The sequence below is a fragment of the Rhinichthys klamathensis genome, unplaced genomic scaffold (genome assembly GCF_029890125.1).
Source record: "Rhinichthys klamathensis goyatoka isolate OS25496 unplaced genomic scaffold, OSU_Roscu_1.1 h1tg000571l_1, whole genome shotgun sequence".
Classification (NCBI taxonomy): Eukaryota; Metazoa; Chordata; class Actinopteri; order Cypriniformes; family Leuciscidae; genus Rhinichthys; species Rhinichthys klamathensis.
Window position 1 is genome coordinate 1,072,599 of NW_026607037.1, and position 144,179 is coordinate 1,216,777.

At 39.0% G+C, this 144,179-nt stretch overlaps 1 protein-coding gene across 1 annotated transcript; it reads left to right on the top strand.

Moving 5' to 3' along the window:
• The first annotated feature begins 2,395 nt into the window (after positions 1–2,395).
• On the top strand, positions 2,396–99,476 carry spop (speckle type BTB/POZ protein). The gene is made up of 11 exons (XM_056239777.1): positions 2,396–2,507; positions 40,215–40,353; positions 64,268–64,580; positions 67,255–67,376; positions 67,502–67,653; positions 81,265–81,392; positions 91,225–91,402; positions 93,074–93,129; positions 95,656–95,778; positions 96,064–96,206; positions 98,137–99,476. The coding sequence occupies exons 3-11, from the start codon at positions 64,503–64,505 to the stop codon at positions 98,279–98,281; spliced, it is 1,125 nt and encodes a 374-aa protein (XP_056095752.1). The 5' UTR covers positions 2,396–2,507; positions 40,215–40,353; positions 64,268–64,502; the 3' UTR covers positions 98,282–99,476.
• The last annotated feature ends 44,703 nt before the right edge of the window (positions 99,477–144,179 follow it).

A 144,179-nucleotide genomic window follows, 5' to 3' on the forward strand; every position in this document is an offset into this window, starting at 1 on the left:
GCTTGAAAGCAGAAGTTGCGTAGACTGTCAATGGAGGGACAGAAAGCTCTCAGATTTCATTAAAAGATCTTCAATTTGTCTTCCGAAAATGTTCATTTTTTGGTGAACTAAACCTTGAAATGGGTTTATATTTTTACGGTCCTTGCTGCCCTTGATGTCACAGCTCAAGAAAGTCACCATATTGATGATTTTGGGACCATGCTCATTCTTGTGATGGCATCAACCAATCAGAGTAGCATGACAGGAAGTAATTTAAATGTAAAAAAGTGAAGTAAAAATGTGATTAGCATGTGACATTTATAAGTGATTGGCAAAAAAAAAGAAGTTGCCAGAATTGAGTGCCTATGAGCAAATATGGCAGACAGCCAAGGAACTGCCATTGAGATGAATGGGAATGCCAACGGATAGCTTTCTCTAAGTATTATAGACCTCCTTGGTGATGTCAGCCGAAAAGTAAAGTCATTTGAAAAACAAAGCAAGTTATTATATTTTGATGAAATGTTAAGAAGACAGATATTGTTTTCTTTGGAATAATATGCACCGATGATTTGCTCACAATAAGACCAGGGGGCAGGAATTTATATTAAGAAAGGAAATGGAGACCAGTTTGATTCACGTTGATTCAAAGAGATGCTTGATGATGAAATATAAATATCAAAACATTATCACATTCGTCTTGATAGCATGAACATTTCAGCTGTGTACTTTATGTTTGATCTCTGCATTCACATGTGATTTTCACTCTCTTCAAACCCTAATGCTGCGTGAGTGTCAAGTATACTGTCAACACTGTGTCATTTGTGGATGGGATACACTGGCCCTGCACGCTTTAATTGGTGTCACATATTAACAACAGAGAACTCTAAACGGGTTTCAGATATCAAGAACTCTAGTTCAACACAATTACCATGGTTAATGGGATCATAAGGGTAGGCCGACTTGTTCAGGTAAGACAGACAAACAGTTGAGTAGCCGTTCAGAAAAATGTAATTGCGAATATCAGCATGGCTGTGATTACCTACCTCGAGGCCAGGGCCGAAACCCAGCCATATTTACCCAGGTAAATAGCTTTATTTTTTTTGTTGCTCTTGTGATATTTCTTTTACAATCATAGAATTTAATACAATTTCACACACAGAATGTCTAGATTTTTTCACCATCAAAAATGGATAGTTTGAGTATTGCAAATTATTGCAATATTTCCACAGGCACGGCATGTTTATTTATATAGCACATTTTATACACAGTTTTTAGGAATACAGAAATAATAGTAAAAAGGAAAAACGTTTATTTATTTTATGTTAGAAGCAGGCACATTTACACTTCTACAAAAAATAGTGACTTTTAGCTGGCCGTTTAGGTTTAACAAACAGTGATGTTCATGGTTTGTGAAGCTGTGCATATTTTTTTATTCAATCTCCCTTGTGTTTTTAAATACTATTCCGTTTTTTCTTCCTTCCAACTCTTTTTGTCATATTTTTGATTTTTTTTTTATAGAGTAATTTTTCATGAACATCTGCTGGTGCTGATTCATGTCTCCCTTCAGAGCCTAGATTGGAAGAAGAACACATGCATCAAAAACACCCAAACACAACAATAAACTTCACAGGATTAGGGGAAAAACATAACCTGTAGTCAAACACACCAATGACCTTCAAATAATGACACAATATGTGTGAGAAAGAATGATAAACTGTGGTGAGAGAGAGAGAGAGAGAGAGAGAGAGAGAGAGAGAGAGAGAGAGAGAGAGATATCGCTTGTTTATTCATTTGCGATAATTATCGCATGCAATCAGGCAGAAATAAATCTTTCCCCTCATAAACGCTGCCAACTGTATACTGTAACTAGAGAAAATCTGTTAATTGAAAGAAATTCAGATGTTCATCCAAACACCGCACCAACAGATTAACAGATTATTAATATAAACAATATAGGGAAAAGAGTGTGTTTTTTAAATAAATCACGTACAGCAGTTATTGCCATGATAGAGGGGACCACATTTCAATTACGCTAAATTCAACTTTAAAATATATAATATTATTGTCATAGCCTAGCTAATTGTTTTACATGCAATAACACAGGCTACACAAGTACACAAACAAAACAGTGACAGATAAATAATAGGAATACAATAGAAATATAGTGATATTAGGCTTGTATAACAAATAAAAGCGAAATAAAATAAATAGCCTAGACTTATTTGAGTCTATGAAAATATATTAAATGACATTTCATAGACATAGCCTAGCTCTCATACATTTAACCGAAATCGACAGATGACAGGGACAATAACATGAAATCAGATTCGAATTATATGATTCTGTGCTTTAAAATAAGAATCATACTCGCAAGCACATGTAAACTGAAATGTACACTGATTCCATCGCACAGTGCGCGCACCCGAGTACGTGCGCACTCCCGTCCTCCGTCATTCATTTAACCCGGACGTGAAGCCGCTCCATAGAAAAATATCCGATACGGCAAAACAGCTTACCTTCATAAAAAGGTAAGTTTATAAACCCAAACACAACACACCAGGGGATGTCATATATTTCTGTTTTACCTCTTGATTGGCTTTGTAAGAGTGAGAACAGCGCGTTTAGAGGATATGTGTCGGTAGTATTTGAGCTTGTTTCTGGCTGCTGTTGCAGTGCTAACTAGCTTAGCCCCTTGTTGCGCTTGCCAGCCTTATTACTTTATGACTCTTATATAATACAAAAACAGCTATTTATCCTGGTTTTAGCAGCACATGTTTGTGTCTTAATAGTTAAATATTTTAACCTACGAACGACTGAGGGTTTGTAGTCAAATTAGTGATTCTTTTGACAACTGTCAAGTTGATGAGCAGACTGGCTCTAACACCTGCTTCAGGTTGTTGTGTTTATGTTTAATAAATATATTTTGCACGGCCATTTGTGATGTCATACGCACAGTATGGCTTTGAAAGATGTGTTTTGGGTTATGGTGCCCTGTTAGATTCAATGCAGTACTTGAGTATTGTTGTTAATGCTTGCAAGTTGTTTTTGGGCAAAGGCCTGGGTATCAGTGACACATGCATTGCTAAATACTGATCCCGCATTGAGTGTGAATGGAAGGATCTTGCCGCGCATGCGCCTTCGTCACCTCCCGCATCCTGCCAGATAGTGGGAAGTTGTTGTGCGCACGCGCAGTGTGGCGATGCAGGGGCGCTCTTTGCCAGAAACTGAGCCGCTATCATGATCGCGTTCACGCAGACGTGTTGAATGGGTTGCTGCATTGCAGGAATTAGGCACAGCTGACATGTTGGTCTGTCTGTGGCGGCTGTGAAGCGGAACGGTGGCTGTGTGGTGTTTTCAGATCAGCTCTGGGCCCCAGCTGGGCATTTATTGGGGAAAAATGTTGAGTTTGTAGGAACAGACTTCACTTTGACACATCAGAGCTGGAGAATCCCCAGTGTTTTACACACACCCGTGTCACATCTCATGTGACTGACCATATGTGTCCACTGGCATGGAAGAAATCTGCTCAATACCATCCAAAACGCCTGCTCTGCCACTTAGCAAATGCAGCACAGGTGGTTGTTGAATCTAATTGCTTTTAGTGTATACAGAAATTGTGTTAATTTGATATTTAATAATTTAAATTTATATTTAATGGAAACATACACTGCGGGTCAAAGGTTTTCGGTCGGTATAAGATTTTTTTCATGTTTTTAGAAGCCGTCTCTTATGCTGCATTTATTTTATATATAGAAAAAAACTGTAATATTGTAAAATATTATTAATGTAAAGTTTTCTATTTGAATATATTTTATAATGTAATTTATTCCTGTGATGCAAAGCTGAATTTTCAGCATCATTACTCCAGTCTTCAGTGTCACATGAATCATGATCCTTCAGAAATCATTCTAAAATGAGGATTTGATGCTCAAGAAACATTTATGATTATTATCAATGTTGAAAATGGTTGTGTAAAACTTTTTTTTTCATGATTCTTTGATGAATAGAAAGTTAAAAAGAATAGCATTTTTCTGAAATAGAAAGCTTTTGCAACCTTGTACTACCATTCAAAAGTTTTGGGTCAATAAGAATTGGGTCAATAAATTTTTTTTGGGAAAGAACTTAAAGAAATTAATACATTTATTCAGCAAGAATGCATTAAATTGATAAAAAGTGACAGTTAAGACATTTATAATGTTACAAAAGATTCTATTTCAATTTATGCTGCGCATCAGTTACAGGCTTTGTATTGTGACTATGTTTGACTGTATGGTCCCTGTTAAATAAAAAAAAAATTAAAAAAAATGAACAATTTCAATGAGATCAAACGTGTTTGCCACGAGTGGTTGCTGGGGTGTTGTGTAGTGATGCATATGACCGCGTTGGGTGAAGCCATAGATATATCTATGGGCTGAAGTGGTCATAGCCGTGTTTTATCGTGAATAAAACACTTGACCAATCAGAATCAAGGATTGGAACTAACCGTTTTATAATGAGCAGCAAATCATCATATTAGAATGATTTCTGAAGGATCATGTGACACTGGAGTAATGATGCTGAAGATTTGCATCACAGGAATAAATTATTTTACATATATTACAGTAGAAAACAGTTATATTATTTTAAATTGTAATAGCATATTAGCATATAATATTAGCTTATTTTTTCTTTCAAAAAGATTTGAAGATCTTACTGAACCCAACCTTTCGAACGTTATTTATTTTGAATAGTAATATGTAACAATGTGATTTTAAGCACTGATCTACTAGAAATTCCAGCATTGGTAATAGATGTCATGGATGTCATGACATTTACTTTTCATTTGCATAAAGTTCAGCACTCGTTTTGATTCTTGCTCTGTTGTCAATCCCACAATCCAGTGCAAACCTGCCATTCATCTCCTGTAGAGAAGGGATGCCCTCTCACTTTGTATTAATGGCCTCATATACAGTTACAGAGAGCAATTCTTGAGTGTGTTGTTGGAGAGAGATGGAGACACAAATTGGGCGTGAAATGCTCAGCTAATGCAGTTCTGGATATACATGTTTTTCTAATCTGTATGATGCCCAGTTCTTAACCCAGCGATAAAATAATGATGAAAGTGAAATAGTGAAACTCATGAGTATACTGCTCTTTTTCAACATGTCAAACTTCTCCCATCTGTTGTAGCACACACTTTCTGTATTTCCATATTTATTCTGCCATTTTAGCATGCATCCTGAAATCAGTCTGACCCACTTCCCACTGTTTAAGAATTTTAAAGAGCTGTAGTCTGTCTATTCTAGTCTATGATATTAATGTGAGTTCTGCATTGTATTTCTTATACAGCAGCAGCACAATGGACTTCTGTTTGCATCTTTAAATCTATTTTAAACAATTCTGCAGATTTTGTCCCTAAAAAATGGATATTCATTTTAGTGTTCCCATGGCATTTAAACAGCATTTGCTATTCGATTTTGTTTCTTGATAATCATCTCAAGTCACTCTGAATCGTTACATGCAAATTTTGTTTGCACTAATAACAGTCTTAAATCAGTGCTGTTATGGATTATGATGAATCTGACAGGGGTCTCTCAGCAGGTGTGTCAGAAATGACAGATTCTTTGCCCTAACCATCTGCTGTGTAAATGGTGGGTCTCTGAATAAACTCTTGTATTAGGCGCTGATTAAAGTCCAGTGTAAATGCTTTCTTTCATTGCGGAGAGATTTACTACCGCAACTCCGGCTTGGCAGTTTCCGCTATTCCAAAATAAAGTAATCCATCAATTAGTCAGCAGCTCCATCAAAGCCAAGATATTACGCACCAAATTGCCTCGAATGATGAACAGTTGTAATTTATGAACAAACCCGAGACCAGGCGGCAGACTGCGAAAGAGAGAGATTGCTGTGCTGAAATATTCAGATTGTTATTATAATTTTTTTTTAAATAATCAGTAATGTTAACAGAAGTAAATGGCTTGCTTGTGTGTAATAAACATGGATCATTATTTCTTTAATAAGTCCCTGATAAAGTGTTTGTTTAATATTTATCCAGTGAACAACCACATATTTACAATGTCTGAATCATATGCTATAAAGACAGCTGGTGCCTTTAAAAGAGGAACTAAAACAAGTAACAAACTGACAATCTTAACTTGGCAGAACAGTATGTGTACTGCAGGTGGAGCTGCTTTTAATGGTAAGGCATCAGTTTTTGACTTTCTGTATTTCTTGATAAATATTTCATTATATTATTGTAGTTGGTTGTAGGGCTAGGTATTGACAAATTTCACGATTCGATTTATTCACAAGCTAGTGGTTCAGTGCCTATAGCTATTCAGTTCAATTCGATATTGATTAATTGAGATGAATAAAAAAAAATCTCTCAACTAATGCTGTAAAATATACAGGGGTATTTATTATATGATATTTGTATTTTTGTAATTGAATATTTGCCATGAAAATAGCCTTAGATGCTGACATGGCATTAAATAAAACTATCTATCTAAAATATACAGGGAACCGCATATGATACATTAATATTAAAGATTAAAATGAACTCATAAGTATAGGGTGCTTCCATTTAAATTAGGCCTACAAATAAGGAAGTTTTTATATTAATAACGTAATAATACAAATTTCCAACATAATGTTGCAAAACAATTTTATCAGAATAATTTGTGTTAAGGATGCTAAGCAATTTCTCATAGGTTTTTTTTTTTCTTTGTGTTTTAAATAATGACCACTAGGAGGTGCTCAAGGCATGTTTTCCTTGATTGGTTTTCCTTGAAGAGTTGTACGTTGTTGCAAGCCGAAAATAAAAGTGATGCACGTTCGGTTTGTTTTACTGCAAAATGACTGTTCCGTGTCTTTATTGAAATAAACTCATTAATGATTTCTCTCTCATCCACCCGTGACCCACCCGCAATGAATTGGAATGTTATTTTTTAAACACAGGGAGAGTGCTAAGCACAAGAAATGCTGGGACAAGTATGTGGCAAAGAATTCAGAGCCCTGCTAATTGTTTGAATGTGAATATTAACAAATATATATATTTTTTCTCAGGTATTATAGACCTCATTGAGTAACATTGTTCTCATTTAATAGTGGCAGGGGGTTATGGGCATGCCTTGACATTAACGTTTTTGCTCACCACCAGCCACTATGGCTAGTGGTTTTCCAAAGTTACTAGCCATTCAGCATTTTCACTGGCCACAATTCTGACATCGATACCATGGGGGAAAAAACAGCCTTATAGATATCTTTAATATTATCTCATAAATTGGCAGCAGGTATATTGGGTTGCTGTCACTTTAAAGGGATACTCCACTTTTTTTGGAAATAGGCTCATTTTACAACTCCCCCAGAGTTAAACTGTTCAGTTCTACCGTTTTTGAATCCATTCAGCCGATCTCCGGTTCTGGCGGTACCACTTTTAGCATAGCTTAGCATACATCATTGGAGTGGACAAGACCATTAGCATTTCTAAAAAAAAAATGACCAAAGAGTTTTGATATTTTTCCTATTTAAAACTTGACTCTTCTGTAGTTACATCGTGCACTAAGACCGACGGAAAATGTAATGTTGCGATTTTCTAGGCTGATATGGCTAGGAACTATACTCTCATTCCTGCGTAATAATCAAGAAACTTTACTGCCGTACCATGAGTGCAGCAGGCGTAATGATATGACGCAGCGCCTGAAAATAGGCCACCTTCCGTCAACACAATGGAACTATTTTCAGGCGCTGCGTCATATCATAAAACTCAACAGTTTAACTCTGGGGGAGTTGTAAAATGAGCCTATTTCCAAAAAAAGTGGAGTATCCCTTTAAGACCTGACGCACAGACCTATTATACTGTTACACATGTGTTTTCTTTCTAAACTGTTTACGTTCACTTAAAACAAACTGACTGTGTTTACATGAATACTCGCCATACTCTTTACATTTTGTGTGTATTTGACTGTAAGTGCAATAAGCAGCAAAAAAGAACTCCATTTAGTATTGAGACAAGGCTTTATGTGCACGCACTTTGTGAGCACAAAATCTGCGGGAATAAGTAAAGTTATGCGCAATACGCACAATTCCAAGCCAAAATTCATTCATCCAGGGCAAATAAAATACTTGTGAGTGAGGGGAGGCGGGTTTGTGTGTCAACTCGCTTTCGGAGAGATGAGAGTGCTAGAAAGCGCAGCTGGTATTGTGTGTCTGTTCTGTGGAAAATTTGTATTGAAAGCGTTTCAGATATTTCAGTATCGAGTCGAGATGCATCAAGTCGATATTTTTGACATTACATTTGCACTTAGTTTATTATTTATTATTTACCGTCATTACTGTAGCTAACAGTTTACTGATCATTCTCTCTCTCTCTCTCTCTCTCTCTCTCTCTCTCTCTCTCTCTCTCTCTCTCTCTCTCTCTCTCTCTCTCTCTCTCTCTCTCTCTCTCTCTCTCTCTCTCTCTCTCTCTCTCTCTCTCTCTCTCTCTCTCTCTCTCTCTCTCTCTCTCTCTCTCTCTCTCTCTCTCTCTCTCGTATTTCAGCTGAAGTGGATCTGAAGTTTAATTAAGCTTGGTTTTATTCTGTGTGTGTTATTTTCGAGGTTGACATAAGATGGCACATTGTGAGATTTGACAATGAATGAATGGTTTATGAAGAGAAGGACTGGTTTGAGGGTGCGCACAATGAAGATGGGAGTGAACAAGGTGTCCGGCTCCATAGGATCAATAATTGATCGACTGTAAGTGAGAATAGACTTATTTTTCACATAGACAGTTGCACTGAGAACACGTAGTGGTGATTGAGTTCATTTACATGAGAGGATGGAAATTGAAATATGGATTGAGGTTGCAAATGCTTGTGTGAGCTTCCATATTAGGGCTCAAATATTTTCCTGCTCCTCATCTATGCGCGTGAGCTGTGTCTGTGCACACATCAGTGTATGCTGTGTGTGCATGTGTGTCCGGTTATATTTAGATGTAAGGAGTCACCAAAAGGTAGGCCCTATGACTGGATCTGATTATGTGTCTGTGTAATTGGACTTATTGTGCCAGTATTTGAATTTAAATCTCAGTAATGAATATTTCCATCTTTCTTATAGAGACAAGCTAGAATAGTTTCTCCCTCTCTCCCACGCTTTCCTTGTCTTCTGAATTCTTGTTTCCCTCATTAGTATTCATGTAGACCTAATACACTGAACACATAAACAGATTGGACTGTAGTTTACATCTATCTTTTTTAATCTCTGAAGTTCAATTACAACCGTAGTCAAGCTTACTTGCACTGAAAGTGTGATGTATTTTTTTGTTGCTTTTTTCACCCTATCTGTGACCCTTAGAATTAAAGTTAAAAATAAGGTTTTTGCTACTGTATCTTAAGGTCATTTATATGCAAATGACCTCTCTTATGGTTGTTTAAGCCCATTCTGTGTAGTTCAGACTTTTGTTCAGGACAGGATGCGTAATACTGAATGGACTAGGGATTTATTTATTCATTTAGTAATATGAGGCCTCCACATTATTTCTAGTTGACACCTGTTGTTAAAAAAAGTCAAACAAAATGTTTATTTGGCTTGTAAGTCCCCCTCCATGGCCCACAGACATTGTTTCCTCATTCTTTGTTATATCTGGGATAAGTTCCATCCCATATCAAACACACCCAGGGCCGGAGTATAGGGCTCATTGTCAGCCTGGGGTTTTATTGCCCAACACCCCCTTCTCTTTTGATTTTACTCCTGTTTTAACAGGAATATACTGTTAAATAACAAATTACATACTAAACTTTTTAAGCAAACATTCTGCAATCAAACCAATAAATAGGCACAGCTGAAAAATATTGCACATACAAACTAAAAAGCCAAATAAATTAAAATGAATTAATATTATACAGGAGTATATGGATTATTTGGAAGGGAGGATTTACTGCCTCACAAATTTGTTCACTCATTTACTGACATTTACTAAAAACATTGACAATTTTACAACTATTATCTGTTCTGGTAGATAGGCCTATGCGGATTCACTCTTTGGCCCTGTTTACACCTCGTATTAAGATGCGTTTTGGTCGATGGGATCACAAGTAGATGAGGGAGACACATTCCTGTTACACCTGGTGTTTTAATAAAACAAATTTGGTCTCGGTTTAGGTGGTCTCTTGACCGCAACACTATACGGCTAATTTCGGTTTATTTGTGACACGCTCCAGTTCTTCTTGCATTTGAAGACGGTGCAACTTTCTGCTCTTAAGTTTATTCTGTGCACTGTCAAATACTTCATCAGATTTGTTGCGTTGCCGGTCTTGGCAGTAATTATCTTGTCGCAAATATTGCATCGCGGGCTGTTGGCATCGACCCTGGTGAAATGTAGCCACACTTAGTTTTGATCTTTTCCACATCTTTTACATCTATGGGGGTTGGGACGCTTACACACTACAGCCTCACGTGAGCCACGTCTCTGGGTGTAACCGGCGTAAACTAGTGTTTTTCCTTGATGCCTCGCCACAGCCAATCATGCTGCATGCTTATTAGCTCACTGACTTGGACGAGATTAACCCCTTAGGTATCGAAAATTGGTACAGAACGACAAAAGATTTTTTGATACTCGTGGTATCGAGGCAATTTGGTTGTGCCTAAAAAGTATCTAACTCGATACGGAGCCCTACACCATATAATATTTATAATTTTCGAAGAGCTGTGCATTGGCAAATGTGGGGAGCACCACTTGCACACCGTCTTTGTCGCTTGAACCGCCTGCAATTTGCCGCTTTCAGTGTGTCTCTCATTGAAAATGAACTACAGATTTATGCTTTCCACCTCCCATGTGAAACTACTTTTTATGTCGAAGTGGTACAACCGCCACAATTTATGAGCGGCGCACCGGGAATTCTCAGGTTCTGCCGATGGCCACTTCTGGCCTGAACACGTAACTCTTCAGGATTGCTGGAAAATTAAAAGCAGGTGTGTTTGATTAGCGGTGGAACTAAACTCTGCAGGACTGTGGCCCTCCAGGACCGAAGTTTCCCATGTATGATGAGTAGATGAACTTTCAAAAAGTGGCTCAGTTGATCTGATTTATTTCCACAGATGAAGGAAATATTCTTCATCTGTGAAATATAATATGTTTCTCATGTCCTTTTAAACATTTATTTAGTATTTCAAAAGCTTGTACCTTCTGTTTTCTGTGTGTGAGAAGAGATGATGGTATAAATTAGAATTGGATGTTTATTTTTTTATTAACAGTTTAGAACAGTCACATGATATCGATACAGGTTAGTGTAACTGAAAGGTGAAGGCAGGGTGCAGCTCAGAGAAATTGATAGTTCAGACTTTTGGCCTTTTAGTTTTGGCAAGGCCATTGTGAGGGACAGAAAAGGAGCGTGCCAGAGGGGAAGCAGGTGGGAGTATGAATTGGCTGTTGGACTGTTTGATAGTCAAGCAACTATTGATTGAGATTCTAGCTCACTAATAGCCACTAATGGTCTCGCATACATGCAAATAAAGATGAAAAACCGCACGCTCTAGTTATATCTCATATATTTATTAATACCATGTCCACACAGACGCGTTTCAGCCTAAGTCATTATCAGTGTGTACATGCAGACACTCATTTATCAGAGAGTTGTACAAGACATTTAAAGCTATGTCCAAAAAGAGAGTTGCCTCACTGTCCAGACAGTCATTCACTACGTTTACATGGACAGCAGTTATATAATTATTGACCTTATTCTGAATAAAATAATATTCTGATTAAGGTGTTTAAGTTGCTTTAAGAATATGCCTTTCATGTTCCCGTTTTGCATGTTATAGAACATAGATCGATTTATGGCACACGCCATTACGTCATCACCATACCACTCCGTCCGACGTTCCCTCCTTATCAACATACAGTTCGTCTTCGTCATGGTACCATGCAGTTCAAGTGCAGTTAATTGTTTGTCATGCTAAACGTGCAAATAGACAAGGGCGGATACAAATTCTGAAGCCATGCTCTCCTTTGTTTGCCGTCAAACGGTTGACCACTGCCATGTGTGTGTGTCCTGTCGCAAATTTTGCGAAAACTCACACACGACTGTCACTTTACGTTCGAAAATCGATTGCACAATCGATCGGACCGGCCAACACAAGTTTCGAAAACGAAAATTGGGAATCGATTTTAACAGCCTTTTTTTATACCAAAAATGTGTTTTAGGTGGACAGATCAATACAGTACACAGAACATGTAGGATGTTGGAAAATAACAATATCTTTTCTGTTAACCAAATACTTTTTAATATTCGCTATTACTTCAATGCAAGTGATCAAGCGCGCTGTTATTTGTTGCTTAGTGACGTGTGTGTGTGTGTGTTCAATTAAGCCAGAAATGATTTGGCTTACACGAACTTCCCCAGCAAAGTGAGTAAACATAGAAACATGCCAAATTGGCTAGTGACTTGACAGCGTTACCCGCCAAAGTTCATTTTTACCCGCATTTGGCGGGTTGGAGGGTGTTAATTTCAATCCCTGAATGTTCCACTACTGTTTGTCATTGTGCACGAAACTTCACGCCAAGAAATCATCAGAAATATTGTTGACTTGTGCGCGTCTCAAGCACCCTCTTTACGTTCGTCCTAATACCTGTATGTTGGCCGTGGATTTGCCTATATTTGGTGTTGAAAATGGAAACGTCTTTAGACATGGAAAATCGATTTTTACAATCAATTCAATGAACACTTATGTCTCAAATCGAACAGGATTTGTTCACAAAAGTGACAGTAGTCTCATGTCTTAATTCGATTTGTTTACTTCGAGTATGACTTTAGCTGGATTAAGGTAATCACAAATCTGCTTACATGGTGGTTTCTTAATCAGAGTATTGTCTGATTCAGCTTAATATCGGATTACTGTTGTCCATGTAAACGAAACGTACTGACTGACTACCTGGGCAGCATTTATGAATGAAGGCACCAGACTGCTTTCCAAGGCACCATAGTGTCACAAAAAAAGAAAATTGATGCTCATAAATTAATTTACTACTTTAAACCGTGCCATCAGACACCATTTTTAATTTTTTTTTTCTTTTTCTTTTTTTCTTCAGTGAACAGCTGACCCACACACACAGGATATCATACGTGTGTGCTGTATTAACAAATCATCCAAATGGAGGCATTTTAGTAGACAGTATGGATTCAGACATGCCTTATATCATGCTCAATATATTCTGCAGGTTTCAAACACAGAGTACTATAGTATATTTCAGTCAGCAGAGCAAGGTGAGGTAAGAAAAGAAAGCATTGTTTGCAGTAGTAGAATGTTTTGGGGCAGAAAAAGGTGTCTCTCTCTCTGTCTCTCTCTGTCTGTCTATAGCCCCTTTCACACAGCGCTTTGAACCCGGCAAATTGCCGGCAAATTGCCAGAGTGCCTTCTGTGTGAACACAAACACGACCCGGGACTGATGCCGGGATCGATGCCGGGTTGGGGACCTAGTAATATTGCCGTGTTCAGACCCGGAACGCGCGCTGTGTGAACAAAAGCCGTAACCAATGCCGTGTCGTAATGATGACGCTGAAGTGAAGTGAAAGCAGGCTAGTGAAACGGTACGTAATGCGCTAGTTTATGATCGAATCAGAGAAAAAAATGCACAAGCGTGGTTTCTCCAGAGAGAAATCGCAGCTCATAAGCAAACTATACACGTTGCTGAGACATTACATGTCACATCGATGTCACGTGTCTTTCCGGAACATACACGGGTTGTGTGTGAACGCGCTCTCTGATTCCGGCAAATCACTGGCAGTGTGAATGAAGCAAAATCAAACGAACCCGGGTCAAATCCCGGGTCGCTTTATCCGTGTATTTTCCGGAATCTCTGTGTGAAAGGGGCTTCAGTCTGTCTCTCCCCCCCCCCTCCACCCTCTCTCTCCAATCTGGTTTGTTTCCTCACTTTGTGTGGTAATGAGTTTAATGAATATTCATGAGGCTGATCAGGATTCCTGTGAAACTCTGACACCTGTGAAGGTGCTGACAGCAGCAGAATAATGTTATTTTATATAAAAGCTCAAATGCATCAATGACCTGCAATTTGACAAGCATTTGTGTCCTGCGTAGATCAATATATAGCTGCGTTTCCACCGAAATTACCCGGAAGAATTTGTGAAGATTAGGCAAATAGTCCGGTGATGTAGGAATGTGCGCGACTTTAAGGACTGTTCACACCGACGTTTAACGCCTCGTGACTAAACAAAGGGCGCCAATGTGAGTGTGCACACCGACGCGAAAAACGCCACGTGTAAAAGCGTCATTTTTTTAAAAACGCCTCGGGATCGTTCCTTTGGTTTGACGCGCCGCGTCAAAAACTATCCGACCAATGAGATTGGCGCTTTTGCTCACGTGTCTGGAGCTTCTGAAGTTACAGTAAAACACAACTTGGGGGCGCTCAAACACAAAACAGTCTTGCCGAGCACACATACGTAACGGCGAAGAAGATATACGCCAAGTAGCGTCTACACCAAGGGGGTAATCCATCGACCAGAAGTTGAAGCCGGCCGGGTGCCGCCATCTTATAGCAGAACTTCACTTGCGTTAGCATTTCCATTGACTCCCATTCATTTTGGCGTCACTTTGACAGCGAATTACTTTACATCTGAGGCGTTTAAAGACTCCATTTGTCCATTATTTATTTCTAAAGAAACACGACAATGTATAAAGGGCTCCATTACCTTCTATGTTACATTATGGCCCCGTAGAAACAGTTTTTGTAAAAATAGGCTAACGATTGCGTCATAACCACTCGACTCTGTCGCGCTGTACAGAAATTACCGTACAGACAGGAGGAGAAGCTCGCAGGCAATCGGGGGGACGTCCCTTCAAGGGAGAAGCCCATAGATAATGAGTCCATAAAAGTAACGGAATACTTACTCCTTCTCACTCACGCCAAAGAACTCTTTGCTCAAGTTCCCCGTCTCTCCAAGATTAACGTTGGCAATTTTCACGCACAGCTACTAGAAGATTAACGTCTGTCAGACAGGTTGCTCACGTCATCAAGCTTAGTTTGAGTCGGTTTGAGTCTGCGCGTCAGGAACGGAAGTGCTCAAAAATCGCTAAAAATGGGCTTCAACTGTCTCAACTGAGTTCCAATGAGATGGCTCTGTCCACTTCTTATACTGTCTATGGTCTACACCATAGATATCCATAATAAAGGCTAGATGTCTCGTCCGCGCTGCTGGCCAAATATGGCCTTTATTATGGATATCTATGGTCTACACTGCCGGGAAGAAATAAGATGAGGAAGATGCAAGGCAAGGATGAATGTAGAGCTGCTGGTCTCGTTGGTGTCGGAACATAAAGAACTATATGACAAACGCGACAGCGACTACAAAATAGGACTATTTCTGTTTTACATTAAGCGGCATCTAAGGTCAGGCAATGAATTTGCATGTTCACTCGGCTCATCGTCAGCGAAAATCGCTTTGGTGTGAACACAAAAAACGCGTTGAAAAACGCTGATGAATAACGCGCGCCGATATTCGTCCCGGTGTGTACGGGGCTTTACAGTTTCTTTCGGAGGGGGAAATATTTACCCGGAACTTCATTTAGACCCTGGTTCCTGCGGTGTAAGCGAGAGAGGGAGAGAACCAACCCAAAGTCCATAATTCCTGGGGAAAGTTCCTGTGGTGGAAATGCGGCTTGTGTGTATATAACCAATATAGTCAACTTTACTGTAGTAAACGCTACACAACGGCAAGTGGAAATACTGGTTTTTCTGGTAATTCAGCCATATATGTTTGAACCAGAAAGTGATTCAGAAGAGGAAGAGCGAATTATACAGGGTCATCTACCAGTCAATGTGTCAGAATGGTAATGCATTTCATGTATCGCTCTCTACATTATTGATATGATTAGCCTTTTGCTGGACTACGTTATCAAACAGCTAATAATGTGTTCCTAATGTTACACAAACCATGTTCCCATTCACCATCTCCGAGTCAGACAGCTGCCTTCTGAAAATCAGTGCTTTGAACATCGACAAAGCCCTGCCCCGCCCGCACATTTATGGCTGGGATTGGTTACATGTTTGTGATAGTAGGAAATGGCAGTTTCAAACTGCAGTTAAGGAGAATATACTCCGCAGCAATGGCGTTGACTGAATTTGCACATGGTTTGTCTTAAAGCAAAGCATATATTAAACTACACATAAGCCCTATTCGGACGGTAATTGTTTCTCATGTTGACGTCTGAATTTGTATGGCACCTCGGTGATAAAATTTGGATGGCTATTTGGAGGAGCGAGTTTTGTGATCCACAAACCCAGGAACGTGCTGCTAACGTGGTCAGTCACATGATTTTCTGCTGTAAATAAAATGTCATATGCTTGGAATTAGGGATGGGCATTTTTAAAAAATATTGCATTCGAATATTCAGGCTCATAAAAATGGAATATTCGAATATTCGTTTATTTAAATGATGTTTAACGAAAAAGACGTTATTTTTTTTAAGATTATTTTTTTTTGCGTTTTTGTCACCATTTCTGAACAAGTTTACGATTAGGCTATATACACAACAAGCTTACAATATATGTTAAAGTTTTCTTTTAGTTGAAAACATTAACCCTCTGGGGACGGCAAACGCGCCAGCGTGTTTTGGTAGATTTTTTTCACATAGCAGTAAAATAGACTTAAACTACGCCATCATTTCTGGTCATACAGACTTAAGACATGAGAAAATAAACTGTTAAATGTCTATTTTTTATGTGTCCACTTACAATCGAAACGAAACTTTGTGCTTTTGTAAAATAAAGAAAATAAACAGGGTGTGCGTTCTGCCTCTACGTCTCGTTGAACTTTTTTCTTGAGGACGTCTCTAAACTTAAACAAAAACTCAGCTAATACTATTCACCCAGGCCTGAAATGTATATCTTTATAATCATTTAAGTTTGTACTTTTAAATGATCTGATTCAAAACGAAAACAAATTTTCTCTAAGTAATTTGTATAAAACTAACAAGATTTCCAGTTTCTCAAACGCTTGCTCATTATTTTTAATTTGACCACGCCCACGCCCCCAAAAGAGACTGATATCCAAATCTCCACGAAGTAACGCGAACGCGCTCATTACCTCAAAACAAAGCACCAAACTTCATCAGTCCTCTGCTTTTCGTCGAGTTCGGAAGACACGCAGTGAGCTTACATTGGATTTAGTTACATCAGAAGAAGAACGCGATTTGAAGACAAGAAAGATGTAAGGTAAGAAATGTATTATGAATTATATTAGTTAGTGTTATTGTTGCATACACTTGACATTCCAGTTGAACTGTTGCTAGACTAAAATTTATGAAATCGACAGAAACATGTTGAAATATGAACTATAGCCTAGACAGGCAGGAAATGTATATGTCATGTACGACACGAGGATGTTTTTATGTTTAATAAAACATAGCTTTATGTTAGGCTAGTATCAGTGTTTACTCTAATATGGTGAATATTATAATGTTTAGAAACATGTTTACTGTTAAATACTGTGTTTGTAACGAATGGAAATATTTGAAGTAAACGTATCCATATATTTTTTTCTAGTGTACTGAAGTGTTCCTTTTAAACGATTTATAGGCCGCATGCTAGGCTATTGTTATTAGTATTAACTAACTGAAATAAAACCATGTCTATATGGTGAAGGGTGTGTCTGTGTGATGATGTGGGGCTATTTTAATTCTAAAGGCCAAGATAACTTTATCAGGATGCATAGTATCCCGGATCCATGAAATAACTGGCCTTTAAAAATAAAAATCTGCCTGCCTCTATGGGAATTTAACATAGAAGTGTCCAGACGTATGCACCTATTGCACCCTGTATTTTAAAGAAGAACATTTAATTATTTGCGATACATTATTCATTCACAAAGAATTCAGGGACATTATTCATGTCCCTAAAGGTTGGAGTTTTCCTCATTTTTTTAATTAAGGCATTAAGATTTTTTATTCCTCTTTTTAGTCAACTTTAGCATGGGTGTGTTCACTTATTCTAAGCAGTGTGTGTGTGTGTATATATAAATATATAAATATATATAATTAAATTGCAATTTTAACCAGAAAAATCTACAATGCATGCCCAAAGTCGTGCAGCCATATAGTTTCTCTTTATATCAGCATGTTCACAGGTGTTTATTTATTTTTTTACAGGGATGAGATGCCACTGATGAGTCCTGCTGACTTCAACATTCACAGGAGACTGTACATGAACATGGTAAAATGAAAAATCAAACACCTTGGAATAGGGCTGGGCGATAAAATGATAACGATAATTATCGCGATATAATTTTTCTCGATAAAACCATATCAAGAGGTCGATAAATGTTCGATAATGTTTATGCGCCAAAAGCGGAACGAAACTCATTTGAACCGCGCGCGCTCACGGACTGTTTATCCGCTCGGCTCAAAGTCCAAACGGCAGCGCGAGCTCACTAGAGCAAGCGCGTTTACTCTGATTGTCTCGCTCACGAGATCCAGTGAGAAGCGCTTGAGTTCAGCGAAGAACACAAATGTTTAAAGGCAGATGAAACACCGCTGACAAACAGGAGAAACACTGCGCGCAACGATAGTCAATCCGAATTGATACTGAATCCATTTAGCCTACCATGGATTTACTGTAAGGTTAGCCTAGTAATATTAACTGCACCATGAAATGTGGGATATACATATTGAATTGTATAATATTATTAATGTAGACAATGTATTAAATGACTAATGGAATATAATTACAGTATTTAATAATGTATTTAACTGTTAGGCTACTGTTTTACATACAAATACCATAGAAACCATAAAGTTACATTTTGCCATGATTGTGAGGTGCTAAGTTATAGGCTATGCCTGGTTTTATCTGTGGTTATCATGATCTAAATGCATGATACTGGATGACCAATGGTTTTTAATAAAACTCAAACAGTCAGAATATTACATTTTACCAAATAAAAATGTGGTCGTTACATTTTTTTTTTTAAAACAGATGTTACTGTTTTTGTTAATGAACATACATTACATTTAACATAGTAGTATTAGCTTGAGTTAGGATGCAGATTTACTGTCAACTCACTGTCAAATATGCATTTCGAGACAAAACATGTAATTTGAATATTGTAGCATGCACTGCAAACTGTGCTGAAGAAATATTTTTCTATTCAGATATTAATTTTGTTAAAGTCCCCGTAAAGTCAAAATTAAGTATGTGTTCTGAGTTTGTCACACCACAGAAAAATGTGTTATTAGCCACCCAGCCAAATTTGAATGATAAAAAAAGCCGGCAAGTACATAAAATAAGCTATCAAAATCTTGAAAAAATGAGCAGTTTTCTCTGCTCTCAAACGCTGGGGGCGTGTCCGCTGGCTGCGCTGAAACCACGCCCACTCGCGGGAAAGCTGCACTCGACGGGACCCGCTACAGCCGAAATGGATGCTCCTTTTCCCCATCCCCACAAAGGGATCTGTCTGACATCCAACTTCTCGAGTGACTTTATGCATTAAATTCTCTCTTGTGGTTGGAAGGGACTGCTTTGTGAACAGATACTAGTTTAAATTACTTGGCTAAGGAATTTTGATCATATAACGTTAAATAAAAATCACGTTAGAGGGTTGCAGAATTTAGTAGTTACAGTGGACTACCTACTATAATTATAACAAGCACACAAGGCAACTTACACTCATTGGTGGGCACGCATTGCCGATGATGGCGCCAGTTGTCGGCGGGACGGGAGGATGAAGGCCGAGGCGAGAGATAGTCGGTGCGGCACCTTTCACCAGTAACAACGGATTATCTGTGAATCCCAGTTGTCTCCGACGAAAGTTTATAAAACTATCACGAGTAAAATGATCACTACAGAGGCGGGTTTGGCTGGTGATCCTCAGCTCTCCATCAAGGTGGCTCTTCACAAAATTAATCCACCTCTTCTTGATGTCGTCGTTTTTAGGAAATTTAAACAAGGACACCGATCTGTTTTGCAAATGATTGCATCCAAGTAGTACGCATTTCCGTGACGAAGGCATGGCTAGATAGCAAACTGTAGGCTGTAGTAACTGATAATAGTACTGACAGTAACTCGCAAATGAGCGCCAAACTGATGCGAATGTGCTCTATTTATATTGTTAGAGGGATCAGTATCAGTGCGTCATCGAGTAGGGGCGTGTCCAAGAGCTCCAGTGCGTCATCGAGCCCTGTTTTAGACCCGCCCAAAAAATCCGTGAAATTGCCAGGGTGAAAAACTGTTTAACGGTCTAACTCCACAATTCAGTACTTCACAGTTCACAGTCTTTGTAATATGTTTTAGCAATACATTTCTAACCTTTAGAATGTGTTTAGAATGTTTTGTTAAAATTGCCTTTACAGGGACTTTAAGGAAAAATGACAAATGTTTGAATGTTCTACCTCAGATTTGTGAAATGTTCACCTGTTTGGCAAGTGTTTGTCATGATATGTTATGACAATAAAGAGTAGTTTAAAACCACAATTAACGCTCTGGTTTATACAACTTTCACTTAGGAGCAAAAATCTGCCTTTAAACATTTATCGTGATAATTATCGATATCGACTGATATAAAAAAAAATATTGTGATATTTTTTGGGCCATATCGCCCAGCCCTACCTTGGAAATGACAGGTATGTACTATGTTTCAGGAATGGGACAATGTTGTGTGACTGTTCAAGCCTCTGTCTTTAGATCAGTGTGTTTACTAATGTGCTTTTTTGTCCTTTGTTGTGTATCTTTGGATTATGTTGTGTTGTAAATAAATCCAAACAATCTAAAAGCCATTATTTTTTAAATCTCCTCATTCTTTGTGCAAGGCTCCTCGTAATGATATGGCCTGATAGCACACCTAATAGGGCCATTATGGGGGGGTCTTTGTCTTTCTCAGGTGTGAAATGCCATACATATTAATGAGAGATTACGCCTCCTCGCATAAAGCTTTCTCACACTAAACACGTCATACGCATTCTAAAAGACTTTATTGACTTATCTGAATGAGTAGTCAGGATGATTCTCACATAGTTTTGTAGCAAATATTCTAGACTATGTGATACAATTTTCAAAGGTCTTGTGAAGAAATAATCAATATGTGTTTTGTGGCCTTATTTCAGAAACTTTAATTTTTAGTTTTTTCAATAACCATGCATAAATAATATTCTCTCAAAAATACAAACATGTACATACATTTTGCTCACATATTACGGTAGCCCTGTTTGTGCTAAATAGTGTAATTACACCTGTGCCATTAATATGTTTATAAGCAACTGAAAAAAGCACAAATGTCAGGGCATGTCAAAACATCTCAAGGACCCTATAAACACCTTGGTCCCCAGAGGGTTAAACAGTAGGCCTATGTGTAAACAAAAAATATAAAAAACAAAAGCATTAATAAAAGCATGCTCAAGCAGCCCGAACAGGAAAAAACGCCTAATAAAGCGATTGTGCCAGATATCGTACAGAACGTACACACACACTCGAGTCTATGGAAGCTTGTTTCTGCCACTGAATAAAAAAAAATAAAAAAAATTGCGACTTTTTATCTCACAATTGCGAGATAATGAAGTCAGAATTCTGAGAAATAAAGTCGCAATTGCGAGAAATAAAGTCGCAATTGCGAGATATAAAGTCGCAATTCTGATAAATAAACTCGCAATTGCGAGAAAAAAAGACAGAATTCTGACTTTTTTTCTCACAATTGCGAGTTTACATCTCACAATTCTGACTTTATAACACAATTGCGAGTTTATATTTAGAAATTCTGACATCTTTTCTCAGAATTGTGAGATATAAACTTGCAATTGTGAGTTATCAGGCCAATTCTAAGGGGGAAAAAAGACTAACTTTTTCCCCCTCAGAATAGTTTATATCTCACAATTCTGACTGAACATCACGCAATTTCGACTTTATATCACGCAATTCTGACTTTATAACACGCAATTGCGACTTTATATCACGCAATTCTGACTTTATAACCTGCAATTGGGACTTTATATCAATAAATTCTGACTTTATATCTCGCAATTCTGACTTTATAACACGCAATTGCGATTTTATATCACGCAATTCTGACTTTATATCTCGCAATTCTGAGAAATAAAGTCAGAATTGCGAGATGTAAACTCGCAATTGTGAGAAAAAAAAGTCAGAATTGTGAGAAAGTCGCAATTACCTTTTTTATTTTTCATTCTGTGGCGGAAACAAGCTTTCATACGAGTCAGCATATGATTATCGTGTTTATATTGTTTCATGTTTATATTGAGAAAAACAATAATATCCACATGCAGGGGCGCCACCAGCAATTTATGCTCGAGTGAGAAAAGGCGCTTTGCTGACAGACGTTTCAGAGACACAAAGAAAACGGTGTTCTAAGTTTCTAACAGCACTTTGCATTTCTGTTCTTAAACCGGTCTCCCTCAAAGAAACTTAAAGGAAGTATATGTCTCAAAATCATTTTGCTATTACTAGATAAGTTATCATCTCGGATCACGCGGTGTCCAGCTGCCCTTTACCTGCAGTCGTGATGCAGTGATGGACAGCTGTCTTTCCTCATTCGACTCTTGGGATTTCATGTGATTTCTCATTGTGGTGATGATATTATAACTCAGATTAATTAATTAATTTGATCAAAAGTAATTCCATTTTGTAAGATCATTTAGTAAGATAGTAAGTAATTCCAAACTTCGCGAGGCAAACGACAACATTATGTGATCAAATACACACAACTTATTAAAACACTCCACAGCGCCACCCAGTGCATTTAATTATAACTGCGAGCTAGTGCTTGGGATTTATCATGGATTCACTGCATTTACGGCCTATATGGAACGTAGTAGAATTCTAATAGTATTTTATTTTTCGAATAATAATTACAGACCGAAAATTCGAATATTCGTGCACACCCCTACTTGGAAAAATACTGATAAATTCATATTTAATTTGATAAAATAAAAATAATGTCCTATTTATTATGTGATTATTTAAATCTTTCAAAATTGGAAGCTAGACACGCTTGAAATGGTTTTCAAACCATTTTTATCTCAAAATGATGGATGACATTTTATTCATATGGAAATTAGCTGAAATAAGTTAATGCATCCTCTTATTTACATGAGGTCAAAAAAGCTGCTTGGTTTATATTTTTAATTCATATAGCCTTATTGTAGGCCTAGGCCTTATAGACTGCATTTAAAATTGTATTGCTGTAATGGCCCATTTCAAATGTTTATGTGCTTTTTTCTTTTTTTCCTCCTGTCGCTGAGGTGGAGCGGCGATGAAATATTGTTCTTGTAATTACTTCCCAACATTTCAGTAATGAAAGTGTACATCTTTAAAATGGATGAAAATTACGTGAAGCGCAACAGTTACGGTGCTATGCAGTCAGTGGTCAAAAAGGATTCAAACAGTGAATTTTAAATTGATTCCTATTGTAAACTCAGATGTGGATTTGGACGGCAATTAAATTACCTCACGGCCATGGTGTTTGTGAAAAAAACAGTAGGTAATTCGGCCGGGGATATTTACGTGGTCGTGGGAGAAAAACACTGACATTCTGGATTCAGAATAAAATCACTGACTAGCCCTGTAAATGTTTAAAATACCTTACGTCCCTATGAGAAACAATTACCGTCCGAATAGGGCTTAATAAACAACATTTAAAAACTTTTTCACCACAGGGAGTTTGGCTTTCATCCCCATTTATGTTTGTCTTTGTATAAAAAAATATTAACAAAAGTTTTTGGGAAATTGGGAATGGGCACGGAATGACCCAATTGTTTATCAAATATTGTTCAAGCCGTTCTTTTCTGTGTGTGTTTTAGCGTATTCTTTTTCGAGCGTATTTATCAGTCCTATCAGTGTCGGTGTCAGCCCTACATTTCAGGTCAACATAAACCCTAACAGCATAGATGTAGGGCTGCAACTAACGATTATTTTAATAATCGATTAATCTGTCGATTATTTTTTTCGATTAATCGATGAATCGGATAAAAAAAAAACTGAAAACAAAAAAGCATTAATTTCCAACCCTTTATTCAAAAACAGAACTGACAGTGCAAATTCACAGTGCAAAAAATCAGAAAGTGCACATCCCTGAGCTGTTAAAGTAATCATAAAAAAAAAAAGGACTAACACAAAAAACAAACATACACATGTATGCTTTACATATGCTTTTTTTTTTAAATAAAGTGCTCAAAAATATGTATATTTTTGTTTAAAGGGACCTGAGCTGTCAGAACAATAAATAATTTATAAAAAATAAAGAAAATACAAATCAGAAAACCTAACAGGATTTGTTTGAATGTCAGAACTTGTTCTCTACACTACACTCAGACGCACATGCTTACAGATGCAGACACTCACAAAACTGATTTTTTTTTGTCAAATATGTTATCATCTTAAACAAAATGTTTGACATTTGACAAGCACATGCAAACAAAAGACAAGTCTCGTGCAGTCGGATAATAGGTAATAATAGCAATAATAATAATTATAACAGAAGATAATATCTCTAGTCTATCCTAATATTAATAATTATAACAGAAGATAATGTCTCTAGTCTATCCTAATATTAATTATAAATGCAATGTATATAAAATATAGATACTATAAAATAATATAAAAAACAAATACAATGGATTGACCACCTCATATGGGGTGTAAGGTAGGCCCATTTTGCAGCTCATCCTTTCCGAGGATATAGTGAAGTTTCTCTGAGTCATTTAGAGTTAAGAATGAAAAATTAATTGCTGCAAATTTTGGGGAAAAAAATTCCCTGGTACTTGGGACAGACAAGAAAGTGTTTTCATCTTCTGTCTATCTGATTCAAATCACAGTCTGCTAATTCCGTGGTAATAATTTAATTGTTGTTTTTATTTATATTGTTGTCCATTTATCGAACTTCCATGCCTCTTATATAATAATTATAGCCTGACGTTGTCATACTCAGATTCTAGTCAGAATGTGAGTCTGATAATGCTCCTTGGGCTGTGATTATGGGGCGTGTTTCAACCGAACTAGGAAAGAAAATGCCTGTGCACTCAATTGGATAGACCTACAACCAATCAGAGCAACGGAGTAAGTGACGTATGTTCTTCATTCATCTTTCCGACCGACAAATGCCTTGATCGCGAGTCTCTGTACCTCTTTTAAAATTAATGCGCTGTAGATATCTTCCATAACCGACGCGATGGCGGAATCTTCACATGATGTTTCATAAAGTTCGGGAGGAGCACGTTCAAATAATCAATCCAATCAACTTGTCATCAAACAATACCATAACGTTACCCTATCAGCATGAGAGGAAGCATATTCACTCTGTCAACTCACCTAACATTCCTTGACAGTTTTCAGCATCCCTCCGCCACCCCGAATCCTCACGCTTCGCTTGTTCTTTCACAGCCAGGAATACTGGGGGAGTAGCCTACTCTGGGTTCGGGGCGAATACCGAGCCCGGAGCCCTCTCCTCGGACAGCACGTCATATAGCCTAGGCTACGCGTTTATTCTATCTGACTTATTTGTACGTGTAAACTCGTGGAATCTCAATTCTCCATCTTTGTTGTAAACGAATTCAACCCAAGCGCTTTTTGGTGACGTGGATGATTACGTAACTGTTGATCATCTGTCCATCATCGTTTAAAGCCCGCCCTGGCAATTTGATTGGGGTTCGGTCTGGCATCCAGGCTATAATAATTATATTATATATATATATATATATGTATATATATGTACCAATTTACTAATGCTCGGACACACTCGTTCTCTCTCGCGCACTGTCTCTCGCGCACACTCGGTCTCTTTCGTGCACTGTCGCTCGCGCGCTGACACACTCGGCCTCTAAAATTAGCTTCTCGTTCAACTTGCCTCGGTCAGACTCAGCACTGAAAAGTGACGCGCTCCACTGACTTCACTCCTATTGGTTGTCGCTCCCGAAAGTCGCTCTCATTTGCATAAAGTTAAACAGATCCCAACTTTGTCGTGTCGCCAGACACGCCCCGCCGTTCGCTGTCGCGCGTGTCGCCCGAGTCGCCCGAAATTGCCCACTCCCCATTGAAATGAATGGTATTGTGTCGCTTGTAGTGTGAATGGAGCTTGACACACGGTCTCTCTCGCCCGCAAAAAACACTCGGTATCTTTCGCACACTGTCGCTCGCGCGCTGACACACTCGGTCTCTCTCGCGCGACGCAACGAATCGATTATGAAATTCGTTGCCAACTTATATATTTTTCCCAGTTTATTCGTATGCTCTTTTTTTTTTCTGTTGTATGGCTGGCATTATATGAAATGAAAAATCTGTTAGGTTGGGGCTGTTTTACACTGAAAGTTGTATTCAGTAGAAAGCGATACACTGTTATTGTGCAAGTTATAACTCTCATTTTCTATTTTTTTTTTACCAACTGTCTACTCATGTCTCTTTCTCTTTCTCTTTCTCTTTCTCTTTCTCTTTCTCTCTCTTTCTCTTTCTCTTTCTCTTTCTCTTTCTCTTTCTCTTTCTCTTTCTCTTTCTCTTTCTCTTTCTCTTTCTCTTTCTCTTTCTCTTTCTCTCTCTCTCTCTCTCTCTCTCTTTCTCTTTCTCTCTCTCTCTCTGCATGTCAACTTCTCTCACTCTTTCTCTCTGTGACTTTACTTGTCTAAATAACTGTCTCTCCTCCACACTTTTTTCTCTTTCTCTCTGTCTCCTGCTGTTATGTGTCTAACTGCTCTTTAAGCCATCTGTAAAACCTTTGATCTCAAAGCTTTGCCACTGAGCAGCCAAACTGAGGAATGTGTGTGTGTCTGTCTGACTTAGGTTTGTTTCACATGTGTGAGAGAGATGAACAAACTCCGAACGTGTGTATTTAGTGCAGCATCTCATAGAGTTATGGAAGGCAAGTGCAGTGAAATCCATATTTTGAAGCACTTAGTTTGTTTGGGCTTCATTATAATAATTTGTGGACCTTGCAGTCTAAATTGTTTGAATTGAATTAAGGCGTTTATTCCAAGCTCATAAAAAAGTAGGGATGTCCTGAGCCGATCTCAAGGATTGATATTGGGGCGGATTAAAGGGACACTTCACCCATTTGCATTAAGCATTGTATCGTTAGAAACCCAGTCATATTTTTGAATGGTCATGCATTATTCCCTCATTTTTCCCTGAGACGGGAGAAATAAGGATTTCAGTGTTGCAGTTCCTGCTTATAATAACGCAAAATGACAATTTTTACATCATTATAAGCAGGAAGTCCCATATCTTGGTAGAGGGGTTGAGACTACAAAAACACTCGTTCCTTATTTTCCCAGGGGGGTGGGACCCACTCATGCTACAGACCTATTACAGATCAGTGGGTGGGACTTCACAAACTAAAAACAATATCCTCCATCTTGTTTGGAAGCTAAGCTAACAGGCGTTGTGAAGCCAGATGTAAAGTTACGACAATGGCGAAATGTACTCAATATGATATGGAAGAAGAGGATTTCGAAAGTCTGATGCTCGAATCAGATGTTCGTGGCTACTTTTACGAGCCGCATATAGCGAAGAGCATCTGAGGCTGATGGAGGAACAGGAGGCGGCTGCCTGTCGCGGACGAGGAGCCCGGACTGGCTCGAGCTGGGGCGGTCTGCTGGTGCCTGTGCTCTCACTGCGCCTACGGACATAGAGATAGAGTCCGTCTGCTGCAAACTATTTCAACGATGCCAATTTCTCCTGGACGAAATCTCTGAATCAGACAAGGACACGGACGTTTGTGTTGTGAACCATCCTAGTTTCGCACCGCATTTGTTCTGACTGAACATCCCGGTATCATGCAATAATTCAACATTTCGAAAGAAATACAAATGAGGAGTAATTCACTAATAAGTTTGCCAACTAACTAGAAATTTTGTGTGAAATGAATTTCAAGCAAGGGGGTAATCCATCGACCGGAAGTTGAAGCCAGCCGGGTGCCGCCATGTTGTAGCAGAACTTCACTTGCGTTAGCATTTCCATTGACTCCCATTCATTTTGGCGTCACTTTGACAGCGAATAACTTTACATTTGAGGCGTTTAAAGACTCCATTTGTCCATTATTTATTTCTAAAGAAACACGACAATGTATAAAGGGCTCCATTACCTTCTATGTTACATTATGGCCCCGTAGAAACAGATTTAGTAAAAATAGGCTAACGATTGCGTCATAACCAATCGACTCTGTCGCGCTGTACAGAAATTACCGTACAGACAGGAGGAGAAGCTCGCAGGCAATCGGGGGGACGTCCCGTCAAGGGAGAAGCCCGTAGATAATGAGTCCATAAAAGTAACGGAATACTTACTCCTTCTCACTCACGCCAAAGAACTCTATGCTCAAGTTCCCCATCTCTGCAAGATTAACGTTGGCAATTTTCACGCACAGCTACTAGAAGATTTACGTCTGTCAGACAGGTTGCTCACGTCATCAAGCTTAGTTTGAGTCGGTTTGAGTCTGCGCGTCAGGAACGGAAGTGCTCAAAAATCGCTAAAAATGGGCTTCAACTGTCTCAACTGAGTTCCAAGGAGATGGCTCTGTCCACTTCTTATACTGTCTATGATTTCAAGCTCTGGTGGTAGCTAGCCTTGTAGACGGAAGAGTGATTTCTCTGATAGGCGGATGATCATAGGCGCTCATCTGGATTATTGTGAGTGGCTTGCGGAGCTGTGCAATGTGGTGCATTGCGGGAGTTGTTGTCTTTCATACAAATGCACCCTAAAGTTACTTTGTCTTTTCTCGGTCAAGAAGGCACCAAATTCGAAATTTATTTTACATTTCGACTACATATAATGGCCACTTTCAATAAAGATTAATGTTCCCACGGTTGAAATGCTCCTTTAAGCATTAAATTATGATCGATATCGGTTATCCTAAGCCCGCTCCTTTATTTCACTCCGCTGTCATGCGGAAGGTGGCAGTATGCACCTTCCATTGGGTTTGCCAACTGCCATTAAAAGGAAAAGAAGCACAATTATGCGTTTGTGACATGTGAGAACCAATGAGGTCTGTTCTAGCACGTCCTACTAAAAAAACATTCATGTACATTTTTAAATTGAACTTTTTCCAATTTTGGGGCTCCACTGAAAAGATGCAAACCGGTGTTCAGTCCACCGCGGCATCGCTCCCCCACCCTTCGTTTTGATTTTTTTTTATAGTAATAAAAATCATTTAGTTCAGTTAGAGAACAGACACTACAATTAAAATCTGAACGTGTCTGCAGCGTGAGCTGAATGGGAGTCGGAGCGCAGATCAGCTGCAGGAGTCAGATTTCATTTATCAAGGAGCTGATCAAGACGTTGGTGGAAAATTTGGTTTCAAAGCAAAATGTAAAAGCGCATATTTGGCAATATTTTGGATTTAAACCGAATTAGGGCTGCATCAAAATTAAACCGTACCGATTTGGCAAAGGCTGCGTTTTATTTATGCACTTACGTCTGACTGAATCAAAGCAAAGTTTAGGATGTTTAATAGCAGCCTAAGTGAAGTAGAAAATTACCAGTGGAAGTGATGATTGGAAATGCACCACTTGCTTCAAATTTCTGGTGGGTTTGAATATCACCCATGCTTGAGATGAGTGTATGTTTGTGTGCGTGCCAGTGGCTGAAAGGACATTCTTTCAGTCTTATCTGTTCATCAATTCGAGGGACCACTCAGAGCGGACATGTTTGCTCTCCTTCATCTCACTTTGTCTCTGTGCTGTCCATCCAAACGGGTGGCCTAGGTCTAGTCTCAGCAACGTGTCTGCTGGTTTAGAGAGCTGCACTTTTGATCAAAGCAATGCGTGTCTCTGAGGGCTCTGATGCCATTCTCATCAGGTATGATGTCGAGATGCTTTATAGATCTGCTCAGAATACCTCCTGACAGCCACACAGACATGCACACTGATGCCACCGATAGCGCTTTGTATCACCATCTTCTTAGGAGCAGAATCAATTATCAGTAATTACCTTAGTGTCAAAGTCTTTATCACTCATTCAACCGAACAGTTTTATCTTCATTCATCTGCTTCTGACCCTCTTCAGATGTCCAAGAAAGGCCTCTCTTCTTCTTCTGGTGACATCTTTGTTCTTTCTTTCAGTTCAGTGCTTCTCTCTCTTTTCATCTCTCGTCATCTGCAGAAAATGTGTTATTTTATTCAGTGTCTTAAAGGGTTAGTTCACCCAAAAATAAAAATTCTGTCAGTAATTACTCACCCTCATGTTGTTCCAACCCCGTAAGACCTTCGTTCATCTTCGGAACACGAGTTAAGATATTTTTGATGAAATATGAGAGCTGGATCACTCCTCCATAGGCTTCTTCAGGGATTGAACTTGCCGGCCTCGAAAAGTTATTAAAGACATTGTTAAAATAGTCCAAGTGACTACAGTGGCTCAATCTTAAGTTTATCAAGCGACGAGAATACTTTTTGTGCGCAAAAACAAACAAAAATAACTAATTTATTTCAACTATTCATGTCCATCTCCTGTGGGCCTCGAGTCAGTTCACTAGTGTAATAGCGTAAGCTTCTGTTATTGTACGTCACACGCATCACGCACATGACCAGCGTCGGCCAATAGTGAGCCTACGTGTGACGTAGCTCTACGGAATCTACGTTAACTGACTAGAGGCCCAAAGAGAAGGACATGAATAGTTGAAATAAAGTCGTTATTTTTGTTTGTTTTTGCGCACAAAAAGTATTCTCGTCGCTTGATAAACTTAAGATTGAGCCACTGTAGTCACTTGGACTATTTTAACGATGTCTTTAATAACTTTTCGAGGACGGCAAGTTCAATCCCTGAAGAAGCCTATGGACTAGTGAGTGATCCAGCTCTCAGATTTCATAAAAAATATCTTAACTCGTGTTCCGAAGATGAACGAAGGTCTTACGGGGTTGGAACAACATGAGGGTGAGTAAATACTGACAGAATTTTCATTTTTGGGTGAACTAACCCTTTAACAAATTAAATTAAGAATAATTTTTTCATTGTAATGGGTAGAGTGGTGTAATTTTGACTTAATTTAAATTGACTAATTTTGTTTATTAAAGAAACTTTTTTTTAAAAAGAAACCATTAAGTACTTTGGTGTAGGATGTTTTATGGGTAGTACCTGGATGTTTTATTACTTATTAGAATTTTATTTTTTTCAAAATCACAGTTTATTGCTTATTAACATTTGAAAAAAGTTATGTGGTCTAACCATCATGGAATATATACATATAAAAATATATTATAAGGATAGAGAGAGATGATTCTCAATTTCTCACAGACTGTGTCAAGATATCATTGACCCATATATGCCCAAGAGTGTGTTAAGCAGAAAATTTTGCTGCATAGCATAAGGATATCTATATCACACTATTTGATGCCATTGGTACAGTATAAGACGATCAATATTCTTGCTTCGGCATCCCGTGTTGAACTCCATCATATCTCCGGGATGATAATCCTCCGATCTGAAGTGAACGCTACACACCACCGCGTTTCTCGAAGCCGATGCGGAAGAGAAATCCCGTCTCTTCACCTGCACAAACCGCACCCAGGCAAGAAAGATATATAGCACCGTCCTTTTTCTTGTTATGGAAACCTGTGGACTCGATGTCCTGACAAGCCGAAGTTGTTGCAACCTCCTCAAACACAAAAATTTACCATGAAGATGATAAATTAAAATACAAAAACTACCGAAAACACACTGACTCACGACCGCTCTCACTGAATACCAGCCTACTCTGCACTGAGCCGAGGCTGAGGCTCCCTGTCGTGAAGTAAAATGACGCGATGTTGAAAAAAAGGCAGTTTTTTACGAGCAGTCCGAGAAACGCTCACTTTATCTACTAAATTAGTGTCCTTATGTCGTTTTAAAACATTTTATATCCTGCATTAACTTTTCATATGGTATTTTCATACAAGGTTATATATTAATTTAGCTTTTTTTTTTTTTTTACCTGCAATATGCTCTTTAATGCTCCATGGAAGTTTTCTCATCTCTAGAACTCCATGTGGCGACACACACAAGTGATCTATTACTGTCATTAGGCCATCGAAACAAGTATGAATATTTTTATGAGAGGTAGTGCTGCACATAAAGTGTAAGAGCATCCAGCAAGTGGTCTGCCAATTGTTTTATTCTCAAAATCATTAGTGAGAAAATTTAAATGTTAAAAATAAAATATTAAGTTGACTGCAGTCAAAGCTAAAGTTCAGCTGAATGATTCATAGTCCCTCCCACATTAAAATGCATTACATATAAATTAAAATATTGCCTTTGTTGGATAGAAATGTGAATGTGTAAATTCAGAATGTATTTCTTCACACCAGTCCACTATATCGACAGTTATGAAAGGCACTTTCAAAGGTGCAGATAAAAGCATCCGAAAGGAGGAATGTGGTTGGCTAGTGAGAGGACTGGAAGAAACGGGAAGAAAAGTGAAGCACTTTTTGCTGAGAGCGTCTGATCATGACTTGCTGCCCTTGAAAGTCTTCGGTTAAATTGTGAAGGGGAAGCATTTATCTTCTGTATACCTGTGTGAGCGTGTCTATCAGTCCTCCAGCTGACAGCAGCTCTCTTCATGTTGACACGTATTCTCTCTTATATGATGTTTTTACACACTACAGCTTCACTCTGAAGAACACACCTGTACCTCTCGCTGCCTAATGCTATGCTACATATGGCTGGGACGGTTACCGCATTACCTCAATACCGCGGTCACGTGACTCCAACCGCGGGTCTGAGCTCGTCACCGTCATCACCGCAAAAAACCCAACAAAAACAACAACATTGGCCTGCACGTGTGCACGTTTAGTCTAATGTAATGATATGGATTCATTGATTCTAATGACATGGATTATTTCTAATGGTAGTGTGTCTTACATGGATTAAAGGTTTTCTAAACAAAACTTATCAAAAGATGGAGCAAATCCCTTTCGCGAGTTGGGGAGCGCAATGTTCCATGACACATAATAACATTACATTCGTATTAGAGATGCGCGGATGGGCTATTATTATTTCATCTGCAACGGAACCGCAGCACAAAACTCATCATCTGTCCGGCATCCATCAACGTTTTTTGATCAATTTTCGTTTTTTGAATTTTTTGATCAGTTTTAAGGTCAATGAGCGATGCAAGGCGCTACTGCCGCGAGGCTAGAAAGCTCTTGGCTGTCCTAGAAAGGAGACTGCGCATGCAGCAAAGATATTTAAAGGCTAAAGTCCCTAGTATAGCCTATTGGCTATGTTGTATCCTCATAATATCAGCAGTGAACTCCGTCTCCGATGGGCGCACGAGTTTCGGTTTATTTATGAGACGAGCTCCAGTTCACGCGCAAGAGATCGCACCAGCGCTTCCACGTCGTCCTGATTATATGTCTGCTATATTTGCTTCTTATTTATTAATTAGTTTAGTTAGTTTAAAGAGGTTTACCGCTATACTGCGGGAATATCTTGCTTTTCAACCGCGGTTAGAAAAAATCCATACCGCCCCAGCCCTAATGCTACCTTCAAATTGTTCTGTGTAGTCGAAGAAGAGTGTGGATAGAGTGATACAAAGCAGCATATCCTTCTCCATCCTTTTTATTTTGGTTCTTGTTCTAAACTTTGCATGCAATGAATTGGGGATCTGCTACGTCTCTTCAATCCTTCCGAGTGAATGTACTGTAAATTACATGACTCAGTGCTGCCCTCTGACTTGTAGAGTTTAAAAAAGCAATTGTACTGCGATTGCAATTGTACAATGTGTCGAACTCGTCCATCCACGTTTATCCGTTTTTGAGTATACTTTGAAAGCTGTGCGAACACGACTCTGCGTGAGACGGAGCGGGACATGGAAAATAAAGAATACCCGGGCCTTTAGATGTTCCCTTTCTCAAGTCATAATTATGATGTGATGGGTATTCTTCAAGTAATCATATATATATATATATATATATATATATATATATATATATATATATATATATATATATATATATATATATATATATAAATATATATATATAGATATATATAGATATATATAGATATATATAAATATATATATATATATATATATATATATATATCTAAAAACAGAAATAAATACTATACATTGTATTATATATATATATATATATATATATATATATATATTAGAGGTGGGCATAGATTAATTTTTTTAATCTAGATTAATATTGAAATTAATCTAGATTAAAATGGCTCATTTGAATTCTCCCGAAGGCATTCAGAATATGTGTGCTACCCAAATAATGACTAAAACTAAGTCTAGTTTGCCTCGCGTAGGGATGTGCATTTCTGCCAAAAATGCCATTCGACAATCGAGGAGCAAAAGTCGAATATCGTAAAAAAAAAAAAAAAAAAAAAAACGCAATGACAGAAAGGGAGGCCAATTTCATCTTTAGCGATTTGTCATCAAACAAACTGTTTATTAATTGAATAAGTAACATGTTTTCGTCCTTTTTTTTAACATAGTAGGCTAATTGGAAGAAGAAAAAAAACAATACACACGACAGTCCGTTTTTGCATCGCCAATGCTCGTTAGATCAAAAAATAATGTCATATGTCATAAGAATTTTATGTGAACCTGCCTTGTTACTGCAATAGCCTCATTTTTAAACAAATTAGTTTCAATCAATAAATAACAGATGCGCATGTAACGATTAGGGCTGGGTAAATCGCAATAATCTTTGTGCTTTTAATGTCTTTACCATCACTTTGATTTACTTTTAATCAATTTAATGCATCTTTACTAAAAAGTATTAATTTCTTTAAAAAATTAAATCTTAATCACCCTATACTTTAGTGTATATTTTCTAAAATGGATGTCAAATGCAATATTTAAAATTAATATAGATTTACAATATCGCCATTTGTCAGTTATCGGCTATAACCTAAAAATAATTGCCAGACTGAATACAAATTAGTACTTCAGGGTTCCATTTAAATTAGCATTTGAATGAGGTCACCCTTCTCATATAAATTTGATATCTTTTAATGGTTCTTTAAGGAATAATTCACTCCAAAATTGTGAACTATGCTTATAATGGCCCACCCCCGATGATAACCGTTTTATAATTTATGGCCGTTATCAAAGGAAATCTAATGTCGATGCAGCATGTTTAAAACCGTTCTTACATGTATTCCGTCACTTTCTTTTTTTTATGCTTCCATTTTTATTCAGCTCACTCTTTCACTTTGTTTCTCATCTTCTGTCTTTTCTACTTCTCTCTTTATCGCTGGTGCTCTGTCTTTCCATCTCTCCTAGCTGTAGATTGCCATCCGGTGCTGAGTTGATCATCTGTCTCTATCTTGTCTCTTTCACTCTCTCACTTCATCTCTCTCACTCCCATCTCTTGTGTTCACATTCATTCTTTAACTACTGAAGCACCTTTTGGCGATTGTTATTTGATTCAATTGTTGGGTCTAATATTGATTAAGCTGCATGCATGTGATGTGTAAACCTGAATTGGCTTTTTACATTGATCTACTTTCAGTTTTTATATGCCTCCAATCCATGTTGTGAACATACAGTGGGGAGAACAAGTGTTTGATGAATTACTTAAAAATGAATTGAATTACTTAAAAATCATACTATGTGATTTTCTGGATTTTTTAGATTTTATTTATTTTTGCTTTCTCGACAAGGAAGCGGGTGCTTTGAGAAGATCTGTTTATGTGCAGTTTGTGAGAAGGACATCAGGAAACTATTCTTTACCTCCATCTATCCATCATCAGATGAAGGGACTTGTTTCTTTTTTCATCTCTTTGCAGTAAAGGTGTGAAAATCAATAGTATTGTGATTCCTTTGCAGTGCTGAATAGATGCTCTCAGGCTGAGTATCAATTTTAATTATTATTGTGCTTGTCAAGGAATTGACTTTCTAAAGCTCATTAGATGGCATAATAACTTTCTTCTTCAATTAGAGTGCAGAGGTGAGAATCCTTTGCAGCTGCCTTCTCTGCTTCTTCCCATCGAATGTGTTCACTTTGTTATGGGAAGGACAACTGACAGTTTTATGGGATCATATTTGAAAGTCATAGTTGCCTGAAAAAACTGGAAATGTCACCATTTACTTACACTCATGTTATTCCAAACCCATATTACTTTATATATTTCATGAATAATACAATGAGAAAGACTTGGAATATAACACACAAGTAATTTAAAGGGCATGTGGCTTATTTAAAAGCATTTAAAATGTCCAGATATGGTTTTACAGGTCTATTTTCAACTCTAGAAATTGGCCCTAGAATGAAATGGTCTGTTATTTGGAAGGGTCATGAATAGTAATGAGGAGTTCTGCTCTGATTGGCTGTTTCACTGCAGGCTCATTGTGTTCAAAGACAGCTGTGTTCCCTTACACAAGACGATAGGATCATCTGTTTGGCAGCCTACATAATTAGTACGCAAGAGCTGTGGTGCACTCTGTTATACAAGCGTGCAAAATAATCATATGTCAGTTTTCAAAAATTAAAACATTTTAACAAATGGACTAACAAATGGACTAACGTTAGATGCCTTGTCAAATAAATATAGCTTCAACTTATGTGGAGGAGAATGTGACGTTAGCTAGAAGGATCGAGTGAGCTAACATTATCTGTGAGCAACTAAATTAACGTAGTTAGCCCCTGACGTGTTGTTGATGAAATAGACGAAAGTAAAATTATTTGACAAAAGGGAATTTGCATATGTATCTACAGTATTATTTTGTAGATTTATATGACAACACAGGCAAGAAATATTAACCTCAGCGTAAATACTTTGTCATACTATTTAGTTATGTATGCTCGTTACTTGGAGTTTGATCTAGATAACACTGTGCAAATTATCGTTAATAAGTAGGTTTGGAATGACAAGTGTTTGCAATTTTCATATATAGGTGAACTATCAATGAAAGATAAATGAAATTACAAGGAATAATTTCATTTGAAACAGATTAAATGAATATTTATTGTGATGGAACGGCTGTCTCCCCTTATTGTCACCACCTTGCCCCTTTAAAGGTGCAATGTGGAAATTTTTTGAGTATCTATTAACAGAAATGCAATATTACATCCATAACTATGTTTTCAGTGGTGTATAAAGAACTTACTTAATAAACCGTACCTTAGAATGAGACATTTATATTTACATAACCGCGGGCACCCCCTTCTATGAAGGTCGACATATTGTGACGTCATGTTTCTACCGTAGCCGACAGCGAACAAACAGCGCTACAGAACGCGTTTCGTCACTACCTTGAAAGAGAAGCAGCAGAAACCTAGAAGCTAGCCATGAACACCGCGAGTAGTGACTTTTCCCTTGTCAGTGGTGTAAAATGTAGTTGGACTGTTTCATGTAACTTAGTTCTTCTCCCTCGCTGTGTTATGGCTTTGCTATGTGGGGATAAATGTGCTGGTTACATGCGTGAGACAGCTGATTAGTACTCTTGTCATTGACCGTAAAACAGTAACATTACAGGAATCACCAACCCGTCGATCGCGGTCGACAAGTCGATCTTGGAAGCATTTTAAGTCGATCGCGAAGAGTTTTCAAAATCAGAGAAAAAAAGCCTATTGTGTGTAAGTTAGTAAATGGTGTCTAGGGGATGCGGAGGCGCGCGCGCCGTTACAATCATGTCATTTTTGCCGCGCACCTTTGGGCTTATGCGGACGCGTCGAGTTTAAACAAGGCTTTACGCTTTAACCAGTTCAGCCACAGTAACAGCTCATATTTAGCCAGCTAAACTTTTAATACCCTGTTAGAAAAAATATATAGTTGCATAGTTTCATGTGGTTCTTCTCCCTCGCTGTTTATGGGTTTGCTATGTGGGGAGAAATGTGCTGGTTACGTTTGTGAGACAATCAGCTGATTACTATTATTATATTATATATTAAGACCCTTGATCCTCACCTGACTATGGCTTTGTAAACTTTATCCATGATGTGGTTTTGGACTGTGGTACAGAAACAGTGACAATGTTACACACTCTTGGCTTACTCTGGCTATTCTCTGCTGTCTCAGACGACGATATGTTTGTCCCGTTTTAGCCACTGTAGCTTCTTCTAAAGGGAGGGGTGAGCATGGGCTGAGCCCTTAGTGCAAACTCGCAACCGAACCGCTAGATGTCGCTAAAAAATACACACTGCACCTTTAATCGTCGCCCTTCTCCAGGTTCCCAACTGGAGTGGGTGAGAGAGAGAGAGGTAGGGCGCAGTAACAACCAGGACTTGGCGGCGTGTGATGAGGCACACCTGTATCGAATGGAGCCCAGTCACCGCCGCTGTTAAAGGCCGAGCGCGCATTTCCTCGAGAGACCAGTATCTTCCCAGGTGCATGCACACTGGTGTCCTTGTGGTTCCAGGAAGGGGAGTATGAGGGATTCCCACACTTCCATATGGGCTGAGTCGCCGGACTCGTGGTCTGGATGCGACGCACGTTTGCGCGCATGGGCTAGGATACCGGGCCGCCATTCCCTTTCATGCGCCGCGACCTCAGTGAAGATGAGCTGTTGAGAAGCCATCGTGCCTAGTAGCTAGGGCTAGGCGATATGGCCAAAAAATTATATCTGTTTTTTTTTTTTTGGTTGAATGGCTATGTATGGTATACATCTCAGTGTTTTCTATGTTTTTCTATTTGGATAAAAAAAAAATCTGTATTTAATTTAAAACATGTTATTTAACATCCTGACAAATAATGTCCTTCCTACAAACAATGTTCATTTTAACATTGTAACATTACAATCTAAAAACAAAAATGATTTTATTTTTAAATTCACTAAACTAAAAATTAAAACAAAAAACAAAAACACATACTAATGTTAGCCTAAGATTACCCCATTATAATAGTCACTTTCATAAAAATGCACTTGTAGGTTTAAAATTCTACATGGCAAATTTATTGTCCAACGACAAATATTTTAGCAATATACATTTTAGTAAGGATTATTGCACTCCATCTGTTTGGCGTGCATCCGTGCGACAGTGTTTGTTTATGTAAGTTATGCACTGACTGAGGAAAGCACCACATCTCAAACGCATTAAACAGCGCAAGTGTCTGTCAGCACACATGTATCTCAGAGCATCTGACGGGGCAAGCCACTTAAAACTATAGGGCTTACATCTTAACTATATCTCGCCAGTTATCTTGAAGCCCTTAATATAAAGCATGGCTCATGTTTTATGCACTTTCCCCGCAGCCGCTCGCATGCGTCCTCTGCTATTCTTCAGATGCGCTTGCAAAGTAATATATATCAATATAAATGGAATTGCCTCATTCCACATAATTTATAAAAAAATGTGATATATCGTACAAACTCAATATATACCAATCAGCCCCTACTCCTCGCCCCCCCCGGACCAGACAGAGGGGAGCTCGTGCAGCTGCCGGACCACACTCCCTTACCTGGACCCATCCTACTGCAGTTGATGCTTTGCTCCAATGCGTTGGAGTTCAATGACATGAGTCATCTGAAAGGGGCTTAATCCAGTCATCAGTGAGTGCGTCATGTGACCAATAATCTCTCACTTTACACCTACACCTGCTGTACTAGACCGGACACACACACATTCTTCTAGTTGACGGGATAGTGAATCCAGCCCTCAGTACCGCCGTGAGCAGGTTTTTTAGATGATAATGGTGTTAAGCTGAGGAGATTTGGGCTTCCCTGGGAGTGTAGAGCAGTTAGAGCCCAGATTGTGTTTGAAGTCATGTCTAGGGGATGATGGGATTGATTTCTGAACTGGTCTGAGTCCTTCAGGGCTTCAGACTGATCAACTCTCCTTGAGCGGTTCCTCCTCCTTAAATACCTGACTGTCCAGTGCTTTGTGAAGACACTTTTTTTTTTTAGCATTGCTGTGGGCTGATTTCATGATGGAGAAAAACATGTAAACATTTTGTACTCAGTAATAACCTTCTTGGGTTATTATTATAGATTGTAGTTTGATTCTGTTATATAATAATATTTTTACAGTTAAGTGAACTGCAGCTGTTTTTGCAGAATTAATTTATGAATAATCTTGTCTTTTGGTTTGCGTCCAAGTTACACATAACATTTTTAATTTGAATGATACAGTGCTTGCTTAGTTATATATATATATATATATATATATATATATATGTAACCATGCTATGAAATTATACTTTTTATATAATTGATATTTATCAATATTTTATATATATATATTTTATTAAATTATTTGTAACAGCATATAATAGCATTATATTTTTTGTGTTTGATTTAAGAAATGTTAAAATTGTGTGGTTTCAGTTTTGTTATAGTTAAATTTAGCTGTACTCTCGTTCTGTGTCATTTTTCTGACTTCACACCATTCTCTTCTGCCTCTTTTCTCAGATCTCTTTCTGGACACATAATTTTACAGTAAATTAAAGCATAGAGGCATGCCGCAGAATCCGCGAGGCTGAGAACTTCTGACGAAGAGAGTGAGAAACGGCTGCCACGTGATGCCACATCTCTGCCTCGTCACCAATAGGTAAGAAACATCTGCGTGGTGGGTAAAAGGCATGGCACACTTATTGAACTTGATGAATTTGAAAAACAAGATCAAAACTTTTACTTTTATTTAGCTGCTTTGTACTTTTTGCATAATGCACATGTATTTTGTTTTGTGTGATGCTTTGATTCAGCTCAGGGTCACTTTCACTATAAGCTATATGACGGGAGTGATTCAAATAGGGGAAATAGAGTGGTTTAGGGAAGAACAAGAAGAGACAAATAAAATGTGCCTTTTTTAATGGGAAGAGATGTCCCATTAAAATCTTAAGAGATTTTGCTGAGATGTGAAGTGGAGGCAAAAAGAAAAAGGAGATGAACCGAAGTGAAAAGGTGAAGGCTTGGTGCTGAAGGATGCAGACTTGAGCATCTTGATGAAAATGGGGCAATGAAAGTGACATTTTTACAGCTAATAATGCACCACGGAGTGCTAAGAAAAGGCTATGTGGAAATGGAGGGAAAAATCTTGAATAACACGTGAGAAGTTCTGTGAAGGATTATAATGTGTTAAATCTGTTTTCTCTCAGACCATGTACCCATATCCAAGAGGTGAAGGACTCTCATTGAGCTCACAGACAGACTCATCTGCTAACTTAAAACACACCAACACATCTCTCTCTCTCTCTTTCTATCAGGTGCGTGTAGTACGGATGACCCTGTGGTGATCACAGGCTTGAGTGCATTACTACTGACAGGATAATTAGCTGTTCATGACCTCGTGTCTGTTTTTATCCCCATCTCTGTTCTCTACATCTTTTTCAGCATTACCCTATGGCTCTTTTATCTCTTAAGAGAGGCACACTGTCTCTGTCTTTCTCTCCCTCTCTGTAGTTGATGACTGTTCAGGTTTTTTCGTACATGTGTGACTGTAAATTGGTCGTATTGAGCTAATCCAGATTATATGAACCTTTCTTAAATCTGTTTCTTTGTTTAATCTGAATCTTAGCAAACAAACTGTATATTCCTATCTCCTTACACTACCACTACCCCTAAATATACCCATCACAGAAAACTTTCTGCATTTTTACATTTTCAAAAAAAAAAAAAACTCATTCTGTATGATTTATAAGCTTGTTTCCTCATGGGGAACTCAATTTAGGTCCCCACAGTGGCACGAGTCCCCATAAGTCATTGTGCATTCAGGTTGATTTCCCCACCGGGATAGAAAAACGTGTTAGTCTGACCCACAGTGATTTAAGTGTTGATTTATTCAAATCAAAGATATGAACAATAACAGATAGTAGATAGTTTATAAATGTAGGTTTTTTTTTTTTAGATTATTGTGTTTTAGAAATAAAACCAATTGAGAAAGTTTTTTATATTATTATTCTTTTTAGAATAGATGATATTATGCTTCTATATTGTGTGCTTTATCATTTTTGTAAACTTATGTGTGATTCTTCTGAGTCTGATGTAATGAAACTGTAGTAAGGTAGTGAAAGCATGTTGATTACTGGCATTGAGGCCAAAACATGTAGAACATGAAAGTGGATGTTAGAGCGATTTTATTTTATATTCCTTATGCTGAGTGTTTTTTGCACCAAAGCAGTTGTAATTTAGCATTACATTACCGTTTTCCACCCTCTCTCTGATGTTTAGCAGTTTGTTATTGTACCTTTTGAAAACGTCAGTACACTAATAAAAAAGTTTGGGGTCGATACATTTTTTTTAATATTTTTGAAAGTCTCTTATGCTCACCAAGGCTGCGTTTATTTGATCAGAAATACAGTAGAAGTAGTAATACTGTGAAATTTTATTACAATATACAAAAACTTTCAGCTTCCAGTCTTCAGTGGCACATGATCCTTCAGAAATCATTCTATTAATATTTTTGGCCAAGAAGCATTTCTTATCATCAGTTTAAAAATATAAATATATATTTATATAAATAAATATTTTTATGGAAACCATGATGCAGTATTCTTAATTAAAGGCCTGTTCACACCAGGAACTATAAAGATAACTCCACACCAGTGGATGATATCTTTGTTTATTCCAAGTGCGTGCTTGTCTGTTACTTTAAATGCTCAAGCTCGTTACAGCAGGATGGATTCTGATTGGCTGTCAATGTTTTTATCGTTCATCAGCTGGATACAATCGCTCTGAAAGTGATTGCAACTATATCATTTCTCTGTGCCGTTATCATTATAGTTTTGGTGTGAACTCTCCTATTCTTTAATATTGAGAGTTATTTTTAGAACTATATATTTTTAGTAATCTTTATAGCTATCGTCCTTGGTGTGATTTTAAGTTTAAATATAGAATAATATTTATTAAAAAAAACATTATCATAAAAAATGTCTTTACTGTCACTTTTGATCAATTGAATGCATCCTTGCTAAAAAGAATTAATAAAAAAAAACAAAAAACTATTGACGCCAAACGTTTGAGCGGTAGTGTAAATTATCTTTTGTATGATTGGCTGATCTGTGCATATGTTTAGTTGAACAATTTAACATTTTTACAGTGGACTGTGCTAACCAGTGTGACACTGCTAAGGTGAAACCCATACAGCTGTCAAAATTTTCTGTCATTTTGTCACGGACACGGCAGTATGGGATTTGTTTTTGGGGTTCATGATTCAGACGTCCTCCCGGGTGTACAGTGGAATCCCTGAGTGTGAAAAGTCAGTTTGTTTGCAGTGACAGAAAGCCTCTGTTGAAGATCCATTTGCACGTTACAGCACTCAACCAAATTTAAACAGTGACTTCCTCCCTGTTATTTAAGGTGTAAACACATGCAGTGTAAAATCCTCCCGGTTTCAGATGTTGCCTGATACAAAGGCTGTTGAGAGGAGAAAGTCTCACGCTTCATCTCTTACAGTGCCTCACTTTTTTTTTTTTTTTTTTTTTTTTTTTTTTTTTTTTATTACCATTCGCCAGCTTATTTAATTCTTTGAATTTTATTCTCTTTCACGTTCTGGTGTGCGTACATGGGCACTAGATGTAGAATATTCAGTGGGATGTGTTTGCATCAGGTAATTGGATGGCGTAGTGTCACTGGGGCTCAGTTTAAAGCCACATGCAGATTCCGCAACGCCACAATCCTACACACTCTGTCACACAAACTCATACATTTACTCAGTAGGGGTGAAACGATTCACATACGAAAGAAGCAGCATATGGTTTGCCACCCACAGTTCGGCACGTGTTTGAACCACGGTTCATCTTGTTTAATGATGTTTCAGAAAATATAAATACATTTATATGAGGTTTTCGCCAATTTTGAAAGGTAGTTATGGCATTCAGCATACACCTATCAAGAAAAAGAAACTACAACAAAACATGTCAAACTGACTTGACATACAAAGATGTGAATACATATTAGTGTACTTACTAGTGTATTATGTCTGTGCCCGTATGTGCGCCCTGTCTCACTCAGACTCGCATAGTAGCATTGGTCTGGGAAAAAACCTTGTTCACAGTAACAATTCGTCCTGTAATTACCAAATTTATTTATTATTGCAGATTATTATTGATTTGCATTACTTAACCTGAACAAAACCTTAAAGATGGTAAACAAGTCTTATAGATGTAAATGATTTTCAAGCAGAAAAGTTTCTGTGCTTGTATTGGATAGATCTCTTGTTTTGAAACATCTCTTTGATGCTTAGAGTAGTAGTTTTATCAGCTAATAAAGCATTACAGTAATCTAGTCTCGAGGTCATGAATGCATGAACTAACTTTTCTGAAGCAGATAGCATGTTACGTAGCTTAGCATTGTTTCTAAGGTGGAAAAAGGCTGTTCTTGTAACATATGAAATATGATTTTCGAAAGACAAGTTGCGGTCTAGTATAACACCCAGGTCTTTTACTGTAGTGGATAAAGTAACAGGACATCCTTCTAAATTAAAGTTGTACTGTAAGAGGTTTTTTGGGTAGTTTTTTGGACCAATAAGTTTAATCTGAATTTAATAACAGGAAATTACACGTCATCCGGCATTTTATATCTTAAAGACACTGCCAATTTAGATAAGTTAGTGTTTTCATCTGGTCGTGATGGAATATATAATTGAGTGTCATCAGCATAACAGTGGAAATTAATTCCATGTTTTCTAACTCCGATTGACTCATTCATGTATGTTTTTATATAAAAAATTGTTTACTCGAATGTATAGTAGAAAAGATCTGTCACTACTTTAAGGACAGAAATGGCTAGAAATATAAATATTCTGGTTACTATTCCTCCCTAATGTTTCCATTTTCTTAATGGTTTCATTCAAGTATTATTTTAATACTTTTGAGGAATAAATGCATATATACCTGTCTGAACTCTTAACTGTCTACACCCCAAGGCGTAATTTCCGCTCTTCTGATTCTGGCTTTTTAACTATCCCTGCAACTCGTTTACGCTCTATGGGTGACCAGGCTTTTTCTTCTTTGGCTCCAAAATTGTGGAATTCTCTCCCCACTGAGATTAGACATGCTGAATCTTTAAGTGATTTTGAATCTTCTCTTAAACGTACTTTTTCCGGCTAGCATATGTGTTTTTTTATTTTATTTATTTTTTAATAATAAACTTTATGTATCTTAATGTATCTTTTCTGTACGTCTTTGTAAAGCGCTTTGAGATGCAACTTTTAAAGGCCCTATATAAAATAAAGTTTATTATTATTATAAATATTTGGGGAAAAAAACATACTCTAAAATATAATAACCACTAAAATAAAACTGCTCAAAAGGTTAATTTGTTTAGGGCATCAGATTTCAGTTGTTCTGAATTGTTTTGGGGGTTTTTTGGTCACAGATTCAGTTTGTTTTTATTTAAATTTTGAATAGTTTTATAAGTATAATTCGTATGCTGCAGAATATGGGTTAATGCTTGTTAACATAGTAAATTCAGATTGGTATCCTAGTGATAGAAATAGATTGCACCCCCTTATAATGCCTTGGCAATATTTACTGAACACGGAACCATGGTAGAAACATAACCGCGAGGAAGTTAAATCATTACACTCCTAATACTCTGTTAAACTCTTTTATTCATGCCCTTTCTTGTGCTGGAACCTGGTCACCATTCACAGGGCCGTTGACTAAAGCAGTCAGTATTAGCACTGACATATGTCCTGTGGAGGAAGAGTGCAGTTAACCCTCTCATTTCACCATGGTAGCCAATTCTCTTTAACAGCTGCATTTCTGCTGTTGCTTAGACAGCATGACAAGTTAACAGAAGACTTGATCTTAATTGGCTCTGCCGAAGGCTGTTTGTGTGCGAGCGAGCGAGCATGCACACCCGTTTAGGGGCCAGTTCATTGATGTTAACTTTTAAAGGGTGGGCGTTATGTGCTACTGGGAGTTTTCATTAGCTTTGTTATGGTGGATGCTGGTCTTTTTGGGATCAGCTTATTTCTGTGACTTTGATCTCTGCTGGACTACAGGATGGACACTGTCACCCAGTATGGTTTGTGTTAACTTTGCGATGAGGTCACAGGGGAGAGGGGTGCTGGGAGATTCAGCTCAGCATAATAATCAAACACCTCTTTGTGCTTTCACTATCTCTGTTGTTTAGCCGTCTTCATGATTAGTTGTCTGGATATCTGCACTCCCCACTTCCCATGTTTTGTTTTGTTTTTAAGTGAAATATGACTAGTGGTGCTGTGGTAGTTGCTGGCAATACATTTTCTTACAAATAATAGTAATTAATGACTTATTTGTTCATGTCTCATTTATTCAGCTTATAAATGAAATCTATGATTTCCTTAATGGCTTCGTAACTACATACTACACAGGGCTGAATGTTATGAATGACAATGACAAAATATTATTATATTATAGTTAGGGGTGCTCCGATCAGGATTTTTGGGGCCGATCACCGATCGCCGATTACTGGAAGCTGTATCACCCGATACCGATACCGATCACCGATTACATGGTCTATTTGAAGACTTCTTTTTATCATGTAGCATTACTTATTAAACTATATTTAACAAGAATGTACATTAAGTATTACATTTAAGAGAAGACAATGCATAATGAATTGACACCTGTGTATTTATTTGCAAGCAACATGTATTAACATAGCAGCTTGGTTATTGGGAGCAGCTTAGGGCTTGACATACAACTTTCCTGTAGAATATAAAATAAAATTAATAAAAGACAGAACATCTGAGTCTTTAAATTTAGCTTTAGACTACTTTAAACTAAAAACAGCAACAAAAAAGGCTATAGCCAAAATAATGTTTTGAGTCAGTCAGCCATCAGTTTTTCTAATACACTTAAAGGACCACAGGTAGTAAAGTGCACAGCAACAAACAACAAAACAAAACAAAAACTAACAACTTCCATATCTGTATCTATAACTTTGCTTTTTTCTCGGATGCTTAGTCAGATTTTGTAGGCATTTAGAGAGGAAGAGAGAGGTAGAGAAACCTTTTGTGTGTGTGTTTGTGTGTGTGAAGAACCCTTGCTAAATTATTTTAAACAGATTAAGAAAGCCACCACTGGTCACATCTATGGTTAGATTGATTTTTTTTTTAGATCCAGTGAAGTCTGTCCCACCATGTACCTAATATAAATAAATAAAACATCTTCAGTTAACTAGCAGATCATTCATTTAGTTCGCTATTAAATAAGAAATCTAGCGCTAAAATGTGTTTTTGAACTCAAGCTGCGCGCTCGTTGCCGCGGCGATCAGTTGCATGGATACAGTGCTCTGTGCCTCGCGCAGGCTTCACTCGGACGCGCGCTTCAATCTATCGCCGTTGCGGACTCTATTCATTCCGGTGTAATCACAAAATAAAACACAAAAGTATCCTTGCTTGATATAACTATAACCGCTGATGAACATATTCAGTTTTGATGAGAGAAAAAAATATGTACGATTGATTTGACGGACGCACGGGGAGGGGGGGGGTTGGATACATTTTTGTCATTGGTTGTTGCGTTAAATCTTACCCAGATACAATAGTGCTATTTTCTGATTGGCTATTGTGTAGCTCGACTAACAACACCAGAAGAAACGCGCTTGATTCATGCCGGTTCCACAGTGAGAGTGGCGCGGCCAGAGTTTTGGCCGCTGCGGCATATTAAATATATTACAAATAGTTTTTCAGCGTGAGAAATACAATGTGTGGCGGGAGAGCGTGACAAAAGACCGAAATGAGTGACTGTCACACTCAATGCTTGACACTTGAGAGCCCTGTTGTAGAATTGCCAGACCGGTGAAGCCATTTTTACCTGGCGTAAAAAAAATTGTCTCGCGAGTTTGCGTCATCTGATCGGCTTTTCTGGATCGGCCTTTATAGAGACCGCCGATCACACATCCCAAAGCAATTATCGGCCGATTATGATCGGCGACCGATCAATCGGAGCACCCTTAATTATAGTAAAATTCAATTAAGTTGAGTGAAAAAGTTAAACCAGAGTTCTTTGCATTCACTGTTATTTTTATATTGGCTTATTTTGATTGCAGTATGCTATCTAAAATCAAGCAAACGCACATGTATTTATTTTTGCTGCTTTTACATGGACTCTAGCTTTTACTAGATTGTAACCGGACTACTAGCACAGTCAGAATAAAAAAAGTCATATGTAACCACAGCAATCAGAATGAATTGGCCTAATCTGATTACAATTTTAATCGGATTGTAAGTTGCGGTTTAAACCTTTTGTAATCGAATCTAGAGGACATGTAAACACTTGATCAGATTGAAAACCGAAACTGGAAAGTACTGCTCACGTGCAATGACATATAAATGGTGTAATGACGTATGATGCAAGGAATGAGCTGTTGTTGAATGAAGTGTCATAAAAGACTGTCATGTCATTCTAAAATTCTCCTTCCACTCATTGTCTGTGAAGTGGAGTGGCCTGCTCTTTCTTATCCACAGACGTTTTGTTTTGGGTGTGGGAATGGCCGTTTTTACTGCTTGATTAATATAAGCAGCACGGCACAATAGTTCATGTGCTCGTTGTCTCCTAATTAGGACCCGAAATCAAAGAAAAGAAGCAATTTAGGAGAGTAGTATGCACAAACAATGGGATCCGATTTAAAGCTTGTGACACAACGCACACATCAACCCGTCACTTTATTTAGCTTTCATGTTCGAATTCATCTCTCAAAATAAATTCATTACGATTGAAACAAATGGTGTCCATAATCATAGCAAATGATGTGGTCCAGTTCACAAATGAGGGGTCTAGTTTTTTATAAATCCAATTTAAATTGACTAATTCAATTGTAACAAATTAACTATATGAAATATTATTAATCAATAATAACTGATTATGAATATTTGGATCAGTTAATATAATTAACTTAATGTAGTTAAATTAATATTACAATCAACCCACCTGTTTGTCGCGTGAACACTCAGCGTTAATTGTTTATTAATTCTAAGAAATATCCATTTCCGGCGAAGGGAAATGTCTTTCTTACTGTACCTTACTCTTTCTTACTAAGAGCCTGTAGTCAAAATCTAAATCGTGAAGTAAACGTAGTTGCAAGCAGAGAATCAGAACCAAATACGTATTGTGCACAAGTTTTATTAACTAAAATCACAAACATATCTAATCTGAACTATATACATACACATGTAGTGACAGAATGGAACCGGAAGCAGGAAATGGAACTAGGGAAAAGATCCATCTAACTATGAAAAGAACCATCAGCCTATCATTTTCAGAGCACCTCATTAAATTGATACTTGCATGGCCTGTGCAGAGGAAACATTTCTTGAAGTTGTTGAAAATTTAAGTTGTTGATTCCGTGAATGTCAAATGTTGAAGTTGCCATCGTTTTCTTCTCAGTTGGATGAAGAAGATATCATGAACTTGCATGTGTAGTTCGACTCTTCTCATGGCCGGAGGGCAGATTGTGGCCTGCCGACTCTGGGCCAGAGAGGACACAAGAGCAAATTGTAGGAGTTGCGATGGACTTCTTCTGTTTTGAATGAAGACGTCATGCCAGACTCCTGAGGTTGTCCTTGATTCTGTTGTGGTTGAGAGAGTCCTCTCTCTCCTGAATGAGCACATGGCTGGTTGTGAGTCGAGGCCTGCTGCCCTGGGGCCTGGTGTGGCCCCGCAGGACAACCTGCACGTAGGAGAGGAGGACAAGAGAAGGAAGGGCTTGTGGACAGGCCTTTTAAAGCTTGACAAAGGTCACACCTTGTAGGGTTGACTCAACCAATAAGAAAGGGGGGATTTCTAAGCAGGAGATACCTCTGTGTCTGATTTATGACGCTATCTCGAGTGTGGTTAGACATCTGCCTTCCCGTTTGTGTCCATTAAAGGTGCCCTAGAATTTGAAATTGAATTTATCTTGGCAAAGTTAAATAACAAGAGTTTAGTACATGGACATGACATACAGTGAGTTTCAAACACCATTGTTTTCTCCTTATTTAAAAATCTCGTTTTTGAAAAACACCCCTGAAAAATAGGCGAATCTCCACATAACACCGACTGTGACGCAGCAGTCGGGATCATTAGTATGTACGCCTCCAAAAATGTGCATATGCCAGCCCTTGTTCAATGCCAGGCGAAACTGCGCAGCCGAATCATCGGAAGTTCTGCAGGTGAAGAAACAAGCAAGGATCATAGGGAAAATGGCAGATCATGGAAACAAATGTTATGTTCCAGGATGTGCAGGGGATGTGAGGACTTTTCATACCCTTCCCACAGAAAAGAAATGTCAACAGGCGTGGTTGATGTTCATCTATAATCGGATAACGTTACCGCAACAGTTTAATTTGAAGTTGTTAGATTGCTCTGCCCATTTCACCACAGACTTATTTTCTAACCTGGGACAATATCAAGCAGACTTCTCTCAGCGTCTCATACTGAAGAAGGGGGCAATTCCAACTATATTCCCGCAAATGGTAAATAGTGATTTTATTAACGATAATTTACACGGTGTTATCTAGATCCAGCGCAAGATCCTAGTACAGTAACAAATAGCAAACTCCAAGTAACGAGCATACATAACTAAATAGTATGACAAAGTATTTACGCTGAGGTTAATATTTCTTGCCTGTGTTGTCATATAAATCTACAAAATAATACTGTAGATACATATGTAAATTCCCTTTTGTCAAATAATTTTACTTTCGTCTATTTCATCAACAACACGTCAGGGGCTAACTACGTTAGTTTAGTTGCTCACAGATAATGTTAGCTCACTCGATCCTTCTAGCTAACGTCACATTCTCCACCACATAAGTTGAAGCTATATTTATTTGACAAGGCATCTAACGTTAGTCCATTTGTTTCTCTGAGCCTGCAGTGAAACAGCCAATCAGAGCAGAACAACTCATTACTATTCATGACCCTTCCAAATAAGGTAAAAACAGACCATTTCATTCTAGGGCCAATTTCTAGAGTTGAAAATGGACCTGTAAAACCATATCTGGACATTTTAAAATGCCCTTAAATAAGCCACATACCCTCTATGTAGATATCAGAGACGAAATTAAAATATTATTTCAACACATTCTAGGGCACATTTAATGCTCAGCTAGATATAACAAACAAACACTGCATTCTAAGAGAAGGTGATGTACATTTAAAGTGTGAGTCATTAAAGGAGAACTCTGGTCAATTTTAACATTGAGCTCATTTTTTTGTACATTTGGAGTGCTGTCAGTACAGACAAAAACGACAAAAATCGGTGTTGCCTACACCGTGTTATCCTCTTTTTAAAATTCGCACCCTGTTGACTTCAATGGGGCAAGTTCTAAACCTGCTTTTAGCCTCTTAACATCCTTAATGTGTCATTACAAGTGCACAGCCATGTGAGTGGTGTTATTAAGAGTGACCACGGTCAATCTGACTGCAGTAGATCTGAAAGATATTAATAAAAATGATGTTAATTCAGCCAGCTCACATACCTGTATTTACTTCCTGGTTTCGTTCGAAGTCCACAGTAGTCGATTGTCGAGTTCGCGCGCGCGATCGTTAGTTATATTACTTACCAATGATCGCGCGCGCGAACTCGACAATCGACTACTGTAGACTTCGAACGAAACCAGGAAGTAAATACAGGTATGTGAGCTGGCTGAATAAACATCATTTTTATTAATATCTTTCACATCTATTGCAGTCAGATTGACCGTGGTCACTCTTAATAACACCACTCACATGGCTGTGCACTTGTAATGACAAATCAAGGATGTTAAGAGGCTAAAAGCAGGTTTAGAACTTGCCCCATTGAAGTCAACAGGGTGCGAATTTTAAAAAGAGGATAACACGGTGTAGGCAACACTGATTTTTGTCGTTTTTGTCTGTACTGACAGCACTCCAAATGTACAAAAAAATGAGCTCAATGTTAAAATCGACCGGAGTTCTCCTTTAAATGATTAATTTGATAGGAGACATGATACAGCTGGGGTTACATTGACCGTTGGTTGTATAATAAAATACATACCGGAGTATCAAATGCATAATATACATAAAATACAAGACAGTGAATCATTCACAAAAATGTTCTGATATGGATGCTTATTTATAGATCCGTTCATCGATAAATGAATGCAGTGAAGTCGGTTTTAACCCTCTGGGGTCGGCGGTCTTGCCGGCGATACCAGCTCACTTTTTTCCTTATCAGTGCAAAAGAGACTCAAATTACTCTGTTGATTTTGATCTTACATATAAGTGTTGTACATCATTCGATCCTGTTAAGTTTGTATTTTTTTGTGGAACCTCACAATACAAACAAAGTGTTGTGCTTTTCGCCAAATAAAGAAAAATAAACATGATGCGCGTTCTGCGTTCTCTCTGTCAGTGAAGTCCATTCTGAAACGCGTCCGAAAAATTAACTGTAACTCTGCAAATACTCAGTCAAACAGTTATACAGGCACACAGGCATGAAGCCTGAATTATCTTCTTTTAAATGAAGTAATTTATATAAAAAACAAATTTTCTCATTCTATGTAATCTGTACGAAAAGAGAGAGATGATAGTCGTTCTCGTCTCAGCTCATTAAAGTTAATTTGACCACGCCCACGGAGCGCGTTCAAACACAAATGCTCTGAGGCGATCCACGCCCACATCAGCAGGATAACCCACCGAAAGAGACTCATATTTACGACGCTGTGAGGAATAATACTATCTTAATAATAATCCTGGAAAAAATTACCTCAGAAGTGCAGGTAGTTTCATTTGGAGGAGCAACGGATCCAGCTGAGGAATAGGTACATTCTTTATTTTCAAGTGCTTTGTTCTAATCGCGATATGAAATAGTGTCTGTAAACAAAAAGACTGTTTGAATATGAATCGCATTTTTGTGTGTGAATGAATGAACAGCTTTTACCTAACTATATTCCAATACTGAGATGAGTAAAAATCGACTGAAATATGTTGAAATAAAATATTTTTGTATAAGCAACGTATTAAACTGCAAATTAACATTTTTATGTCCTAATCATAAAAACGATATGTTACATATGAAAGACAAGATGTCGTTTATAGTGTTTGTTCGATTATAGGCTATATTCAAACTAATTAATCCGCAACTGTGAAATATGTATGATAAAATGTATACTTTAGTATATACAAAGAAAGATTACATTTGAAATATAGTTAAATTTTTTAATTGTTGTTGTATTTGTAACCTTTTTATTAAAATAGCAAACATATATGTAGGCTACATATAAATAAATCTTAGGTAAATCTTAAAAGCTCAATATAAGCCTCCTCTTTAAATTATTTGTATTGTGTTTTATTAGTGACACATTTGGGATATATTCCCAAACTTTCTGTAACAACAGTATGAGAATTAACTGCACAATTACTAGAAATGTTTACATTTGATATTATACAATTTGTAAGCACAATTTGAAAAATAAATAAATAATTGGAACTGTGAACCAATTTTGTATTATATAGGCCTATATATATATATATATATATATATATATATATATATATATATATTGTCATTGCATTCTTGTGGCTCAGTGACACACCTGAATGAAAGGGTCATTAGTATGCAGCCCCATTATGCGCTCATTATGCGGGCCCATTGTCTTCTCAGGTGTGAATCACAGCAGGTCACACCCCTGTGCATATTGCCTTTCCAAACAAAAAGTGTCATTTTTAAATTTAAACCAATCTATTGTTTTATGTGAATGATAAGGCAGGATGATTTTCAGATCATTTTGAAGAAAAAACTCTAGGCGACAACATCCATTAGTCAAAAGTCTTGTGGACACATATTAAGTATGTGTTTTGTGGCCTTATTTCAGAAACTTTAAGTTTTAGTTTTTTCAATAACCACGCATAAACAATATTCTCTCAAAAATACAAACATGTACATACATGTTGATAACATATTATGGTAGCCCTGTTTGTGCTAAATAGAGTGTAATTACACCTTTGCCAGTAATTTGTTTATAAGCAACTGAAAAAAAGCACAAATGTCAGAGTATGTCAAAACATCTCAAGGACCCCAAAAACACCTTAGACCCCAGAGGGTTAATGTCTGTAGGTTCTAATGGCAGGGGCCCTGACCACATTCTTAACAGCAATAAAACAACTTATCTGATCGTAGTCATGGTTACTAAGACCTTCTTGCCCTCACTGGGGAATGGGTCCATATATCCCAGAGTGAGTTTTAAAGATTGTTTAGTACATATATCAAATAATTGTCTTGATTTGTCTGTCGTTACACAATCTTAATATGAACCGCCTCAGTGCTACACAAATACATTTAAATTAGCAGGTTTAAGGATATTTAGGGCTCTGTGCCAGGCTTGTTTAGCTTTTTATCATGTGTGGAAATGTGTCCCCCTTCTCACTTAATTTTTTGCCAACTTCTAGTTATGTTTCAGAGTACGCTTATGAGGGGAAAAAGTTATTTTTTTCCTTTTTAGCTCTTAAATCTCACCAGAAGAAGAGTAAGACAGAGAGACAAAGGGCTTTCACACATGGCTCAAGCTCGGCTGGTGAGGAGTGTTAGGATGTGTGGAAGGAAAGAAGGAATTATCAACAGTGATGAGACACAACTGTAAGGACAGCCAAAGAAATTAGCAGCCACTGAGCGGCTTTGTGTTTGGCACGTTACGTGAGCGAAGGCTTCTTCTAATTATAATGCTTTTATGCTTCAAAAGAACACCTTTGAAATCTATTGAAGGGGGATAATTGAGCCTGGAAATGTGTTACCTGGCAAAGTCAGGTTGAAGGTCATTACTGAAAATATAAAAAGGCCTGATGATCCATTTGAGAGTGCATTCTTTGTTCCTAATGTAAAAATGTTGTTTTAACTCTGCTGAAGTGCTTCAAACACCAAATTCGGCATGAACAACAAATTAGAAAAGGACCTGAGGGTGAGCCCTGGGGAACTTCTGACAATTTGAAGGGATTTTAGTAGGCATTCCTTCCACAAAGCTGATTGGAAAATCCATCAAAAGTTTTTTTTTCCTTTCGAAATTGCATTTAAAGCTCATCTATTGAATCTGCCTTGTAGTTTCTTGTTTCATGTTATTTTTTTCTTGTGCTTTCAAGCAGTAGTCCACAGTATTTTATTTTAAGAGAATATTTTGTGGACTTGTTTTGGGTGCTTTTTGGAACTGTGCAGAACCATAAGAGGCACTTCTGTCCTGCCATTGTTTTCAGTTATGGTTAGAATTGTCTAGATAAACTGAGAATAATTTTTTTTGTTTGTTTATAATAATCACAATTTTCTTACTACTTTGAATAGACAACTAAACAAAATTACATTAACAAACATAATAGTACTTTTTGATACTGTTATAACATAACAGAAATTTACTAGATGTTCTGACAAAATGTTAATTGCTGCAGTGCAGTCTATTTAAAAATATGTAATTAAAGGTGGGGTATATGATTTTCTTTTTTTGACCATTTTTTCAAAATCACTTGAAATCCTATTCCTAACCCACTTACAGCCACTGAGTTAGAAGCACTGAAATGAAAATTAAGCAATTTAATCATCCGTGGAACGGGCAGGACTCAAAACTCCAATCATTTCCAAGACCACCTAGAATCATTGGACAGAAAATGCATCAATCAAACGGTCGTACCATACCCCCTCCCCCCATCCCCCTCGCGTGCGTGTCCCCTTCGTGCGCATACTCAAAGCTCGTGACCCAGTCACAGTAAGCGCAAGTCGCCCCGGTACAGAGAGAGAGAGAGAGAGAGAGAAAGTGCAATCTCGCGCATCTGAGTTTTGCAGATGCATGATTGCGCGTCCATGTTCTTCGAATGGGTGGAGTCAGGGTCAGCGTTGGAGGAAAGAAGGTAGGACCTTTTGAGTTGTGTATTTTCAAAATCTGCCGGCTGTTTTGCAAATCCCATACCCTACCTTTAATTTGAATTAGTTTAAATAGGTTGAATTAATTTAAAATAGTTTCAATTATTTTAAATAGGTTTGAATGAATGATTTAATGACTCACTCATAAAGACTTCACTTGTTTTGAACAATTTTTGAACAATGTCTTGAATGAATGATTCTATGACTAATACATTTTAAGTCACTTGTCGCTACCTGTTGGTGTAATAATGCAATTTACATAATCTTTATTTAAAATTTCAAGTTCCTTTCAAATGGTGACTTTTGTATTGCTCTCATAGACGTCAGTGTTTATATCCGTGATACTTCTGTGATGATTTGAATTATTGTTAGACAGAAATAATACTATCTGGTTGAAAAGACTTGTGAAGCTGTGTCATACCCATTCATGACAACTGCTCTCTCTGGGTCAGTGCCAACACAGATTTGAATATTCTGCTGTGATTGTACTTAATTGCTGTGATTGTACAAAGGTTTAATAGACACAGCCGAATCGTTGTCCTTAAGGAATATGATCGTGTGGGTGTTTTAATCGAGATCACAATCTTTTAGCAATTAATCGCACAGCTGTAATTTGGGGCATAGGCAAGATCATATTATTGTTATTCTTAATTTGTTTTATTTAACCTTAAAGCTGCAGTCCGCAGTTGTTCCTCTTTGTCGTCATCTCTGTTCGAAATCTGCAATTGCAGTCATTCGCAGAATTATCGACTTTACGTGAGTTGTGCCTCGGCACGGCACAGCGCGGATGAATCCAATGTTTTGAGGAGAGTGTGCAGCTGTCAGTCACTGTGCCGGTGTGGATACTGTCATTCAGAATCACAGATTCTACTTTTTGGAAGTATGACCAACATAAGAATTTTCACCCTAAAATGTCATCTGAACAAGTAAGTAACATCCACTTTTGTTCTTTTGACCAACTAAGGAAAAAAAAAAACAATGCAGTAAATCGCTCTGATTAAATCTAACGATCGCTTATCATATCACATGAAACTGTGCAAATGATACTTTGTTGTCAAATTGTTAATGTTAACAATATCAGCATTGTGTGACTACATTTAAAGCCCTTCTGATATTTATCCTTGTTTTCGCATGGGCCCGGTTGCAGTCTCTTTTTCCAAACTCTCAGTCCAAAGTCTTTTGCATTTTAAAATGGTTGAATCTCCAGTTGTCACTGGTGATTGTCTTTTGAACCTTTCTGGATCTGCCATCAAATTGAAAAGTTTAATTATATCAAGTGCTGTGAGAAAAGGCAATAAATCTCCACCTCCAACAACCTCACACTCATAGCCTACTAGCCGAGACTCCATGTGCACAGATGTGACGTAATGACGCAAAGACATGCTCAAATTTCCCGTGGAAATCCACCAGTACCACTGGAATTAAAAACATTACCGTTTTGAATCGAGCTAAGGCAAGCAGATAGTTTTGAACACTGGCTGGTTATGTATTTGCTCAAATTTATTTTGGTTAATTTTTAACACAAAGTTACGGACTGCAGCTTTAAAGACAGCGAGATACAGACTGAATAAGGGGTGGTATTAGAACAAGAATATTTTATTTTAAATATACCCTGTGTATTAACAAGCAGTCAGTGAGTTAACTGTTCCTACCCACAAAGCTCCCCACATCTCTCGCCTTAGAGTTTGAATCTGAACCGATTACGGCTGTGGATTTTGGCAGGTTGTGGCCGGGTGTTTTTGCTAACTGTGTTGTTCTGATGGATGTCAGGCGGTGGGTTGCAGGCAGGGGGCCCCCCTGTGGGGCCAATGCCCTTTCAAGAGAGACACACACACACACACTGCTGGAGGAGAATAAGATTATAACTATTCTTTCATTGGTTTCTCTGCTAAAGTGGAAGGATGACAACCGAAAGTCATGTTTAGATTGATGTAGTACACTTAAATTTTTAATGTGGAAAAAATATGCAGTGTGTGATAGTTTCACACTTCCATTTTTAATTTATCAATGTTTCTTACATGCTTTTTTTTTTTTTTTTACTGTAATGCAAGTGTGTGTGTTACTGTATATACCATTTCAAAAGTTTCGTTTTTTTTTCATATTTTTGAAAGAAATCTCTCTCAAATATTTTATTATGTTGCTTTTTTTTTAGTCAGATACAGCCTTCCTTTCAGTTTATTCAACATTTTGTATAATTAAGTAACCATGCTGAGGGAGAGAAGGCTATATGTGTGTGTGTGTTTACAAGGATTTTTATTTTTTACTGTGGTGTAAACTTGAGAGAGCCAGCTGTCTAATTGATCACACTGCAGCAGTGTGCAATGATAAACTGTTAGCATGCGCACACACACACACAACTACTTCCTCGTACTGTCTTAAAGAGAGAGTGTCTCTCTCTCTCTCTCTCTCTCTCTCTCTCTCTCTCTCTCTCTCTCTCTCTCTCTCTCTCTCTCTCTCTCTCTCTCTCTCTCTCTCTCTCTCTCTCTCTCTCTCTCTCTCTCTCTCTCTCTCTCAGTAGAAGAAAAAAGAAGGGAGATTCAAGCGGGTTTCTTTCACTACAGCCATTTTCTTGGACTACCTTGTTACCTGGAAAATTAAGCTGCTATCATACGCACTATTTTTAGGTGAGCTAAATGTGCATCAAATTTCAAGTTCCAGGGTCGAGCTGGATGACAAGGTTTACTTGAGAAAGGTCTACAATCTCGCACTCAAAGTTTTGTGCTTCAGTGTCTCTATTTTCTGGCGTCACCATCTATTTTAATCAAGCTGATAATTAACTAACTTCATTTATCCTCAGAAGATGGCAGGAAATGAATGTTTGGATGCATGAAATGATGGTGTCAAGCTGATAAATTCGAACTGTTCCTTCTCAAGTTTATGCTGACAAGTTATATTGTGCCATTTTATTGACCTGCAATACTCAGAAGCTTGTTTAATTTGACCATCAAGGCTGAAGTACAGTTTATCAATTACTCACCCTCATGTCTGTCTCTCCATTGAGAATCCCTTAAACAAAAATGGATGATTCAAAAAGTTCTTAAAGAGATGAAAAAAAAAGTAATGGAATGAATATCTGAGCAGTTTAAATCAAGTCTTCTGGTGAGTGATGATCTCTTTATATGATGGACAGATTTAATTTAGGCATTTATCAACTTATTTAAGGTAACGTCTAATATTCATACCATAGTACTTTTTCCCCCTCATCCGACTGAAAAATTTACACGATGTGTTGTCAGCTGAACCATGAATTTGCAATCCGTTTTCATTAGCGTCAAATAACATATTAAATCTACTTGTTTTAAATTGAGAAAAATACATTTTTCATCAAATCAAATTACTTTCTCGGTATGTAAACTTTGTTTTGAATGTCCCTGTCGAATATCCTGTTTGATTTGGAAATGTCTTATGGAAGTGAAGTGGGTTGCGATTAACGTTTCATGTTGATTTTAAATGTGGTTAGATGTCAGCCTAACATTGACCCTGAATGTATTTTAGCATTGCATGGGGGGTTTGAATAAGGTCAAGGAAAAGTCTGTTACTCTCTTCCAACATATCTCTTTCATTCTGTGTCTATGGAGAGAGAAAAAAGAGACTGGATAAAATTAAACCAGAAAGAAAAGTCTTCGATAAATTTGACCCATCTTCCCGAAGTTTTATCCTCTCTGTAAAACTCTCCATGCTAAACTCCTCCCTTTTTCTATATTAAGCCACTCCTCTTCTAAAAGTGTGTAGTTGATGCATGCTCTGTGGTAGTAGTTTAAATAAGGGAAAGGTCATGTCATAGTTCCCGTTTCCTCACAAGAAGCACAGGCCTGTGGGGAGAGTCTGCTGGGTGGGGCTGTGCTTCATGTTTCTCTTTCAAGTCGCAACTAAAAGAGAATTTTAGCGCTGAAACGCTGTCTGTTTTCTCTCCCTCGCTCTCTCTTCCCTCCCCTCATTAATTCATTAATTATTTTGGCTGGGTAACGGATGCAGTAATGAATTCCTCGAGGGCTGAATCTCCTTGCCTGGCACCCGTCTCGTCCCACCCGCCTCGTATGTGCCAGCCGATCAGATCTCAGATGCTGTCTGACACTGCTGTAAACTAATCGTGATTTAACCAAGTTTGTTGTGTCTTAGGCTCTTGTCACACTTGGTTGGTTCCATTGCTTGGTCAGACTCGAGTCTGATCAGATGTTGAACCCCAGATTCACGGTGTTAATATTGACGTTTTGGTTCCTTTAGATTTATCATATGAGAAACATGCAAGTTGCACTCAAGTTCAATGGACTTTGTTTATCACGGTTGTGTTTGTGAATTTGTTTATCATGAAATGTTATACGGCAGTCAGGGCTCGGCAGCGCAAGCATTTCATTCGCATTAGTGACTAAAAATAGATGTTTGCTAAAAGGAATATGTTTTAGGAGTACGTGTTCAAATAAAAAGTAGTTCCCTGTGGGTACTTAAGTCTTAAAGTCCCCATGAAGTCAAAATTTAAGTTTTTTGATTTTTAGAATGAATATGTTAGCCTTACTGTTATCTATAAGGTAGTGTGCTCCAAAACAATGACAAAATTTGCATTTAGAAGATATAAGCGTTCAAAACTTAGTCTCACCTCCGGCAATATGAATCAATGATTTTGATGACATCACTCTGCACTTCATCTTCTCATTAGATTTTCTGTCCAATCAAATGCTCTCTAAAATCTGAAGCATCCCGCCCTCTGCATTATAAATAGACTCTGAAGCTGCAGCTAAAATCAGTCATTTGTTCACGCATTTACTATTTTCTACATGGTGAATGGCACATAGTGAACTATTTATGGGGATAGGGAACTATTCAGACAGTGTAAATATGCTTTCCATTGTGGCGAATGAAGTGGTGGTGGTCAGTAGCGAAACTCTACTGGCTACTTTAAAAAAAAGGGGAGGAGCTATATTTGTTCTTTATGCAACTCCTAAATTTTTGTAGGTGAAAAAAGTGTCAAGCCCTGACAGCGTTGACTAAAAATGGATTCTTTGCTATGAAATTAAGACCTTAACATCAGCTGTCTCTTAAATCCCTAGATAATGTATGCGTGGTTCCAGTTATGAAGTCCTATATTAAATTGTTTGCTAACTAATGAACAGGATCACGTTTGAAATATGCTGTTTCTTTGATCTGGTGTGTGCCTGCAAGCTCAGATTCCCTCTCTCATACCTCTCTGACATCTGTAGTGTGTGTGTGTATCCTCTTTGTGTCCTGTGGATAATCGCCTGTTACTTGGCCCAGACGGAATCTGAGGATTTTCTGTGTTGATTTAGGGGGGAAATCTGTGGAATGGATTTACATGTTAAATGCAGCCGAAAGTGCTGTGCTTCTATTGGTAACTAAAAACCAATAGTGTGTGGGCCTGCCTGTTACTTGTTACGAAATGGTGTGTATAACCTGTTGTTTGTGTGTCTGTTTGTGTTTTCGGTGCAGAAAGGTAGTTAGCTGATTCGTGAGTAATATGTTGCCATAAGGTGAGTTTGTGTTGACAGAGCCGATAGATGTTGATACAAAGACCAGTGGAAATTAAGTTTATAAAGCAGATAACTGGAGACACTTGATGGGAGACACGCGCGTGGAAATTAATTGCCAGGAAGTTGGTGGTAATTTGAATTGCAAATGGACACCAACTTGTTCCCCGACTTGAATGATTAATATTTTATTGTTTTACTGAGTGAAAATGCCACAAGTGTTTTTCATCAGAAACAAATAGCACAAAGGAAGGAGGAAAAAAAGAGAGAGATTGGCTTAACTGATAATGAGTTGCAAGGTGTTGAAAATTGTCTCTGAACATTAATTCCAGTGTGTGAAGTAGGGCTGGGGAATATATTGCAGATGAGACTCTAAGACTAAACTTTTTATAATATCTTTTTTAGTTTGACTTGCAGATTTGGTGAATTTGTAAGTTTGACATCTATAAATAAAACTGTCAATTTCAATGAATCGATTACAGGGATACATTGGAATTTCTGCAACTGAAAATATTTGGCCAAAACGGCAAAAAGTTTTGGCTGAATTAGTTTAGGCTGAAACAGTGACGTTTAATTAGTGCTTTTCCGATGACATGTTCCGTCATTGTGTATTGCGTGCACACAACTTTGATAAGATGCGTCATAGATTATTAATGTATAAAGAAGGTGTAGCTAATGCTTTTATAACTATTTATTATTGTATTATTTCACGGCATATACATTAGTAAATATTCTTCCTTGTGTACAAGTCTTGGATATTTTTAAATACTTTAACATTTTAAATATATTTGGCTGAAATGACTATTCGTTTGAAATTATTCTTTCACCAAACAGGAAATCGCTCTTTTAAAGGGTTAGTTCATTAATCTTTTATATATATGAATAAGAATTGAGCGGTTTGGTACAAATTTTCTGAAGAGACTCGATCGCTTTATATGATGAACGGATTTAATGAATAGCTTGTATTCACTTGTAAGCAATCATCAATACACACATCAGTTGTAGTAAACAGAAGCTCAAGCATGTTCGCTTGATGTGCGAGAACCAATGAGGTTCATTCTCATATTACACAGCACGTTTGAGCTTCTGCAAGACCCAATGAGATTCATTCTCGTGCATCAAGCAGGATCGGTTTATCTTTTGTTTGTTTACTAAACAATGTTTATATGTGAATAAAAGACTACATGAAATCTGATCATATAAAACGATGAGTCAGAAAATTTGGGCTAAACTGCTCGATTCATATGGATTAGTTTTACGATCTCTTTATGAACTTTTTGAAGCGTCAAAGTGGTAGTTGCGTAGCTGCCAATGGAGGGACAAAGCTCTCAGATTTAAAATATCTTCATTTGTATTTTGAAGATGAACAAAAGTCTTATGGTTTTGGAACTAAGGTGAGTAAATGACAGAATTTTCACTTTTGGGTGAACTAACCCTTTAAGCATTTTTAGAGCAAATGTATAAATATTGAGTTGTAATTTGACTGTATCATCCAGTCCTAGTGTGTGGGTGGGAAATGGATGAGTTGCTCTGTACTTCTGAAAAGTTTTGAATTGACCTTTTCATTCTCCTAATGCTTTTTTTGTTCTCCTTCCCACAATACACTTTGTTTTGCACTTTGTTCTTTTTTTTTTCTCCGTCATGTACTCTCTCACTGTCTTTTTCAAATCGCCGCACAGTTTCTGGAAGGTTCCGCCGGGCCATGGTCTATCCTTTCAATCAGATGCTAATTAAGGGAAAGAAACGTCTCCGTCTCCCTCGCTCGCAGGCGAAGGGACGTGCAGGTTGAGTGAGAAAGGGGAGAGAGGAGTGCAAGACGGTAAAAATGGAGAAAGGAATGAGAGAAGAAAGGGTGATTAGGTCACTTCAGATTGAGAAAAGAGAAGATAATACTTGTATTATTTTTTTTCAAAAGCTTGGTTAAAATCAAAGGTCCCCCAGTCGACGTGTCTAGTAAATGTTCAACTTTTCATAACTTTGTGATCTGACCGCAGAAAATCTCACTGTTCTGTGAAGTAAATTAAAAAGTTACCTACATGTGACGTCTTTTAATAAAGACGATTCTACCCTGCTCATGACCATGAGGATCTTTAACCATGACCATGTGTTCTTTAAACATTTATAAATGGCATGCACAAAGCGAGAAATGTACTTTTTTGCTTTAATTGGTTATCAGTCCCGAGCTTCTGTCGGACTGTTTTTACATCCATTAATTAGCCTTATTAATGACTTACTGTACTGTTAGACAAGTGGCTAGTTTGGTGTTTCTGGTCAGTTCATTAATGGCTGGGGTGTATCCAGCTAACGATTAAAGTGCCTTAATTAGCAGCAGGGATAGAAAAATAAGGATTAGTCCTGAGGTTGTGTTTTATTTATTTATTTATTTATTTTTTAATCTGAAGAAAAAAAGATTGAAAAGGTTTAAGGTTCAGAGGGTTGAGGGGAAATGAACAAGAGAGCCAATAGAATGATGAATGTGCTTTTCTTCTGGAAAAGAGAGGGAGGGCTGTTTCACACAAGGGGAAAAGAAGAAATATTTTTTTTCCTCCAGCGTTATAAGCATGTTGCTTTGACAGATTTAAACTCGCTGTAGTTGCTGATGGTGCTTCAGAGGTCTGGCTTTTACTCTGACACCATTGGCAAATGTAGACGTACTGAATTAGATCAACAAAATGGAGATCTAACGGCCCTCTTAGTGGTTTGTTTGATTCTGCATATTTTTGTGGTTCGTGCATGTTCAAGAAATATGGTAGACCTGTTTGTCAATGTGCAAAATCAACAAATCAGGTGTTTTTCTTTTTTATAAAGAACAGTCTGGAATTATCTGTTTTTGATTTGCTGAAGGTGGATGTTTATGGTGAATCAGGTGTCCAATCTGGTGAATCTCTGACTTTAACACATTTATTTATAAAATAATTATTTTATAATATTTTATGATTTACTTGTATACATGAACTACAGACATTTATAATAGTAGTAATTGTAGTGTTTATTAATAGTAATTCTGTTTAAATGTATATAACAAATGTAAATCTATTTATTTATAGGCTAATAATAATATTACTTTTCTCACAATAAATAATTCAATCAAGTGATTTAGCTCAGTAGCGGCCCAGCATCATTTCTAAGCTCAAAGTTTAAAGCATTTCACTACAAGAGTTTGATTATAAATAATCAATCTGTTTCTGCTCTCTGTTTTCTCTACTACAGGTTAAACTGAACAGCTCACAGAAAAACACTTCAAGGTTCTGCCTGCATTCCCTCCATGTTCTCTGGGTTACGCTGAACACGAGTGTGTGCCCGGATCCTGGCGGCGGCTGTGAAGAACACATGCGTGCGTGTGCATGCGAGTGAGTAATCACGTGTGTGCGCTTTGACGGAGACCTTCTGCGGTGGCTGGTGTAGTGACCCTCCCCCTGCCCCACCCCCCCGCTCAAAACTGGCGATGTCCAGGGTGCCGAGTCCGCCCCCTCCTGCTGAAATGACCAGCGGCCCTGTGGCCGAAAGCTGGTGTTACACACAGGTGAGTGTGTGTGTGTGCGTGTGTGGTTATGGGTCTATGAATCTACAACAGGGGTGCTTGATTCTGCTTGTCCACCTTCATAGTGAGTTTCATGTCTAATTCAACACACCTGAACCCGTCAATCAAACTCAATGGGTTCAGTTCGAAATTACAGGCAGGTGTGCTGGAGCAAGACTGGAACTAAAGTGTGCAGGGGCCGGTTGCACCAGCTGTGCGTAAGTTACAACTTAGCCTAGTTTTGACGTAAATGGCCACTAAGTTACAACTTACGCACTACTAAATATTTTTACGTTGCACCATTAAACTTAGTTTAAGCATAACTACGCTCCAACTAAATATTTATGGCGATCCATTTTGTGCATGTCAAATATCAGTCATAATCAATAAACGTAATTTCTTGTTTTTTGTTATCAATATTTATTTATTGATCCTTATTAATTTCATTTCAAATACAGTTTCTGAATGTTATTTATATATAAAAACACTTATGTTATTCATGATCAAGTATCGTATTAAATGAAACTTATTTTTACCGTTAGTAACGTGAGGCAAAAGAAGTTAGAATGAAGGATAAACTGAAATTCACGGCATTTCAACACAACTTCTACTCATGTATTTGAAGGCTGCTATTGGTTCATCGAGGCTAAACGTCATATTATGCGACCACACATTACTTTACGGAGAGTTTACGACCTACTAGCTACGTTCTGCCTTACGAACAAATGGTGCACCGGAATTAAGTACAGAGTTAGTTACAAACTAGCTAGTAGTTACTAAGCCTCTAGTGTGGACTTTACGTTACAATTTAAGAAAGAAGTTACGAACGGCTGGTGCAACCCTACCCAGGAAACTAGGGGTGCGTCTCAATCAGCTCCCTAGTTCAGCCTCATGTGGAGCATCGATGCTCACTATGTTCCCTTAACGGAAGTTATGAAGCACGAAACATAAATTATGTGAGCCAAATCACTACACATAATGACACACGATAGATGTCTTTAGAAATAAAAAACATAATTGTATTATATTTCAGCATAAACATCTCTAGACAGGTAATGAACATAATCTAGCTAACATGTATAATTTACGTATGGCTGAAATGTTGCACGTATATGTAACAAGCAAAGGATTTATAATGTACTTTAAATAACATTAACAAGTAATTTGAGAAAAATATCAGTTCTGCTGATGTTCATAAATCCCAGTAGCGATGTTGTACAATGAGGACGTCATGTCGCCGGAAATGTCCCAGTGTGTAGTGAGCCAGGGTCCTTCCTTTATGTCCTTACTAGTGCCCGTATTCATGATCATGATGATATACTGATTCACGACCTAGGAAGCTAGAGAGCTGATTGAGATGCACCCTAGATCTCCAGGTGCAGATCTGAGCACCCCGGTGTCCCAGACACATAATAAGCCTCATGTGATGATGATAATCCAATCAACAGGCCCATGTGGGATTGGCATACTTTTTTTCTTTGCAACATGTAAAGTAGTTTTGAGATAGCATTTTAAAACTCAAAATTAACACACCCTTGGAGCACCCTTGTTGTTTCAAATCCCTGTGATTTTTATCTTGTGGAACACAAATGGAGATGTTTATTAGAATGTTCACGTTGTACTTTTTCATTCAACAAAATCATACAGTTCTTCAAAAAGTCTTTATTCACCTATTATCTTATCCAAAGAAATCACCATTTATGAATTAATTTGTATTTAATGGAAAAAAAAATGATGTAAACTTAAATACAGTCAATAATGTAGATAGAATAATATGGAACTCATATTGAATATTGTGAACGATTGACAGAGTTTTCCAGGGCCTGCATTTGAAGTATTTTGTATTTTAGGACCTCTGTATTTTACTGAGGCAGTGAGATAAAAAAAAAAATGTTTTTGAAAGAAGTCTCGTATGGTCCACTCTGGTCTCTCCAAGGCTGTATTTATTTGATCAAAAATACACCCCATACAGTTATATTGTGAAATATTATTAGAATTAAAAATAGCTTTTTTCAATTTAAATAAATTTTAAAATGTAATTTATTCCTGTGATGCAAAGCTGAATTTTCAGCATAATTTCTCCAGTCTTCAGTGTCACATGACCCTTCAGAAATCATTCTAATATGATGATTTGCTGTTAAAAAAAAGTTAAATATTTTTGTGGAAACCATCTTTTTTTTTTATGAATAGAAAGTATGGAATTGAGAAATCTAAAAGAGGTGACTTTACTGTCACTTCTGATCAATTTAATGCACCCTTGTTGAATAAAAAAGTATTAATTTCTTTAATAAACTTATAAAAAATGATCTGTCAGTCTGTGTAAAAATATGTAATGGCCATTATCTTCTCTGTGTTTTGAGTGTGTGTGACTTCACAAGGTCCTCCAGCGTGTTCAGAATCCCCACGACTAGTGAAACATGTTCCATTAATGCATTCATTTATCTCGCCTTCATTCTCCCCCAGTGTTTTTGTTTGAGGTCTTTTTATTCCTTGTTCTCCCCATCCTGTTTGTTGTCAGAGCGCATTAAGATAAAAGGTGGTTTTGATGTGTCGCTTTTAGATGTCTTGGCCAACACTTGTGGATCTAATGTAGGAAAGGGTGGAGGGGGTAGATGAAGAAATGGAAGAATGAAGCGTCTTGTCTGTTATCTTCTTGTGTGTGTTTGTGTTTGTCCAGATCAAAGTGGTTAAGTTCTCCTATATGTGGACCATCAACAACTTCAGCTTCTGCCGGGAGGAGATGGGCGAGGTCATCAAAAGCTCCACGTTCTCCTCAGGAGCCAATGACAAGCTCAAATGGTAGGAAGGAAAGGAGCACACTTGGATTTGCATTGCATACATTTTTTTTTTGGTCAGATAAACGCTATTTGTTTAGAATGAAACAAAGTCTATCTGCTGATGTAAGATTCTTTGTTTTTGAGCAGGTGTTTGCGAGTAAATCCAAAAGGTCTGGATGAAGAGAGTAAAGATTATCTGTCACTCTATCTTCTCCTGGTCAGCTGTCCTAAGAGCGAGGTTCGGGCCAAGTTCAAGTTCTCCATCCTCAACGCCAAGGGCGAGGAAACCAAAGCTATGGGTAAGATGTTGATTAAACTCTAAAGATTAAAAAAAATATATACCGGTATATATTATTATCTGGTGAAGGGCTGAGCAGTAAAATACTGTTAGACCATGGTGTGGTAGATATTTACTGTCTTTTTAGTGTTGGTTTGTGTCCAAGTTCCCAAAAAAGAATGACAATTTTAAAGGTACTTCATTTAATTTAAAAAACAAACAAACCTGTTACATGAACCTCTAAGACTAGTCTTAGGCCGTGTGTCCACCAAAGCGTTTTTACTCGCGCCTGGCGTACGTTTTCAATTGTTTTCAATGGGAGCGCCGCGTTTTTTAAACGCCATGAGCGCAACGAGGCGCTGAGCGTGTATTTAACGCTCAAGCGCTGAGCGTTCGGCGTTTTTTACACGCTGAAGCGCTGAGCGCCCGGCGTTTTTACTGGTCGTCGAGAGTTGAAAAATGTTCAACTTTTGGATAAAACGCAGCGCTCATCACTGTCACTTTTCACCAGCCGTCCAATCACAGTGGAGGAGGGGCGGGACTAATATCACACCGACCAACTGTCATTCAACATTCTTTGTGTACAAGGACATCAACCAGCAGAGCTGAACAAAATGGATGAAAAATTAATATTGCTGGTCTCCGAACATACGTGTTTATACCAGATGACATACCCGGATTACCACAATGTGAATTTAAAAAACAATGCTTGGAGGAACATTTCATCGGCGATCGGTCTATCAGGTAAGCAGTCAGACAGCTGATCGGTGGGGGCCGGGATCTACGTTAGCGTAACGTTAGCTTGCAAACCGTTTTTTTTTTAGATAAATTTCTATAAATAACGCCCGGTAATCGGAATATTCTATTCAGATATTCTGTATCATAGCAACGAAGCGTCTCAACGGAAAAAACGCTGCGCTGCCAAAACGCTCTCAAGCGCCCACAGCTGGGCGTTTTCAGCAGAGCGTCTAGCGTTTTCAGCCGGCTAAAAACGCTTTGGTGGACACACGGCCTTACAAGTTAGACATCACATTTTTTTTTCTTCATGTGTTTTTTAAATCAGTTACTTAAAAACGTAGATTGGCCTAATTTGATACCGAAAAATAACACTGACTGTCCCTGACTAACTGCTCGTGGGTCAAGACACTGTCTTAACATAATGGCTATGTTTATGCAACAGGCCTGGTTTCACAGACAAGGTTTGAATCTAGTCCCAGACTAAAATGTATGTTTGAACTGAAAGCAGTTAAATAATATAAATTAAATATATAAATGCCATTATTTTGTCTCAAGATGCACACCAGATTTTTTTTTTTCTAAGGCATGTTTATAAAAGCTACTTAATTGTCCTAATTGAACTAAGGCCTAATCCTGGCTTAGTCTAAGCCTTGTCTGTGAAACCAGGCCAAAGTATTTTATTATTATTTAATATATAAACTATTTTTACATTGGTTTTCCAGCCAAAATAACTATATCGTTACAGTGAATTAAAATTGCTTAGTGTATTTCGTCATACCTCCCACCTCTAATCTAGTGTATAATTTGAGCTCTTTAAAAAAAGAAAAACTGTGTATAAGCAGAAGCAAATTTCTTTCTCGCATACTCATCACATTTACTGTTTTATGAAACATTTATTCAATCAGAGTGTTTTTGCAAACTAGCTCAGTATCACTTGATTCCTTTAGGGAGCTGTAGATGCTACAGACGCGGATACCTGCGAAACAGAGTTAATCAGACTAGCATGCCTTTGAAAGTGTGAATGATCTTTTATTTTCTGTGAAAGTAATAACATTCAATGTGAACCTTTCCCCTTGTAATATTACATTTGAGGCAGGCGACAGTGTTTTAATTGAGATTTTTTGGGGGCGATGGCCTTATGGCTGTCTTGTTTGATTGGTGAGTTACAGAGGTTTTGGCCTTCAGTGGAACTGAATTACACTTGCTCAGATGGAGCAACTTCATGGCTGATTTCAGTTTCTGCCTTTTTTTAAACCAAGTATTATTCATAGCTGGGGGTGTGTATTTCTTTAAGGTGGTTTTGTTATTCGCATTGTGAAAACATTTCTGATATGCTGGCGTGGATGTTAAAACCCGACGAATGCACATTTATAAATATACAAAGTTACATTGAAAAGATCAATATGTATGATAAGAGTGTGGGTATGTGTGCGTTAGGGTCGGTGAACTCTGTAGCTCACAGGGTCATAGAGTTTATAGTGTATAGAGAAGAAATGTAATTTACTCACCATCATGTCACACCTTTGTAACATTTCTCACTTTGTGTTCCATGGAAGAATGTATGAAGACTGTATTTTTTAAAGGGGGTCATCGGATGCAAAATTCACTTTTATGGTGTTTGCATATAAATGTGTCTTTGCAGTGTGTGGACACAACCACCATACAATGAAAACAATCCATTCACTCCTTTTTTTTTTTATATCCTCAAAAAGTCTAAACTCTCTCAATCAAGCCGTTTGGATTTTCTGAGCAATATGATGCTCCGCCCACGGCCGCGGACTGTTCCGTATTAGCTTATTTCCGCCCTCAGCCATTTGGATACTGTCTGCCAAGGCAGCACTTTACGTGTCTTGTGTCGACATCCACGGAAGAGAGGGGTGGGGTTAGGGTTGTGCCGATAGACGATATCATCGTCCATTGTGATGGCTGACGGACATCACGATGTTAAGCCAGCATCGCGATTTTGGGTTTATTACAGCACGTGAATTCATCAGTTTCTCCCGAAATACATGGCCGGGGAACTGGGAGAAGAATAGAGTTGACTTTATAGTTACTTACACTGTGTCTGATATGAATAGAGGGAATGCATTAACGTCACTTTCCCGCCGGAACACGCCCCCCTCAGCCGGACTGAGTGGCAGAAGAGCTGCTGCGTGACTGGAGTTAATAGGGGAAACTGCGAAAACGCGAGTAAAACAAACTATTATCAGTTTAAACTAAAAGTTGGACTCGATATAGTGTTCCTTACAACTTATCAAAGATCCAGTGATCCATGGATATTGACATGCAGCCAGGAATCGTGTTTCCTGACATTTATATGTGCCTGATTTCGACGCCGGGGAAATAAATTAAGAAAATTTGCCTGTAAACGTTTTATATAAATACAATATAGATAGGTCTAAATCCGAGTGATCACTTACATTAATATTATACTGTATATCATCATATTGTCCAGCCCTAAAACTTGTATAGTTTTGTGTCAGTGTTTATTTAAAAACATCCAATTATGCAGAATATAGTCTGTTCTGTAGCTTTTTGCAGTCTGTAAAAATATACAGTACCTCAGATTTCTGGTCAAATCTAGTTGCACAGTCAATCGCAAAGCTCTTTCCCGTTTTAGATGTGTTTTGTGTGATTTTCACGGCATTCACGCTGAAAACAAATGCTGCCGCTCAGTCTTTTTGCCACTTGTGGGCGTGACCGCATTCACTCCGGCCGACGGTGACGTCATGCGCATACCCTCTATAAAACCCGTCGGGAAATATATGTGAATGGGTTGTTATTGCTGCTTCCATAGACACCATTGTGTATTTTACAAGCTATAAATGTATTGTTTTGCTATGTATTATATGTATTTAAATGTCTGAAACCTAAAATAAACATTATGTGGTTAAAAACACTGAATAGTTGTGATATATGACAAGCGCTGAGCGCGTCCGTCTCTGGCTCAGCGCCAGCCACAGCGCGAAAGCACAGTGTGAATCTGGCAGTTCTGTCACGTCACTGTACATTCGCTCGTGGTCAGCTGCTGCAGAGCGTGCCAAAATCAAAATTGCTGATGAGATGTAGAGGGAAAATATCTCCGCGCCCCTTAGCTGTTCTAAATCCACTGTAAAACACGGCTTTGCGGGGCTTATTGCTTAAGTGAAAAATTAGAATGTTAGCCCCGCCCCTCCTCCCGATATCATCGTCCATCGCAATGTTTCACTGTACACATCGTCTGATGCCAAATTGGTAGACATCGCACAACCCTAGGTGGGGTGAGCAGTTGCTCATTATCATTTAAAGAGACGTTCACTGAAACGGGTCGCTGTGAAACAGAGCTGTTTTTGAGGAGGCAAAAATTGTGTTGTTTTACACAACCTTTGAGGAATTTAAACAAAGTATGTTGCAAACTTTACATGAAGACCCTAAATAATCATACCAACTTGTGGAAAATGGGCATCTGGTGACCCCTTTAAGCTTCAAAAAGGATGCAAAAGCAACATAAAAGTGACTATATGACTTGTGCACTACATTTTGGGTGTTTCAAAGCCATATGATTGATTTGTGTAATGAACAGACTGAAATTTTGTTGGTTCACTGATAATCTTCCCCAACATTTAGCTGTTAAACACTGTGACTGATCATTGAGTGAGTTAGTGAGTGAAACTCGAGAACTGGATCATGAACAAATCTTCCATTTTGTGAACTGAATCAACTGCCAAGGATAACTGGGGCCAATGTCAAGGATTTTTTTATGTCATTTTAAATTTTGTGTATATATCACAAAATATTTTAACCGTATTATGATACTTAAATTTGTCGTTTTATAGATTAATGGCTCTAGTATTCATCCACTTCTATTACATGCAAAGTGTGTCAGGGATATTCACCTTTTGTGCTGAACAAAAGAGATTTGGAAAGAAAGTAAATGATGACTGAACTTTTTTTTTTTGTGGTCCTTTAAAACTCTCATCACGAAATATCTGCTTGTTTAAGGAACAACAGTAAATGCTTTCTTTTTTCTTTGTTCACTGTGAACTGTAAATCGCTATTATTAAAATAGTTTTTTTTTTACTCTTTCCCCACCAGCGTTTTTGATCACCCCAGAATATTTTGTTGTATGAATATCTGAACATGCAATATATCAAAAGAAAGAACAGACCCTCTGTAAAAAAAAAAGTTTTATTCTAGTTTCATGCATTCTTTTTATCAACATTTTGAGCAAAAAGCTGAGAAAATCACGTTTTTGTCAAAGACTACGTCTAGATCGGATTCAGAATGATGATCAAAACATAGATGGAGTAGATTGAGTCCATCAACACCACTAATGCTTGCAGTCCTATAACTCGTCCTGGGTCAACATCTCATTTGGTAACAGTGGGCAGTTTTGATTTATATGCTGTTTAATGTTAATGATCGCGTTATTTTACATATTCATATGGTTACATATAAGATCGCTTGTTTTTGCATCGTCTTCTCACATGTTTTGATCAGGAGATTCAGCACTTTCAGAAGATGTGTAGCGCCCCCTACCATATAACAGTGGAAACACAGAAAATTCTGTGTTTGGCGGAGAAAGAGTTTTTTTTTTGGGCCTATGAACAAAACCGTAACTGCATTTACACATGTTTAGGACAACCTAAAATTGTCCTCAACCTGTACTTGTGTGATTTCAGGCAAGGTGAGCTTAAGCTGATAAACCACCCCTGAATAATCATTGCGCAGATTCTGGCAGTTTTATATGAGCCTGTATTAGATGTTTCACAAAAGATGGTGAGCTCCGTGCATCCTAGAGAGATGAAACTGATATGAGGGCAGCAGTCACACTCTCATCTTTTTGAAGAATCTCACATATGGCCAGAGGAACAGGAGTGAAAGAAAGAGAAAAGGGTGCCAGATTATGGCAGCGAGATGAGAGGTTGAACAACCCTGTCCTCATTTTCCAATTTTCTCATTTTCTGCACCTTAATGGGCGAGAAGGCGCTCCTTGTGTTTTGTCCTGCACTCCCCCCGCTCCTCCACTCAACATTCTCTCCATTTAGCGCCCCTCCAGAATGTGGGGAGGGTGACGTGCTTGGGGCGTCCCCAGGGACAAAAAAGCACCGACAGCCTCCTTACAGTGGATGGGGAGAGTTTTTAAAGCGGGACGCAGGATGAAAATATGGCAGCAGAAATTGCTCTATCGGTTCTGGATCATTTAGAATCCAATTTAATCCTGCCCTCCTCCTGGGGGAGAGTGAGATGAACGAGAGAGAAGGGGGGGAGGAGGGGTGAAGCAGAAGTGGAGAGAGAAATAAAAACAAAGTAAAGTGCTTTAATTAAGAGTGCTACGAGAAGGCACTGGGACTCTGCAGCATGACTTGTGTTAGTCAGTCCTACGCATGACGACGAGCAAATAAAGGTGCAGAGGAACCTGTTCCCCTCTGAGGATCGATGATCAGGTTTGACGGACACATGAAACCAGTTTCAGGACAACACTGTGTATGTAGTCTGCTGCAGATTTCTTTCAGGTGCTGCTCGGTTTTTCTTTTTCTTTTTTGAAGCAGGGGTCTCGTTTGTCTTGGAAAAAGATTTATTTTTATTTCAGTCAAATTTCCAGATGAATTGTGAACCTTAATAATGAGAGCTCCAAGGAAGAAATCTAACCCCCAATCACAAAACAATCACTAAACTCCACTTGATAGCACAGAAGAAATAAAGTCCACAGAAGCAACTTATCACTTAAAATTAACACATTAAGTAATACAGAAATTAACTTATTACTAAATTCAAGCAATAATGTACATTATGTAAATCTAAAGTACAAATTTATGTAACAGACTATCTATATGAACAAAGAAGTATATTTTAAATGAATGGCTAGATTATTGGATAGGCTATTATATGGATAGGTCAGAAGAATTTATTTTTGCTACGTCCCATTGCTAATCAGAAGTACACTACTGTTCAAAAGTTTGGTCAGCAAGATTTTCTTAAAGGTTTTTGAAAGAAGTCAATTATGCTCACCAAATACATCAAAAACAGTAATACAGTCAATTCCTGGGATTGAATTTGATTTGATTTGACAGCAGCCATTAATCCAGTCTTCAGTGTTCATGTTTTTTTTTTTTTTGTGAGTAGGCTTTTAGAAATGGATTTTTCTAAAGAGGCATTGGGCAAATAGAGAAATGAAAGATTCACACAGATGTAGGTTAGATGGATGTTGGGTAGTGTATAAACTGCCTAGCTGATGATCTCTGCTCTGCATGCCGTGTGTTGTTATTCAGATGAGACTGCATGCTGGCAGATATTGATTCTGAACCTGCTTTATTGGGTATTGACCATCTGATGAATATTTACACCACATAGCTTTACTGCTATTGCTCTCAGCCCCGCGTGGTCCATAGCTGTTAATACTCCCGTAGATCAACATTTATAACGCTGACAGTTTCACTGTAAAGCCACAGAAGAATGAGGTTTTGCAACGTAACTGCTTTGTGATATCCATTCAAGTCATTTGCAGTCTATATATGTATTAATCAGAGTAGGAAATAATTTTTTGTCCTGGCAACCACATTTACTGGTGAGTATCTAGTTTTATCAGTAGTTTTTATTCAAATACATGTGAAACAGTATAAACACACATTTTATACAGGTTACCCATCACATCTGTGCAAAAAGTACCCGCATTCGCCTGGTGGCAGGTCTTGATTGCTATTAAACTAATGCTATTAAACTGTTCGTTTCTGTTGCTCTCATATATATATATATATATATATTTATTAGTGTTTTAAATATTTTGCGGTGCTCTCATGTAGCTGGACTTTTGACTAACAACATAAATTGTGGTCCAAATTGCAGCTTGTTCTAGCCAAGAACCACCTAGAGATCTGACTTTTTACAGACCCATTCGAGACAAGCCAGTCTAAGCTGATGGTTTATCATATCAGACAGTTAAAGGTGTTTTGCTCTCTGTATGTTTGTATAGAAGTGACAAGGTTAGAGGAATTACTGGATAGTGTTTACACTAGCGGATTGTGTTGATGCTGTTGTGAGAATTTCAGTTTACTCTCATTATTGTCCTGACACCATGCTACTGAACTCTCTATTAATGGCAGAGTGCAAGTAGAGGATGTTTTTGTGGTTGTTGAAGCAAATGTGACAAATCTCTGTTTCTTTATTTAGTCTCATATAGCCAGACATTTGACTATTCTCGTAAAATCTCTCCACTTTGCAGCTTATTCTGTCCAACAACCGCCCATGTAGACGGGAATCGACCGTCTAACTAAAAGACCATCTGCTAAAAGATATAATTTGCTTGCTACTAAGTGGCTTTTTTGGACATCTTTCAAAGACTAGATGCCATGGTCCTTGCAAATGTTGGCAAATCCAATAAGGAATTCTTCTGTAGAGAATAACCTGTGTATTCTGACACCTGAAAATTGCGAATGTGCAAGCCAATTGGATCAGAACTGGCTATTTCTGCCAACTTTAGCTGCTTTGTGTGTGCGCAGTGCAGTATGCATCAGGTCATCTGTGGGCGCTCAATGGACATTTCGTCCGAGGCTGAGACTACTTGACGCCCTCAATGTCTTTCTTGAGGAGTTCGGAGTTGTGGTGTTGCAGATTAAAATGGTTCGCTGTTGAACTCTGGTCAATTGATGCATGCCCACAGGAATTCACCTATTTTTGCTCACTTACAGCCGTGTTTTAAAGTATGGGCAAACAGAACTTGGCCTTTCAACCTCCCTGGCTTTCTGTGTGCGTATGCTTAGTGCATTTGTGATCCGAGCAACCTTCTCTTTCTCTCGGTGTGCCAGGACATTAGGCACTGTGCCCCAATGCCCAGTGCCGGGGCTTGAATATGTATTACTACTGACTGCTCTTTCTTTTTCAATGCTTTAACCCTCTCTTATCCCTCGATATCTGCATAATCCATCTGTCAGTCCTTTCTTATTGGAGCTGTATTCTGTCAGACGTCCTAAAACACTCCTCCTCGCTGCTTGTGTATTCGTGTCCACAGAGGCTTGACCCTGGTTGGATGCCAACAGGAACTTTCCCTGCCCTACTGCAATTGGTTAGTTGCCAGACGTCCCCAATGAGAGCACAAATTTAGCCACTGCCCTGATCTGACCTCAGACTTCCTCGAGAGACCAATCAGTGTCTCTGTCACTTTTTCTTCCCACTTCCTCTCGCTCTCTCTCTCCATCTTCCTTTATATATTTCTTGAAAAGTTTGGTGCATCTGTGGTCAAGGATTTTGCTTAAGCATGTGGAATGTAATAGTTTGTTGGCTGTTTTTGTCATGGAATGAGCAGCAAAGTTGCTTTCACCTGTTGTGTGTTCATGCCAGTATGGTGTGGGGTTTGAAAAATTAAAACTGCTTCTCCCATTTAATAGGTGAGTAACTTGATTTACTGAGAATTTCTTGATTCTGGGAGGGTTAATTACCCACAGGTCCATCAGCATCTTCTCCAAAGCAGCTGAATCAAAACATGCCATCTGTGGACACTCCTGTCTGTTCAATTCGAGACATTACAACTCATGACCAATACAGGCAGTCCTGAAAGCCATACTTCAGAGCCTTAAATAATGTGTCATCTAATGAAGAGTTGAGAGCCACAGTTCTTTAACGATGCATCAAAATAACACGGGCAGCATGGACACGCACTGACTGAAGACGATACAGAGCTCTAGAGTGCGATCTAACGTCCTCACATCCGCTGCCTCCCACGAATGAAGCGTTTGTTCTCCTTTGACGGAACTCACACTCATGGTTGGATCATATCGTGGTCTAAACCAATCAGAGACAGAGATGGGGCGGGTCTTTGCTTCTGATTGGCTGTGGTCCAGATATTCCTGTAGGCATACACTGCTCGTATTAAATGGCGACCTGAGCACCAGAGAATCAGGAAAAAAACGCATGCATTCGGATATTTCGAGATCGGTTTCAGGCCTCGTTCATATGTGGAAATAAATCAGATATGTGCCAATGCGACTGTCGTGTAAACGGACAGATCGGATTTTCTGAGGCATTAGGCTACGTATCCGCGGTTTAACGCCACAATTTCAAGGTACCTTTTTATCATGCTCTATACATTCATATTATGTAAATGATTTTTAAACAAGAAGGTGTAGGTAAATACTTTTTATTTGAAGCACAATTATACTGTATATAGAAATAAAAATGTTTTTTAAAGTTCTTCACTGAGCTGCCAAACTAAAACATTTGAAGCAAAATAAAACATTTCAAAATAGAAATAGAAATAGCTACTGTTTGAAAGTGCTTCCCTGAACTGATGGCTGAAGTAGCTCCATGTCTGGGCTGTTGTCGGAGCATTGACCAGGGAGAGTGTTAGGGGGAACAGGCCTACTTTTCTTAAAGAAAACACTCTCTGTGTCCATTTCTTTTCACTGTTTTCTTGCGTTTATTTTGCTGATGCTGATTGCCGTGGCCTCGTTTACACTTGATGCCCAATTCTGATTTGTTGCCTATATCCAATTTTTTTGACCGTCCGTTTACATGTTCTTTAAATTGTGACCCATATCCGATTCATGCGTTTACACTTGACATAGATCTGAAACATCAAACATGTTTAAAGGGGGTTCTTCTTGCTCAGATGGACGAACTGGTGAGAGAGACCTCAGGACTGGTGGGAACATACAACACGATCTCATGAAAGTGCGTATCTATAGCACGAATTTTATTTCTCGTGCCATTTATACGCCAAAAATTGTTGTTGCGTGCATATGATACGCACTGTAAACGTGCGTATTAAACGCCATAAAGTGCGTATCATATGCACGCAAAAACTACTTTTGGCGTAAATGGCGCGATAAATAAAATTTTTGCAATAGACGCACTTTCATGAGATCGTGGCGGGCTTTAACGAGGAGCAGTGGGTCTGAATTTTTAGGATGAGCAAGACAACCTTTGATATGTTGTGTCAACGTTTGTCCACATTCCTCTCCTACGACGATATGTTTCGTCGGGCCATCCGTCCCTTTGCAGAGGCGCGTCGGGGTTGCTCGTCATTAAAGGTGACGCGAGCCGAGGAAAAATGTGGGTCCACCTAAATTTTGTGCTGGTGCATCTAAATAAAAATGTTAGGCGCACCAGTGCAACCAAGGCAAAAAGTTTGTCTGGAGCCCTAAGTTCACCAAAAAAAATCAAAAGGCAACTTTTATATTTTGTTTTAACAGAAATAGTGACACTTTGCCATTTTTTTATTTTCCCATTTCTTTTGACAACTTAACACATTTGCCAACTGCCCTTACCCTCCTTCCCCCACCCTGCCTTGCCTTGCCTATTGCAAAAAAAATAATCTAATACAAATATCTAAAAGTATCATTTGCAAAGAGTTAATACATCTGAAATACATTTGAAAAAATACAGTATTACACTAATATATTTTTTTTAATGGACATGTGCTTAATTGTCACAATTCAAAAATGTGTTTTTCTAAAATTTACTTTTCTATATGCAAAATATAGTAATCATTATTATCAGTTTTATATTAACCTTTGTGCTATCTGGATACCAGCATCAGAATTTGGAAAGTTACTGTGACTCAAGTTCTGTTTTAAAGGGAGACAAGGGTCTTCCTGAGGCATGTTTTGTTGCCCTTCCACTGCTCCCCCATTGTGTGGATGACTGTCACAGTCGAGCTGTGAACACAGCCATTTCACACCATGTTAAAACCCCTACACACACACACACACACACACACACACACACACACACACACACACACACACACACACACACACACACACACACACACACACACACACACACACACACACACACACAACAAACTACAGCAGCAGATTAACCCAAAATGATTTGAGCCCCAGCTGCACTTGGCCGACAGAGAAAAGAGGAAAGATGCTTCACTAGAACAAGTGTAACGTTTAGGAAGAGAGGATGTCACGCTTGATAGAGTGTGCTTGTCACACATACCCACAATGCAACAAAAGCACAAAGGAATCTATTCATCTCTCCTTTTTTCACTCTTCCCCACTTAATGTGTCATGAATTTCTCTTCTCTCCCCTTCTGTGCATGAAAGTAGTGACAAAGGAGAAATCCTCCTGTAGGTAATGTCGATATATGTCTTGATTCAGCATCACTTTCTTGTTGGGTATATAGCGGTGGGTATTTTTGTTCTTCATCCTTCTCTTATTTTTCTTCTCCATGCTGTTCTTGCTCTTCCCCTTCTCCGTTTTCTTCTCTTTCTTCTCCTCCTCATCCCTTCCTCCTCATCCCTTCATCCTCCTCCTTTCTCCTCTACTCCTCCTCATCCCTTCCTCCTCATCCCTTCCCCTCTACTCCTCCTCATCCCTTCCCCTCTACTCCTCCTCATCCCGTCCCCTCTACTCCTTCTCATCCCGTCCCCTCTACTCCTTCTTCTCCTTCCCCCTTCCCCCTTCCCCTCCTTCTCCTTCCCCTCTACTCCTCCTCATCCCCTCTACTCCTCCTCATCCCTTCCCCTCTACTCCTCCCCTCCCTCCCTCCTCCTACTCCTCCTCCTCCTCCTTCCCCCTTTCCCCTCCTCCTCCTTCCCCCTTCCCCTCCTCCTCCTTCCCCCTTCCCCTCCTTATCCCTCCCTTCCTCCTCCTCCTCCTTCCCCTCTACTCCTCCTCATCCCTTCCCCTCTACTCCTCCCCTCCCTCCCTCCCTCCTCCTTCCCCTTTCCCCTCCTCCTCCTTCCCCCTTCCCCTCCTTATCCCTCCCTTCCTCCTCCTCCTCCTTCCCCTCTACTCCTCCTCATCCCTTCCCCTCTACTCCTCCACTCCCTCCATCCTCCTACTCCTCCTCCCCTTCCCCTCCTCCTACTTCCCCTCTACTCCTCCTCCCTCCCTCCCTCCCTCCTACTCCTCATCCCTTCCCCTCTACTCCTCTTTCCCTCCCTGCCTCCTCCTACTCCTCCTCCTTCCCCTCAACTCCTCCTCCCTCCCTTTCTCCTCCTTCCCCTCTACTCCTCCTCATCCCTTCCCCTCCTCCTTCCCCTCTACTCCTCCTCCCCCTCTACTCCTCCTCCCTCCCTTCCTCCTACTCCTCCTCCTTCCCCTCTACTCCTCCTCCTTCCCCTCTACTCCTCCTCCCTCTCTTCCTCCTATTCCTCCTCTTTCCCTTCCTTCTCCTCCTTCTACTTCCCCTTTTCATCCTTCTTCCTCCACTTCTCATCCTTCTTCCACTTCTCAATCTCCTCCTTCCCCTTTTCCTCATCCTCACCCTCCTCACCCTCACCCTCCTCCTCCTACTTCCCCTCCTCCTTCCCTTCCTCCTCCTTCACCTTCTCCCCCTCCTCCTTCCGCTGCTGCTCCTCCTTCTCATTCCCCTCCTCCTTTTCCTCCTCATTCTCCTCCTCAGTCTCTTTCTCATTTTCCTCCTCCTTATCCCTCTCCCTTTCCTTTTCTCCCCTCTATTTCTCCTCCTTTCTCTTACACTTCTCAACCAGATCCTGCGGGTCAGCTAAAACATCTGCAGTCAAGGAGTGAAGGTTTGAACATAGCAGCTGTAAAAAAAAACAGTCTCTGTGTGTGTGTGCATGGAGGTTCATGCATTCATGCAGGTTTAATGTACTTTCAGAGAAACCGCAGGAGAACGAAAAATCACAGAATAATCAGACTCGTTATAATGCAGAAATTAATGGAGAGCAAGATTATAGACCTTGCCAGATAGGTGGAAAAGCCTCTTAAAGAGTATTTGGATTCAGATTAGTCTGATCTGTGTCTGTGAGATGTATTGCATAGATTGTTTTTGGCTCAACATAATACTTGACTGAATTAGCGGATGCTCTGTATTGTTTTGAAGGTTCTTTAGATGAAATTTATGTTGACAGGTCATGCCATTACAGAGACCTGGCTCAAGACTGGTGTGCTGTGTCCACCTAATCAATTTTGTGCCAATATGCTTTATTTTGTGCAGAGAGCCAGCGAGCGTATCGCTTCGTACAAGGAAAAGACTGGGGTTTCAAGAAGTTCATAAGGAGAGACTTCCTCCTGGATGAGGCCAATGGGTTGCTGCCTGATGACAAATTGACACTCTTCTGTGAGGTAAGTGATGCACAACCAATCACATGCTGAGCTTCCTTTCGTAGGTTTTTAGATACACTACTTTTTAAAAGTTTGGGCTCAGTCTCTTCTGCTCACCAAGGCTGCATTTATTTGATCAAAAATAGTCAAGACAGTAATATTGTGAATTATCATTTAGGGCTGTGCACGAATATTCAAATTTTTGAATATTCGATCTGTAATTATTATTTGAAAAATAAAATACTATTCGAATTTTACTACGTTGCTTTGCTGGCCGTAAATGCAGTGAATCCATGATAAATCCCAAGCACTAACTCAGTTATAATTAAATGCACTGGGTGGCGCTGTGGAGTGTTTTAATAAGTTGTGTGTATTTGATCACATAATGTTGTCGTTTGCCTCGCGAAGTTTGGAATTACTTACTATCTTACTAAATGATCTTACAAAATGGAATTACTTTTGATCAAATTAATTAATTAATCTGAGTTATAATATCATCACCACAATGAGAAATCACATGAAATCCAAAGAGTCGAATGAGGAAAGACAGCTGTCCATCACTGCATCACGACTGCAGGTAAAGGGCAGCTGGACACCGCGTGATCCGAGATAACTTATCTTATAGCTTAATGATTTTGAGACATATACTTCCTTTAAGTTTCTTTGAGGGAGACCGGTTTAAGAACAGAAATGCAAAGTGCTGTTAGAAACTTAGAACACCGTTATCTTTGTGTCTCTGAAACGTCTGTCAGCAAAGCGCCTTTTCTTACTCGAGCATAAATTGCTGGCGGCGCCCCTGCATGTGGATATTATTGTTTTTCTCAAAATAAACGTGAAACAATATAAACACGATAATCATATGCTGACTCGAGTGTGTGTGTACGTTCTGTACGATATCTGGCACAATCGCTTTATTAGGCGTTTTTTCCCGTTCGCGCTGCTTGAGCATGCATTTATTAATGCTTTTGTTTTTTATATTTTTTGTTTACACATAGGCCTACTATTTAATGTTTCCAACTAAAAGAAAGCTTTAACATATATTGTAAGCTTGTTGTGTATATTGCCTAATTGTAAGCTTGTTCAGAAATGGTGACAAAAACGTAAAAAAAAATTAAACTTAAAAAATAACGTCTTTTTCGTTAAACGTCATTTAAATAAACGAATATTCGATTTTTATGAGCCCGAATATTCGAATGCAATATTTTTGAAAAATGCCCATCCCTATTGTCATTACAATTGTAAATAGTTTTAAGTTTTCTATTTTAATATATTTTAAAATGTAAAGTAATGGCTGAAATGTTAGCATCATTACTCTACTCTTCATTATCTTTCATTCCATTATGCTGATTTGGTACTCAAGACAAATTTCTTATTGTCAGTGTTGAAAACTGTGAAAACTGAGGCACTTTTTACATTCTGTTAAAAAATGTTCCAACAATAGAATTTATTTGAAACAGAAATCTTTTTTGATCAATTAGTACTTTAAATAAAAGTATTAATTGAAAAAATAGTGTCATCTCCTTCAAAGCATTGCCACTAGTCATAGACATTCAGACGGATGCTTTTAGTTGTTACGCCATGCCTTCCAGTGTTTGAGCGTGCTGCTACAAGTGTTGTTTAGAAAGTCAAACTAAAAAAAAACCTTGAGATCCCAGTTTTGTTCCGCTCCGCTCTGTCTAGCTGTTTTTTAACACATATGCCTTATGTAAACACTCCCAAAGAAATGTGTCTGATAGGGGTCAGGTGATCCTGAAATCAACTTAAACTAATTAGTCGGCTAGTCTTGAAAATATGTCGTTTTACACATCCCTAATCAAGATGATGAACTCTTTCCTTCCCCTCTCCTCCTCCTCCTCCTTTCCACTCTCTTCCTGTATCTCATTACTATTTCCTAGAACTTTAGCATTGCCTCCTCCTTTGTTCCTTCTTGCACCATTCTTAACTCACATTTTTCCTCCCACAATTCCATTCTTATATATATATTTATTTTTTTGCCTACATTTGAGGTGTTTCTCTCTATTTCTCTGTCCTCTTATGTGGTTTCTTTTTTAGGTGTTAGCTCCTTAAATAAGGGCCTGAGCATACATTCCCCTCTCTCTCTCCTTTTCTCCCTCTGTGTTTTTAATGAGGAGAGGGGTCCCATTAGAGGTGGAGTACTTGGTGTCATTGTGGCCATTGAGATGGAGGGATTTAAAAGGACAATGAGGATCTAATTCAGGTTTCTCTCTCTCTCTCTCTCTCTCTCTCTCTCTCTCTCTCTCTCTCTCTCTCTTTCTCTTTCTCTTTCTCTTTCTCTTTCTCTCTCTCTCTCTCTCTCTCTCTCTCTCTCTCTCTCTCTCTCTCTCTCTCTCTCTCTCTCTCTCTCTCTCTCACTCTCACTCTCACTCTCTCTCTCTCACTCTCACTCTCTCTCTCTCCTTTTCTCACTCACTCACTCACTCACTCACTCACTCACCTTTTCTTGCTTTCTCTTTCTTCTTGCTTTCTCTTTCTTCTTCTTTCTCACCTCCCCATCGCTCCCTCACTCCACCTACATCCTCCAGCAGGTAGATTGCTCATAGTAAATAAATGAGCTCTCTATTTCTCTCTCTCTCCATCTGACAGCAGCCATCTTTCACTCAGTGCAGCCATATGCCACACTGATATCTCCCAGATCCACTACGGCTGCAACATCTGCTGCTGATATATACGTACACGCATATACACACATGCACACACAAAAGTTAAGAAATGGTAGCAAGTTGAAGGAATAGTTCAAGTTGTTGTTATTTATTCAATCTCGTACTTGTATGGTGCTTTTGCTTCCTTTTTTGAAGCTTGAAGCCTCAGTCCACTTATTTATTGCAATTACATTAAAAAGAGCGACAGATACAGTTCTTCAAAATGTCTCCTTTTACTGTTTAAACGTTTAAAGTCAGTACTTTTTTATATTCAACCAGACTACATTTATTTGATCAAAAATATAGTAAGATGTAAAGCTGAATTATCAGCATCATTCTCCCAGTCTTCAGTGTCACATGATCCTTTAGAAATCATTCTAATATGATGATTTGCTGCTTCATAAGCATTTCTTATCGTCAATGTTGAAAACAGTTGTGCTTAACATTTTGTGGAAACCTTGATACATTATTTGATGAAGAGAAAATGAAAAAGAACAGCACTTATTTGAAACAGAAATATTTTACTACATTATAAATGTCTTCACTGTCACTTTTAATCAGTTTACTCTCCTTGCTGAATATTAGTATTAATTTCTTTCAAAAAGAAAATGTAATGACCTCTGACTTTTGAACGGTATTGTATGTTCCACAGAAGAAACTCATACAAGTTTTGGACAACATGATGTGGGGAAATTGTGATTTTATTTTTTTGAGTGAACTGTCACTTTAAGAGGAAGGAATGTTCTGTACTTGCAGCATCTGCTTTGTTTCTCTTCACCCTCAAAACACTGAGGGCTCAGCAGAGATGAGAGTGTGATGAAGGGAAGGAGAAGTGCTAAACCATGTTACTTTAATGAAAATAAGAGGATTTGATTGTGTTAGTATTTACACTGAACGTTTCTCTGTATACTGTGCATTCACACAACATATGTGACAAACTGATGCGTTACGATCCTCTGAGAAACACCCCAAAACGCATTAATCGTTTCCTCAGTGTTGTGCTTGCATCTCTACAAAAGTCTATGAGGTTGGTAGTCTCTCTGCACACGAGTCAGCTCTCACACGTATACATTATCACAACGAGTTCAGTGAGACGAGAGGCAGATGCTGGTGTCAGAAGGAGGTAAAGGGAGGAATAAGATCAGGTGAAGGAGAAAAAGGGAGGTTTACGGTCAGGGCCAGACTTGAACAGCTTGAATGGAAATGATGCGTGTAAAAACATATGTGTAGTCAGTAACAGAATGACTGTTTAAACACAAACTCTCTGTCACACACATACAGCTGCTCATAAATAAAGCTTGCATCTCTGTCGGTCTGTATCTGTTTCTTTAGGATGCAGTGAGTGAAATTGATCACATAGTTTTGACATCAGATGATATACACAATAGTTTCTGATAGCGGTGGACATTATGACCTAAATCACAGTATGAGTAATTTTACATCAAGGTAGCAGTATCCATTTTATTCTTATCGTAAGAGCAGCTGCAGGCATTTGTAACTTGGATGTGCATGGCTTCCGGTGTCACAGACTTCCAGATATTTTACATGTATAAAAACTGTTTGTTATGCTTTTCTTTACACTAAATGTCAAAAACAAACAGACACATTCTACATTTTGTTTATATATATGCGTGTCTATACAGTCATGTGAAAAAGAAAGTACACCCCTTTGAGTTCTATGGTTTTAAGAATCAGGACAATCAAAAAATCATCTGGTCTTAAAATGAGGTAAATTCAACCTCAGATTAACAACAACACATGACATATTACACCGTGTTATTATTTATTTAATACACACAAAAAAGAACCATCTTTAACAGCAATAACTAGAACTAATCATTTCCTATATGGCTTTATCAGTCTCTCAAATTGTTCTGGATGAATTTTGAAAAAAAAAAAAAAACGCTGCGTTGGTTCATTGAGGTTTGTGGGCATCTGTTTCTGCACAGCTCTCTTAAGGTCCTGCCACAGGATTTCAATCGGGTTGAGGTCTGGACTTTGATTGGGCCATTGCAACACCTTGATTCTTTTCTTTTTCAGCCAATCTATTGTAGATTTGCTGGTGTGCTTGGGATCATTGTCCTGTTGCAAGGCCCAATTTTGACCAATCTTTAGCTGTCGGACAGATGGACACACATTTGACTCTAGAATACTTTGGTACGCAGAGGAGTTAATGGTCGACTCAAAGACCGTAAGATGCCCAGCAGGTCCTGTGGCTGCAAAATTTCAAGTCATCACCCCTCCACCACCTTGATGCTTGATTTGGTTGATTTGGCTTTGATTCATTTGGTTTTCACCAAACGTCGCACTGTGCATTTTGGCCAAACATCTCCACTTTGGTCTCGTCTGTCCAAAGGACATTGTTCCAGAAGTCTTTTGGTTTGTTCAGATGCAACTTTGCAAATCTGTGCTGCCATTTAAAAAAAAAAAAGGTTGTTTTTTTAAAGCAGTTTTCTCCTGGCAACCCTTCCAAACCAGCCATACTTGTCCAGTCTTTTTCTATTTGTACTGTCATGAACTTTAACATTTAACATGCTAACTGAGGCCTGTAGAGTCTGAGATGTAGTTCTTGGTTTTTTTGCAGTTTCTCTGAGCATTGCACTGTCTGACATTGGGCTGAATTTGCTGGGACAATCCACTCCTGGGGAAATTGGCAACTGTCTTGAATGTTTTCCACTTATGAATAATCTTCCTCACTGTAGAATGATAAACTGTGTTTGGAAATGGTCTTATAGCCATTCCCAGATTAATGGCAGCAACACTTGCTTCTCTAAGATCATTGCTGATGTCTTTCCTCCTCGGCATTGTGTTAAAACACCTGCACGCTGTAGACCAGCAAACTGATTCATGATTCATGATTGCTGATGATCAATGGCATTTGATTAGCAGTGACTGACTGCTACTTACCCTCTTAATTCCAATGGAAGCAGTAAGGGTGTACTAAGTTTTTCACACATGGCTTCTCCATTTTGGCCTAGTTTTTGTTAAATAAATAATGACATGGTGTAATATGTCATGTTGTTGTTCATCTCAGGTTGTATTTTCCTAATTTGTAGACCTGCCAAGGACCAGATGATAGTTTTATTATGTCCTGATACGTAAAACCATAGATTGGTAAGATTTTTTTAAATGTTTTTAAAATAAGTCTCTTCTGCTCACCAAGGCTGCATTTATTTGATCCAATATACAGCAGCAACAGTAATATTGTGAAATATTTTTTTACAATTTAAAATAACTGTTTTCAATTTAAATAAATTTTTTAAATGCAGTTTATTCCTGTGTTGGCAAAGCTAAATGTTCTGCAGTCTTCAGTGTCACATGATCCCTCAGAAATGTTGTTCTATTCTTTAATGTATAGAAAGTTCAAAAGAACAGCATTTATCTGAAATAGAAAGCTTTTGTAAATGGGATCAGCGAATAATGTCCATTTCTGTTTTATATCTGAGATGTAGTGGGGAATTCTGTGCTTAATGTCTTTTGCATTGGTGCTCAGTGGAGGTGTGTTTGTTATTAAGAGATGAAGTTAGAAGATACAGTGTGGTAATTAATTAAAGTGTGTGTAATTTACTCACTGCTTGGTTTGATTAATCAATGAATGCATTATGACCTGGACAAGCTCATTAGCATGAGGCTGATGCAGTGCTAGTTAGGGATGGGCATTATTAATCGACGATCGATAATTGATCATTAAGAATTTCGTCGATCATGTTAATTTGTTATCGATAAAACTAAAACTAAAACTAAAAAAAAAAAAAAAAAAAAAAAAAAAATCCTTTCCTCTAAATCCTCGCTTGCCTGGCTTATGCTACTCCGAGCTATGTCTGAACTTTGTATTTTGAGCACTTCTTGCGTTGCTTTTGCCTCTTCACGATGACTCGCTTGGTTTAGTCCTCAGTTGTAAGTCGCTTTGGATAAAAGCGTCTGCTAAATGACTAAATGTAAATGTAAATGTAATATGGTTGCGTTGCGTAATGTGAGCCTTGAAGGAATGAACCGCTGGATTGCACCACTGCAGACGGGTGGAAAGTGAACGGAATAAGTTGTTTCCCGGGCTGGTCAAGTTAGCGCAGAGGTACCTGTGCATCCCGGCAACGTCAGTCCCCTCAGAGCGGGTGTTTTCGGCGGCTGGACTGAAGAGTTTGTTTACACTCGACCTCGACGCGTCCGCACAAGCACGAGCAAAGGTGCGCGAGGCAAAAATGACGTCATTGCGGTATTCGGCGTTTTACAGGCGAGCGCGTGGAGTATAAACGCCTCGTCCGTTTGCGGAGACTCACGCTGCAGAGCCAGGCAAAAGTATAAACGAGGCTTGACGGTCACCATGTTGCGGTCCGACCCCAGGCCCAGTCCATGTCATCAACATGCTTATCTTTCTCAACAAAAATCAGTAGACTGGTGCAGAAGTTTTATGTGAGTTAATAGATATTTTTTTTGAGGCTTTGTTAAGTAGCCTAATTTGTTGTTAGGTAGGCTAATCTCTCTCACACTCTTTCTCGACTTCGTACCTTGGATAGTTTTGAGTTACATTGAGTATTATTATGTTTTTGGTTAAGTTATTGTTTAACATGATTTTTTTTATTATTATTTTGGAACAAACGATCGGGTCTCTGTTTGAGGACGCCAACTCGCAGCTGCAGGTTTTGTTGCTTTTTAGAGCACCGCAGCGCATATTTCAAGTTTAGCCGAATGTCCAGTTTAACTGCCGCAAGTTGATTATCTTGTAATAAAGATCTCATCGAGGAAAAACACGCTGTATTTTTGTATTTTCATTGCATTTTTAATTTATAAAAAGTTAAATAAATAATTAATTTTAATATATAAAAAATATTAATGATTAATCGATAGTCGATCGTTAATTCTCCCGACGATCGACTAAGAAAATTTAATCGAATGCCCATCCCTAGTGCTAGTAGTCACGACTGCCGCTGTCCTTAAGTGTGTATTTATAGATGCAGGAAGTCACCTGGCGTTGTTTCTTCTCTTTTTTTTTCCTTCTCTTCCTCTTTCTGTTTTGCGTGCCACTAATGAGTGTGTGATGAATGTCCGCACATGGGTTTAACTCAGTGAGTTTTTTGTCGTGTGTTGCAGGTTCATTAATTAAATTCAGGGGGAGAATAGCATACACGCAAGTTTACACCCTCCTCCCTCATTAGTTTCTGTGTTTAGATTTACACACACAGTAAACCGTTCTCTCATACTAAGAGTCCAGACAGCACAGAGCTGCTCTAGTGCTCATCTCACACCGCTCATTAAAGTGATGTGCTCGACTTTAAAGGAGTGATCCGTCCAATTTCTGAGGCTGAAGATAAAGTCTTGTGTTTGTAAACATACAGATTGACTCAGAACTCCAGTGACTTTTACAGCAGCATTTTCAACACTCATTTTCTCCATAGGCTTTATAAAATAATAAAAAAGACTTGATATAGCCAACATATTTGATATGAATCATGACATTACAACACTATCTTGAGGATTTTTCTGTCATGTTTCATGTTAATTTGAAATGAAACAAAAATTATGAAATTACAGCGACTGATGCATTAATCACCTGGTTATAAAATGGGAACATTTACAACATTTACTATTTTTTTTTTTTTTTTTTTTTTAGTTTATGGATAGCAGAAAGGGTAAACAGGAAATGGTTGTATTTTTTGGGTCCCCAACCTGTCCTCATCTTGCTAGTTTTCCCACCCTCTTTCCTTGTTTGTCCCTCTCCTTCTCGTCTGCTGTCTTCCCTGTTTTCCTTCAGGGGAAAACCTGCTCCTCCATTAAGAGCATACAAGGGTCCTTGACATTTAATTTCCTGTTTGTGGTGCTCTTTTACCCCCTTCCTCGGTGTCATACTCACTCTCCTCCATCTCCATCCAGCTCCGTCTCATTCTCACTCCCTTTTACTCTTCTGTGTCATTTTCACCCCTGTCAGCCTATAATCCTCGAATTAAATCTATTTATTTTTTAAACACAAACATTCTGGGATTGTGCTACTTGTTTAATTGGCTAAATTGAGCTTGAATGTTATTATTATGCAGCAAATAAGAAATGTCCAGTTTTCTAACGTTGCCTTTATACAGTTCAAATTGAACATACAGTACTTGTCTTATGATGCCCAAAATGTTGTAAAGGAAGCTCACAAGGTTTTGAAATATCCTCAGTCTTGAGGCTTGTCTGTGAGGAGTTTTGCTCATTAAGGAAATGTGCCTTATACGGCGATTAACTTGGTGTGAGAACCTGTGTCATTTCTGTGTGTGTGTGTGTGTGAGAGAGTGTGTGTGTGAGTGTGACTCCTGGAGTGAGATAAATGAACCTGCTTATGTCTGCGGGAACAGGTGGCTAAGTCAGCATGGTGGCCCACCACACACACACACATACACACGCTCACACACAGAGTCCAGTAACAAATTGAGGCAATTTGTGTAAATTAAGAGATAACTAGACGGCTGCCCTTGTTGAACAGTCGTTGTAGTGTCCCCCCTGATAATCAGAATCTACCATTTTGGCTGACATATGGATGTCCTTAAATGTCTTTAAAATCAACACAAAGGTTAACCCAGTACACATGAATCTATCTGAAGTAGTGGTTGATTTGTGTGTATGTTTATATATATATATATAATTAATTATAATTTAATACTAATATAACCGTGTCAAGTTGAGAAGAAATTATATTTTACTTTTTCATATGGTTGTCCTTAAATGACATGAATCTGGTGTCCTAAAGTAGTGATTGAGTTCTGCTTCTGTGTGTTTTTTAATGGCCACTATCGGGAGAAGGGTGGCTAATGGCTGATATAATTCATATATAATTGAATAATAACATATAACAATGTAAAGGTGCACTCAGTATTTTTTTTTTTATAAATAAACTCTGCTTTTTTCCCCCAATACTTAGTCAATGGGCACTTAAGAATATTTAAAATTGTGAACTATCAATTAACATTTTTTTCCGATTTTGAAACTGACTCCGAGAGGAATGACCACTTCTGTTAATCAACCAAGCAGACTGATCATCTCAAAAAGGATCAAATATCGGCTGATTATTGGCATGATCAATATACCAGTCTAACTACCTTTACAATGCACGCTTTCAATACATGGGCTGATATGCAGGCATCTCTTTCTAGTATGATAGTATTGTTGTAACTGCTAAAATACAAATTTTTCATGTGCAAAACATTCTGTTTTTGTGAGTTTAGGTGAGTGTGGTGCAGGACTCCGTGAATATCTCGGGTCAGAACACCATGAACATGGTGAAGGTCCCTGACTGCCGCCTGGCAGATGAACTGGGCGGACTGTGGGAACATTCCAGATTCACGGACTGTTCGCTGTGTGTCGCTGGGCAAGAGTTCCAGGCACACAAAGCTATTCTGGCAGGTATGTGGTAAACACACAGACACACACACGCATGCACTCTATTCACATATGCTGAGATTTGGTCATGCACAAGTTTAAAGAAAATTATTGCAGATGTAAATTTATGGGTTGGCTGATTAGTCTAATTTTCGTGTTATTTATATACTATGGTAATATTTATTAATATTTTTAATTCAATTTTTTCTTTTTTTTCTGGGATTAATATCTACTTCAACTTATTTTATTTTAGTTAGTTGCCAAGGCAACATTTCTAATTTTCTCTTTTTTAGTTTGTTTTCATCTAATATACATATATATATTTTTTTTTTTCAGTTAATGAAAACTATTTTTAATTGTTTTGGTTTGTTTTAGTTAACAACACTAATGCAGATATTTAAAGTAGGGACACACCAAACATTATACATTAGTACATTTTAATGACAAATTCGCAACAAGTTTACATAAAAATATTGACAAATTTATTTGTCGATTTTTGACGTCATTAAAGTCTTATCAGTAAATAATATTTAGATCTCCCTCTGGCTGTTCAAAGAATAAGACAGCTGTCTCATTGCCCAGTCAGTCAGTGACTCACCAGACAGCTTTTTAGTTTGAAGGCGCCTTTTATGGAAACTGGTTTTACATTTCAAGAACAAATTCATGTGAGCTTTAGAGATAACCAAGTGAATATTTAATGACCACAATGCTTATATCTTGTTAAAAATGCATCATACGCTGAAAATTTACATGTATAAACTATTTCGCTGTTTTCAACCGCTCTGTCAGACCAGCAGCATTTTTTATTTTATTTCATCTAACTGCCGACCCACACGCACAGGATTGTGGGATATCATAGGCAGCGAAAGACGCATATGTGCTGCCTTCAAAAATCGACCAGACAGAATTTTTGACATGATGTTAGGAGAACATTTGAATACCTTCCTACCAATGTATGCTGTCTGAGAGGGCAGCGTTTTTCAGGTTTCACACACAGCCTCACTCTCTCCCGCTGTCGCTCATGGTGAGACGGGATTCCTCGTTATCTGGCCGTACCTGGTAGTGCTCATTAATCGCCTTGGAGACGGAGCTGATCGGCTGGTGTCTGAGCTGTGATTAGACTGTGTGTGTGTATGCGTGAGGGAGAGAATGTGCCGGACTTCACACGCTCCTTTTAAACAAGTTAAAGTTGCCCTAGACAGATCTGACTCCATATCCAGACTTAACAGAGAGGAAGGTCTGAGCCGCCACCATTCCCTGGGTTAATCGGACAAAAGGTTCGGCAGTTGCACCAAGGCACAAGTTGTCGGAGGAACCGCTGTTACTGTAGATGTTGACTGAAACATTTCAACACAAACACAACACAAAAGTATTATACAAATAATTTGAATTGATTTACGTCATTTGCCAAGCTTCATGAAAGCAGAACTGTTCCTCATAAAAGAGTAGATTGTATTGTTTGTATCTTTTTCTGATTTTTATCGTTTTCAAAATTTGTAATGTTTTGGTTCTTCTCAGAGCTCATAGCATGAACTCTTTATCAAAGAACATTTTTAAATTGCCTTCGGGGAAAATACTTGAAACCAATGCTGCTGAAAAAGTGGCCTATCGCTGTTTTGCTCTATTATAAATTTTTGTTGTAAGTTTGTGTTGTGTATTAAACAAACTCTTTCTCTCTCTCTTTTACTTTCTCAGCACGCTCCCCAGTTTTCAGCGCTATGTTTGAACACGAGATGGAGGAGAGTAAAAAGGTGAGTCGGGTGTATTTTTTTGGCTCCCTCCCTTCTCCCATTTTCTCTCATTAATCTTCAAAAGCAGTGAGACAACTCCAGTCCTTTTAGGCTGTCACAATCACAGAGCCCCTCACACCAATTACATTTAATGTTGTTTTTAATGCAAGTGTTTTCCTGATGTCTCAATTCTGTGGTTTATACAGTAAGTGTATTAGTGATCTCTCAGTAGGAATTCTTTTCAGTCCGGCCGTGTGTTTGAGATCTAATGCCTCTGCATTTACAGAATTGCTCAGCTGTACCGTCTTCCTACTCGTTTTCAATAGCCGATCAGCGATCATACATCACTATTTGCCATTTTTCTTTCGTGGCTTTTTAATATGGCAGTCTTATTAGGCCTGATATAGATCACAGCAGTGAGGATAGCCTGTGTAAATCAAGAGGGCTGCACTTTGTTAAATACAAAAAGTGGAATTTTTGGAATATATTTTATATATTCGCAGCATTGTTGTTATTGTTAGCTACAACTTAAACTATTAAAAAAAAATATATAAATTTGTTTATTGAAATAAATAAAAACATTTTTTTAAACGCAATTAGATAACTGAAATAAGTTTGTTGAAATTCATAAAACTGAAAAAAATAAAAACAAAAGAACACTGATATAAATATAAAAAATAAAAGCGAATTCCTTATATGAATAAGTACTGCAATAGTATATAAATAATACTGAAATTACACCCCTACCCTTCCCCTGACTGACTTCCTGCTCTTCCTCCTTATCATCATCTATGATATTCACATATTTCACCATCTGCTGATCCAGTATTCCTCTGCCTCCCTCCTCCTGTCGTTTTCTCCATATCCCCCCTTTCCCAGAGTTTCATCATGCACCATTTTTTGGGACAGGATGTGCTTGCTTTTGGGGTTTGTGGAGCAGTGAGATTTCCTGTTGTTCCTTTTGCTTGTGTGGCTTATTGAGGGTCCATGCAAATATGTGAGGCTGAGTTAAGTGCTAAGAAAGAGTGTGTGTGCGTGTGGTTAATAGATGAATGTTGGGATCTGGGGCTCAGTTTGCGTATAGGCACGTGTGAAAGTGAGTGTGTCAGGTTTAGATGATGGTTGGGGCTCAGTGATTTAGCTGCGGCATCTCTAGAATATTGATGGCTTTGATGCTCCAATAGAGAAAATCTCAAGAGAATAGAGAGGAAATGCCTCATCAGAGAGAGACTAAACGGATGAGTCTTTCTTTTATATCTAAAGCAAAGACTCCTGAAAATCTGCACATATATACTTTAGTGACTTTTCACACCAGAGCTTCAGGTGTGGACGAGTACTTTTGATGACCAAGTTCTTTTTTTTTTTTTTGGGCTGGTGTGGAGCTGTTTTAGGAGCTGTGAAAACTGTAAAACCTGTGATCTTCATCTCTTGCGGTGCATCCACATGCATCGTGTTAAAAGCATAGTTAACTTAAAAGAAAGTGAATATTCTGATGTCATTTACTCACCCTCATGTCATTCCAATCCTGTTTGACTTTCTTCTGTGGAACACAAGATATATTTCAATGAATTCTCACGTTTGGGCAAACTAATCCCTTGTAGGTTTGGTCATAGAATCGAAAGCATCACAACCGTCCTTTTTTTTTTTTTTTTTTTTTTTTTTTTTGACTTTGCCGCTTAAATTTTACCTAGTTACTGTAAGGGACTCGTCCAGCGTTCATTAGTTTGCGCAGTCTCAAATGGAAGATTGTCTGATTTAGAGCTGGAGTTTCTATGAAATTCTGCTTCTTGATTAGTCTGAAAGATTCATTTGGGTCTGGTTCATTCTCAAATCCTACATTTACATTTGTAACTAGCTTTTATTATGATACTCCCAATCTGCAGGGGGAGTGAGGTAAAACTTTGTGTGTGAAAAAAAGCCTGAGATGTGACTGTTGCCGCACCTTTAGGCAACACAGACTTTTATTTTCTGTAATAGCCTTTAATAAATTGTGTTTTTCTTTTGAGTGAACTTTTTCATTTGACCTTGCCGTGAGTCTGTGGGTGGGGTGGAGTTCCTAGCAGTAGCTGCATTAATTAGTTTAGCTGTGATGGACGGGCTGGGACGGAAAAGCCTTTGTTACCAGCACGACAATCGACAAAGAGTTTGTGCTCCGGCAGCCTTGGGCAGAAGAGAGAAACTCGCAGGACTCATTCCGGAACATTGATCAGGGCAGGAACAGAAAATGGAATGAGGCTTTCTGAACTATATATATAAATTAGTCACTCTGTCATATTGTGTGCTCGTACGCACTCTACGGTGCAGGTCAGTGGTCGTGTGAATTCGGTGCGTTCACTGTTAATAAGCGGAAAAGCCAGACTTCGACACAATTACGCATTATGCTTCAACAACAGTTTTAACACCCTGAACTGCGTCAGGTCCAATTACGTCAGCTCTTAAAACTTCAAAAGCTCAGTCAGTAGACTGACAGGAATCTTGAGGGTTTTTCGATCTGATGTTCTCTGAGACTGTAAGGTTGACCAGATTCTGCTGTGATCTCATGCCTAGAACCGAGTGGAGATAAACGACGTGGAGGCTGAGGTCTTTAAAGAGATGATGTTCTTCATCTACACTGGCAAAGCACCCAATCTGGACAAGATGGCTGATGACCTGCTCGCTGCTGCTGACAAGGCGAGTATTGCGCACGCACAAACACCAAATTTAGCTATATATATATATGCCAAACAGAGGAAGAATTAAAATAAGTTTATTAAAAGTCACAATGGCATTTTTCCCCCTTCACAGTCATGCATTCACATTTTTCTTGCCAGACACGCCAATAAAATTACCAGAATGTGCTTGTGTCGTAAGCAGCAAACTAAAATGATGATCAAGTATTGGCTGCCAATAGTACATGCTTTGTTTTGCCAACTCTAGCATACATATTTTTATTGAAGTGCATGCCTCTGTCTTTAGTATGCTCTAGAGCGGCTGAAGGTGATGTGTGAGGACGCTCTGTGCACAAGTCTGTCTGTGGAAAACGCAGCAGAGATTCTGATCTTGGCGGACCTGCACAGTGCTGACCAGCTCAAGACGCAGGCCGTCGACTTCATCAACTAGTGAGTGGTACTCCAGTCTGTAGTTCAGATTTTACTTGACCTGCCTACATTTTCAGTGGCATCCACCAAAAAAAACGGATTAACATTTAATAATGGCAATATTTAAATGTATTTTTATTTTTATATTACACACACACACGCACATGTTACGAAATAATAAATACGAAATTTAAGAAATCCAATTAAATATTGCCATTATTAAATGTTTATCATGGGAATATTTACATTTATTTATTTTTTAATTGTATACTATATTATATATATTTAAGTATAAATATTTTAATTCGAATCAATAATTATTTGTATATGCAAATAATAACAATAAATGCATTTACCAGTTCCTTTCAATCTTCTTAGAATAGCAAATACTGTTTTGAGTTCTTTAAATTTACTGTTATTTTCACTCAGTCCCCTCCTCTGTTCTCTCCACACTTATCTTTTATGCTCTATATTGTAGTTTTTTTTTTTTTTTACTAGCTTGTTCAGTCTGTCTTTGCAGCAGCTTTATTGGACGGTGTAATTTTGAGTTCATTTCGTGGATGGCAGTAACTTGGCTGGCATGAAGCTGGACTGTGGCCATATCATTTCAGTTCTCTCTCTCTCTCTCTCTCTCTCTCTCTCTCTCTCTCCGTCTCTATACAAAACACCCACCGCCACAACAACAGCAGAGACAGAGGGAGATCAATAACAAGGGCAACACAGCAAATAAACATGCACACCAGCACCCCTTCCCAAAATGATTCGTCCTCTCTGCCCTTCTTTTCCTGCTTTCATGTTTGCTGCTTATGTTATTGGTTCATGTGCTCGTCTTCCTCTTCTCAAATGGTTTTATTGCGGCATGTTGGAGTTTAGTGTCAGAGTGCAGCAGTTTTCCACACAGTGCCAGACTTTGTTCAGTCATCACAGGACAAGGACTGCCAGCAGGAGCATCCTGCTCACAATATAGCAATATATTTATAACATATTATTTGGAGGTTTTATAGATTTGTCTAATTTATTGGTTTCAATATTTAATAGTGCATGCTCATGTCCTATATATGTTTGGATTTGGATTACCTTTGCTGTTATCTAGCTCATTTAAAGTTAATCTTTAAAAACACTCATTTAAATATCTATTTTTCACAATGTATTTTATAATGTGATGCCTAAATTCTTTAAATGCAGTATTTAAAACTATTGATTTTAATTTTCAGTGTTTATTTTAATTTATTCTAACTATATATATAAAATTCAATTGTTATTCATTTTACAGGTATTCAGCCATAACATAAAAAAAATGATTAATTACTTCTCTGTATTGGCCAGAATTGTAATTTCAGTGCATATTAAGAAAGATTATGCTCTTGCAAAAGATGTGGGTTTAAGTCATGCAGCATGTCCTATTCCCATTCCCGCTCATATCACCATTGTTTCCTGTCATGTCTAACTTTACCATGTATAAAGGGGCACCAGTGCATGAAACCTGAGCAAACACTTTCAAATTAACTTCTGAATGCTTGATAAATGTATAGATTTTTTTTCCACTGACACATTTACAAACACAAGGCTTTTTCATTTAAAAGCTGTTTTTCTTTTGCCCTCCATCTTGTTTACTTCCCATTTATTTTGGAAAGCTCGTGTTTGTAACCTGTTCTTTGTGGATGGTTGACCGCGCAGTGACCTTTTGCATTGGGGAAAGTGGTATGGGTATCTGCCCGCAAAGCCTGATGTCGACACTGCGAGCAAGAGCTGCAATTAATGCCAAGTGTTTGGGGGCAACAGCGTGGTGGGGTTAGCGGGAGGTCAGCGTCTTACACACAAACACACTCAGAGTAAATGTCGTTAAAGGCCATTTTTTGGTGTGCGTGATAGTGCAGTGTGAATGCCCTCGGGATGCTGAGCTCAGCGAAGAGGGTTGTGTTCTAAATGTTTCTCTCTCTCTTTCTCTCAGCCATGCGTCTGATGTGATGGAGACCTCAGGGTGGAAGTCAATGGTGGCGTCTCATCCTCACCTGGTTGCCGAGGCATACCGCTCCCTGGCCTCCGCCCAGTGCCCTTTCCTGGGCCCTCCCCGCAAACGCCTCAAACAGTCTTAGTGCCGCCCCTTACCGTTACCTAACCCGCACACATGCACACACACTCAACAGACAACTGCCTACAAGAGGGGGGGCGCTATTTTAGATTTACATCCCCCCCCCCCAAAGCTCTGTCCCTTTAGATGCCTAAACCAGCTCTTGACCTGCCCCCTTCCTTCACGTTATCCAGACAGACCCCTCCAGCGCAGAGGACCCTGTTTGTCGCTGCCCCACCGTCGGGTTCCAGTGTTGAGTGTGGAGGCTGCTGCAGGTCGATTTCTGTCCAAAAATGTGGCCAACCTCTACACCAGTCTGGCCATCTGTTCCAGAGAGAAATGATTCTGTTGGACTGGATTCATGAGCATGGGTGGATGAATCAAGGTTGAGCTTTTTGGTTGGGCAGTTAAACATGAGATGGATTAAGACTGGACTTTTTACGTAACGCCTTCCACTGGCACTACCTTGTGCTCTCCTTCACTGTGTGAACCGGTTCTCCATCTTCGCTTCATCCCTCCATCCAAAAAATGATTGGCTGGTAGACATTCCCCTTTACAGTCATGGATTGAGGTTTTGTTCTTTCGAAAAGGAATAGAGGACAAACTCCGTTATCATTGCGAAATAACTTTTTAATAGGTAGCATGTGTCTTCGTAATGACGACATCAGCGTTTAGTAGATTCCTGTGACGACAAACAACCTTTTCCAGAACTGTCCTCTGTTTCTTGGGAAAATTGAAACCTAGAACGGTTATGAACTTTGACTTACAACCCACAAGCTAGCCTGACTTCCAAATGGAGATGGAGTTCAAATGGACTTACAGTTGTTTGGTCTCCTTTTACAGGGTGAATAAATTGATGAATCCAGTGAGGAGTGTAAAAATGGGGAAATGCTCATGGAATTCTTTTTTTTTTTTTTTTTGTGATGTTTATTTGAGATTTTTCCTCCTTGTAGCACTTGTGTATTTGAATCCAGGCTTTCTGTATGAAAAAAAAAGCCAAAAAAACCCACAAACCTGTCTGTGTTGTATTTCTTCTTGTTTTGTAACAGCCAGAACATAATGTTTGTGTTATGGGCATATATCTTAGCGGTTATTCTGCTTTCTGCTGATTTCATTATCTCTTTATATTTGGTCTCAGTCATGGATTAGACAAATCTGGATCTCTTGCTGAAACAGAAAATTGGCTTTTTTATATAAATAAAAGCCTGTCCGACAGACAACACACAGGGTTTTTGGTTCCATGAAAGGAATTTTGTACGGGGCTTAATCTTGTTTGTAAAAAAAAAAAAAAATATATATATATATATATATATACAACAAAACCAATCACACATAAGTGCTGAGCAAACTCACAAAAATTCGGTAAAACATAACCAAAAAATAAATAAATAAAATGAAACCTTTTCCAAACTGAAGCGAAAAAAATATGTTCAACAGAGACCAAAGGCCCCCGATATATTTCAAGTGAAACCGTAGAACAAGCGGTGTGACATCGTTCTGAACAAAATCAGGCCAAAATGAAGTTTGTTGTGTGTTCATGTCGGGAGTTTGAAACAGCTTGCCAAAGTGAGCTTTCCGGAAAAATGCCATCCTACTACCATTGGTCTGTGGCGATGATGTAATGGGTATGTGTGGCTCTGAGACTCCGCCTGCTTTGACATGGAAATCATCTCTTCTGTTTAGTCCATCGAGGTCTTATGTCCGCAAGTAAAAACATATTTACACTAGACTAGAGAGTCACTTTATTGTAAAAGCTGAATTTGTCATTTTAATTGAAAGAGACACGGACACTTTTTTATGTTTAATACTGTAAAGCCGCTTTAAAGCGATCTATTGTATAATGTGCCATACGAGTAAATGTGACGTGACTTTACTGAAGTGCTGACCTGCAGATGTCGTGCAAACATTCACTTCGCTATGATCAGATGCTTTCTTTACTACCATTTTTTCAACTGTCATTTTATTTTTTTGAGAGTAATGCAGGGAGCATATATTCATCTAAAGGTCGTTCTCGGCAGCGTCGGGATGTATACTGCTGGTCTCGTATTCGGAACGTTTTACCCCTAAGTGTAGAACAAAGAAGAACTTCGTTCGTCGTCAGTATATGGGGGCCTAAAAGGGTCATAAATATTCTTCATGAAAAATTTGACATACTGGATGGTTCTTAGTGACAAAAGGACTTGAATGAATTACTTATCACCAGATATAATCTGGGCTTAGTCTCTTTGCAGAATGTCATGCTTCTACACTACTTGTATTATTTGTGCTGTGTGTGTGTGTTCTGTCAACTTCATATTTTCTTTATTTATGGAGTACTAGTTAAATAACATTTATTCTCTCTCTCTCTCTCTCTCTCTCTCTCTCTCTCTCTCTCTCTCTCTCTCTCTCTCTCTCTCTCTCTCTCTCTCTCTCTCTCTCTCTCTCTCTCTCTCTCTCTCTCTCTCTCTCTCTCTCTCTCTCTCTCATTTGCATGTATAATGTATGAATGACTGTTTTGTTTACCATAGCATAATCTGTTCTGATTCTCATACTATATTGTTCTGAACCCAGTTTTGGGAAATCATACCTAAATTAACAAATCAGGATTAATACAGCGATGACATATTTTTGTAGGCCAGCATCGCAGTTAGCATCACACTGGTACGACAAAAAGCCCAACAGGATTTTTCCTTGGCCTTTGGATACTTGCAGAAAATAAGGTCTGAATAACAAAATGAATGATTCTTGCAATTCTTCACAAATGAACACAAATTTTAGGAAATTTGAAGCGTAAATACAATCTGCAGAAGTCCAAAGCTAAACATAGGCTATAAACTAACCACACCGTGGTCACATGGCTTTGACGATCACGAAGCTTCTGACAGTTCGAGCTAATAGTTTGCAAGCGTGCGATTTTACAAATGAGTCTGAAAGGATAGTGAGTAGATGAGTTTACCTGTTCAGCTGAAGACAACCTCTGTAGTCCCATTTAGCCACTTGTTAACAATCGTATTAGTCAAGACAATTATAAGCATTAAAATAATTCACAAGAGAGTAGTACTGATGTATTTTATGTTATAGAAATAAAATATCTTTAGCTTGTGTTCACCACAGACCTTATATTCAGGCATTCAACCAAAAACCCATTTTAATGGGTCCATCTTCAGGATGATGAAACCAGAAGGGCTGAAATGCTGACTCGTTTCTGGGTTCTGGCCTACAAAAATACATCATCCCTGCAGCGCTCCATTAAGTGTCATTCTTCTGCTTAAAGATATATGACCCGATCACACCAAGAGCAATAACTAGAAAGATAACCGCTATAGCTGTGGCGTGGATTTCCCTATTTTCATAGAATTAGAACAATTGTTAATACTTTATAGTTATAGTTATCATCCTTGGTGTAAATGGGCCAATAGACCTTGACATAACAGAACGTTGCTATGTAACAAAACCGCTTGAACAATGAATTGACAAATCAGACACCAGAACTGGAACTACCCATTTTGTAATATACATGAACAATACAGTGGGGTCCAAAAGACCACTAGTGAAAATGCAATTTTTTTCATTACAAATAGTGATGCGTGTATAACAATTTGGTTAGTGACCTAGATATACAGTAGTGCCTTCATGCTATTTCTATCTTAACTTTAAATAAGATATTTAGTCACAGATTTTCAGTGTGGACCCCACTGTATATTTACCAAAACCATGAACAAATCTCATGCTGTTCCATTTTTCTTCCTTCTAATGAGACTCGGGTCGCTGGCTCCTCTATGATTTACCAGCTGGAAAGTGATCGCAATAAGCTTGGCTGAAGTGTTTTCTAGAACTTACCTGCAGGCTGTTTCATAGAACAGGTCTGATGGGCTAACCAGTGGATTAGATGTGAAAAGCTGGTACTTGCTGGTGTTTTGTGTTTTTTTTTTTATTTTATTTTTTTTACATCCTGCATGAGCTGCTTCTAATTGAGTTTTTTTCTTCTCAAAGCCTCTTGAAATTCTAATTCTCTCTCTGCTCTGTTTAACAAGACTCAGGGAAAAAAAGCACTTACGAATATTAGATGCGCGTGGCCCGTATAATCCCCTGTGGGTGGAATGTGTGAGTTTTGTGTTTGTTTTCTTATATCTTCATGTTTGTGTGGCATGAATGCGCTTATAAAGGTGTGTGCTGCCATGTGTGCAGGTAAGCTCATAAAAAAGTTGTGTGTGTGTGTGTCATCCTTGAGCGTGTGGAATGAAGCATTTGTTTGTGTATTGATGGTTCAGTTCTGGCATTATGAGGATCTTGCTCAAGGTTTCTGAACCCATTCAGGTTTGAACCACTTTACTGAGACATCCAGCACAGTTTCTTCATGTCACAGTCCCTTTTTGCTTGTTAATCTGTGTTTATTTATTTTACCTCTGTCTATACGTGTCCACTTTGCAATCAAGTGTGCGATTTATGTGGCTATACTGTTAGATCAATACAACATCTGTTGATCGATAGATACAAGAGCACAAATGGCCAATCACCAGTGCTCCGTCTGACTCTCCATCACTCGGTGTCTTTTATTGAATGGAGGGTTGCAGCAGGTCAAGTCTGCAAACAGGATGAACAGTTCTCCCAGAGAAAGCCGCAGCGAGAGGGGGGGATGGATGGATGGATGGTGTTGTGCACTGGCTGTCCAAACTAAAAAGGGTGGAGAGAGAGAAAAAGTACGAGTGGGTTTATTATGATGTGAAAACAAGAACACAATTACGTCTGATACTGCTATAAACAGGTACATGTGTCTTTTTGCTGTCGCATTAATACATCTTTGGCCAAAGTCATTATTTATATATATATATATATATATATATATATATATACTTTTTTATTTTTTTACTTAAGAATTGTAGTCCGTTACTGATTCTAAATTACATTGCACATTTTAGGTAATATAATCTGATGATTTATTGATTACTTTTAGATTACTTTTGACCCAACTCGTTTATATAAAATATAAAAATAAAATCCAAAACATGAAGTGCATTAAACATTACATTGTCATGGTTTCCCAAACTGGGGTTTGAGATGGAACTGTAGGGGGTTTGTTGGTTTAAAGAAAAGTTAATAAATAAATCACAAAAATGAATAATCATTTGAAAAAATTTGATTCAATATGCAATGTTGAGAATCCCTTCCTTAAAAGTGAAATAATTTCCGAAAATTCAGTGGTCAAATGCTTTAAATGCACATTTCCGTGCAATTATAACCACCTGAATAGCTGGTCTGTGTGCAATTCTACAAAACTAGAAGACTTTCTGGACGTATATAAGTGGCAGGCTTTTAGAAAGGAAAATTGAAAAAGATTAATAAGAAGAATTAGGGAGAATCAAATTCAGTCAAATAAATTATATGAATGATTTACTGCTGTAAGGTATCTGTACTTTTACTCTGTTAATAGGTAATCATAATCAATAAAGTACCTGTAGTCTGTTTACAAGTATTTTAAAACGTAATATAATCTAATTACAAGTACTTATTTTTTTTAAATCTGATTACATGTAATATATATATATATATGATTTAATATTTCCTACACATTTATATTGCTAAAAATGTTTATACATTTGTAAAATATTTCAATTTCATATTTTTCTCTTAAATATGACGATTATATCTTTTTTGAGGGCTCTTAAATTTATTTATTAAAAAAATAATTTGATCAAAAAGGACTATTCACTTTTCTCGGTTTGCTGTCTTTACAGCTCAGGATTGTTGCTAATGGTAGCCAGGACTAGTCGTACGTCTTCTGTGTGCTGAAAATTGTGACGAGTTCATCACAAAGGCAATTGGGTCTTTTTTAACGGATAGGCGGGACTTGGGTTCCTTCAGCCGCCATATGGAGTTTTACGATTTCTCACATCCGTCTCCTCCCCCTTATGTCTCTGCTTTGCCTGAATATATGAACATTTGATTTGTCACTTGTCTCAACACAGGCTGCAGATAGATGCCCTCAGACAGGCCTGTTTCTATGATGAATGGAGGATACTGTGGCCTTGTGATAGAACAAGAGATGGATGGATATTTAAGGGAAAAGGGAAGCGATAAACTGATAGAAAGTGACGCAAAGCAAGAGAGAGAATGTGGCGGAGGAGACAGCTCGGGAAAGGGGAAGGGACAGAGATGTATGGAGAAGGATGTGGAGAGAGCAGCGGTTGTTTATCTCATGTTAGTTAAGTAGACGTATAGACTACAGCAGGGCAGTCAATGGCGCAGAATAAATGCGACCGTAGATCATTATCTTTTGATGCCACTCTTGTGGCTTCTGGCCAGCGGCACTGTCTGTCAGCCATGAAAGACTAATTGTCAAAGTCTAGATGTAAGAGAAGATTTTGACCTCTTAACAGGTTTTGTGTTTGCTGATAGAATGTGGATAAGGGATCCGCTAAGTTCTTGTCATCTTATACACAAAGCTGAAATTATGAGAGTCTTTTGAGGCCTCCAAAATAACCAAAGAGTAGCTGAAAACCATAAAAGTAAAAGTACAGATACCTTACAGCAAAAATTACTCCAATACAAGTTACAAGGCACAAATTCCAAAAGTCTTATCCTCGGTTTCACAGACAAGGTTTTAGTCTAGTCCCAGACTAAAATGCATGTTTGTTTGTAGATCGTATGTCAGTGCCATAGTTTTGTCTCAAGAGGCACACCAGGAAGGTTTTTTTTTTTATAAAAGGTATAAATGTTCTAATTGAACTAAGACCTAATCCTGGCTTAAATCTAAGCCCTGTCTTTGAAACCAGGCCTTAGGGTATCTGATTTTAACAGTACTTAAGTATTTTACTGAATGTAGGCTCAAAGCACTAGTCCTCAAAACATAGAAGAGGCTCAGTAAAGGGGATAAATAAAATAATGTGAAGTAAAATGAAATAGTCAAAGCCTACTTGCACTGGTCGTGCTTGTTTTGGCCTCATCACCAGCTGCATGTCCTCATCTCATACAGTATATGAAACACCTGCGATTCAGAAACTCCCTGCTAATGCACTTGCATTCACATGAAGTAGCCTTGATGACAAGTTTGGGCGAGTAATGGCAATGTTACAGTAATTGCATTATTAATTAAAATATATTGGAATAAAGAGTATAGTAGATAAAAGTGTCAAGTAGATACAAAGTATATCAACACTGTAAAAAAAATCCCGTTGTTTTTACGGAAAAAAAAAACTGGCAGCTGTGGTTACCAGAACTTTACCGTCAAAAATACGGTATCAACGTTTTTGGATTTACAGACTTAACTTAAAATTTACAGTAATAAACCGTAATTCATTATCTGATATAATGATAATTTACCAACCTATTGAAGTATTAATATCTGTTTTGTACCATTGTAATACACTGACAACCAACAACCATCACAGCAGTGATGAGAGACACATGATAAATCAAAGCTCATCACGTAACACAGTGTCATCCCAAGACGTCATCTGTCTGACGCTTTTGACCATACGTCAACATCCGACGTTTTAGGGTACCCTATAGTCTCAGCCTCAGACGTCACGCCCACGGAACGTTGGCTAAACGTCTGATGCATATGGTACACTTAACTGGAAACACTTCAGGAATGTCGAAGTCATCATCTGATTGGTTGAATTTTATCGGATTTCCGGGGGGCGCGTTTATTTTCGGTCCGCCGGGAAACAAAGCGCAGACGTGTGATTGCGGAAGAAAAACTGTTGTGTTTACATGAGTGACAATGAGCATTTATCAAGATCAGCTAAACGTAGGATTCTCAAAAGTATGCGAGGTTCACGGCATAGACTCTTGAAGTTTTCTTCTCCTTCTTTGATTTTCTATGCTGACTGACGGGTTGCACGCCGGTCTGTTGTTGTGGGGACATTTCCACGCACCGAAACGTGACGCTGAACGAAACGAACTGTAATTGGTTGTTTGACATGTCGGTCAAACGGCCTTATGGGCAGGCCTTGGCCAAAGAAAGCTGCTATGAATTCCAGACCTTCAGCCGTCAGTCTGAAGGTCTGGCTACGCGAGACTAGGTACCCTATAACGTCAGTTAGAGCGTCATATAACTGACGCTTTACCTTTAGCGTCAGTTAGATGACGCGGGTAGGTTTAGGTCTGGGGTAAGGTTAGGATTAGATAACGTCATCTAATTGACGTTAAAGGGTTGCCTAAAACGTCGGATGTTAACATATGGTCAAAAGCGTCAGACAGATGACGTCTTGGGATGAGACTTCCACAAGAAAGTTAATAATATTATATTTAAGCTGCACAGTGTTATTCGCACAAACATTAAACACCATCATGGTAACACACATTAAATTTAAAAAATGCAATAAACATTAATTTAACAACATTAAATGTAACATAAAACCCTAATGTACATAACTGATTAGAAAAGAACTAAGAAAACTAAGAAGAAACATAGTTATTTCAACAAAAATAAATCAAATGTGAAGTGTCATGCAGGGAATTGTGGGAATGTAAATTTACGGTTTTTCACTGTAAATTATACAATGAGTTGTTCTTTTCACTTTCAAAAACTGTAAATTTAACGGTATTTTACAGTAAAATTACATTAAATGTACCGTTAGATCTATCACAGTTATTTACCGTATATAGTAAGGAAACTTTCTGTTAACCAATTAACAGTTTTCCACTGTAGCATTTTTAGTCTTTTACCGTTAAAATCACGATCATTTTTTACAGTGAAGGATATCAAGTATATACAAAGTAGCCAAAAAGACACAAGTAAAGTAGCTGATTACATTTACTCAGATACAGGTTAGTGTTCTTGTCTGTCTGTTTTGTTGTTGTCATCTTTTCCTTTCTATCATGCACAGATGTGTTTAAACATTGCAACCATAAGCAGATCTATTTTTAAGTGCTGTCACGTTTAAAACGGTTAACTTCTGTAATTGCCTTCTAGACACTCCGTCTTGCTGCTTTTGAATGCAATAACGCATCTAGTGTGAACGATCCCTAACTCTCATTTTGAATGCTAATTTAATGGTTGCTAACGAACTAATTTTTGCTTGATTTAGCTGTTTGCTGTTTGTTTCTTAAGAGTTGAGTAAGTTCCACAAATTTAAAGCAATCCATTCATTTTCTTCATAGAGGAATTGATTTATCACAAAGAATGCTGACCAATTTGATTATAATTGAAAAAAGCAATAAGCTTCAAATTATTTAAACGTGGAATTTTAATATTCATGATTTCAACTTATAAGCAATTTTGATGTGCGATTTCAATTTTAAGGAAATAAGCATAATAACAAGAATATTAGTGTCATAATGTGGGTCTTGTGTCCTGTCATGTTTAGTGTCATTAGTGTCTTGTCATTAGTTATCCCAGGTGTTTCTTGTTATCCACGCCCCCTTGTTATCCTGTCTGCTCGTTTGTCTCTGATTATTTAAGCCCTGTGTTTCTGCCCTGTCTTTGTCAGTTATTGAATGAATGTTTTTACGTACCACGAGTGTCTTGTCTGTTCTGAGTTTACTAAGTTACCCAAGTCTGTATTATTAAAGTCTTCTGCTGCATTTAGATCCGACTACCGCCTTTGCTTCCACGCAATTCATGACAGAATAACTGACCTCCCAGGATCTAGCAGTTAGGAGAAGAACTCACCGCATCGTGATCCAGCAGCCATGCCAACCTGGAGTCCTGATGTCCAGATTCTCCGTCTCCGTCAAGAGAATCGCTCCATAGAACGGTACGTCACGGATTTCATTGAACTGGTGCATCTCGCGCAAATGAGCACCCAGGGCTTGAAAATCTTCTTCCGCGGGGGATTATCGGAACCACTCCGGTCTCAGAGGCCCGAACCTGATCCGCACGGGTCTTTAGAGTGGTATATCGACCTGGCCCTGTTGTGGAGCGGCTCTTCGTTTACCGTGGGCGAGGAGGAGAAGCACCCTGAACCTGCAGTATCCCCTCAGACCACGCTCCACGTCTTGCCAGCAATCAAGCCAGCCACCGGATCGGTCTATGGCCGTACGGGACCGATCTCCAGCGTGGCTGATCCTCCTATGAGGTCTGCGCGTGCTGCCAGGAAGACCATCATTCCAGGGTCCCACCATGTCGAACCCGCGCTTCACCCCAGCCCTGCCGAGACCACGCTCCGCAAACCCGCGCTTCTCGCCCGCTCAGCCGAACCCGCACGTCGCTTCTGCCTCGACGAACCCGAGTCAAGTGAGTCAAGTCCCGAGTCAAGTGAGTCAAGTCCCGAGTCAAGTCCCGAGTCAAGTGAGTCAAGTCCCGAGTCAAGTGAGTCAAGTCCCGAGTCAAGTGAGTCGAGTCCCGAGTCAAGTGAGTCAAGTCCCGAGTCAAGTGAGTCAAGTCCCGAGTCAAGTGAGTCGAGTCCCGAGTCAAGTGAGTCGAGTCCCGAGTCAAGTGAGTGAATCAAGTGAGTCAAGTGCCAAGTCAAGTGAGTCAAGTGCTGAATCTAGCCAAGTGAGAGTATCTAGCCCAGTGACTCGCCGTCGCAGGAGGAGAAGGAGGACTCGTTTGGTTCGCCAGGCTCCGGTGGGTGTTCCCAGACGCCTCGCCCTGTCGGCCCCGCCTCTGCACCTCGCCCTGCCGGCCCCGCCTCTGCGCCTCGCCCTGCCGGCCCCGTCTCTGCTCTTCGCTCGGCCAATGTCTATGAAGCTCCATGAGACTGTCCCAGAGCCCATTGCCAGCCCGGAGGTTGTCCCCCTAGGTTTTCCCAAGTATTTTTTTGGGGGGGGCCAAGGGTCCGGTGAAGAGACCATGAAGGCTGCGCCGCCATGGTCGTCTGCAGGGGCTTCACCACCCTGGCCTTCGCCTCGTCCTGCTCCGCCCTGGCCTTCGCCTCGTCCTGCTCCGCCCTGGCCTTCGCCTCGTCCTGCTCCGCCCTGGCCTTCGCCTCGTCCTGCTCCGCCCTGGCCTTCGCCTCGTCCTGCTCCGTCCTGGCCTTCGCCTCGTCCTGCTCCGCCCTGGCCTTCGCCTCGTCCTGCTCCGCCCTGGCCTTCGCCTCGTCCTGCTCCGCCCTGGCCTTCGCCTCGTCCTGCTCTGCCCACGCTCTGCGGCCCAGGCCCGCCTTGCCTAGGTCCTGGTCCCGTTCCCCTGCACGGGCCTGGCCCTCCATCCCTCCCCCAAGACTGCCTGTGCTTCACCGCTCCCTCCTGAACTTTTTTTTTTTTTTTTTTTTTTTTTTTGGTTTTGTTGGGCGTCAGGAGCCGCCCTTAAGGGGGGGGGGGGGTTATGTCATAATGTGGGTCTTGTGTCCTGTCATGTTTAATGTCATTAGTGTCTTGTCATTAGTTGTCCCAGGTGTTTCTTGTTATCCACGCCCCCTTGTTATCCTGTCTGCTCGTTTGTCTCTGATTATTTAAGCCCTGTGTTTCTGCCCTGTCTTTGTCAGTTATTGAATGAATGTCTTTACGTACCACGAGTGTCTTGTCTGTTCTGAGTTTACTAAGTTACCCAAGTCTGTATTATTAAAGTCTTCTGCTGCATTTAGATCCGACTACCGCCTTTGCTTCCACGCAATTCATGACAATTAGATTGATAAAAGGGAATGAATGTTGTTTGCATAGCAAATACCAATTGAATCAACTGTATTTTTGAATCAGACTACAAAATCATTGATAATATGTACAAAATATATTTTACATTTATACATTTACGAACTCCAATTTTAAAATACTTTTTTGCTTCATATCAAATGTTATGATCGGTTTGAATTTGGTTGTTTTTATTGAAAACTTTTTTTTTTAATTCCCCTAGAGAAACTGAATAGTAAAAACCGAAACCAAAGCCACTGACACAGTGGGTAGCCATTTGCATTGACTGGATTTTATGTTTAATATTTTAATTAATATTTAAAGTGTTGATATTTGAGAGGTAATTTATGTATTTGTTTGAGTAGTTTATCTGAGTTTCGGTTAAAAAAATAAATAGTTTCAGATTTTCTTCCCACACAATTCTCAGTGGGAGATGGAGAGCAAACAGACTTTTATCCTTCAGCAAACCCCTCCGTTCACCAGAGACGTACCATAAGAATACAATTAAACTAAAAGCCTCTGAAAAGTAATGAAAGCAGACGCTTTTACGCTCTCAGGGGCCTCATGTCTCTTTCACACTCGCTCCCTCACACACATTTTACACTTTGCTATTTATTTTCATACCTTTTATTACCCAAACATTTCATTTGATCTCTTCAACATTTACCTCCTTACTTCATCCCACACACATATAAACAAATATCCCATTCACCCTGCATGAATGCTCCAGTCTGATTTCTCTTAGTCACTGACTCTAGCTTGTGTTTTGGGGTTTAATGGCTGTGCCAGATACATATGTGTGTGTGTGTAGTGATGCTGATGCGTATTAAGTACGTATTAAGTGTGCCATTGAACCCGATGTGCAGATCTCCTCAGCGGATGCCACACTGGCTGGCACTGAACGCAGTCAGGAGATGAGATTCAAGTCTAATGAAGCAAAACGCATAATGCTGCCGAGGAAAGATGGGATATGGAATGTGGGAGGGGGAGGTATTGTTATCGCCTCTCTCCTTTTTTTAATTTTTTTTTAATTTTGACTATCTTTAGCTAATGTCCATGGGAGTTTTAGGCTACCTGCTTCAATAATTGAAGATTCATATTTGTTTGTTTTGGCTATTGTTTTCAATGTCGTAATTCTCTCTCTCTCTCTCTCTCTCTCTCTCTCTCTCTCTCTCTCTCTCTCTCTCTCTCTCTCTCTCTCTCTCTCTCTCTCTCTCTCTCTCTCTCTCTCTATATATATATATACACTCACCTAAAGGATTATTAGGAACACCTGTTCAATTTCTCATTAATGCAATTATCTAATCAACCAATCACATGGCAGTTGCTTCAATGCATTTAGGGGTGTGGTCCTGGTCAAGACAATCTCCTGAACTCCAAACTGAATGTCAGAATGGGAAAGAAAGGTGATTTAAGCAATTTTGAGCGTGGCATGGTTGTTGGTGCCAGACGGGCCAGTATTTCACAATCTGCTCAGTTACTGGGATTTTCACGCACAACCATTTCTAGGGTTTACAAAGAATGGTGTGAAAAGGGAAAAACATCCAGTATGCGGAAGTCCTGTGGGCGAAAATGCCTTGTTGGTGCTAGAGGTCAGAGGAGAATGGGCCGACTGATTCAAGCTGATAGAAGAGCAACTTTGACTGAAATAACCACTAGTTACACCCGAGGTATGCAGCAAAGCATTTGTGAAGCCACAATATATATATATATATATATATATATATATATATATATATATATATATATAATTGTATTACTTAAACAGTTTGTAAACATACTTTATAACTAGAAAAAAAAAACTGTAATCTGTTAAACATTAAAAAGTATTGTGCAGTTATTTGTTTTCTTAAATACAACCTTTTTGGCAAAATGATAGTAAAGAGTGACGTAGACAGAGAAGAGCATGTTTGTTTGGTTTAGTCTTCATGGTAGTATGTGTAGCCTACAGAGGGGGCTTGTTAGTATAATGATTGTGTTAAATCTCACTTGACATCTCGCCACTTTGATTGCAGTTGTGCATATGTGTGAGACTGGTTAGTGATGATGCAGGGGCTCAGTGATTAAAATCCCCCATCCAGACCTCCAGTGTCCCACAATCCCACAGCAAATGGACTGTGAGGTTCCAAAGATGTTAAAGTTAAGAAAGCTGATTGGTTATAAAAAATATGTTAAGGGCCAGTAGCAAAACAAAACCTCCAAATGCATCTGCATAAACCCACGCTCGCTCTGTCTCATACAGGCTACACGGACTGTCATCATTTGATTCATTCTAGATCATTTAAAAACAATTAAATACCGGAATATGGAGCTAATAATATGACAAAATGATTTGAATTTGAATTGTGTAAATTTGAATTATTTGCAAGTGTAATCTAACAAAATTGAATTTTAGGTGATAGTTTAAATAGTTTTTTAATTATATATATTTTTTTACGAATATTGAACATTTGAAATTTAACAAATTGAAATGTTTTTATGGCTGAATTTTATAGACATGTATTTTTAAACAGCTAGTTTTTTTTTTGTTCTGAATTCTTATACTGCAAATATTTAGTTTAAAAAAAATACAGATTCAACTTTTGAAAATACAGTGGCACTTTTAACCTGAAAATAAAAGTGCCACTTTGCAATCTGTTAAAAAAAGAAAAGAAGAGAAATCCATTTGGCAAGACAGGTCTATTTATCCCTGCATTAGTGACTGCAATGAGCCTTTTTTGCATTGCACAATTTCTCAAAGCAAAGTTGCAGGCTTGATACTGCCACTCTCAAATCATGTTCAATGTTCAGAGAAATTTCATGTCTTGTCGTAAGCCACAACATAATGACGTCACATATTTTCCAACCCAGCCCTCAGCCCCCACTTACGCATGAAACAGCTTCCAGCGCGCCTGGCTACCCATCGGCGCGAAACATAGGCAACATATCTATGGCGCAAAAGTTTGTTCCGCTACAATTAATATGCCGACGTCACGTCAATAATTATTTTGGGGGTGGGGAATTCCCATAGACAGTATAAGAAGTGGACAGAGCCATCTCATTGGAACTCAGTTGAGACAGTTGAAGCCCATTTTTAGCGATTTTTGAGCACTTCCGTTCCTAAAGCGCAGACTCAAACCGACTCAAACTAAGCTTGATGACGTGGGCAACCTGTCTGACAGACGTAAATCTTCTAGTAGCTGTGCGTGAAAATTGCTCGAAAGTTATTCGCTGTCAAAGTGACGCCAAAATGAATGGGAGTCAATGGAAATGCTAACGCAAGTGAAGTTCTGCTACAACATGGCGGCACCCGGCCGGCTTCAACTTCCGGTCGATGGATTACCCCCTTGGGAATTCCTGTTACCTGACCTGTTTTCTTTGTCTCTTCATGATTTTCGTAACATTATAAATCGAAAGAAATATTCGAAATTTGCTTGTAAAACGTTGTAAACAGAGCAGCTTATGCCCTCAAAGATGGCGTCTCCGGGGAGGTCACGTGACATGAATTGGCCTGTGGGAACTATGCATAGCTGTGTGTTGCCGCTTATTAGACCGATCACCCACGGGGGCGACAAGAAGTAACAGGAATTCCCAAGGGGGTAATCCATCGACCGGAAGTTGAAGCCGGCCGGGTGCCGCCATGTTGTAGCAGAACTTTACTTGCGTTAGCATTTCCATTGACTCCCATTCATTTTGGTGTCACTTTGACAGCGAATAACTTTACATCTGAGGCGTTTAAAGACTCCATTTGTCCATTATTTATTTCTAAAGAAACACGACAATGTATAAAGGGCTCCATTACCTTCTATGTTACATTATGGCCCCGTAGAAACAGATTTAGTAAAAATAGGCTAACGATTGCGTCATAACCACTCGACTCTGTCGCGCTGTACAGAAATTACCGTACAGACAGGAGGAGAAGCGCGCAGGCAATCGGGGGGACGTCCCGTCAAGGGAGAAGCCCGTAGATAATGAGTCCATAAAAGCAACGGAATACTTACTCCTGCTCACTCACGCCAAAGAACTCTATGCTCAAGTTCCTTGTCTCTGCAAGATTAACGTTGGCAATTTTCACGCACAGCTACTAGAAGATTAACGTCTGTCAGACAGGTTGCCCACGTCATCAAGCTTAGTTTGAGTCGGTTTGAGTCTGCGCGTCAGGAACGGAAGTGCTCAAAAATCGCTAAAAATGGGCTTCAACTGTCTCAACTGAGTTCCAATGAGATGGCTCTGTCCACTTCTTATACTGTCTATGGCTCTCACACGCGCTGCATTAATAGTCGCGCGCGCGCAGTCACTCTCTACTCTAGTGCGCGGTCTTGCTCCAGATTCCGGGAGATTGGATCTCATTTGCGGGCGTCAAGGAGCCGCTATCAATATGCGGGAGACTCCCGGAACTTCCGGGACATTTGGGCTGTCTGGATAAAGATATAAAGGCATAAAAAGGAAAATTTTCTCCCGTTTGGCACCCGTTTTGGCAGTGATTGCAACCCCTTCAGACGTGGCTTATTTACGAGACAGCACTAGCCTTGAGTACCTTATTGCTTTTCTAAAGCGATTACCACTCAATAATCTCATTAAAGTAAAAAACAAAAAATTTATTAGTGCAACTTTCATGAAGTAAATTCACCAAAAGCCTACCTTCCGCTGGAAAAACAAAAAATAGTCCCTAGCCGTGAGCAGCAGTATAAGTTAAAATATTTCGCCTGTAATGTTAGATGGCGGCAAAGACAGTCTTTATCACTGAGTCAGTCATCAATCAGAAGAGAAGACTTTAATATTGAAAGGACAATTGCATTATGTAGGCTTATTGTAAGACATTTAATGGCTAATTCACACCCGTACCTTATGCTTACATGTACGACGCAGTCTAGACCGGACGCGAGCGGTGCGACGCGACCCGTGAAATCCCCAACAGCACAAGGTCACTAAAGCACTATGGGTGCGGATCCACTTGTCCGTGTGATACTTCTGTCGTGCCGCGCTCTGGTTTTTTTTTTTCCCTATGGGTGACGTCACGCGACTTTAACATGCCCGCAAAGCATCCTGGGACGGCGCATCATTTGGAAAAATGCTGCGCGTCCAAGGGGGTAATCCATCGACCGGAAGTTGAAGCCGCCCGGGTGCCGCCATCTTGTAGCAGAACTTCACTTGCGTTAGCATTTCCATTGACTCCCATTCATTTTGGCGTCACTTTGACAGCGAATAACTTTACATCTGAGGCGTTTAAAGACTCCATTTGTCCATTATTTATTTCTAAAGAAACACGACAATGTATAAAAGACTCCATTACTTTGTATCTTACGTTATGGCCCCGTAGAAGCCGTTTTTAAAAAAAATAGGCTAACGATTGCGTCATAACACGCGACTCTCTGGCGCACACTAGAGAAAATTACCGTATAGACAGAAGTAGAATCTCGCGCGCAATCGGGGGGACGTGGAGGCATAAAGTCAAGGGAGAAGCCCATAGAGAGTTGTAAAGTTGCTCCTGCTGCGAGCTCATGGACAGCTAATACTCACGATCTCCGGCTCTGCAAGTTTCGGAAGGGAATGATTCAGATTCCTCTTGGCACAGCTACTAGAAGATTAACGTCTGTCAGACAGGTTGCTCACGTCATCAAGCTTAGTTTGAGTCGGTTTGAGTCTGCGCGTCAGGAACGGAAGTGCTCAAAAATCACTAAAAATGGGCTTCAACTGTCTCAACTGAGTTCCAATGAGATAGCTCTGTCCATTTCTTATACTGTCTATGTGCGCGTCAAAATGCTGGCCGATGCCCATCTTTATGGAAATGAATTCCGTTGAACGCGACGCGACTATCCAATAGAAGTAGAGCACATGGAGACTGGAGAAGTCTCTCGCATGGTCCTCTGTTCTAGACTGGCCGCTGGCTCAAATCCACGCCCATAGCGGTAAACTTGAGGAACGCCCATCAAAGTACAAATGTGGGGAGGCGTCGCGTCGCAAAAGTGGATTTCTACCGCAACTGTGAATGCGCTGGAAAAACAACATAGACGTCGAATTTGAAGAGAGGCTGTGTGAAGAAGTCCATCGCTACCCGCACCTCTCCGTCGTTAAAACAAAATAAAGACAGCCAGATGTGCAATAATTTGTTTGTAATTGTAATTAGTTATGCCTTCTTTACTCGTTATATTTTCTGAAGTACGTGCATTGTTAGATATCATCATCATCAGATGAATCAATAGGAAGGGGTAGAGGTAGAGGTAGAACAGTGCAGCCTTTTAAACTTGCCGGGGCAGTGACAAGCGCCTCTCACTGCTCTGCTCCTCCGTTTCTGCTGTGTTCAGTTACGTGACGCTGGCTCTGAATGAAAACGCGTTGTGGAATCGCGTTGGCCCTAGTACTTTTTGTCCCTCTCTGCTATTATAGTTTTTCAAGATGGCGGAACTACATGGAAGCCTCCGTGGACCTACCCGTCCCATGTATATAAAGATAATAAATTCTTCGCTTACGAGGATAAGTCAGATAATTAGCAGAGGTATTTGTACACCATTGAGGACATATTTATGAATAAAAATATTGATTTTAGATAGTAAAATACCTAAAAAAGTACACATTGTCCCTTTAACAGTGAAAACATGGAATTTTACGACCAATTTAAGTTCCGATACTGACGATACTAGGTCAGTCTAGCTATAGGCTAAATCTTGCGACCATTAAACTCACTTAAACCCTTCATTAATGGTGGCTTTTTTTTATTCATCATCACACACGCTTTCCCTCCATAATGAGCCTGCATCTGAACCACAGCTTGAAAAATGGTGGAAGTGCACTTGTTTAATCTTTCCCGTTCCTCGTCTCCCTCCATTTTCAATGCGCGTCTGGAGCATCCGGCTCGTTGATTGCTCTAAAAAAAGCAAAAAAGAGAAAAAAAGTATGTTTATAGCAAAAAAAATAGTGGCTCCTTTGCTGGGTTTTACAATCTTCAGGGTGTTTTGAGTTTGTTCTAAATAACTGTTTTTAGTTTTTTTTTTGTTTTTTTTGTCACTTGCAGTAGGCTATAGCCACAGTATAACACCACAAACCACTAATGCTAAATCTCTCTCTCTGCCTTTTTCTTTCTGTCCAAGCAATCTGTAAGTTTATCATTTCAGCATGGTTCATTTCTCCTCTTTGACTGTTTCGTTGGAGGAAACGGTGTGTCTTGGCCTCAACCTCGCCAGCCCTCTCTTGCCTTTCTTCTTTCTTCTGTTTTATGCATGTCTGTCCACATCTTTTCTTTCTGTACCTCTCTCGGCCCAGTTCTTTGCTTTTTCCTTGTGCTCTCTCCTTTTTCTCTCCCCCCTCTCTCTCTGGTAGGTCTATGAGGTGTAATTGGCTGTGCTGCTGTTGGGGTTTTGTATTGAGAAGGGCTTTAATCTTTAGTTTCACTCAAAATGCAAAGTGAAGGCTGGAGGCAGTCAGGGATTTCACTCGCCTGCCTGTTTGCGTGTGTGTATGTGTGTGTGCCTGTCTCACATTCTGCTCTAACAAACTGCACAAGGTCTTGGTGTATTTTAATGCATGCTCCTAACAAACTCTACAAGGTGTTTGTGTGGCGTACAGTCACCTCACTCTATTGGGTGTGGGTGTGTGTGTCAGTTTTAGGGAAGCTATCCTGTGAAACCCAAAAGCTGCTCGTCATTTAAAGTGATGTAACTACAGTCAATCAAGCTACACTTTTTAAAAAGTCGTTAGCAAGCTACTAATAGCTAACGACATTGAAGTTAGTCAAAGTCACGTAAAACTATTTAGGCTATATTTACATACATACATAAATATAAAATGCACACTATTCAAGTAGGTATACTTATACTGTACGTACATGGCTTCATTTGAACACTATGGAGTAAAAAGTTATTTTATTTTACAGTTATTTAATGGGGGATTATATTCTAAATGATTTGGTTTGTAAGATATTGGCCATTTATTTGATTAAAAATACATTAAAACAGTAATATTGAGAATATTGTTTCAATTTAAAACGTCTATTTTCGGACTGAATATATTTCTACTGTAATCCTGTGAACGCCTGTGATTTCTGAAGAATCACGTGACACTGAAGAATAAGAAAAAAAATCAGTCTAATATGATGATTTGCTGCTCAAGAAACATTTCTTATTATTATCAAGGTTTAAAAACAGCTGTGATGATTAATATTTTTGTGGAAACCACGATACATTTTTTTCCAGGATTCTTTGAGTATGAAGTTTTAAAAAACAGCATTTGTTTGAAATAGAATTTTTTTTTGTAACATTATAAATTTATTTACTGTTACTTTTGATCAATTTAATTGCTAAATAAAAATATTAATTTCTTAGAAAAAATCTTACTGACCCCAAACTTTTGAATGGTATGTACTATTACTATACACTCACCGGCCACTTTATTAGGTACACCTGTCCAACTGCTCGTTAACACTTAATTTCTAAGCAGCCAATCACATGGCGGCAACTCAGTGCATTTAGGCATGTAGACATGGTCAAGACAATCTCCTGCAGTTCAAACCGAGCATCAGTATGGGGAAGAAAGTTGATTTGAGTGACTTTGAACGTGGCATGATTGTTGGTGCCAGAAGGGCTGGTCTGAGTATTTCAGAAACTGCTACTCTACTGGGATTTTCACGCACAACCATCTCTAGGGTTTACAGAGAATGGTCCGAAAAAGAAAAAACATCCAGTGAGCGGCAGTTCTGTGGGCGGAAATGCCTTGTTGATGCCAGAGGTCAGAGGAGAATGGCCAGACTGGTTCGAGCTGATAGAAGGGCAACAGTGACTGAAATAACCACTCGTTACAACCGAGGTATGCAGCAAAGCATTTGTGAAGCCACAACACGCACAACCTTGAGGCGGATGGGCTACAACAGCAGAAGACTCCACCGGGTACCACTCATCTCCACTACAAATAGGAAAAAGAGGCTACAATTTGCAAGAGCTCACCAAAATTGAACAGTTGAAGACTGGAAAAATGTTGCCTGGTCTGATGAGTCTCGATTTCTGTTGAGACATTCAGATGTTAGAGTCAGAATTTGGCGTAAACAGAATGAGAACATGGAACCATCATGCCTTGTTACCACTGTGCAGGCTGGTGGTGGTGGTGTAATGGTGTGGGGGATGTTTTCCTGGCACACTTTAGGCCCCTTAGTGCCAAGTGGGCATCGTTTAAATGCCACGGCCTACCTGAGCATTGTTTCTGACCATGTCCATCCCTTTATGGCCACCATGTACCCATCCACTGATGGCTACTTCCACCATGTCACAAAGCTCTAATCATTTCAAATTGGTTTCTTGAACATGACAATGAGTTCACTGTACTAAAATGGCCTCCACAGTCACCAGATCTCAACCCAATAGAGCATCTTTGGGATGTGGTGGAACGGGAGATTCGCATCATGGATGTGCAGCCGACAAATCTGCGGCAACTGTGTGATGCCATCATGTCAATATGGACCAAACTCCCTGAGGAATGCTTCCAGCACCTTGTTGAATCTATGCCACGAAGAATTGAGGCAGTTCTGAAGGCAAAAGGGGGTCCAACCCGTTACTAGCATGGGGTACCTAATAAAGTGGCCGGTGAGTGTATATGTTTAAATAATAATAATAATAATGATGATAATTATTATTAAAAAATCACACTTGGTTATTAAATTGAATTAGAATTCAAAATTACTTTAATACATTAATTTGCTCATTTTTTGGTGGTATTGCTGCCCTCTAAATGTTTACAACAATCTGGTAAGGCCATTTATTATGATCAGTTCATTATAGATAAAATCCTGTCCTGCTCATTGAAAATTCTGTTTTACTCTAAATTACAGATTACAGGAGTTAAATGTATACAGCATTTCACTTTTAAACGCTGTGGAAAAATAGCTCTTTATTGAAAAAAAAAAAAACTACTTATAAATTCAGTTACGAGTGTATTGCTACTTTTACTTAGTTCTTCTAACGTGTGTGTGACTGACTTATAATCCACATGAGAAGCTGGATCGTTCTTGAAATATGCAGTATTGTCACAGGTCATTTTTTGAGGATCAATTTCGTCACATATCTGTCTGCAGTTATTCATTAAGCTGTCTGTGCATGTGCACATCTCTTCAGAAATCCAAATGACGTCTTTCTGTGTTTGCTTTCTGCATTTTTGAAAATCTGATCTATTTAATGAATCCCTGCTTGACTGTCTTTTAAGTGCTTGTTCTTGTGTGTTAAGTCGCTGACTGACAGATGAATCCCACACAAGCTCGCTGTCAGAGGAGTCTTCAGACAGACAGCGTCATGGCAACTTGCAATCGCTCACGGCGACTTGTCTGTTGATGGTCTGGGAAGAAGGGTGCGTGGAAAAGGACTACAAAAAAAGAAGGCAGCGATGAAAGAGAAAGAACAGGGAAATAAATGAGAGAGATAAACAGAAGGGTGGAAGAAAGGAGGTGCGAAACCCATTTATTGTTTTTCAAACATGAAACAGATACATTAGATCCAGTGTCCTTCAGAGAGAGTAAGACTCTCTCTCTCTCTCTCTCTCTCTCTCTCTCTCTCTCTCTCTCTCTCTCTCTCTCTCTCTCTCTCATTTAAAAGGTCATGGTCAATACATGAATGTGTGTGTTGTGTCACTTGAGCTATTATCACTGTATTACATCTCTCTTTACCCATCCAGCATGTTCATGCTTCCTCTTTAATCCCTTTCTCATTATTTCATTCCTTTTTCTTTCTCCTCTACTTTTTATGTTCATCTGGACATGGTAAGAACTTGTTTTATAGTCTTCCCTTTGAGATCAGGTCTTTTATACATCAGAAATTAAGCAGCGTATGTGAAGGATGACAGCAAACAGCTTAAATCATTTAAACAAAGCTGTGGCGCTAAACACTAATGAGAGACCGGAGAAGCCACAGAGCATTGCTCATCAGAGCTCTTATATGAGCAGAGAGTCTAATGAGTTATGACAACTCTGACCAGACCACACACTGACAAACTCCAAGTTAAAAGGCTCTTTCCTTGAAATGGTGCAAAATTGGGTCTAAAAAGGAGCGGTTTTCCACTCCTTTTTTAAAAACGGATGATCAGTTAAAGCAAGCTTAACCTCGAGAATGTTCGGTGGTCAACCACAGGATGTCAAACTACATATTAATATAAGTTTTCTGCTTTGCTAGCACTGAGACAGTATTATCTTCAAAATGTAGTTATAAATATATTTATGTTTTTGTTTAATTTACAGCTGCTCAAACGTTTAACAAAATGTGAAAGATGCACATTTTCTCTGTCCAAATGCAGCAAGTACAAAGCCTTTAGATATGTATCAAATATAAGTGACGTGTAAGTGAAGAAATTTAGTAATTAAAAAAAAAAATAGTGTAAAATAATACACTCATATGAGTATATTATTATGACATTTAATACATTTCTGTATACCATAAAAGGAGTTGGAGCTCTTCATTTCTTAAAGCTGCAGTCGGCAGTTTTTCCTCTTTGTCGCCATCTCTGTTCGAAATCTGCAATTGCAGTCATTCGCAGAATTATCAACTTTACGTGAGTTGTAGTTCGACTCGGCACAGCGCGGATGAACACAATGTTTGAGGAGAATGTGCAGCTGTCAATCACCGCGCCAGTGTGGATACTGTCATTCAGAATCACAGATTATTCTTTTTGGAAGTATGACCAACATAATAATTTTCACCGGAAAATGTCATCTGAACTAGTAAGTAACATCCACTTTTGTTCTGGTTCTAACATTGCAGTAAAACCTGCTGATTAAATCTAACAATCGCTTATCATATCACGCAAAACCGTGCAAATTAAACTTTGTTCTCAAATTGTTAATGTTAACAACGTCAGTATTGCGTGTCTACATGTAATGTCCTTCTGATATGTATGCTTGTTTTCGCATGGGTCCGGTTGCAGTCTCTTTTTTCTGTAGCCACTCCGAAGTACGAACGAAGTCTTTAGCATTATACAGGGGGTGAATCTGTTGTCACTGGTGATTGTCGTTTGAACCTTTCTGGATCCGCCATCAAATTGATAAGTTTAATTATATCAAGTGCTGTGAGAAAAGGCTATAAATCTCCACCAATCTCCATCTCCAGATAGCGTTGAACACTGGCTGGTTATGTATTTTCTCAAATATGTATTTTGGATAATTTTTAACCCCCAAAAAGCTACGGACTGCAGCTTTAATAAATCTCAATAAACCCACGGTTCCTATCACTACTGGCACACGTGTTTTCGTCTTCCAGGATCTGCTGATGTTGATTCCAAGGCTCTTGTACTTGGTGAGCTTGTCGTTCACCTTCTCCACTATGTTGTGGTCCACTGGGATGGCGATGTCAATGAGCAGGCACAGCTTGGCCGCCTTGTTGTGGACAATGATGTCCTGGCGGTTTGCACTGATGGCCAGGCCAGGTCGGTAAACACACCCTTGTCCCACATGAGGGTACAGCCGTCGGGGTTCACTACTGGTTGTGGGACATTCTCATACCACTTGTTGGGCACTTCAACACCAAGTTCCTTGCAAATCATCCAATGGATGTAGCTGGCAACCTTATGTCGTTCCTGACAGTCTGCAAAAGACTTCGTTCTTGCCAGAAAGTGTGGGGCAACCGAAAATTACTTGACTGACTGTTTCCTCGGATACTCCACACATTCTTCTACTGTTGACCTGCAAGTTGAGGATCTTACGTTGGTGGTACCTGGTGTTGAGTGCTTGATCCTGGGCAGCGATTCCTTGTCTGCGAAAGGCTCGTTCAGGTATTTGCTCTCAAACTGCATGTTACGCACCCTTAGACACAAAGTCTTTAAAGGGGCAACACTGAGGTCGTGATCAGAAGGTGGTGTAATTAAAATGGCAAGAGACGACACGTAACAAGGTGTTGTGAAAAGTAAAGTACGATTTATTGTACTTGTGAAATGTAAGTGTAAAAGATGAACAATAATAATACTAATAATGATAATACTTGTTGTGGACACAAAGAAAAATAAACAAAATATACAGTTTGAGAGTTCAAAGTAAAACCAAAGAGAATAAGGACAAATTGTGAAGCCAAATGAAAGAAAAGAACAGAACAAACTCCCGTTAACTTAATCCCAACCTCTTAACTAACTAATAACAAAAAGAAAAGAAAAGACAAAATTCTTCAGCGCAAAGCGCCCTCTCTAACTGCTCTAACTAATAATAAAACATCCAAGGGTGGCGTTCACTTCCTTACCTGGTGTTTGTATACATCGAGTTTGCTAAGTGTTGCGTTGTGTACGTCACGTGACATATTACCTGTCCGAATTTCTCTTGGTAACCTCAAAACACGCCATCATGGCAGAACACAATACTCTTGGCAGTCTCAAAACACGCCGTCATGGCAGAACACATTACACTTGGTAATCTCAAAACACGCCGTCATGGCCGAAAGAAAAAACAACAGGACAATATCTGTAACAGAAAATAACAAACACAAACGCGACAAGCAGAGCAACAGAAAGAAACAAGCCGACATGCGCTCCTCTCAGCTTCCTTTTAAACTCGGGTGGTAAAACCCGATAGGCTGCTGGAGGAAAGATGACGTCACGACGTAGATGGTGATTGACATCTCTCTCAGCCAACAGCGGGCGAGTGGTGACGCAAGCCTAAGAATGTGATAGACAGTAGAGAAAGAGAAACAAAAGAAACACACATGCGCGAGACCACAGGGACGTAACACTGCACCAGATTGCATTTAACTTGAAAATGTACAACATTTATAAATATTCATTTGTGTATTTATTATTATTATTATTAATATTATTTGTACCATTCTCCATGTTTCTGTCTCATGCTTGATAGGGGTGCGGGCTGGTGAATGTGTGTGTGTGTGAGCATGCGTTCCTTATCTTTCTGACTGAATGAGCCAGCTGATAAAGTAGATAAAAACAATAGATTTAACATCAAAATTTAACGTCTAATGATAAAATGTATGTTTTTATGTAATCTTCTCCCTTTAAATACTCTGGGCAGTTCAATTTAAAATTATTTGTTTGAAAGAATTAAAAGTGCAGTTTCATGGCTATCCTTGCATTGTTCAACTAGTCGAGGTTGATATGGGATTTAGAAAGTAATAAGTAATGCGATACTTTTTAGAGAGAGTAATTAGTACAGTAATCTTAATTACTCTGTTGAAGATGTAATAAGTAGGCTAGCTAGTAATTAATCACTTTTTTTAGAGTAACTTACTGATAGTCTGCCAGTATGTGAATTCCTTGAATTAAATCAGTGCACTTAAAAAAAGAAAAGAAAAGAAAAAAGGACTAAGAATGCTTTCTCTCTTAAGTTTTGCACAAGGGTTTGTGTATGCCTATGCCTTGCTAGAACTAAACTTTATGAACAAATAGGCCACACAAAAAAGATCACAACACTGGAGCTCATGAATAGCATGTGGATCATTTTATATTTTATATTTCTTCGAGCCCAGTCTAAGGTATCAGAGGACAGTTGGCTTTAATTTAGCTTTGATTTAGTGCATTCTGGATCAAGCACGAGTCTCTGATACCAGGGGAGTCTACGGGGGGTTCTGATGTTTCTGCATCGGTTTGCGGAACTGCAGGAAGTGGAAAAGGCTAGCCGTCCCTGCAGTGCAGTTGAGTTGATTGGGTTTGATTTTGAGCTTGTTCTGCAGAGCCAGCGTTGTTTAACACACTGCAGAGACGTGGCCGTCTTTAATCTCTCCTGATGCTGCACAAAAATAAAGCACAATTTTAACGGTTTAATGAAATATGTTGGGTTTGGCCTAATGGTTTATATGTAGCGTAAGCACTTTGTGCAGATGTGTGCACTCTGGTGTCAGAAATTACCTTTATTAAGGGCCAATATTCACCCCTCTGGGTTGTAATTTCAGGGTCTTTTTTTCTCCTTTATGAGGGTTTTTTCCCCCCTGGACCAGAAAAATATGCTCCTCACCAGTCGCTAAAATTTTGTTTGCCTTTTTATAGTTGTGATTAGCATTCTAATATGCTTCCACTATAATCCAACTCTTTTCACTCACATTTTGTGTGACATTAAATTGATGAATTTGATCCTATGCATGCCTCCATGTGATTCTTGGGGCATTTTGATGAGCGAATAAAGTTGCGTGTAAGGGACATTTTAGGTTTAGGATGCTGAACACAGCTCGTGCCTGGAAAGGTTGTGAGTTCTGTAAAATCTCCTTCATTTACTGTTCCTTTCTTTTTCCCAAAGGAGCTGAACTAGTGGTGGGACATGGGTATGTGTGTTTTTGTGTATATTAGTGTATGTGTATCTATTGTGTTATTCATTATCCTTGAACCCTTTCTATAGCATTTGAATCGACATCTCTACAATTCCTGATTTAAATGGTCTGACATCATATTCTTGTTGTAAGACTTTGTGACACTTTCATTACGAGACAGAAGTCACAATACGCTGTTTATTAATATAAGCAAAAAGCTTGCATTTTTTTTTATATAGAAAATAAGGTCTCAGCCTTTAAATTGTTTTACAAAATCCAAACAATAGCCTATTTTTTATGCTTTTGACGATCTTTAATGTGACGTGACAGATGTGAAGTGAAAGCACGGAGCGCAAGCAAACCGATACTTATTACATATACTGTTTTTACTGTATTTCTGAACAAAAATGCAATTTTGCATTGGTGAGCATAAGAGACAACCGTGTGTCTAACAATTGTTTACAGCAGAAACATAAAATGCCTTTGGTTGTAATTGGAGCAGAGAATGGAGATAATCTCTCTCTCTCTCTCTCTCTCTCTCTCTCTCTCTCTCTCTCTCTCTCTCTCTCTCTCTCTCTCTCTTTCTCTCTCTCTCTCTCTCTCTCTCTCTCTCTCTCTCTCTCTCTCTCTCTCTCTCTCTCTCTCTCTCTCTCTCTCTCTTTAAACAGGCAGTGCTTTTCAACTTCCAAAGATGAGAATAACAACACTAATCCTCATGACTGACTCCTCCAGGCCGAATGGATCTACAGCCGATGGCATACAGTAGAGCTTTTCTGCGCTGAGATTTGGCTTCTCTGTAATAAGATTGCTCTTTCCTAGTCCAAGCAGCCAGCCAATGGGCTCTGACTGAAAGAGTTTTCGATGTGAAAGGAAACAAGCTTGTAATGGTCCAGGGTTTAATGCCGCCGAGAGGACTCAGATCGCTTACTCAGCACAGTTCCAGAAGTGCCGTGAACTTTTTACAAGTTATTTATTCTCGTTTCGCCAGTCTCCTCCTGTTTGGTATGGCATGGGTGTGTTTACTGTGATTTACAGTGTTACAGGTTGCAAATATGTAGGAATGAATCACTCTTTAAAGCAGGGGTCTCAAACTCGCGGCCCGCGGGCCATTTGCGGCCCGCGGGGTGATATTTTGTGGCCCCCTACTTGACATTAAAGTGTAATGTTAGTGCGGCCCGTCGTTGCGTGTGCCGCGTTTTAAATGGGCTACCATACGGTGGGTTTGTTGTCAATAGTTGCCATAGACAACCGCTAAGTACAAACATACTGCGCGCCTGGAAAAAATGAGCGCGTCGCTTCAATTATGAGCGCGCTTGCCGCGCACGCGCACCTACATTTGAAATAACGAACTTGAGCTCGCAAAATATGTGAGCGCGATATGTGAACTGCCCCTTGTCGAGCTACCACCAATCAGGCCGCGAGCTACTGGTAGCTCGCGAGCGACGTGTTGGAGAGAGACCCTGCTTTAAAACAATGTGAGAATAATCATTTTGAGCTTGTAATATGTGTCTAACAGGTTGATAAGAAGGTTTGCTTTGATTTGTGCAGTCAGTAATTTGCCTGAGACACTATACATGTGTAGAAAGAATTCAATAAGACGGGCAGACATGACTGCAAATATTTGTATTTCAAAAGCAATAATTGTTTTTCTAAGTATATAATAAAAGGAAATGTGCCTTCCAAAAAAAACATTCAATATCATTAATGTGTTGTATAAAGAAAATAAAAAGGACATAAGCAAATATAAATATTACAAATATGTGTTATAGACAAAGAAAGTTTGTAAAATGAACTTCAACTGTCAGAAGGACAGCTCATGAAGAACCAATCATGTACAGAAAGGAATGTTCAAATTCAGAGGAACAGTTCAGAAGAAACGTTAATAATAAAGATTGAGAAGATTGGATCAGTTGTGCTCCTTTTTTGGAATACTTGAATACTATTTTTTGTGGAATACTTGATGCGGCCCAGCCTGACCCAGACTCTACCTCCAGCGGCCCCCAGTTAAGTTGAGTTTGAGACCCCTGCTTTAAAGTAAAAGATGGTACAAATTTACATAGACCCCTCAAATGAAGCCAGCTGGGTCTTGTTTCTGGTAAAGTGAGCAATGAGTGGGCTTGTTTGCTCCTATTCCATGGTGAATCTCAATTTTTCTAATGAGACAAAAGGATTACATCAGGACACACACCTAACAAGGACAATAGCTGCTGCAAATGCACATCTCCATTTCTTTTGCTTTGTGTAAGTTACATGTTTGTACTAAAGCTTCACTTACCATAGTAATATGACACTGGTTGACATTGTGGTGCACTTTAATGGTGTTTCAGAGGGTGAAGCTGTTTTCACATGGGCATTGGCTGTATGCAGGATCCGTTTTTATAAGTATGCATCCACAATTACAACTCCCCCCATGGCTAGACCTCTGCTGGGGGTCTAATTTTCCCAGAGTGCTTTGCTACTCTCTGTGGTCTGTGTTAATATTGATGTGTAAAAATAGCCATGGCAGTGGGCTGATGATATTTGCCCACCTAGTGTGCCATAATAACAGGCTGTGTTTGCTCTGCGCTACCAACCGCAGGACACGGATGGGAGGAAAAAAAAGTCTGAAAAAAAGGATATTACAGGGAGAAGCATTTTGTAAGAGCCTACACCCCGTTCACCCCCACTATGTAAATATAGAGGAAGAGAGAGGGATGATTAGATGAGAAAATGAGAGAGAGGGAAATAGACAGACGGAGGTCTGGGTCGAGGGAGTCAGACTCAACCATGAATGGAGTCCAGAGGATAGAGAGAATTGGATTGTGATCTGGTGGAGGAGAAAATAAGTGGAGAAAAAGAGGGATATGAATCCTCAAGGACAGATGTAGAACTTTATGAGAAAAATAGGCGTATTACAGCTCAGGAAAGACAAAGAATCAAGAAAAATGGCGGAAAGAGGCGAGTGAGAGGCAGAAAACTGCTTGTTAATTTTCTGTGTTTTTACAGAACTTCATTAAGTCCAATTAGTCAACTAGTCATTCAGGGAACCCACTGACTGTTTCATTTGGAAAATATGTACTGTAATTTTGCGGACCCAGATGTTCAGTGTGCGTATTGCACACTTTTCAGTCGCATATATAAGTACTGCATAGGAAAATGGTTTATTCTTTAGCTAGATATGGTGCGACAAAAGAGGAAGGAGGAAAATAGAAAAAAGAGAGGGAGGGAGGGAGAAGGTGAAAGTGAAAAGAAAATGGAAAGTGATGGAGTCCTTCAGGGCCATGCTGGGGTTATACTGAGGCACTGGCATAAGCAGCTGTTTGTACTGTAAATCTGTGAAAGTGAGACTGCCTTTCAGATACTCAAGGACATTATTTCCATCCTGTAACAACTGGAAAATAATACATTGCCAGACTCACAACAATAATATGTTAAATGTTTAATTATAGTTATAAGGAGTGTGCAGTGAAGCGATTGTTTGTACACGTACACAGTACCTGTTTCAGTGACATCTTCGGACAGCCCGTTCTCATCCCAAAGCGTAATATATTGACTCTTTTGACAAAGCGTCTATATCCAACGCACATGGCACCCTTTAGCGTCATATGAGACGCAGATATATGGCGCCTCCTAGTGGTCTAACCCTAACACTACCCCAGACCTAAACCTACCCAAAACCGAAGCGTGTTATATTGACGCTAAAGGGTGCCATGTGCGTTGGATATAGACGCTTTGTCAAAAGAGTCAATATATTACGCTTTGGGATGAGAATGCGTTGCTTCGGATACAAACAGATGTGGGAAGGTAGATATGTCTTATAAAAATATTGCTTTATTTGTGTTTGCTGGATAAATTGTCTTATAAATATTTTCTTTTCTGTAATTCAGAGTTCAGTAGTTGTTTTAAATTATTTGCCTTTTTGAATAAGGTATTTTGCTTCAAGCACTTAGTTGTTATTTCTTTGATACTAGATATAAACACATTTCCTCACGTTTTATACATTTTTCAATGCACAATTATGTACAGTGATGTCCAAAAGTCCACGAAAAGTTTAAAAGATCTCAGAATGTCTTAATATTTGGGGTTATCCCTCTTTTGCTTTAATGGCATGCACTCAAGCTGGCAGAACCTGTTATTTAAATTTGGCATTCTAGCAAAATGCACCAAGTATCTTGTGTGTGTGTGTATATATATACACACACACACACACACACACACACATATGGTTGGACTCCTTAGTCAGTGTAGATGGGATATTTAACTTTACACAGATGAAAAAAGGCTTGCCGCTGTATAAAGGTCCTAAATCACATGTATTTTTCAAACCCACAACTTTCAAAAGTGTAGTGAAATTTTTTTGGAAGTATGTTTCATCAGCTAAACGATTGGTATGCTAAACAACGGTACAATCCATTGAATATAGCCTACTAAATATGGCGCTACCCCTGATTTAAGTCTATAGCTCTATTAAAGCATAACTGCGTGGTAATCCAGACAATGTTAGAAGTCTAAATTTCAAGAACAATTACCACTTACTTACCATATCATTGCAAATGGCCTGTTCAGCGTAAGCTGAGCATTTGCTGTGGATTTTAGCTTTCATTTAAATAACTTCCTCTGCTTGGCAGATCAAGTTGAAGCTTTAGTGTCAGCTAGTCGTAAAGAGAGCACAATTCTATTTCTCTAGGCTCATATTCATTTCATTTTTATCGCTGAAATGTTACCCTCTGATAACATTTAGTCTTCCTTTCTGCTTCAGGATTCAAGTCTGCCTCATATATAAAAAAATATGATTGTATAAAAGAAACAAGATCTTTTACTTCTTTGTAGCATTTCTGTAAACTGCTAATGTCAAATATGGCATAGACTCAATCAATTGAAGAGTTAAGATATATGTTTTGAGTTTGTCCACTGAATCCTTTTTCAATTCACGACCATGGACAACTGAAAGGTGAATTGAGACCTAAACAGTCTGTGACGCAGTTACTGAGGTACACCAAAATGATAGTTGTCTTAAGCTTTGTCTTGTTTACTCTTGGCTTTACACTGCTGTTCTTCTGTTTTTGGAACCCTGTTGAGAATACAGCTGCTTCAATGCATTTGAAATACTGTTTATGGTGTTATTGAGTGACAAATTCGTGTGAATGCACTGATGACCCCATTACATTGTCAATATTAATACATTATCTGCTTTCTAATTCACAGGAACCTAACATTCTCTTAGTTGCTTCCTACACACTCAGCATGGGATATCTGTGGAAGTTCACTTTACAAAGTGCAGTTTTAGAGTTTATATAATACATCCATGTGTATTTACACTACTGTGTATTTTAAATTTAGATAATTTATTTGAAATAGAAATCTTTTGTAATAGTATAAATGTCTTTACTGTCACTTTTGATCAATTGAATGCATTCTTACTAAGTATTAATTTTAAATAGTAAAATAAATCTATAAAGAGTAATAGTATATAAAAAGTAAAGATCTTACTGACCCCAAACTTTTGAATAGTAGTGTGAATGGTTATTTATTAATACATTGAAATTAACAATCTGTCATACCCCTAAATATAGTCATTACTCCTATGTTTAATAAATTGTATTTTATTTGGAATATATCGTTAATGTAACATCTTGTTTTCTTCCACCATCATATTTATTTTAGCCTAACATCTTGGCGTGATGAGTATAGGCTAATGACTGGTAGTATTTCCCTCTTGACTTCTTGTGAAGTGCACGAGATATGAATGTAGGCTACTGTATTCTACCCTTACTGAAAATACAGTATAGTCTCCATTTGAATTGGGTGTCCACTCAACATGGTTGAAGTCCACTTTACAGTCACTATCAGCCAAATTGAGGATTGAGCTAAAATGCGGTTCCTTCACTTCCCCGTCCCTTTCCGCCATGATTCCCCTATAATTTCCGCTCCTCTCTAAACTTTTCCTATCGATAAAAGTGGCTAAAGGACCGGAAAAATAGGGGTATTTATCGGTGTGCCAACACTCACCAACCTCCTGAAGAGTGTGTGCTAATGTGCCACAGCTGTCTGAAGTTACATCGCTCAGCTAGACGCTATACGGTTGGAGGACCCTATTCACGTAAGTGCAAAATTCTCTAATAAACAACACCTTACATATGAATGGTTTTGGATACCATGCAGAGCTATTAAACTAGGGCTTGGCACTGTGAAAAGTACTGAGAGAAAGAATGTATGTGACGCAAAGAAAAATAGAGAACGCGTGCTGCTGCAGTATCAGACTGTGTTGCCCATGGTGACAGTGCTGGCCAGTCACTGTGTTCCCTGGTTGAAGGTCGATGCTGTAGCGTCCAGGGCTAAAAGCTGCTCGGCCAGTCCCTCACATGCTAATAGAATTAGCGTGCCATCTGTTAGCGAGCAGCGTGCCAGCCTGGACCCCTGCTAATTATGATATAATATCGGGAGCAAGCGGCAGATTACTTTCGGAGGGGCTTCATATTAAAAAAAAGAGGTCTTGAGAGAGTGAAAAGAATAGGAAAGAGGAAAAAGGGGGTGGAAAGAGAGTTTAGAGATGAGCTGTTGAAGAATATGTTGCGTTACAAAGAAGCGCAAAGAAAACAAATGTGTGTGTGGGGGGGGGGGGGGGGGGTGTGTGAAGGATATCATCCAACAAGAAATGTGTTCCTCTAAGCTGTTAATACTCAATGTCTTTTAACCATATCTTCCTTAAGTCTGGCTTAACCATGTTGCCAGGTGACGATGGCTGAAAATGGCAGTGTGACAGTAGACGAACAATGACAAGTGTTTAAAAAACGCAGGCCTGCAGCCTCACTGCTTGACACACGCGCTTGAGGCGACTTTTCGTGTTTATATGTGCTTGAGGCAGGAGAACGTTTTACACTGTTGGTCCAGAGGAAGAGAGGAGCAGAAGGAACAGATGACAAAAGCAGAGAAGAAAGAAGCCAGCTGGGTAAATCAGAGGGTTTTGGGCCTTAGTCATCTCGTAACAGGCTGCAACAGTCCAAACAGTGGGCCTATGCCATGAACGCAGAAAGAGAGACAATTAGCTGTGGACGTTGATGGTTTTGAATGCGCTTCATTCTCTCCATGGGAGGAAATAAAAGATAAGTTCATCCAAAAATGAAAGGTGTCATCAATTTCTCACCCTCATTTTTTTCTTCTTTCTTTGTTAGGCCGAATGTCTTAGCAGCTCTTTTCCATACAACATAAGTGAATGGTGACTTTTACTGTCAGGAGTTGGAACAACATGAGGGTGAGTAAATATTTTCAGTTTCCATATGTGAATCACATTTTCCTTTAACCTGTTAAGTGTCACCCCCCTTTTTTTGAATAGACATGAAAATGCACATTTCAAATTTAAATGGTTGTAATTCAAGAATTATTTGGAATATAGATGTAAGATTGGTCTCGTTTTAAAGAAGACATTTGGCAGATTTTTGTAGAAGTGAAATAAATTAAGAAAGTGAAACAGAAAAAAGTTATTGCAGTTTGAGTCTATGAAAAAGTACAATGTAAAAAATTAATTATTCATATTTTATATAAAATATACATTTTCAAAACCTGGGCTACTCTAAAACTGCAGAAAAATCAAAGCCAAAAATCTGAACAAGTTGTGTTTCAAATTTTAGGTTGATATCTCAAAAAATGAGCTTTCAGTAAGATTTTGTTTGGGCGCAGTACCAAACTTTTTCACTAGGTCACAACCAGACTCTATTGCTGCCCATATAAGGGCGCCTCCATTTCCATTTGCGTTTTGAGTGATCTGAACCATTATTTCCACAATTTTCATACAATTTATGAAGTAGACATCCTATTCAGAAGTAGTATGGGAAGTTTGGCAGATTTTGATTTGAATTCAATCTTTAAGAAACACATACAAAGAACACACATGTGCATCCTAGCTCGCATCCACATCACAAATGGTGACCTTATAATTTTTTCTTTTTATTTAAAACGTTTTCAGAACTTTTTTTCTAAAATAATTGAATGGATGCTATCTTTTCAACTCTTGGCATGAAAACAAACTGAGATTTCTACCATTTTTGCATGATTTTTCATGTTCATTGCGATTTCAAAATAAAGGTCTGAACATGCCTAGGAGTATGAAAATATTCTTGTTGCAAATTGATAAATTACAGCTCCTCTGTAATTTATTTTGAAAATCACCAAATATGGAAACTAGAGATTGTAAGATTTCAAATGATATATAGTTTGTCAATATTATTTAAGGTTTTTACTAAGATATTATTGTTTTAAAAATATGATGGCAAACGTCCCACCTGTGGAACGGTTACAGTTATTGATTTATGGGGGTGCAAAGTGTAATCTTACTAATTCCGTTGACTAGATGCATACACTTTAATGCATTTCATACACAGAAATACAAAAGCTGTTTGCATTGGTCAGCAATTCATGGCTGAATCCAAAAATGGAGGGAACTTTTTGGAAATCTGGGACATTTTGTGCACATAAGTGTTAATGCATTTTTATTTATTTTGTGGGTAAAGATATCCATGTTGCCCACAAAAGGGTTTTTCTGAATCACAAAATGCTTTGCACGCATTCGTTTCAATGACTCAGCATGTCACAAAATCCTTTTAGTACAATGACATTATCTGCTTTCTGGTTCACAGGAAATTTAGTAATAAATGAGTGATGCAATTTTTTATGCAGTGTATTGTATTGTTGTATGTGTGTGTGTTATATGTACTGTAATAATTTATTTAAAAAGATGGAGGAGATATGCATTGTGTCCACCTGTTTCATGGATAAAATGCATCTAATTCATGATTTTGTGCAAAATAAAAAAGTCATTTCTGAAGGGTTGTCTTTTCATTTCATTTTGTGTCCTGAAATTCATTCAGTATATGATACAAATCAGCTTATATACGGCTAGTTGTAGTTTTACTTATATAGTTTTAGTTGTATTGACCAAAATTCATAAAATGATTGTTCTCTTTTACTATTTGGAGCTTCTGCTTTCTAGAAGATGTCAGTCACAAGTTATGCAACAGCTAACGGTGTGATATATTACATAATACATAATAAAATGTCACTGCACACACCATGTTCACTTTCTTGGAATAACTCTTTAACGCACACCATGGCTTTAATATAATAAGTTTGTATAAAATCATGATATGAAGCATGACCTTTTCTCCACATCTTTGTCTAGACTTCTGTACGACTCTACTCACAAGTGAATCCTGAGAGACTGATTTAAAGTTGTCTAGCCGGGAATTGATATCGTCTGGTAATGAAATCTTCTTCTTTAATGCCTACATCTTACATGTTTGCTCTCTTTTCCTCATTTCCTGTTTTATGCATTTGCCCAGGCCGTGACTCATCCCAGCGAGCTTTGTATCCGGCGAGGTGACCTTGCAGCGGCCCAGCGGAGAGCTCTGAAGTGTTCCTCGTTAGATGAGAGTGCTGTCTGTCTCTTTGTGTTTTCGGTTGAAAATGATGCCATTACGCCTGCTCGCCACCTCTCTCTGTCACCCTAACGAAGCTTGGGCCGCTGCGTCGCTCACGCTGGCACGACAGGTGTGCGTCGGCAGTGACTGAAGACTCTCGGCTCGCTGCGGGTCCCGTATCTTTCTTCAGACTCAGCGTGCGAACTGCTTTTTTTTATGGGCACATGTGTCATATTCTCCTCTAAACAAGGTAAGAATGTAGATATGCAGGGGATGTTTTGGTTTACTACATGGATTTAGGCATGTTGTCCAAGTCAATACTTGGAGGCTTGTCATGTCATTAAACTTCATCCCAAGTGTTGTAACTTTTTGTGCACGGTGCACTTCAGGTAAGTGAAAGTGAGTTTAGTAGATTTTAAAGCATGACGGATTTCAAAAGAAAATGAAGACCTTGTTGAAGGACTCTGTCTGTCTGCTAACTTTCTAATCCAATTTACTGTGACGTTTGTGATTCCAGCTCTGTGTTGTGCTGTAAGTGTATTAAAACGCTGCCATCTGACTGCAGGTACTTCATGATTAGACTACGGTGAATAAAATTGAAATCGAAAATAAAACAAGAGTCCCGGCGGAACCGATCGCGTAAGTGCCGGCGCGCTTTTTTCCAGCTGACCGTTCGAGTTGATTCGACTATTCCCCTTGAGGTAAAAGGCCCGTCTGCCGGAATCCGAGCCCTTAGCTGTCTGTCAGATGCCTGTCTGTAATTTGTGATTACAGCACAAGCGAAGGGGGTGGCAGAGATTAATTCAATCCAAGCCACGAATCTGATTGCTTGCATTTGCATATTAATGAGAAAATCTCCCGAATGTTTTTTTTCTTCAGTGTCCTCTCTTTAACTTCGGCAGGTGCTGAGGCAGAAGACTGATTTTAAAAATGAGAGGGAAAAAACTGATATTTACAGCATTTGCGTCTGGCGATCTGAGGTCAGCGTCTGCTTGCGCATGGATTTGCATAAATCTGCATGTGGAATGAGAGGAGACGCGCTAGCGGATTCCTATTGGATTCCCTTCTTCACTTAGTTCCTTTTAAGAACGAGAGAGAGAGTGAGAGCCCTGGGAGGAGGGTGCATGGAGACCCTCCTGAGCAGATACACGTGTAATTGTGCGTTCAAATGGGTGTAAATAAAAGCAAGGCTGAGAGGTAAATACAGACTCTCTCTCTAATATGCCATCTGTTGTCTGTGAGAATTCGCAGATAAATCGGGCTTCTGATGGCTGTGCCGGAATGCTGCCGTTGGTCTCCTCTCCATTCCCTCTCTTTCTCATTTCCTCTACATGCTTTTCCTCTTTAACAGGAATGCGTATTCAGAAGGGGAAGAACAGAGAGTTGTAACAAATTAGCTCTGTTCCAAAACCTAGTGAGCTTTCTTGCTGCTGACTACCTAAACATGAAACTGCCTTCTAAGGCAGTTACCTGACTAGAAATGTCCCTCTAAAGTGACCGAATTGGTATTTTAACATTAGTTGATAATAGCTAACAATGAATTACAATTTTATAGCATTTGTTACTCTTGATTAATGTTAATTTCAAAGTACACACCCATTCAACAGTGTTGGGTCAGTAAGATGTTTCAATGTTTTAGAAATTAGTCTTTTACTGTATGTAGAAATGCATTACAAACACAAGCAGTAATTGGTGAAATATCATTACAATTTAAAATAACCGTTTTCTATTTAAATACATTTTAAAATATAATTTATTCCAGTGATGCAAAGCTGAATTTTCAGCATCATTACTCCAGTCTTCAGTGTCACATGATCCTTCAGAAATCATTCATGTATCATTATTAATGCATCCTTTCTGATTAAAAGTATTAATTTCTATCAAAAAACAAAAACACTTACTGACCCAAAACTTTTTAACTGTAGTGCATATTAATATATTTTTAACCTTGCAAAATGAACATTAATATATATTACAAGCAAACATGAATTAGCAATGAACAACTAGTAGCGATTAATAAACTTAGATTATTGATGATGATGATGATGATGATTATATTATCTATATAATTTAATAAATATTTCTCACTTTGCATCTCAGATTTCGTTCACTGAGCTTGTTGCAATGCATTCTGGGATTGTATTCTCAATTTAGGATACTATGATGCTGACTTGTTAAGAATTGTTGTATCTTTGGAGTTGCCTGTGATACCTTAAAATGCTCCCTATGTAGGAAACTCACTTGGTTTTTGGACAGTGAGATTTTCTTTCAACATGTTTAACATTTTTAACACGTAGATATTATACATTTATATCGAATCAACTTGCTGATTGAAATGTTACCAACTCTCTTATTTTACATCCATGATCACAAATCAAGTGATAAACACATGAAGTTTGTCTTTAATACCCTTTTTCCTGTCACTACTGTCACTTCAGGAGGGGATGTGGACATGTAGTCATCATTTGAGGTGGATCCAAAAAGGTTAATCAAAGTCATCCTAAGAAAAGAACGGGTATTGTTCAAAATCCATTTATAACTTTGATGAAAGGTTTTGATCCACTTCAAATGTTGACTACTGTATTTTAGCCCATTTCCAATTGGTTAAACTGATGATGTTAAAACACTCCCTGGTCTCTCCTTGTACAGGACTGGTATTTACAGCCCGTTCTCATCCCAAGGCGTCATCTAACTGACGCTTTTGACCATGTGTCAACATGCCGACGCACATGGTACCCCTTAAGCGTCAATATGAGACGCGCCTCCTAGTGGTCTAACCCTAACCCAGACCTAAACCTACCCATAACGGAAGCGTAATCTAACTGACGCTAAAGGGTGCCATGTGCGTCGGATTTAGACGCATGGTCAAAAGCGTCAGTTGGATGACGCCCGAGGATGAGCGTCTCATATTGACGCTTAAAGGGTACCATGTGCGTCGGCATGTTGACGCATGATCAAAAGCGTCAGTTAGATGACGCCCGAGGATGAGCGTCTCATATTGACGCTTAAGGGGTACCATGTGCGTCGGCATGTTGACGCATGGTCAAAAGTGTCAGTTAGATCAGGGGTTCCCAAACTTTTCCATGCCAAGGCCCCCCAAATACCACTAGCTTCTGGCCAAGGCCCCCCTTTTGCAGGATGTGTTATTGAACCCATCGACACTACTACGGCAAATGTAGAAATAAATAAAACCAGGTGAACATCAGATTATGTGATGGTGTTTGATACCAGCCTATCAGAAAGATTATAGAGATGCACCTATTACAATTTTCTAGGCCGATTACAATTTTTCATTGAGTTTGACCTGCCGATACAGATTTTAGCCGATCTGATTTCCTTTTTTCTAACCACTTTACAACACACACAAATATTTATTCTCTCTCTCTCTCTCTCTCTCTCTCTCTCTCTCTCTCTCTCTCTCTCTCTCTCTCTCTCTCTCTCTCTCTCTATATATATATATATACACTCACCGGCCACTTTATTAGGTACCCCATGCTAGTAACGGGTTGGACCCCCTTTTGCCTTCAGAACTGCCTCAATTCTTCGTGGCATAGATTCAACAAGGTGCTGGAAGCATTCCTCAGGGAGTTTGGTCCATATTGACATGATGGCATCACACAGTTGCCGCAGATTTGTCGGCTGCACATCCATGATGCGAATCTCCCGTTCCACCACATCCCAAAGATGCTCTATTGGGTTGAGATCTGGTGACTGTGGAGGCCATTTTAGTACAGTGAACTCATTGTCATGTTCAAGAAACCAATTTGAAATGATTAGAGCTTTGTGACATGGTGGAAGTAGCCATCAGAGGATGGGTACATGGGGGCCATAAAGGGATGGACATGGTCAGAAACAATGCTCAGGTAGGCCGTGGCATTTAAACGATGCCCAATTGGCACTAAGGGGCCTAAAGTGTGCCAGGAAAACATCCCCCACACCATTACACCACCACCACCAGCCTGCACAGTGGTAACAAGGCATGATGGTTCCATGTTCTCATTCTGTTTACGCCAAATTCTGACTCTAACATCTGAATGTCTCAACAGAAATCGAGACTCATCAGACCAGGCAACATTTTTCCAGTCTTCAACTGTTCAATTTTGGTGAGCTCTTGCAAATTGTAGCCTCTTTTTCCTATTTGTAGTGGAGATGAGTGGTACCCGGTGGAGTCTTCTGCTGTTGTAGCCCATCCGCCTCAAGGTTGTGCGTGTTGTGGCTTCACAAATGCTTTGCTGCATACCTCGGTTGTAACGAGTGGTTATTTCAGTCACTGTTGCCCTTCTATCAGCTCGAACCAGTCTGGCCATTCTCCTCTGACCTCTGGCATCAACAAGGCATTTCCGCCCACAGAACTGCCGCTCACTGGATGTTTTTTCTTTTTCAGACCATTCTCTGTAAACCCTAGAGATGGTTGTGCGTGAAAATCCCAGTAGATTAGCAGTTTCTGAAATACTCAGACCAGCCCTTCTGGCACCAACAATCATGCCACGTTCAAAGTCACTCAAATCAACTTTCTTCCCCATACTGATGCTCGGTTTGAACTGCAGGAGATTGTCTTGACCATGTCTACATGCCTAAATGCACTGAGTTGCCGCCATGTGATTGGCTGCTTAGAAATTAAGTGTTAACGAGCAGTTGGACAGGTGTACCTAATAAAGTGGCCGGTGAGTGTATATATATATATATATATATATATATATATATATATATATATTATATATAACATCATATAGTTTTACCCAAACTGAATAATTAAGACAAGTTTAAGTTTAAATGGGTACATTTTCTATAAATATTTTTGAGTCTTCATTTTCTTTTCTGACATAGCCTACTCCAGTTCTTGTTAAAACACACTAGACATGCAAATTATGTGCATTTTAGGCACTTTTTGTGTGAAATCATATTTATTTTGTCCATCAAAAGTGTGCTTTCACTTTAATTGAGTGTGAGCTGCGCAGCAAAAATAGATTGTGCCGAAACCCGCTTCACTGCTGCTCACGCGACGCTCCTGCTCGCGCTGTGAATGCACTCATTGATAACGTTGATAACATGCACGCCGAAAAAATACGCGCCTCTCGCGCTTGAGATCTGAAACGGCCGTAATTCACGAGGTTTCCTACAGGTGCGTTCCGTGTGCATGTGTGATGCTGATGTTGCGCGATGTTAATCATGCGGCGCCCGAGTGCATTAGACCGGCATAAAATCAGCATGTCAGACTGATCGGCCGGTCGACAATCACATGAAAATCGTCCAATTCCGGTCACCAGCCAATCAATCGGTGCATCTCTAAAAGATTAGCATTACAAGTATAATGTTCAGATAGGCTATGCACAAATTATTATAATGCTATTTCATTACAATACTCATAATAATATAAATATTTTTACTTTTTTATTTATTTATTTTTTTACTTTTATTTCATTTGCATTTTTTTTTCTTCCAACTTGCTGCGGCCCCCCTGGCGCCCCCTGGCGGCCCCCAGTTTGAAAACCCCTGAGTTAGATGACGCCTTGGGATGAGAATGTGTTGGTATTTAAAGTAACTCAATTCAGTTGTATGTTCCACATTCTCAGGTCATGTGGTGTTCTAGCAGCTCTAGCAGGTGGTTTTTATGTCCAGACACATTGGGCAGTCATGCAACGCCTTTCCGATTGTGTCTTGTCATTCCACTCTTGCTTCAGCTGTGTGTTATGACTTTAAACGGCAGCGTCTCATGGGCCGTTGCCTTGTGGCGGTGCTCGCTTGCCACGCTGCTTTACGAGCGCCAATGTCAGGCCGTTAAGCGGGCAAGCTCTTTTGTAAAGGTTGTCTGCCTCTTAAATGCTGTCGACTTTATTGATGTGCCTCTCTCCCCCTCTTTCTCTCTCTCTCTCCTCTTCTTCGCACACAAATATGCTGGATGGCCCTGGTTTAAATTCAATTCTTCAACACAAGCCGTTTATTAAGGAGCGAGGGCAGGCTGAGAGTGGAGACTGAGGCAGGGTGAGATGATAAAGCAAATTAATGTCCTCCTTTCTCCGCTAAACACACACACGCGCGCACACATAGGGATGCTATTTAGCGAGCTTGGGGGGAGAGTCAGTGGTTGTAAACAGGACTAGCGGCGTGAGTGGGAACACAAATCACTGCGTATGTCTGCCTGTACGCTCTGCCCGAAAACACTGCCGAGGACATGGAGTGAAACGGGCTGTCAATCTTCCCTGCCGAGGGGGGAATTAGAGTGGTGCCCTCTCCACTGCTTAACCTTGTGCTGTTGGGCTTATCAGGGAGAAATGCCTTTACGCCACTGACACCAGGACAAATAACACATCACCTCACGCTAACCATAAAATATCTCGTCAATTATGCTAACAACAACCCGTCGAGGCTGGAATAGCCTATTACTTTAACTCTCGTAATATAAGAGGTCACACTTTATATTACTGGGTTCGTGGTAGTGTGTTTGTGCAGAATTATTCTTACACACTGATGTCATTACTGTAATAATTTTAGTTATGACATACGACATTACTAAAATTACTGCAGTAATGACATCCATGTCTAATTTACTCTGTAAAGTAATGTTATCTACGACGGTTGATATATTGATGCTGTAATGCTAGAAGCGTTACATGTCGTGTTGTATAGTATGGGACAAATATACCAATCATTTGCAACAATAGTAGGGTCCAAAAATTTGGGACCTTTTTTCTCTTTAATTTTTTTTCTTTTATGTGAACTTTTCTTTATCGTTATCCTTATCCTTATAGTCAGGCCCGCCCACAGAAATTACTGAGCCCCTGAAAAGGCTCTCCCCAAATCTGCTATAGGCTACTCATATCATGCATGTTCTCTCTCTCTCTCTCTCTCTCTCTCTCTCTCTCTCTCTCTCTCTCTCTCTCTCTCTCTCTCTCTCTCTCTCTCTCTCTCTCTCTCTCTCTCTCTCTCTCTCTCTCTCTCCTACATTAACACATACATTTAACTGAGAGAAACTTACTCAGTGATGGGGGTGATGTACATAGGTACACACACACACACACACACACACACACGCGCGCGCATACCAAGGTTAACAAACGCTCTGCTACACTTACACATTTCTCAGAAGGAAATGCAGAAATGCAGTTTCTAACCTTATGGTATATCTTTGCCTCTTATACAGCAATCTTCCTTGTCTTTCTGGATGCAAAGTCCTTTATAATGTCTTTAAAGTCATTAGCTGTTATATTAGACTCCTGGCTATCGTTAGCCTGACTGCGAGTGCAGCTTTCTGAACTGACTTAAAAAAGTAGTCAATACATTATTTGGGTCTAAAGCCCTTGCCAGCTCCATCTTTTTCTTCTCCTTTCTTTTCTGGCACCCTGATTTATGTGCAGGCCCTGGCACAGCAAGGAAATTTACTCCAACATTAGCTATTTTATTCATTATATTTTATACACTTGCGCTGCTGACCGCAAACTGGCACGAAGCACTGCCGTTTTGACGTTGCGTTACGTACAACAAAAAAATCCCCCTTTATCCCCCCTTATGGACGGCCTTGCTTATACACTCACCGGCCACTTTATTAGGTACCCCATGCTAGTAACGGGTTGGACCCCCTTTTGCCTTCAGAACTGCCTCAATTCTTCGTGGCATAGATTCAACAAGGTGCTGGAAGCATTCCTCAGGGAGTTTGGTCCATATTGACATGATGGCATCACACAGTTGCCGCAGATTTGTCGGCTGCACATCCATGATGCGAATCTCCCGTTCCACCACATCCCAAAGATGCTCTATTGGGTTGAGATCTGGTGACTGTGGAGGCCATTTTAGTACAGTGAACTCATTGTCATGTTCAAGAAACCAATTTGAAATGATTAGAGCTTTGTGACATGGTGGAAGTAGCCATCAGAGGATGGGTACATGGTGGCCATAAAGGGATGGACATGGTCAGAAACAATGCTCAGGTAGGCCGTGGCATTTAAACGATGCCCAATTGGCACTAAGGGGCCTAAAGTGTGCCAGGAAAACATCCCCCACACCATTACACCACCACCACCAGCCTGCACAGTGGTAACAAGGCATGATGGTTCCATGTTCTCATTCTGTTTACGCCAAATTCTGACTCTAACATCTGAATGTCTCAACAGAAATCGAGACTCATCAGACCAGGCAACATTTTTCCAGTCTTCAACTGTTCAATTTTGGTGAGCTCTTGCAAATTGTAGCCTCTTTTTCCTATTTGTAGTGGAGATGAGTGGTACCCGGTGGAGTCTTCTGCTGTTGTAGCCCATCCGCCTCAAGGTTGTGCGTGTTGTGGCTTCACAAATGCTTTGCTGCATACCTCGGTTGTAACGAGTGGTTATTTCAGTCACTGTTGCCCTTCTATCAGCTCGAACCAGTCTGGCCATTCTCCTCTGAGCTCTAGCATCAACAAGGCATTTCCGCCCACAGAACTGCCGCTCACTGGATGTTTTTTCTTTTTCGGACCATTCTCTGTAAACCCTAGAGATGGTTGTGCGTGAAAATCCCAGTAGATTAGCAGTTTCTGAAATACTCAGACCAGCCCTTCTGGCACCAACAATCATGCCACGTTCAAAGTCACTCAAATCAACTTTCTTCCCCATACTGATGCTTGGTTTGAACTGCAGGAGATTGTCTTGACCATGTCTACATGCCTAAATGCACTGAGTTGCCGCCATGTGATTGGCTGCTTAGAAATTAAGTGTTAACGAGCAGTTGGACAGGTGTACCTAATAAAGTGGCCGGTGAGTGTAGTTAACATTCTTGGTGTGAACGGGCCTTTAGACTTTTAGACCCTGCTCTGTCACAACATCACCAATTATCATATTACACTAACACCACCATTTTAATCACTTTACATATTTGATGAACAAGTAATGCAAACAACAAAACTGGCGCTGAATCAGTCAGTCTGCTTCAGGCTTTTTGGCTGCAGCAGTTGTGTTTGTTTTATTTTCTCTCTTGCCAATGGAGATTTATGTTTAGGGGAGGTGGGTTGATTCGAACGAATAAAAAAAAAACAAGAGATGAAAACATGATTTATTACCATCACTCCATGACTCGCTACACTCCCTCCTCTCTACTCACACTTTTCCCTCCAAGTAGCTAATAACTGCTAATATAATAATAACAGCAGGGGGGAGGCAGGGGTTTTCTAGTGAGCTGGGGTGACAGACAGCTTATGTGTGCTTTGGAGTTTGTATTCATTTAAGTCTATTTATGGAACCGTTCTCCTATGTTTAACTCTTTCCCTGCCATTGACGGTATTTTCACTGACGGAATCCATGTTTTCCCTGTTATACAGTTGGTAGTCTAGCGTAGCCAGAGCTTCAGACTGACGACAGAAGGTCTGGACTCCATAGCAGCTTTCATTTGCCAAGAACCACCCAGAGGCCGTCTGACTGACATGTAAATTAACCAATCACAGTTTGCTTTGTTCCGCATCATGTTTAGGTGAGTAAAAATGTAACGTCGATGTACCTACAATAACAGACCTCTTAGGACGTATTTTAAGAGTCTATGCCACGAGCTTTATATACTTCACATTCTTTTGAACATCCAACGTTTATTTGATCCCGATAAGCGCTCATTGTCACAGTTGTAAACATGACAGCTTTCTTCCTCCATGAGGGGGTTTGGCATCACGTGATAGGGGGCGCTATTACACATCTTCTGAAAGAGTACAGAATCCCTGGATCAAAACACAGGCGAAGAAGCAGCAGAAGCAATCAATAGAAGCATTGCTTATGGACATGTAAAGTAACACAATCATCAAACATTAAAGAGCATATACAGTTGTAATCGAAATTGTTCAACCCCCATTGCAAATCAGGTATATTGGCAAAATTTACAGACTTTCAGCTGTTTTCAATGAACA

Coding starts and splice junctions, on each gene's coding strand:
- spop (XM_056239777.1), top strand. CDS start 64,503: ATGTCCAGGGTGCCGAGTCCGCCCCCTCCTGCTGAAATGACCAGCGGC. Junction 64,581..67,254: donor AAAGCTGGTGTTACACACAG/GTGAGTGTGTGT, acceptor GTGTTTGTCCAG/ATCAAAGTGGTTAAGTTCTC. Junction 95,779..96,063: donor TGCTCGCTGCTGCTGACAAG/GCGAGTATTGCG, acceptor CTCTGTCTTTAG/TATGCTCTAGAGCGGCTGAA.